Consider the following 144,179-nt stretch of genomic DNA (forward strand, 5'->3'; position numbering starts at 1 on the left):
AGGGTAGCCTATTTTTTATTTTTTTTGTGCAAGTATCTCAAGTCTCTTGTACTTACATGCAATAAATGTTTTTATTTTTATTATAAACCTGTTATCTGCTAGCGCTAGTTATATTTTCCCCTCATAGATGGTAATGTTGATTAAAAATAAAAACTGCTGCCTGAGTTACACTAAGTTAAAATATCTACTTTTATTAGAAAGAAAAAAATATATATATTTGTACAGTCCATGAAAAGGAATCTTACCAAGATTTTTAAGATTTATGACCTTTTATTTTTGTTTATGCTGTGCATCTAGGTGATGTTTGATTTATAGCAGCCTGAGTGTCAATAATAGTATAAATATTTTATTATTATTAGAAGTTGTGGCTATAAACATCTATTCTGTAGGCTTTAGCTGTGTGTTGAGGAAGCAGTGAAAGGCTTGTTGATTAGGATTGCAGACAGATGCTGGTTTCTGTTGTCCCCCTCCTCTCCCCTAGCAGCTGCTGGGCAGTGCCACAGGTCAAACTCTTAGCAGAAAGCACGTGATTTAAAGGCAGCGGGCAGATCAGAGGTGTTGTAATCTGATAAGGTAGCTGTGATGCTGCAGCCTGCACAGACAAGCCAAAAGGAAGGGCAGCGGAGGAGAAGTTGTTTTCACTCGGTCTGTGTGGCTAAACTGTTGTGTGTAAATGCAGCTTTTAATACTTTAACCCGCCTCTCTACAGAGAAAGAGGGAGGACGTCATGTTGAAAAATGTGCAATTGGACTGAGTGTGTGTGTGAATCACTGAATGTGGAGTAAGACGCCTTGTTCAAGTTTCCTGACTTGAAAAAAATCCCGTTTGCAGTCCCTTTCTGCCTGAAAAGCCAAACCCACTGAAGGTTAAAGGTTGTTTTTTTTTTCTTGCTCAACGTCTCCTGCCATTGGTGGAATATCGTCACGCTAAGCAGACTTCCTGTTACTTCTTCCGTGGTCCCAGCTTCTTTTGTTTGTGTATGTGATAATGTGAGTGTTTTACAGTGACTGGTCCTCCAACTGCGCTGTGAAAAAGCAGACGTCCGTGTCTCTGTAGGATGTTGTGAGAGATGATCTCACGTCTGCGGGGAGAGCCACCCTGATCTCCTGAGGAGAAACTTTATGAGCTCCTGGGCTGATTAACGTCTACTCTTTTAGCTCTGTGTTCTGTTAAGGTTTGTACTTAGATCAGTGGAGTTAGGTGACGTTCCATGTAGGTTTAGGATTGGATGTGTGTTCAGCTTTGCAGAAATCATTAAAAGGAGAGAGAGAGAGAAAGAAAAAGCAACAAAAACGAAAGATAATGAGGGGGAAACGGAAAAGCTCGGTGGTCTGTGGTGTAACGGAAAAAAATAGGCATCAGATGTAGGGGGAGGAGTCAGGGAGCACATGCTTAATTCTGTGTGCTGATAAAAAGCACATGTATGACGGAATAAACAAGAAGACTTAACTTGCTGTAATTAGCTGATAAACAGCTGTTTCTCTGGTGTCTGTTTGATAGACTTTAAATTAATGAAACCAACACTTTAGATGTAAATTACTTGAGCTTGCTTTAACTGCTGCTGCTTTTCTTGTCTGAGGGGTAAGAAAACGTTTACAATTTTTAAATGGATTTCTTTGGCTAATATTTTCTTCTATTTTCAATTTACTCTGCTGTCTAATTGTTAACCGGATGACACATTTCTAGCTTTCAGGTATGAAATAACGACAAGTTAGAAGAAGTACTTTTGTTTTATCATTCAGATCTATTCTAAAGTTTATTATAATCTTCTCTAGTTATATCACCGATTTAAATCCTTGTTTTTTTTTAGTTTATATCACAAAAACCAAGGAATTCTTTTTTGTTCTTTCCAGACTGCTTTAAAATTTTTAAGATTGGCAGATATTTTCTTTAGTCAGTTTGTAGGTTTATAAATTAAGTTAAATTCAGTGGAAGCCCAGAGATGTATGAAGTTATTTAAAAGGAAGGGATTTGTCAAGGCAGGCCTGAGAGAGAGAGTAAAACTTTGAGCAGATAACAGGAAGGTTAACTGGGTTAAAGAAATGTAAAGAATGTGGGCAACATTTTAGAAAACTATAGAGAATCTGGCTTTAGAAAAGCAATAACAGAGTTAACTGTCAACCTAAGATGTTAAAGGATGTCTTAAATGTCCAATTTTGTCATTGTTTTGTCTACTTTTAGAATGGTAACATTTTGTTCCTCAGCAATGGCTCATCCACATATGGTCTCACATCTTCTGCCTCTAACTTGTATTTTTCATTTTTAAATCATTGCAGAAAGGCTAGAAGAAAATGTTACACACAGCGTAGTGTAGTTTTTCAAGAGAAATAAAAATGTTATAAAATTAGAGTTACAAAAAAATGGAGTCTGTATTTTGGTTTGTATCTTCCACACAAGTCACACCACTGCTATATAAGTATGATTATATCAGCAGAGAGATTTATCCTTCCCAATCTTATGCAGTTTTTCCCAACGTAAGCTTGCGGTTAATGCAAATGAGGCAGCAATAAAAGCTTCTGAGGGATTTGACATAAAAGAAAATTGAAATGTTTCTTCATGCTAACATGCTTCGCTGTTGTTTTTCGTTTCTCTCTCAGCCCAGCCCACTCGGCTCAATTGCGTCTGCTCATCATTCCCACCCCTCTGGGTCCTTGGCGGGCCTCGCTGTTCAGGGCTGGGGGCTTTCTCGTTCGGTGACCAACAAGGCCTCCGTTTCTTCCCACCAAGGCCTCCAAAGCAACGCTAACATGTTGGAGCAGATTTTGGAGAAGCCCAAGCTGGTGGTGGTGGAGGAACCCAAGGACAGGGGAATGCGGTTTCGCTACGAGTGTGAAGGACGCTCTGCCGGCAGCATCCTAGGGGCTTCCAGTACCGATAACAACAAGACGCAGCCCACAATAGAGGTACACCTACCATTTCGGTTTCGTTACCTAAAAGGGAGTTTACTGCCCCAACAAAACGGTTAGAGAGGCTAACCACAACTGCTGGTGTTTGTTGTGAACCCCTGCAAAGAAAGTGTGTGGAAATTGGGGCGGAGCTGATAGAATGTGGTGGGTTACCATCGATCAGAAAGTCCCCGCAAATCCCAGCCCTGCTGTGGTCAGACACTCGAGGTTTATCCCCTTTCTTTCTACAACATCACACCCAAACACCTTCAACCCATACACATACAGCTGTGCTTTAAAGTTTACGTACCCTTCCAAAGGAAGAAAAAAAAATCAGCTGCTGGTAAAATAAACTGAAATTGACAAACATAATAGTCAAGTTGGTGAAACAGTTGGAGATTTCAAAAAGAAGATAATAAAGAGGTTTAAATATGCAGAACAGCATCAAACTGGATCAACAGGTTATTCTATGACAGCTGCAACAACCAGATTCTCTTTCACTGTCAACTCATTGTCATTTTTTTATTTTTGAATGTAACCAACAGATAAAATATTGGTCTCAGCCTCTCTTAGGTCTTTTGCTGCTTTAACAGCATATTACATTTAACAATAATAAATATGTTTCTAATCAAGATTTATGTCTTGGGACTGATGTGGCTGTGGAAGATGTTCTTCATATGTTGTTTGCTTTTAGCTTAAGAGTTGTTATCTTCCAGTGATGGCTGGAATAGTTTTTTTGGTTCCCTAGCAGGTTTTTAAAAGAAAATTAGCTGTGATTTCTAACTGTTCGTTCCTGTTTATTCTAACCGGGTTCCCTGGACCTTGAGGAGAGCATCAGTCACCTATCATTAGAGATTCCCTACTACAGAGAATGTTTAGTCTCATCAACCCACAGCCTCTGTAATTGCTTTGTTCCTCCTTTTTTTTTTTTTTTTTAAAGTAGAATCTTTTAGACATGGTTCCCCTGGTAATGTAGTTGTCATTGCTTTCGCTGTTGTTTCTGCTGTGTTTGATCAGTTTGAATCAGTGACTTTATATCATTAGAGAAAATAAAAATGCAGGACATGAGAACTTATAATTGCCTCTTATCCCTCCTAAGCTTTTAAATACATTTATTTTATTTAATTAGTCCTGCTGTCCTATCTTTTAAACACGTGTCTTAGTTCAGGATCACTTGTTTTTTTGGAAATTTTTTTTGTTGCTATTTCTCATTTCCTTTCAAAGATTTTAAAAGCATTATTTTAACAACAGACAACAGTCTTCTTTATAATTATTATTGTATTTTTGAAGAACGAAAAAGAATAATCAGGCTGGCTTTAGATTGTGACATAGCACAGAGTCTGCCTTCATTAAAGTGCATACGTATATTGCTATGTCTTTAGACAGTGTGGTGCTGCTGGACCTCACGACAGCTTTTGATCATTCTGTCCCATTAAAGGCTGATTTATACTCAGAAACCAGGTCATCAGCGTGTGTGTTGCAGTTGATGCAGATATGCCCCTCCCCTTCCGCAGACACTCTGGTGCAGCTCTTCCAAATTGTAGGTGACCGCAGACAGTGCTGCCGAAAGGAGGCCTCTGATTGGTCAAATCTACATCAGCTCTACACTATGCGTATTTCCTGTTTGGTACCTTACCGGCTTGTTTTGTTTGCGTGAGAGCGCTGGGACCCTTTTTACACCTGGATCCCCGCTCTTTTTCCTTTTTCGCCCTCTTGTCCCTCCGTTGTCGCACAAACTTGCCCCTTGCGTTTTTCCACTTCCTCACCGCCTCGACTGTATCTAGACCCACAGCGGGTTCGTGATTGCACCTCTTGCGTTGTGGCTTTGAATGACATAGCGCAGACCACACTTCAAAATTGGGCATAAATCAAAAATATCTACATCATAACTGCGACAAGCCAACTGTGACACACTGCTGATGGTGTATAACCAGCCCTTAAGCCAGCATGGTTTACAGCCTATCTGACAGAGAGCTATTTCACATTTCAGATTAATAAAGTATCCTCCTATATTTCTCTATCATGTGGGACTCCACAGGGTTCCATTCTCGGTCCCCTTTTCCCCCCCCTATATATGTTGCAGTTCAATTAAACAAGTTGTCTTTATTTACATCAGTGCTCTCAATTTTTAATTTAGCATTATTATAGCTTTTACTGGTTTCTTTGTTTGGTCTGTTTTGCATGGATCTGCTTAAATTGTTTTCAGCTGATTTAAAACAAAACTGAATATTTTTTTAATTTAAGGAAGACAGTTTAAAAAGTGACTTACAGCTTGCATCTAGAAACATGCATCTAGTACAGGTGCTGGTCATAAAATTAGAATATCATGAAAAAGTAGATTGATTTCAGTAATTCCATTTAAAAAGTGAAACTTGTATATTATATTCATACATTACATACAAACTCATATATTTCAGATGTTTATTTTGTTTAATTTTGATGATTACAAATGACAACAAATGAAAATCTCAAATTCATCATATCAGAAAATTAGAATATTGTGAAAAGGTTCAAAATTGATGGCCCCTGGTGCCACACTCTAATCAGCTAATTAACTCAAACCACCTGCAAAAGCCTTTAAATGGTCTTTCAGTCTAGTTCTATAGGCTACACAATCATGGGGAAGACTGCTGACTTGACAGTTGTCCAAAAGACGACCATCGACACCTTGCACAAGGAGGGCAAGACACAAAAGGTCATCGCTAAAGAGGCTGGCTGTTCACAGAGCTCAGTGTCCAAGCACATTAATAGAGAGGCGAAGGGAAGGAAAAGATGTGGTCGAAAAAAGTGTACAAGCAAGAGAGATAACCGCACCCTGGAGAGGATTGTGAAACAAAACCCATTCAAAAATGTGGGGGAGATTCCCAAAGAGTGGACTGCAGCTGGAGTGAGTGCTTCAAGAACCACCACACACAGACGTATGAAAGACATGGGTTTCTGCTGTCGCATTCCTTGTGTCAAGCCACTCTTGAACCACAGACAGCGTCAGAAGCGTCTTGCCTTGGCTAAAGAGAAACAGGACTGGACTGCTGGTGAGTGGTCCAAAGTCATGTTCTCTGATGAAAGTAAATTTTGCATTTCCTTTGGAAATCAAGGTCCCAGAGTCTGGAGGAAAAGAAGAGAGGCACTTCATCCACGTTGCTTGAAGTCCAGTGTAAAGTTTCCACAGTCAGTGATGGTTTGGGGTGCCATGTCATCTGCTGGTGTTGGTCCATTGTGTTTTCTGAGGTCCAGGGTCAACGCAGCCACATACCAGGAAGTTTTAGAGCACTTCATGCTTCCTGCAGCTGACCAACTTTTTGGAGATGCAGATTTCATTTTCCAACAGGACTTGGCACCTGCACACAGTGCCAAAGCTACCAGTACCTGGTTGAAGGACCATGGTATCCCTGTTCTTAATTGGCCAGCAAACTCTCCTGACCTTAACCCCATAGAAAATCTATGGGGTATTGTGAAGAAGAAGATGCAATACACCAGACCCAACAATTCAGAAGAGCTAAAAGCCACTATTAGAGCAACCTGGGCTATCATAACACCTGAGCAGTGCCACAGACTGATCGACTCCATGCCACGCCGCATTGCTGCAGTAATACAGGCCAAAGGAGGCCCAACTAAATACTGAGTGCTGTACATGCTCATACTTTTCATGTTCATACTTTTCAGTTGGCCAACATTTCTATAAATCCTTTGTTTTTATTGGTCTTCAGTAATATTCTAATTTTCTGATATGATGAATTTGAGATTTTCATTTGTTGTCATTTGTAATCATCAAAATTAAACAAAATAAACATCTGAAATATATGAGTTTGTATGTAATGTATGAATATAATATACAAGTTTCACTTTTTAAATGGAATTACTGAAATCAATCTACTTTTTCATGATATTCTAATTTTATGACCAGCACCTGTAATACGAGTTCTTACACTGGCTCCCCGTCTCTCAGAGAATAGACATTAAACTATGTCTGTTGGTCTATAAATCACTGAATGGCTTAGTAGCAAAATACATCACAGACTTTTTGTCTGTTCTTGTCGTGAACCAAAATCAAACAAGAAGAAGCAGCATTTAGTTCTATTGCTCCACTAATCTGGAACAAACCCCCATGTAAAAGTAGCGAAACTCTTTCTTTGCGTTAAATCCAGATTAAACCTTTGTTTTAAATGACCTTTGACTGAGCTGCCTAAACATTATTTTAATTTATAGTCCAACATTCTTCCACTTCATTTTTTTTTATCTTGCTATGTATTTTTACTATGGGATTTCCTGTCATGTACAGCTGTTGTTTTATTGTCTGATACAAAGGGTTATTTACATCAGTAAATGATTTAAAGTAGTAGCAGTGGGTAGAAAGTGTTTTCTCGTGTATTCTTTCCATTTAAGCATCAAACCAAAAAGTCTTTGCATGTTTTCTAAGGCAGGAAATGGTATCTCGTGATTGTTATAGAGGTTCTGACACAGAAAAATTTTTGACCAACAACTACTTTAACATTGCCATTTTTTTGCTCATCAGGCAAAAAGTCGAACTGACTGTTGTATCTTGCATGATTTGTTTCCAAATTCAAAATACTCTGATTATCGTAAAATTTTAAAGCATTTATGTTAAGAGCTTACTGTAGTCCTGTGTTGACCGTCTATCTTTAATTTACCATTTGTGCTCTATTTAAATGTGTTTCTATTTTGTTCAGTAAAAGATTGATTTGTCTTTCTGTCTGTCTCAGATTCAGGGTCCCATTGACCACATCAAGAAAGTCACAGTAACGGTTTCTTTGGTCACCAAAGACATTCCCTACCGGCCTCACCCCCACTGCCTCGTGGGTAAAGACTGCGTAGTCGGTTCTGGCATCTGTGTGGTCTCCTTTAACCCTCATACCACCCGGCGTCACAGGTAAACATCCATAGGGTTACCTTATATTAAAGAACTCCTTTATTTTCAGTAGTTTTATGCTTTTGTTTGTTAAAATTTGCAGCTTTTCCAATCTTGGCATCCAGTGTGTGAGAAGGAAAGAGTTGGACGTCTCACTTCAGAGAAGGAGAAGCCACAATATTGACCCTTTTAAGAGTAAGGATCACGCACAAACATGAAACTGCAGTTGTTTTTGCTCATTTGAACTGTAGGGCTGCAACTAACTTTTATTTTCTTTAATATTTGATTAAAAATCAGATACCAACAGGTACCAACAGATTTTTTTTTTTTTTTTACAAAATCAAACCAGGTGAAGCTAAAACTTTTCCACTTGAGGAATTCTGGATTGAGCATATGGACAGATAAAAATCTTTTTTTAATGTTAAATGCAAAAATGTTTACAAATTTTTTTTTTTACAATTTTTGATATAAGTTCTGCTCTAAGTGGGTTTCTCTGTCAGCTAAAGGCATGTTTTACAGTCTCTACACTCCATTTAATGATTAATCGATTACTAAATTAGTTGACGATTATTTCAATAATGGATTAATCACAATTAATCCAATTAACTGTTTCAGCCCTGCTTAACGGTTCTGAATACCTTGCATAATGTCTCCACTCTCTCCTTCAGCTGGTCACACTAAGAGCATTGAAGACATCGACATGAATGCAGTACGGTTGTGTTTTGAGTGTGTGCTCGAGTGGGACGACGGCAGGAAGGACGCCCTTTCCCCAGTTGTCTCCAAACCAATTTATGACAAGAGTAAGAAATTGCCCAACACTACCTGATGACTTTTTTTTCCTCCAACATCTGTGAGGATGAGCTGCGCTCACACTTTGTTCTGGGTTCTTATAAAGAGGCAACAACTACATCAGAGCTGAAGATCTGCCAACTGAATTTGAACAGAGGGTCTTGCAGAGGAAAGACGGAGGTCTACATGCTGTGCGACAAAGTGCAGAAAGGTGAGGGAGAGATTTCTCCACTCAGAACTATTTCTGTTGGTAAAAATTTGAGACTTTTAAAAGGGAGGGGCAACAAAACTACCATTAAACTTAAATAACTGACAGATTTATGCAGCAGGATATGGTTTGACATTAAAATGTAATTGAGAAACAAAAAATTTCACCTTTTTGCCAAATTCTGTTGAGATGGTTGTCTGTTAATGATCCTGAGCTTGAATTATACTTAACATTTCTGTAAATTATGTTTGAGACAAAAAGTGAAAAATGTTTTGTAGAAAATGTTTCACATTTGAAACGTTTGCTACAAAAAGTACCAAACATGCTAGAAGTTTTGAAATATAACTTCTCTGAATTTCTTTGCAGACAAGTTGTGAAATACTGGCATTATATGGTTTGATTGTAATTATTACAATTAAGGGCTTTATAAATCAAATTAAACATGATTTTCCGAGTATTTGAATAAGAACAATTCAGAAATAAAATAATACCTAAGTGTAGAATACAGACTCTAAAAGAACATCCAACTCAAAACAGTAAAAAAGCCAAAACTGTACAAAGGTTTTACATTTTCTCATTTAAATAATGTATAGAATGTGTAATAAAAAATTCTAAAAATGCATCTTTTGCAATCTGATTTTTATTCGTAAAAAAAAAAAAAAAAAAGTAGTTATAAGATCAATTATCGTTACTTGGAGCCCTATTACAATTAGGATCTATTGCCACTATAAGTATTTAAATCTGAATGGTTAGACTTTGCATTTTTTTCTTTGAATAAACTTAATTAAATTGGATTTTTAAGAGAATCACTATAATCTTAAATTAGCAACAACAAAAATCAAAATTGCATCCTTATTTGTTCCTATTCTGGCTAATATAAATGTAAGTTATGTTAAATATGGATATTTTGATATGTAGACTAAACACACACTGAGAAAAATGTGCGTCTTTCACCTAATATTTCACCTTTATTAGTATTTTGCTCAGAACAGACAAAGCTAAGATTAGCAGGTGGTTGAGTCTGGCTATCTGATCAGGTAGCCAGCATGTTCCTCATTAGACATGCAGAGGAGCTTCCAAACTGTAGTTTCAAAATGGAAATGTAGTTCCTTCTTCCTCACCGCCTGTTTGTTTATTTCCTGTGACTGTGAATATAAGTATATATTATGCTCAAAGCAAACAAATTACATATCAATTCTAATATTGTTGCTGTGATTTAAAGAACAGTCACAGATTGGCCTGTTCTTTCTGCATTAATCACCAGATGACATAGAGATCATCTTCAAGCAAGGCTTGTGGAAGGCAAACGGAGAGTTTGCTCAGACAGACGTCCATCGGCAGATAGCCATCGTGTTTAAAACCCCGCCCTACCAGGACCAAGACATCACAGAGGAGGTCAATGTAGGGGTCGTCCTGCGTCGCATCTCAGACCAGATGGAGAGCGAGCCCGTCACCTTCACGTACCTGCCACACAATCCTGGTACGACAAGCAGATGTTGTCGCCTTGTTTTGGGCAAAGTTTAATCAGAGAACTGGAAGAACAGGTTGTAGAACCGCAGAAAGATGATTCCAAGCCTGGATGCTTTGTGTTTCAGATCCGTATGAAGTGAAGCGAAAAAGAGCCACAATAAAAAGGGACATCAGTGTGACAGGTAAGACTTCTGCTTTCAGTCTGACGTTTTCTTTTTTTTGGTGTGACTCATGAATAAGATTTAAAAAATGACTGTTCTGTTAAAGCTGAGCAGACTCTCAGTTTAATGACTGTAGATGTTGGAACCATTCACAATCTTAAGCTCTTCTGCTTTTTTTTTCTTTTAAATAACTGACAGCCCATGATATTGGATTACTGTAAACAAAAGAAATCCCCAGTAGTTTTTGTCAGTTTTACAGCTTCAGCAAATTTAGACAACCACATCCTCAAAAATATCAATGAGAGGAAGAAGGGCAGCGACGTTTGGCTCATTTAAAAATCACCAGAACATGTAAGAGTTAAAAAGGTAGCACCAGACCATGTTAGTCGCTGATTTGAGCAAATAAAGTTTCAGTGTGTTAAATAGAGCAGAACAACTGTCCCTTTTCTGGAAGTTAATTGTTAATTGTAATAAGGAAATCAATCAGGGATTATCTATAATCTAAATCTGAGAATTTTATGATTAGAATTATGATTGTTGATGCTTTTATTTTCTAGTGTTAGTTGATCAATAATCGTGGTTTTGGTTCCAGATTCAAAGAAAGTCCTTATAGGAGATTTTTAGCTCAATTAATCTTAAAACTTAATTAAAAATTCCGATCACCTATTAAGTAAAGAAATGTAGAAATAATCCTGTTGTTTTTTTCATGTTGGCTACTTGAATTCAAATCATTCTTGAGGATCACATTGAGCCTTTTGGTTATCCATTATATCCCCCGCTTTAGAGACAAACCCTGGTGAATAAACACTTTATTGAGACAAAGGAGCCACTTGTGAACATTTTACTTCCTGAACGTACGATGACTCAGTCTCCAATGTATAAACTTAGTTATTAAAGAAAACGATTGAAGATCTTAAGTTAACAAATGAATACCTTTCAATAAAATTTTACAAAATCTGAGCTTTCGAAAAAGGTTTATAGGACTTAAAATTGAGATTTCAAAATATAAGTTTTGTTTTTACACCTTTTAAAGAAAAAGGAAGCCCTGAAATGATGACTGCTAGTTCAAATTGAATGGGTCAATAATCAAATGATCAAAAAAACAAAACAAAGCAAAATTATAATGTTACTAACAGGTGAGATTATCAGCTCCTTGATTTTCCTCTGATTTAAAATATGTCAGTGGGGGGTGGGGGTAATCTTAAGAAATAATAAAAGAAACATGGTGCTGTAACTTAATCACACTTAAATATATTTATATATCTTGACATCAGGTTTACACCCTGTTCTCTAATATTTAACATGAATGCATATGTTTAATTTAGTGATTTTATACTTGTTGAACTGAGCTGGTACAGTTAACCTGGCGGCACAGCAAAAGAACCAGGCAACATGTCTTCATTTATTGACACTTCTGAGAAAAAACCAATAGACCTATAAAAGAAAGTATAAATCATCAATGTCATGTGGCTGCATGACTCATTGTTTTTGGTTTTTATTGAAGGAGGTTACTCTTTATCTAAATATCACCTCCAAAGCTTCTAAAAAACATCAGTAATACGCTAATTTACAAAAAAAAAAGCCTGCTCTTCTCTTGAGGTTTATATGTGATGAGTTTATCACATGAGGATGGTGACATTTGCATGAGCTGGCCTCTAAGGCTGTTGAAATGTACAGAAACCTGAATGAAGAAGTAGGAAACTGCCCTGTAAACAATTCATGTGACATGGCAGGCCAGCTTCTTAAGGTGGACTTATATCATAAAGGGTATTTGATTAAAGGGATATTTTAAGGACTAAGATACCTGAACTTTTTCTTATAGCTCATAGCGCTGTATAGCTAACACTGACAAACCACACAGCCTCTCTGAGGTGCACAGCTAAAATGCTTTGCCAAATATTAATTTCTATTTCAGTCATAGAAGAAAAGCTGCTCTAAACTCTGTGGTTTAATTGGGTTTAAATTTTTGTGAAAAGAGAAAAAAATAGCTACATCCAAAATTAGCTGAACGCAGAGTAGTTTAGAAATGTTTTTGCTAACAGGTAATGCTAACAGGTAAAAAAAAATACATTCATATGGATGCATAAAAATTGAAATAAAGGCTTGTTTTATATAACTTTGGTCCTAATGGTGAAATTATACCGAAAATTTTTGATGGTGATATATTTTTTCTAACGTTCTTCTTATTGAGCATCTGTTAGCCGTTAGCGCAGTTAGCACGCTAGCAGGAACAGCTGTCTCTAGAATCTTTCTAAATTTCAGATATTCCTACTTTCTGTCACAGTTTCCCAAGATATTGCCAACATTTCTAAATTCAATATAGAAGCTGAATAGTATAGTAATTAACACTATAAACTATTGTGCAACCCACTGAACCCTTTGCTGAAACGGTGACTGTCTGATACTTTTCAGTGCTCTGAATGTTGGCACCAAGTTTTATAATAAATAAATAAATATACCCAAAGGAGGCCTAAGCAGGCTCTCCACTAACATCAGACTTCCTTAACTACCTCCATCTTTATCCAACTCACCTTCACAAGTTGTTAAAGACAGATTAAGCATATGGATCTATATGACCTAATTTCCTTAAAACAAAAGTATCATAGGTAATATGATTAACCTCAGAACTGTTTTTCTCCTTGAACCCCAGTCGGCCTCGGTAGATGGCAGCTCACACTGAGCCTGGTTTTGCTGGAGGTTTCTTCCTGTTAAAAGGGAGTTTTTCCTCTCCGCTGTCGCTACAAGCATGCTTAGTATGGGGGATTGCATTGGAGTTAATTAGTCGATGCAATCAACTGGTTTTCCTTAGATACAAAACTTTAAATCAATTTGACTGTATGATCTGGTGAACTGTGAATTGCATCGGGATGACATGTGTTGTCAATTGGAGCTTTAAAAATAAACTGAATTGAATTTTCTTTAAATATCTGTTTATATATACCACTTATGTGTTTCCTATATAGGTTTTTGTTTGTAAGTGTGCTGCTCTCAAGTTATTTTAAAGTTATATCACCAATATGGAATATTGAACTCGCCTTTAACAGTTAATTCAGAGTTGTCTTTTTTACATGTAATATAACCTGTTTGATATTCTTTACAGAGTCTACACCACCTCCAGAGCAGACTCTCACCTTCCCCGTGAAGACACAGTATGTGATGCCATCAGATGAGAGCCAACATCCGATTTCGCCTGCTGCAGATATGGCAATTGGTGGTCCCGACTTTTTAGAAGACCCATGTCTTCTAACTGAATTCCTGTGTTGGGCTGGACAGAATTCATTACCGGATATTGACCCCACCCTTATGAATATTAACCTCAATGCAAACTATGGATCATGCCCACAGGACTTTTCCCAGTTTAACGACCTCCAGTTTAATATACTTTTTAACGAGAGTCAGATTGCACAATCAGAACAGCAGGACAATATCATGCAGGTAAAAACAGAGGAAGAGCTATGAGGTAATGGTAGTACACTTTTCCCCTCCGATGTCTTTGTATTTCAGACCGGTATTGATTTCCACATGCAAAGATCAGATGATGCCAGATTGAGTTTTCCCATACTGCAAAGGAGCAAACTGCACTTTGCTCCTGCTACTTGCACTGTGTAATGTGGTTTTAGATTTATTTCAGTGTCAACATGTCGGTTCTGTTTACATTTTAATTAGCCCAGATCTTTTAACTTAACTTGAAAGCCTTGCTGGTCAAGGCTTGTCCAATTCATAACATGTTAACATGAAAACATAATCCCTGTGAGTGGTGCAAGCATTAATCTTAAGAAGTACATGTCATACTAAAGGCATTCAGAGATTCTTATTTTAATCCCCAAACAGTTCCAGAAATCGCTACTCAGTTAATCATGTATTAAGAAACGGAATATTTAGTTTGGCCTTTTCTGATTTATGGGAAAACTTCCTGCTAAATCTTCATCACAAGATTTCACACAAGTCTTAACTTTGCCTGTTACTGCTATCTTTAGATGTGACCGCAGCATTTGTTTAATTATCCACCTAGATATAATAGAAACCACTCCTCCTTCTATTCTTAGCCCTGTTTGTGTCAGTTCCCTTTGTGCCACAGTTTCGCTCCCGTGCTCTGAATTCACCTCTTGTCACATGTCCTACTTCGCCCCCTGTAGTGTAAATATGTGAAATAAAAAACATATCATATATAAGTGTGACTTCTGTGTTGTTCCCCTTGATTTAAACAGGCAACTGTGGTGAGATTTAATGCAAGAAATGTTGAATCTGGGGTTTTTATCTACTGCTTGGTCCTTTCCTTACATTCCTAATAACCTGCTCTTTGCTTCAGCTAGTGAATCCAGTGATTAGCAGGACAATTTATGTTAATAATTTTAAGCAAATCATGAATATCCTTTTTTTTTTCTTTTTATAAAGTTAAAATATGTGTGATAGGATACATTATTTTCACTCAAATAAAACCTCATGGCTAATAAAGCTTGTCTCACCAGAGTATGTTGCCACAGAGGTTTAGAAAAAGCTATTTCTGCTTTCCCAGTTGGTTGGATACTTTCATTGCTGACTCATACAACGCCCAGTAAGGCCCCTCTGGTGCTGGGAAAACTTCAACATTAGGGCATGCAGGGAAATGAGATGATTTATCAAAATGCTTCTTTTCTAAGGTCGTTGAACATTTTTTGATCAAGAAATTTATTGTTACCCAGAGTGGGATATTTTTCAGCCTTCTATATATGTCCAGTTCTGTGAAAAGTAACAGCTGCCTTCATTTTATTCTTATTTTTACAATTGATCATTGAAAACCATAATTTAGCTGGCTCCATGTAAAACCCTAACCATATAAATTAATTGGGATGAATTACTATTTTTTGGGGGGATTTCACTGCTTACTAATCAAGACATGGCTACAAGGTCTGAAAAAGCAACAAATGTGTAAGGTAATTCACCAATAGATGGGATAGATATTAAGATCCATCAATAAAATAAGGTTATGGCTTATGGCTATGGCTCTGTGGCTCCAGTAAACCTCAGAGGGAGAAGTGGAGAAAGCAAACAGCAGTGGTGAATGCTCCAGGAGGGCATTGAGTCATACTGGAGGTCAATAAAGAAACCTGGAATAACCTCTGAAGCACAGTAGACCTAATCTCTGTTAAGGTCAGTGTTCATGGCTTAATGAATGGAATTAAAGGTAATTAAATTTAATGGAAAAAACATTCATACGATAGTTCCAAGGCCAAAAGCACTGCTGATATAGAAAAAAATAGGTACTCATTCCATAACTCCCACATTTTGATGATCCCTGCAGTAAATACATACAACCTGGGATGCATCTCCTTCAATCATTGGTAAAAAGTTGCTGCAGAAGTGCAGCATTCAAAGGCTGATTTGGCTTCGAAGTCTCTGCATCTTATCCAAACTGGGTATGTCCAACGTTTCCAGCCTTTGTCCCTGCACTTCTGGATCTGGTCTTTGTAGTTTTCTGCTCTCAGATACATATTTGCATGTCTCTTTCAAAGGCTCTTTAAGTTCCACTGTATCAGTCCTTTAATCTGTGAAAGACAATACTGCATCAGGGCCAAAGATGTCGAGGACAATGTCCTGAAAGGGAAGCTTGTACTTCACCTTGGTGAGAAGAGTAGTGAGAACAGCAGAGAAGATCATCGGGGCTCCTGTTCCCTCCATAAAAGACATTTTAACTCAGTGCTGCGTGTCCTGAGCCTGTAATATTATCAATGACCCATCATACTCCCACCATGGACTGTTCTCTCTGCTGCCCTCTGGGAAGAGGCTTTGAAGCATCCGATGCAGATTCTGAAACAGCTTCTTCCCCACTTCCATTAGACAGCTGAACTGTTAAAAAAAAATCTAAATCATGTCACAGATTCTGATTCACACTGATGACACCAAACCAAAACACTGCAAAATTGCACCATATATATTTAAAGCTCTGAACTTCCATAGCAATGGGGTTTTTTTTTTTTGCACTCTTTTTTTCTCCCACACTGTTTTGATCACTGCTGCACTTTCAGAAATGGAAATGTCATAAGAGCTGTACAAAACAACATTTTATTTTATATGCACTCTTTGTATACAAGTCTTAAAACCCATCTATTTTACTTGGCTTTCAACACCAGTGGGATCTAGTTTTAAATTGTATGTTTTTTTGCTTTTAAACTGTTTTTAAATTATTTTTATTATGTTGTGTTCTTAAACTGTACAGCACTTTGTATCAACTGTGGTTGTTTTAAAGTGCTTTATAAATAAAGCTGGTATGGTATGGTATGGTACAAGATGACATTAACAGTTGTCTAAGTCTAAGTCAATCTTTAGCTTTCATCTCTGGGTTAACTACAGGAGATGTTAGGTGACTTTTTGACTCCCACCTTTTACCCCTCCTTGGTCTGTACTCATATAGCTGTTTACACTACTTTCAGTCATTCACACATTTACGCAAACACTCACAAACTGATGGTGGCAAACTACATTGTGGCCACAGCTGCCCTGGGGCTCACTGGCAGAAGTGAGGCTGCCATATACTGACACAATCAGGCCCTCTGACCACTATCAGTAGACAATGCGGGTGAAGTGTCTTGCTCAACAACAAAAAGACAGCGCTGCTATTGCAGAGCAAACTCCTGCATCCGATGCCACTGTTGCCCACTTAACAAAGAGAATGGTAGATATTGTTTATTTCATCTCTGATATCATACATACCACCTTCCTCTTTGGCCCACAGACCTTGGGTCATCTTTTATAACCCAGCTGTGAAGATTAACAGAGCTAACAAAGGTATCATAAACTGTTCTCGGGAAGGAGGAAATACAGCATGGATCATGCTTCTACCCGTCAGGCCTAATTGCTCCTTGGTAGATTCCCACCTAATCCATGCCCCCCTTTTTCTGAAATCTAGTGTGCTCAGGCTCCTCTGCTCCAACAGTCAAACATGGCGATGTTTCTGTAAAGATCTGGGACAGCTTTACTGCTTTAGGACCCGATGAGGCCTTGAACTTGCTGTTTAGTGAAAAACTCTCAAGAAGAATGCCCAGCCATAAGCTTGAGGTCTGTAGTTTGTGTGTTTGATTTATAAGGAAGAATAACAGCAAAATTAACTTAAAATAAGGATGATCTTGCAAAAAATATGGTTGGAAAACCCTCAAATTTGTTGGATTAAAAAGCAAAGCAAAGATCAGTAGGTCAAGAATCCTTCATGGTGATATACTGTATATATATATCTATATCTATATATATATAGATATAGATATACAGTATATATATACACAGTATATATATACAGTATATATATATATATATATATATATATATATATATATATATATATATATATATATATATATATATATATATATATATATATATATATATATATATATATATATATATATATATATATATATATAGTCAAAACCTCATCCTAGATGTTTAATGGCAGTTTGTGTTTAAAAGAGGTGAACAACCAGTCATTTAACTGATGAGTCCTTCTGTAAGCGGACAAGTTTTCCTTTACTAAATCTAATCATCATTTGAGAACTACACTGTATATTTACTTGTGTTATATTCGTCTCATTTTAGTATTGGTTAAGTAATCTGAAAGAGACATCATCATATAAAGCAGTTTTAATTGTCAGTTGGTCTAACACAAGTTGTTTTTATATTAAAGCAAAAGTTAAACCCAAATAAGAGACTAATTTCCATAGATCCGTTGTCCCTCTGTGTACCTTGGTACCTCATCTATTCATAGAGCAGATGTTACCTTAAAGCGCTCGTCACTGTTGATTTAAAGTGAAGGGACTTGTCTTACAGCCAGGGGGAAACTCCACACCAGCCCAGTTTACAAAACCTTTTAAACCTGCTCTATGAGCAGCAGGATGAACTTAATTTCCTGAGAAACGATACCGCCGCCCCAGATGCTAAAACCTGCCCGAACATATCCACCCCATTAATGCTATTCCATGACCATTGCTAAGAATGGGAAGTCGTTTCATAACTGTCATTTATTGGTTTTTAAATGGGCCGTCTTATGGTACAGCCCAGATGCACTAGAAAGGAATAATAATAATAAAAAAAAGAAATATAGGAATTCCCTGTTACTGCATGAGCTGTTTCCTCTCATAAAAAGCAGCAGGCAGTAATATCTAAGGAAACTTTATACAAAAGTCAAACAATACCACTTGTTTATGACAAAAGACGCACATCTTTGCTTAAACTTTCACATCTGCATGCATATTTAGTCTTTTTGGTAACCAAACATAACACATATCAAATTGGCTACCCTAACTAGGCTAATTGTACAAACCAATGATTCTCAAAGTTGAGAACTGAGGCTAATGCTGTTTTTTATGCTTCCTCAGGGATGCCAACTTTTCACCAAACCTTCGAGTGAGATTTTGAAATAGTTTGGATAGGCTACCATTATCAGGGTTAGATTGAAAGGCTATGAGGACAGATGCAACTATAGGTTGTCGGTTTTCAGAGGATTTAATGAAACAAAGTGGCAAAAGGTGGAATTTTTTAACAACAGTAAATGTTACTGAATAACAATAAATTATCTGTAGTTATGTGCAACATTTAAAAAAAAATACATTATTTTTTTATTCTGGGGATTTTTGGAGAATTGAAGTAAAGAAGTATGGACCCTACTAAAATAATTACATCTTAAATATACTGTAAACTAAGAATTTCACAACTGTGTTTATTAATTATTCTATGCAGATCAAGTAAAATAAACAATGGGGAACTAATAGGCAATTACTGGATTACTGGCACTAATACAGGAACCAGTGCAATTAAATCAAATGTAAACTACTCTGTGTATGAATATTTGCTAATAGGCTGAGGATTAAAAACCTTACCTCATTATCTTATTAGTTTTTCTTACAATTGACAAAACAACTATACAATTCAGACCTTCTAGGATGGCTGCAACGAACGATTATTTTGCAAATAGACTAACCTGTTGATTATTTTCTTCAATTAATTGATTCCCTAAAAAATTTTTTTTTTTACGAAATTAAACCAGGTGAAGCTAAATGTTTTCCACTTGGGTAGTATAGAGCATAACAAAAGATGACCTTTTTTAATTTTAAATATAAAGTGTTTACATATTTGTTTTACAGTTTTGGTATAATTGCTGCTCAAGATGGGTCACTCTGTCATCTAAAGACATGTTTTAGAGTCTCTATATTCCAGTTCAGGATGAATGGATTACTAAATTAGACGATTTTTATCAGCATGATATTTTTATAGATAAATAAGTGGAATGGAGATGAGTTTTGATGTCCGTCATTTTTTTTAGAGTGAAAAATTGCGGATATGGAGTGAGAGCGTGTGAGGACACTGAGATGTGTGAGTTGACAGCTCTGCTTCCTAGAAGTACTGAGTTAAAAAGGTAAAAAAAAAAAAAAGTCTAATGACAAGTTGAATCCAAAGCTCATAAAATCTGGTAAAGTAAATACTTCATGAACCACAGTGGAAACTTGACCATATGACAGTGAAACAACAGGAACTGGTGGTTACTGAGGCATGTCAGGCAGACCAGGTTTCTATAGGATTAGCTAACAACAAAAGGTACAACACTGAGCAGATATCATTAATGAAATCCCAGCGTGGATTTTTTTGTCCTTAGATGGAAAATCTGCTGTTAAATAGATGGATTCTTAGAAGCAACCAGTGCATGAAACGAGTCAACCATAAACCAAAGCCATAAAACCCATAAAGTTTAGTGATAATTGTGATGCGTCGCCTCTAGGCTTTCATCAAAGGGTGTCTGTCTGAAATGTGAACCGAGAACAATAAAAGAGGTAATAAATATTTTATGTCAAAACTGTACCTTGCTCTAAAGCATACATCTGATCTGCTGTGGTTCAGCGGCAGACATATTGAAGACTGTTTCTTAGTTGGATGTTTTTTTCAAAACTGTAAGATTTTTTATCTTTAAGTTCAGCTAAAATGTTAGTCAAAAAAAAATATGCTAAAAAAAAGTTTAGTTAAAATGGACAATTTAGACTTATCAGAAATATTTAGATGCACATATGGATACAATAGCAATAATGGATGAAAAAGATTATGAAAAGTATTTAAAAGGTTTAACTGATAGAAGTCATATCAATGAATACAGAGGGCTGGACTGAAGGGTAATGCATGGAACAGGCACTAAGATGTCAGGGTCTGCAAAGAATTCCCTGAGGGCCCAAATAAAGATGCACAGGACCTTGCTCACTTACACTTGTTTAAAGGATATAGAGGGAAAAGTCTATGACGCCACGTTAGCTTTATAACAATCCCAATGGATAGTAACATCATCAAGCCTCTATCTTTGGGTTCTATAACTCAGGTCCTTAGTACTCAATACTACCTAACAAAAACAATAAACACGATCAATTTTTTTGTATTTTAATGGTATTTTTAGCTTTGTGTTGCTGTAACATTTTATCACATCACCACCACATGGACTTCTCTGCTCAAACGTAGACTGAAAACAACTCTTCACCACAGAGGCATACGTCAGACATAAGCTGCAACAAGACTGACTGACTTTTAGCAGAAATAACTGACAGAAATAAGGGGGGAAAAAAATAAAAAAAGGATTTAGAGTCCATATTCGTAAAAAAAAAAAAAAAAAAAAAATAACAGCAGGTTTTCAGTCAGTGTCCATGATAGTCAAGAACTGAGTCAAGATACTTTGGTATTTAGAAGAGCTCATGGTTGACATACTGACCGGAAGCTGCCCAGGTCCAGGTACAGCCACTTCACCACCATACTGGAAAGTAGGCAAGAGGTTTTTGTCACATATTAAGTTCCTGTAGGCCAAACATGTCTATTAGGGTCTTATTTTCCTAAAACAACTTGTTTCATTAGTCTAGCCGATCCTTTTTGGTGGTAGTTTCTAAACCATCTAAATGATGACATTGCAGAAAATGTTGCTTGTTTTCTTTGCCTTTACGCTAATGCCTGCTTTGGGGAGTGGTGGTCTAGTGGTTAGGGTATAGAGCTTGGAATCCTGAGGTTCTGAGTTTGCGCCCCGCTCCCACAGACTGCCACTCTGGGTCTCTGAGCAAAGACCCCCCAACACTGCTCCCAATGGCAGCCCACCAAGGGGATGGGTTAAATGCAGAGATATTATTTTGTTGCTCTGTACTTGTGACAATGTAATGACAAAAAAAAAAAAAAAAACACTGGAAAAAACAGAAAAGAAAATAATGTATATGCAGACTGAACGTTTCTCTAAAAGATTTATTCTTCCATTCAACCATTCACCAATTCAAGTCTTTCCTTTATTTATATTCATACCATAACTTCATAATCACCTTTGTCTCATAATCCCCAATACATTCATCTTGAAATGTTTCAAAGTGCAACATGAAAATGTGTGAAGTATCTATTCCAGAAGCCAATAATGACTTCATTATTATGTCCTGATAGGTAAAACTTTTGAATAAACAGAGGGTGCACTTTCTTTTTTACTATGAGGAGTTAATTGTTAAACCAAAACACATACTTGCTTCCTTTAAAGCCCTTCTCAGAGAGCGAAATGTTTTTGATATGATTGACCTGAATGCTTTTGTAGACAATCTGGGGAAATGAGCACAGAAGATAAGTCAGATGTGAACCAAACTATTAGAACTAATAGTTCAGGTTAGATAAATGACAAGTTAGGGCACTTCAATAAATTGGCTTTAATACTTAGCTTTTATTAGCATGAGTCAGATCGATGACTCTTCACCAGAGAGTTTAGTGTAGCCTCACCTACTGTGCCAGCTGATTTTATCAGCATGTTTAGAAGATGTCTGTATTAATAATAATAATAAAAAAAAAGCATTGGGTTTTATATGAAAAAATATTTTCAACTAAAGGGGATAAGCATTTTTTTTGAATATTTACAGAATATTCTGTAGGGTTCGCAAACACCAACAATAACATTAGAACTTTATCTAGTTTCACCAAATGAATAACAAAATCTCTAACCAAAATAGGTAAAAACTGAATGAAATCTACCAAAGAAGCTCCTTGTAAGGTTTTATTTCTGTTTACGTTTTTTGCATTTGCAAAATGACAGGGGTAATTCCATTCGCAACCTCTCTCTATATAAGGACTGAGTCTTCATGTTTACAGGTGCCAGGTATCTATTCTGCTGCCTGTTGCCTGGTAACGACACCCACGGGAGTCCCCAGTCCTTACCTCACCTCACCCCAGCTCTACTGTCACTATAGAGCCGAAAGTGAAACTCCACCATGAAAAAAAACATTGTCTGCTGTGGTTTTCGCAAACTTCAGCGCCTTTTTTGGTCCTTTGAAATTTGTAAAATTGGCCCGATTTCGGATTCTTAAACCAGGGCATTTCTTTGCAACAGTTATAGCTCTGCTACCTACCTTGGAAATCCTGTAGCTTCAATTCAGTTCAGTTTATTTTTATAGCGACAATTCACAACACATGTCATCTCAAGGCACTTTACAGTTCAACAGATCATACAGTCAAATTGATTTAAAGTTTTCTATCTAAGGAAAACCAGTTGATTGCATTGACTGAAGGCAATCCCTCACACTAAGCATGCTTGTAGTGACAGTGGAGAGGAAAAATTCCCTTTTAACAGGAAGAAACCTCCAGCAGAACCAGGCTCATTGTGAGCGACCATCTGGCGAGGCCGACTGGGGTTCAAGGAGACAGAAGCAGAGATACAAAAAGCAGCTGTAAAAGGGTGGCCTCGTCCCGGAAACATACAGCCAGGCAGACGAGCTCCGAGCCAGCTCGTGAGGATTAAACTCATTTAATTGTTTAAATGAGTTTAACTGATTTAAATGTAGCTGTTTGATATAGTTTAAAAAACATTATATAGTGAATACGTAATCATATTATTTTTGACCCAATTTTACTAAAGGATTTTATAAATAAAACGACTCTATCTCAGCTCTTCTCACATACAGTTATCATTAGTCACAAACACTGGCTCCATCTAGTGGCCAAACACAATTCTACCTCACTCAAACAGTAAACAGGATTTTTTTTGTATATATATATATATATATATATATTTTCGTGGCATTTTTAGCATTTTGTTGCTATAACTTTTTGTCACATCACCACCACAGACTTTAGTCTAATTCAGTTGGATTTCATGTGATACATCAAATGTTTTCTACAGAGAATGTGCTTTTATCTTAACAAGTGAACAGCGTTTCTACAGTTTCTCTTCAATCTGTAGTTTCCAGCGATTCCAGATCTTCTGAGGGTATCTATACAAATGTAGAAACTGAGTATTTTGAGCTTTCTTACCTGTAAAGTCATCCAAAGTCACTCGGAAAGAATAGAGAGCAACAGGTTTTAACATCTTTCCACAGCAAGAAATTCTGAATTTGCTTTTATCTAAACTGGTCCAGTGCAGCTTTGTCTGAGCGTACAGAGTTCCTGTCCTGCAGAAAGGTGAACATCTGCCCTAGTTTTGAGTCTTTTGCTACCCCTAGCAGGTTTTCTTTCACTATTACCCTCCATCCTACTTCTTACCAATTTTTCTGTCCCTTATTAAAGCAGTTGTCTCATAGTCTTTCAGGTGATGGATTAAGAAGGGCTCTACGAGTTGTTTAAACTTCTTCAAACCTTTATCCTCACCTGGCTGCTGTGTTTCCTTAACATTACTGATTAGGAAACTTAAAGTTAACTGACTGCATGGTTGATTTATCGGGCTAAATAAAGAATGAATCTCGCTGGGTTTCTTTCTGCCACATGAAATCCCATAAAGGTGCATCAAAAACTTGTGGTATGAATATATTCATTATTCACTGTAAAGAGACTAAAGGTGCCCCTGAGTCCAGAAGTTATGTTTGGGATCCTCTTATCCGTTTGTGAATGCAAGTAAATATTTGTGCCACACCCAAACATCACTAGGCCTCTATGATTTGGGTTTTACCCCAATCATTACAAAGCACAATGCCTTTTTTATTTGATAATCCTGGATAATGTTTACTGCAATGTAAAAATAAACATATTTATACGCTAAGTAGTTTGATGAATAACCAACATATAGGACATGTAGTTTAGTTTGTATGTATTAAAAAAAGCTTATGTACTTTCAAGTTTTTCTAATCTTTGGGTTCAGGATTTGTTTTCTATTAGTTTCCAGATGTCAGTAGGATCTTTTTAAAGCTTTAAACAGAGAACTTATTTATGGACAAATATGAAAGCATGAGTTTAAACAGGTTTTATTAAAAAAAAGAAGACTTTATCCAATAAGAAATCATACATACATGGTAATATGTCTCTGCCTGTTGGTAGTATTTACATCATATTTCTTCCCAAAATCTCTGAACTGTTTTTTCAGGTTTTTAAATGTATGGGCAAGTAAAAATTGACTGAAATAAATAATTTCTTCAGGACTCATTTATCACCCATTAGCTTCAATGAGCTCCTCCTTGGTGTGATTTCACTGATGAAGCACCACGACTCAAACCGTCGTCCCCGACTGAAGAATCGGGACAGTTTAACCTTCTTTAGGTCCAGGTTGGATGATCACTTCCTCTCAGTAATGTGTGGCTCTAAAAGTTTCCTCATTTGCATATCCTGAACAAGCTTCTCCACCAAGACCTTGAACTGAGGCTCCGGCTCCTGAAACAACATAACAGAGTCAGCAACCTGCAAACATTTAAAGTCAAAGATCAGAGAGAAACGTCCGACTCAACATTTTACAGCAGCAATAAAGGGAAAGCCTTTTAAAAGTAAGCTGCTTTGTGCTAAAGGAGAAAAACTTTAAGGTTTAAAAATACTTTTAATATTTTCACCGAATCCAATAAACCCTTCGATGCTGCAGTCTTATTTAAATACAAATGAGGGATTAAAGAAAGACTATATTTCTTTTTGATCGACCTCTTATTTATAAAAAATAAACAGCTAAATTCAAACACAAATACATAAATGGACTAAATCTGCTCTTTTTTAATTGTATAATTCATAGTAAAAATGCAACGTAATATGGGTGCTGAATATGGTCAAAGTGAAAAAGTTGACATCCCGTTATCTGCATTATAAATAAACCAAAGTCAGAGGTTTTCCCTCTTTCAGGATTGTAAACAGTGTCTTAAATACAAAATAATCAGTGAAGCCTCAAAATATAAATTACTTCTTACTTTCAGTCATTGCTTTTCTGACTTCCAGTTTTTTCACATCACTCTTACCAACATTTCAAGCAAACATCTCTCAAAACATCTTAAAGATTTCATAAAATGTCCTCAAGTGTGAACTTAAATTGGTACGGCTTGTTACCTTGTGCTCCAGCAGCCTTTGTTTCTCCACAGCCTCCTCTAGAGTCAGACCCACCCATTCAGCCTCCTCCTCTGGGATCTCAAAGTGCTGCTTAAAATAAAAATAAAAAACAAAAATGTTTAAATTCTTTCCAGCCGCTTTAAGAGTTCAACTTGTGTTGAAAGTTGTGTTGATCCATTAGTAAGCAACCTTGTACTTGTTGTAGATGGCCTCTTTTTTGTCAGGGTCATTGGGGTAAAGCTCTTTGTCCCGCCGTGCCAGGCGCAGCAGCATCGCCCTCTTCAGGTCCATCCCCAGTTTAGAGTTCAGGTCCTCCTTTGGCGTCTAAAAAGGGGTTAAGATAAAAGTCAGGAGGAAGTATTGATATGAAAGAGATATTAAATGCACAGTAAAACTTACTTTCAGGATATAAAAGTCGAAGCCAAAAGCAGCATCGATGAGGTCCAGGGTTCGAGGCGTCACTGTGATGGAGAACTTGTGATCGAGGATCTCGCTGTAGAATTCTCTCTTGAGTAGCTGTGGTTTCCAGGTTTTCTTCAGTCGGTTGGACATCTAAACAAGATTAAATAAACTTTAGATCCATGGATTACCTTACAGGTTAATCGATCCACAGCAACATTTTCCACTGGAATAGACCTACTTTGTCATTGTTGGCATATCTGTAGCCAGTTATCCAGCCCTCGCCGCCCCACAGGCCATCCTGGGACTGTGGAGGATAGTAGACGGGGATTGGGACATCCTGCACCCGCTCCTTCTGTCCAGTCTTGGGGTTTGCTCTGTACTTGACTCCAAGAGGCCTCCAGTGAACAGGGGTGGGCTCTTTTTGTTCAAGGGACTTCAGATATTGTTTAGGGAGACGGGCATAGATGCCCTGCTTTAGCTTCAAAGCATCCCAGAGTTTAGGTGGATATTTATGAAGAGGCATGATGCACAAGTTTCCTTTGAGGGAGAAAGAAGACAGTTCAAAAGAACACAATCATAATGCAGAAAATAATTAATCAACAAAATAATTATTACGTTTATACGTAAGACAGGCGAGTGATATGTGAAGTTATGATTTTAGATAACTATTATTGATTATAATAATCAATTATACTTTAGAAATAACTCTAATTGTTACTTTAGCCTTATTAGCTTTCCTCTACAGCTCTTAACAGATCAGTCATTAAAATAATCTGATTCTGCATGTCTGTAATGGTTAAAAACCATAAATAGGATCATATATATTTTATAATGACACTCGTTAGCATGGAGCTAACCGACAGAAAGGTTATTCCGCTACATAAATAAAGCCTACAGTAGTCTCTAATTACAGTAATTTAAAGTATCTTACCAGGAATTTGTAAAATCTCCACCTGAGAACAGAGAGTCTTTATTTCACTTTATTTTATTATTTAAACCCGCAAGGACATCGTGCACAGATACACTAACGGGTTTATTCTTCTTCGCTGCATCATCTGTCGGTGTCCACCGCAGTGCCGCCCCCTACTGTCCTATCAGGTCACTGCCGCTCCCTTTTACTTCTTCTTCGTTAGATTGGCGGATTGCAAACAGCATATAGGTGCATACCGCCATCTACTGTACATGAGTGTGTAGCTCTATAGTTCTACCTACTATATTCTATTTTTTTTATTTTTGTGTTATGTAAAAATAAAAACAATGCTTTATTAATAACCAAAATTTCCTTCCTATGTCCATCTTTCCCTAAAAATCCTTTAATACCCCATTCTCTCCCTTTTCCATAATTACTTTCCTCATCCTCTCTCTTTCAGTTGCATATCTAATGCAATCCATCAAAACATGATCCACATTTTCTTTTCTTTCACAATCCTCACATAAATCATTATTTCTCTTCCCTAATACAAACAAAAACTCATTGAAGTAGGTATGTCCAGTTCTTAATCTAGTATAAATTATCTTTTCCCTTGTGCTTCTTTTTCCATAATTTTTAACAATTACAGATTTTTGAACCTTATATAATCTTCTTCCTTTCTTATTGTCATCCCATATTTTTTGCCATAAATCTTTTTCTTTCTTTATTGATTTACCTTCCCCTTTCCCAAATGGAATCTGGTCTATATTCTGCTGTCCTAAAGCCTTTTTAGCTATTTTGTCTGCTATTTCATTTCCTCTCACCCCTTAGTTTGCTGGAACCCAACAGAACTGCACATCTATTCCATACCTAAATAACCTAAAGAAACTGATGAATTTCTAATACAAGGTCTTTCCTATTATTTCCTCCTGAATGAATGCTTTCTATTGCAGCTTTAGAATCTGTGCAAATCACCACTCTGTCCAGTCTAACCCCATTCACTCACTGTAAACTAATAATAATTGCTACCATTTCTGCTCTGTATATAGATAAAAGGTCTGTAAATCTTTTATATTAAACTCTAGAATTAATATCCCTATTCCCACATTCCCTTTGAATTTTTTTGGACCATCTGTGTACATTTTTAAATGACTATAATACAATTGTCTAATATATAAGCTATTTTCAATCCCAACTTCATTATGTTTCCATTCTCTTTTTATTTAATGTATTTTCGTGTCAACTTTTACTGCCGCTCTCAATGTTAGAAGAAAGAGAAGACAGTACAGCAAAATGAAATGAAATAAAATGAAATTTTTAAGGGGTTTATCATATTAGAGACAAGCATAACTATACCAGAAAATTCACACCTGTTGATGTGAAGCACAGTTGTGTCACCATACCCATGACTTTGCAGGGATGTGGTACTTAATTGGAGATTTAGTGTACAGTTTTTGTAGCATATTGGGTGACAGGCCTGGAGATAAATTATAAATAAAGAGATATAAATAAATCTAGTTGTGCCACAGCCTGCCATATTTTTTACACTGAGCTACTAGGTCTCTGCCTGATTAAAAAAAAGAGGTGAAAATCCCTGATCAGATGTTTTTTTTATTTTTGGAACTGATTGTGGACGTTATATAAAAACTACTGGTTAAAGCAGAATTGTCATGTTGTCTCTCACTGCAACTGAGGATTAAGGAAATAAATAAATATAAGGGTGAAATATAAAGGAAGCCTCCTGCAACTACTGCAGGTTGGCCTTTTTGTCCTGCTGAATAGAGAGGAGCATAAAAAGGTACTGAGCTCAGTGCTCTTCCTTGATGACCTCACAGAGAGGAATGAGTCAGACTGTAAGATCAAACAGAAACCATGTAAAAGGAGAAGTGTTCCAGGAACCACAACCTGGGAACTGTTGTATGGACTGTTATGAGGGAATGAGGCATTCACCCCAGAGAAAGGGTTCAAGATATCTCATAAATCATCATTATCTGCTTACCTTATCAAGGCTGCACTTAAATAGTCTAGAGAGCTGTTCTCAACTATTTTTGCACTTTACACTTGTGTATACAAAAGGACAAAATAAAATCTGTCTAAGTCGAATAATATTTAGACTTCTGGTGTATTGTTTTTACATCCTAAAGTTAATATTGACAACTGCATAGCCTTAAAAATTGTACTATAGGATATGAACTTTTTTCATTTACCAAAATAATAACATACAATGATAATATGCAAATGGGTAAAAGTCCTGTATAATAGATGAAGACTAAGGTGTGCAGTTTGAAGAAACCATAAGGGAGCAAAAATGTGACACTGTTGAGTTTTATTATACATGTTTTGACATAATAAGGTAACAGGGACCAAGACTGTATATTTTTATTTTCCCACAACTGTTTTTAATGTTTCTTTGTCTAACAGATATCCATGAAATATAAACATTTAATGCCTGAAATGCTAGTTTTAAACAATTAAAGGTTTCCTTCTCAAAACAAACCCAGCTGATTTGTCCATATATTTAAATCATTTCACTTGAGGCACATGGATTTAGTTATTTAACTGGAAAACAACTAAATGTTAATTTACTAAGGGAATTCTATACATCAAATGGCAAACCAACAGATGGAAAAAAACACAGAAAAAATAACAGTCACGTCTTTGGAGAAACACGCACTGTGATACAGTTCTTTTCTCCCAACTTATCTGTTTTATTCAAAACACATTTAAAACTGGTCAATGGGTGTAAATTAAAAATGGTAATGTTGAAAACATAAGACTCAATATAGTTGTTTCAGGTTTATCTGAATAAATGTAATTATAAACATTAATGTTCAAAATACACCAGTATCCCTGAAACAGGTTATGTCTCAATCTCTTATTTTTCTTCAGAAAAAAATAAAACAACACACGCAAAAAAAAAACAACAATACAAAATGGAAGTTAAGAATATTAAATCAAAAACATAAATATCCACCCAAAGAAAAAAAAGATAAACTTCTGAAGGATTTAGGATTTTTAAACAAAATCGAATAAAACAGATTGTGGTAGTAAAATATTGACTTGGAATGTACAGCAGATGGCAGTAGGACATATTCCAAACAAATTATGAAAGCTGTATCACGAGCACTTAAAGAAAAACATAAAACACATTTAATTTTAAGCGTTAAACACAGCTTAGTAATTGTAAATTAACACAGAAATATTCATAATCAATATAACATTTCAGGAAAATTCAATCTTTGACATGTGACGTCGCTTCCTCTCAGTTCTTTTTATGTAGCAGCACACCAGCCTATCTATAATATGCAGCACAACGAGAAAACACTCACCTTTCTTTGATCACATGATTACCACCTTTCATTATTATCGCCCGAAAGGTGGAATTGAGCCACTCTGCCGTTAAGCAGCTACGGGTTTGAAGCCCGCACCCCGGACCACCGAGGCTCATCCGGGCACTTGAATCATGCTCCAACAGCAATCCTTAAACCCCTGAGCTGCAATATCAATTTGACTTATGGTGTGAATGAAGTTTCACCGATACTTAGTGCTACCATTTGGAAAACAGTTCTCAACCACCATACATAAATTGTATACGTATTATGTTGCGTATTGCAAAAAAATAAGGAAATATAAATCTTTTCTCTGCTGTGCTGCGTGCTATGCAAAATAAGCAGCTTCTGATTGGTTACTTGATATCACGAGGGCGGGGCTGCTCCTTTGTTCTAAGATTAAGGCGACGGCGAACAATTATCGTCGTGGTTGTATTTTGTCAATGGTGTTTTTTTTCCACAAAAATATATCTGGAGACCTTTTTGCAGAGTTAGTTGATATTTACTAGTTGAAAATGAATACAATGTGTGATATAAACATTTAAGTGTTTATTGATTGCTCTAACATCTTAAAATGTTTCATGTAGATTTGATATAGGCAAACTCCAGGAAAGGGACAAACAGAACAGACTTGTTAGAATCAGTTTTAAGTGAATCATTAGATAGAATGACTCTGCCTATCACACATACTGGTTTGGACCATTCCAGAAGCCTACTGTAAGCATGATTTATAGGTTCCAAAAAAAAAAAACCTTTCTGACATGTGCTTTTCAATCATTGTTTCTTACTTGGATTGCAAGCCTCAGCTTGGAAGTATCCAATTATTGAAAATTAGCTGTCTAATAAGTAAAATCTTTTTTCCAGAAGAAATTTGGCCTGTCCATGTGTGTAGCCTAGTGTTGACGATAGAATACATAAATCTGTCAAATAATACCTGACCGTGAAAAGAGTGCTCCACACACCGTTCATATGACTTATTTATGTTTAGTATGGAGCAAATTAGGAGATTACATGTTGCTGTTTTTTTTATACTTTATTCCAGTTTGCAGAAAATGACTTTATTTCTAACAAAGCCTCATAACTATCTGCATTGGTAAATTCACACAATCATCATCTTTCTTCAGATCTTATTAGTTTTTATTTTACATTTTACTGTAGATAATATATTTTCAATAATGGATTTTAGATTATTGTATGGCAAAATTTGATATCAGTCAATTCTATCAAATAATCTAAGAAATAGTGACCCTCTGCACCAAAAATATTTGAACCACTCTAATCCATAGCAACTAAGCAGCTATGGGTTTGAAGCCTACAGCATGGAGCACAGACTTCTATATACAGTAGGCAGCTTAAGCGGATGCACTTAACACTATCAATGCTAGCAAGCTGACATGTTGATTTTACTTATAGTGAGACTCAACGGCTCAGGAATAATAAATGTCAATATTTGATAAAAAGTTCATGCTTTCAACGTCATAGTCTCAAATATATTTTTGACAAAAAATATATCTCTATGTGGGTATAAGAAATATTTTTAAATCTATCTACAGCCTGCATGCAGCTTTAAAACTTTCCTTTACTTTGTAACAAAACTTATAATTAAGTGGGCTATCTCTATAGTCATGCTGCTATAGGCTTTGACTGCTGGAGGGCATATGGGCCACTTTACATTATTTTGCTTCTTTCTATCCCTATTCTCTCATTCTGCAGTATTTGTTAGTTCAACCCCTAGTTTTATGCTCTCTCCTCTCATCATAGTGGCTTCATCTGGTCTGTTCCTGTTCAGTTGTGGCACCATCCTGGATAGAAATATCAGCTGGGCTGTTGCTTAGAATATAGATGATAGAGATGGGGCTGTTTTTCAGTGTTTAGTCCTGTTTCTCTCCTTCACCTAGATATAGGCTCAGCTTTTACTGTGACTAACTGTATGTTCTCTCTTTCAACCCTTTTACATGAAAACTGGTTCAAAACACTTTCTTTCTCAGACATAGCCCCCTGTCAAGCTTGTATAATTTTACATTTTCTAGCACAGCTTTAATGAAAAATCTAATTGCAGAAACACGCCCCCTTGAGTTGAGAACAGTTTATCAGTATTAAATGATTATTTTTTGGTAGAAAAGTAGAAGAAATACCTAAAGTTTGACAAAACTCTGAATGACATAGGTGCCCGGAAAAAAACATCAAAGGGGGAAATAACTCTTGGCGCCATCTCCACCAAATTTGAAGAACCCCCCCCCCCCCCCCCACCACCACACACACACACACACACAAATGTTATAGTTGGGTAAGAAGCCATATGGGCAATATCTTATACTTCAGCGATAGTATCTAGGTGTTACCTTATTGTATGTCTTGTACCATGTCCATTGGTTGTGCTGTTCTTTTTTACATCTCTTTGCAGGTGATGAAGCAGACTGAAAATGTTTTATCATTATCTCCCTTTTATCTCCTCTTTCTTTCATCTTTTCTCTTTGTTTTGTTTCTCCTTTCCTGTTCTACCTACATTGCAGTGTCCATATAATCTGTAATACTCCCTGCATAATTATAATAAAGCAATTTATATGCATAAATCAAGCGGATCACTATGGCGACAGCCGAACTGCTCCACTTGTGAAAGTAAAATCTGTTGGGCTCTTTTTGGCATCAAGACAATTATTTTTATTGCCACATCGCCAGACAGGACACTGTTAGAAAAAAAAAAAAAAAAGAAAAACACTCGTAGCCCTTATTGTTTAGGATTTTGTCTATTTGCATTTACTCAATCTGGGGATCAGGCCAAGTTGTACTTATACATTTGCAAAGCAGAAATATGCTTTAATTAAATTTTTATTTCTTTTTATGATTTAGTTATTATTTCTTAATGAGAATCTGAGGCCACCACACTTATTCACATGATTATCAGCTCAAGTACAACTAAAAGGGATCAAAGGGATTTGATTGGAAACACAGCCAAAAATGATATAGATCTTGCTCTCAAGCTGCTAGTTTTTAAAATATATTCTTTAAGGGGATGTTACTCTTTCAGAAAGACTCATTCATATCCAGGAACACAGCAACAGCTCCACCTGCTGCAGGGACCGTAGACTGAAAGTCTGTTTTTTTAATAGCTAATAATCAATAGTAAAATATTGAAAAATATTGTCAGTGTTTGGTAAAAAATGTGTACAAAGAAGTATGTAAAGTAAGCTTAGTGTTTCTACTCATGCTAATTTTTGCACAATAAATTTTTTAGTGACTATAGATATTATGCTGCTGTTATTTTTGCACATCTCTGCTGTTGCTGCTATTTATTATGTTCACTTAGTGTAAAAATGTCCACAGCTGTATATTTTGGTTATTTATTATGTTTTAGTGATTGCACAGTGTTTAAATCCAAAACTTCTTTTTGCTATTACTGTACAGTATTTGTATTTTTTAAACTTTTTTCATATTATTCTGTGTAAAAAACAAACAAAAAACAACAACAGTAGTGGAGGGCCTGCACCAAATAATTGTGAACTATTTTCAAGTGAAAACGGTTGTTTGTAGACATGTAGTAATATTTACTGCAGACAAAAGTTTACAATGACTATATTTGGAATTTGACCATAATGTTTGCATTTTTTTTTACAAAATAAAACATGAAAGGTTAATTTTATTCAAACACATTTCTGTTCATCAAAAACGTAAGAAAAAACAAATTAACATAATTGCTAAATTCTGCACTAAATCCAACTTCAGTAGAGGCATTTAAAAGAATGAAACTTCTAGCAGCATACAAAGCAAAAAAAAAAAAAAAAAAAAAAAATCTTTGGAATATTTCATATTCATCATAAAACTAATACTCTTTTAACACTGTTTTTTTTTTGTCTCCACCTTTACATCAGTCTTAAACAGAACAGGGTTCTGCAGGGGTCTGGAGCCACAAGTTCCTTTTTGGAAACTCTACAATGACTCCTAATAGTGGCCTAAAAAGACACAACTAATGTAGTAGAATAATATATGCCAATCTTAGAGGCATTACTGGGTTTAAAAGATAATATTTTATTAAATTTTCACAACAGAATAACATTAAAATAACAAAAAAATATTGTTTCTTGTCGTTAGCTTGGCAATTATGTGTTATTGTTTTGTTTTTTGTTTAACATAAAATAATATTCTATAGAAGAAAATCTATGCATCATAATGCAAAATAATATCAAGTTGTTATTTATCAAATGGCCATCATCAATCAGCAAAGCCTCAATAACTGCAGCTTTAAACAACTTTTAATCAGTCAGACTTAAATGGCTCTTTGGATTTTAAAGGTTCCAGATCTCTGAGTTAGAGGACTGTGTTCTCAATGATCATAGTCTGAGGTTCCTCATTTGTTCCTCCTGCGGGTTGTCTCTGGGCACTCCTGGACTCCTCCTCCTTCTCCTCTTGGAGGGAACAGCACATACTGGAGGCGCAGGCCTTCCCACAGGCCAGGCTGCACGGTGGGAGAGGAGGAGAGTAGGGCTCCTTTCCGTGGATGAAGGTAGAGGCTTCATCTCCTCTGACTGGGGAAGATGGAGATGTAAACTCTGGCTGAACAGTGCAGCAGCTCACACCCACACTCTGCAACACTTTAGTGACACCTGACATCAGATCAGCACACCTGGACATATAACCATATATTAGATCCTCATAACATTCATTATTTTTCTCTTCCTCTTCTCTTTGATTCATTTATATCCCTTACTGCTGCTTTGCTTTGGATTGTTTTAATTGATTGGGTTTACCCTATTAGATGTAATAGGGTAATGGATTAAAAAAACTTACTGTTTTATCTCATTAGCTCACATTAAGTTATCTTAAATCACTTCCAAAACTTTTGGCATTTATTCTAAATCAATGGCATAGGGTTAGGGGACATAAAGCAGGTAATAGTTATAAATAACTTCTAAAATCAAGGTTTTTTAAAAGAAATGTTTTAAGCATTTAGGTGGATAAGATTGTTATCTATGTTATCTTTTCAATTAAAAGTAAAAAAAACAAACACTTTTTTTTATAATTTCCTGTTTGACCTAAGGTTCAGTTCTAATAGAAGAACATTCTTAACTGAATAAAAATCAATGACATACTCTATTATATCGGTCACACAGGTGCAGCTATTGTTTGCAGACATCCTGATGGCAGAACCACAACAAGCGCAGTCTGCTGTAAAGATTTTCACCTGTTTGGAGGAAAACCAGCGTTGCAGTGCACATGGACAGAGGCCACAGTGAGTGATTCAGTTAACTGCCAGATGTGAAGTTCATGTATAGCCTGCACCCCAGGAACACTGGCAATCCTCCGCCCTACATTAGAAACACCTATGCGTGGAGGTGAGGCCTGAAGAAGCAGCATGCCGTATCTGTGAACCTGCAGGAATAAATCACAGAAAGCCCAACATCAGTTAGTGCAGAAGGTGCAATTAGATGAAAAAAAAAGAAAAAATAACTAAAACAAGTAATAGGAATTTGTCTTTCCTGGTAAAGATAAAGAAGGTAGAATTAAGTGGTTTGTTTGTTGTATGAGTATAATCTTAGATTCTAAAAAAATCTCAAACTATTAAATAACAGCTTTGAACTAAAGCCACTGGTATAATGATGACTATCCTTTTTAATCTGCGTTTCTTAACATGACCAGAGGTACCAAACAATTAGAAATACTAAAAACATTTATATTAGAGAGGAAAATGATGGAATATAGATAAAAAGCTTTAGAATTAATTAGTGAGGATACAGAAATGTATAAAGGAGATATACATATACTTTTAACTTTTATTGGCCCTTTTGATAGGGAGAAAATAAAACTTCATAGAGTGACCTGTGGTAGGGATGTCACGATCAGCGTAATGCCAGCTAGCAGGGAGAGGCAGGGATCTAGATAGATGAGGATGCTGCAGGCTCCAGAGCAGTGCAGGAGCTGTGGGCCAATCAACACCGTGACTATGCTGTTGATTAGAGCCAGGAGGGATGTGAAGAGTCCCTGAAAGACAAAGATGAAGGACAGGAGGCAGAGGCAGCTCCATCCAGAGGATGACTGGCACACCAAGGAGGCTTCAGGTATATTTTCATAGTCTGTGATAGCAACAAACAGAGAGGGTCGAGTTAAATAAAAATGGCCATGAGCATTTTGGAGGAACACTTTAAAATGTTATATTCTGTTACCAGAATGTCCCATGCAAGGTTGGTGCTTTGGACCCTCGCTCTCAGAATGTGCAGCACTGCTCTCTCCTTCACCAATTTCCAGCAGGCCAGTTTTGCAGCCATGGTCAGGCAGATTGAGAGTTCCTGGGTTGCAGAGGACAAGTGCCTCACTGTGGAAACAGTTGTGTGTTGCAACTTGAACTTTGGATGTGCCAGAAAGCTCCTCTTCCTCCAGGCCTCGGGACTCCTCTGCAGCACAGACCGTGGGAGTGGAGCAGAGGAATGAAAAACAAGCTTCAGCCATGTGTTATCTGTCTTACAGCTGAATATACACAGAATAGTGTCACATCTGGTTGGTTAACTCTCAGTGTTCTTTTGGCAAACATCTTAAACTATTTATACTGTTATTTTTTTTGCTTCACAATTGTATAATCTTTTGGAGTTTAATCATAGAGTCTAGAAACAATATTTATATCTCATGTATTTTTTGCACTTTACCACGTTACAACTACAGCATAAAATTAGGTTAATTGGGATTTTTAATGGCTGGCACAGTTTGTAGCACTGATGCCCTGCAGGAAGATCTTAGGGCTTGATTCTCTCTGGCTTCCTCCCACAGTCTGAAACATGACTACAAGGTTAATTGGTGACTCTGAAATTTCACATAGGTGTGTATATGTGCCTTGTTCCATGTCTTTTTGTCACTCTGCAATAGGCTTGCAGCCTGCTCAGAGTGCAACCTGCCTTTTGCCCATTGACTGCTGGAGATAAGCCTCAGCCCGACATGTCCCTGTCCCACATGCGGTATAAGATAAAAGGATGGCATATTATGAAATAAACCAAAACAAACTACAGCATTATTGTTCATTGTAAAGACAATTATTATTCCATTGCTAAAAAAATTACAATAATAAAAAAGTTACTAACCATATATTCTACCTGTTTGAAAAAACCTACAGAAATCCCCTAACTAGTAAATTCAGTCCACATCTCTGTCAGAAGTTAAAAGCAGGGGATAAAATAATACAATATCTGAAGCTTTCAGGATTATACAGGGTTCTGTTCGATCAAACATCTAAAAAACAGATTATGGTGCAACAAAAAAACCTATCAAGACTAGAGCATCCACCTAAACTGACAGGCGAGAGGAGAGAATCAATTAAATAATGTGGCAGGAAGTCATGACCACACATGATCCTGAATGATAACATTAGAGACCTGTGCTGCGGTTTACCTTTCTTCAACAACCCTAAACATGAACACGCAGTCAGAGCTACAAATAAACACTTTAGACATCTTAGCACGGCCCAGTCTAATTCCATACTTAGATCCAAGAGAGAATCTGTAGAAAAATGTGAAAACTGATAATCTTCATCGAGTAAAACTGAGGCGGAGCTACTCTGCAAAGAGGAATTGGAGAAGATTTCAATGTGTTGATTGGCAAAACTGGTAGAAACTAACTTCCAAAATGCCTCTATCTATCAAAGCAGCAAATAGTAGTTTTGAAAAGTATTGTCTTTGCAGAATATTTTTCAGATTTTTTTTTATCTATGAAACAATATGAAAAGCATGTATCACTTTACATTTTAGGGCTCTAATGTCGATTCAATTCAGTTTATTTGTATATTGCAAATTCACAACGTCTGTGAACTTACTGCACTTTACAGAGACAATTCAATCAGATTGTGAAGATAGATTTGTTAAAAGTTTCTTTTTTATCCCAGGGAAACCAGCTGACTGCTTAGAGTCAATGACGAAGCAAATGTGCAAAATATGGAAGAGGTCATTGGGTACAAAAATATGTGCAAGTTGGTGTATTTCAATGATGTAAAAAAAAAAAGAATCAGTTTAAAGATATGGTTAGAATGATTGGGATGGTTACTTTATTCTCTGTGAAATGAAAGCCTTAATTTCGATTTCGTTTTATATTTGAGCTGGTATTACCTTTGTGATTTATATGAAGGTGAGGTTCGGTCCTGATGCGGCTGCAGATCTCTGCCTTTTTATCCTGCAGCTCATCACAGTCCAAAATAATCAGGAGCAACTTATAAAGCAGACTCCCAGCTCCAACCACCACTGGTATTAGTGGGTGCTGAACCGGGTGGGGCTTCACAATAAAACTGATAATTTCCAAGCAGTAGGAGACACAGAGAGAAACCAAGACAAGGGAGGAAATGAAAACACAGACAACCTGGATCCTGCTGTTGGGGAAGGACAGACTGCAGTTTGGAGCTCCTGGGGTGAAACATTTGTGTGGATTAACCATTGATGGAGGGTCCTGCTTGGGCTGCTCGACGTCAGATAGAGCTCCAGGTGGAAGTTCAGCAGATGGGTGAGGAAATGCCTCTAAAGTGAAGGAGTCATGCGGGGAAGATGGAGAAGCATCGAAGGAGTGGATGTGAGGTTTTATGATGCCTTTAGTTTGAAGGAGCGCCATTTGCATGAGGATGAAAAGTGTATGGAAGCCATCCACCATGGTGATCAGAGACTTACACAGCTGACTGGCCGCTATCTCACACAGAAGCAGCAGGGCAGTCACCCCCAGCATGCACCAGTGCCGCAGCCTCATACCTGATACTGGAAGGAAAAATGAAGACAAAATGTGATGTAAATTCACATCTATATAATTCCACTTTATACAAAAATATTCTTATTTTGTCACATCACAACCACCAATTTTTTTAGAATATGAAGGAGGAAGAGACAGCAGTGACCGTGATTGTGGAAGCATTATGCATATGAAGTTGATGTTTGGATGGATGAGGTAAATACAGGAAGAAAACCTATTAGGGGTTACACAAAGATTACAGATTAAGATTAAATTTGACTGTCTGCCTTTTAGGAGGAATGAATGCTTAAAGTAACATTCAGAGCTTAATTGGAATGATTTTGATCAAAGCATTTGACCCAGACCTAAATCTAAAGAGAAATTGGGGCAAAAGTTACACTCATTAATATTCACCTTCCAGTCAGACTTAGTTAGATGTATTTTCTGACGTATTTTCTAGAGAAAATACGTCAGAAAATACATGGTAGAGAGATGTCTTTGAAGACCATAACTACCGGGAGATGGTTCTACAAAAGAAGGATTTTTATTTTAGCTCAAAAGACTGTAGAATCAGGGAAAAATGGATAAAAGTCCCAATTTAAACACTGTTCTAAGGTTCAGGTGATGGGTTTCTATGTGCAAGCCTTTTATCTCCAAGTGCAATGCAAAGCTTCAGAACCATTAATGTTAATGAAGCCACTACTGGATGCTGGAGAATGGAGATGTGTTCCCTGGGGTAAAGAATCACACCAGTATGTCAGAGAAACTACAAGAGGAATCTGAGTTTTGCAGAGGTTCAGCATGTGGCGGACTGCAATGATGCAAATTAAAATGCAAAAGGCAGGTTTGTATTTCAGAAGCAGGCTTAGATCCACTTATAAAGTTTCATCATACAGGCACTTCAAACTATTTCTAACTCCTGACCTGTGGGAAAGGCTTGGAGCTTACACCTGCTTGTTCCAACATGACTGTCCACAAAGCAGTCCAAAGGTCAAGTTGGAGCGAAAGAACAACGGGATGCACAATATTCTGGATTCAACCCTACAGACATTTCTTAGAGTGGAGACTGAGGAAACAGGCCTTTCTATCCAGCATCAGTGTCTGACCTCTGAGATGTACTTCTAAAAATAAATAAATACATAAATTCTCATTTACTTTTAAAACATCTGGATTAAGACTGGGATGTCAATAAAGTTTATAAAATAAAACATGAAATTATTCATACCCCTGGCTGATGTATCCTTTAACCCAGAGTATTAATAATGAAGTCATGTAAGAGGAGTGGCATCAGGCAGAGTCCTGGCTGGAATCGATGGGGAATCTTTAGAAGGAGCTAAAGATTAGGGTGATGACAAGAAATCCGCCCCAGCTTGGAGCTCTTTGGCCAGGGGAAATTGTCAAATGACTGGAAAAATGCAAAAACCTTGTCAGCAACTATTTAAAAAATTGGATCTCTATAATGACATTGAAGCATTGTTGATTACTGATTATAAAGAATATAGCTTTCACCATGTCATTTAAAAAAAACAAAATTTCAAAACCTTTCCCCCCCCCCCAAATTTACACGTCTTTTAAGTTGTTTTATCAAGAGATGCCTGCCATATTTCCTGCCCTGGCAGTATAAATTATATAGAGATTATTTTATTGATGATATCTTATTTAAATTACATATTCTGAAATATACAGGGAGAAAAGGCACTAGATTTTTTGCTTCAATCATACAAGTTAAATGCATATCGTTCCTCAGGACTATTGAGATGAGCATCCTGGAGGACGACGTATTTATGGATAAAATACTAATCTGATCAGGACATTTTAATATTAAAAGCCATCAGGGGCTATTAGCTTTCAAATATCAAAAAAAAAAAAAAAAAAATTCTTATAATACTGGAAAGTAAATAAAAAACCCTCCTTCTATATTCAGGCCGTAAGCTAAAAAGCTCTTGATGCAAAACCTTTTGTAAAAGGTAGTCATAATACCAAAAGTAAAGCTTAGTTACCCCAAAGAAGCAGAAGAGGCAAGGCAAGCCTGACTCCACAAGCGCTTTTGAGTAATTCATGGATCTTCCTCCCAAATGCTCCCTCTCAGTTTCACCGTCGTCCTCTTTCTCCACCTTCTTGCTTCTAATCACAGTCATGTGAGCAAGAGAGGAGGGTGGGCTTTTCCTTCAGCTCCTCTGTAGACTTTGTTTGCATTCCCTTCCTCAGCGTTTTGGTACAGTACGGCATAATTCAGCGCACAAAGAGCCAGACTCACACTTCAAACAAACCTGTTTGCTTTCATTTAATCTCCATTTAGCTGTGAGGATTAAATACTGTTACCAGATTACATCAGGTGATGATAATCTTTAGGAAGCATCCAAAGATGCATTTTAGAGGCATTGGAGAAAGACCTACAGTCTGCAAACAATCACAAACTGGGAAACTAAATGGCTAAGTGGCTCAAACGATATATATCCACAATAAAGGTTTCATAGAAAAATAGATAAATAAAGCTTTTGGAGCACCATAGACAAAGTATAGACTTACATCTGACTGAAAGGCTTAATTAGAACCTATGAGAGAAGATTAGCCCAAAGTCTGTCACATAAATGGAAAACAATTTTTATTTATTGCAAAGATCAAAAACTATTTTACCTGTTTTAGGTTTTGAAGATTTCGGTAAAACTCTCATTTCACCTAAATACAAAGAGAAAAGTCAGACAAGTGCCTTGAGATCAAAGGTCAATTACTCGCAGCAAGAAGTTCAATAAAGTACAGCATGTACAGGTTACAACAGCTGGCAGTCGAACCAGATAAACTGATAATAGACATAAATGAATCTCTATTTATTGTGGGGAGTGGCAGAATAGTGGTTTGGGCATAGACCACAGACTGGGTCTCTGAGCAAGACCCTGAACCCCACAATGGCAGCCCACTGCTCCCCAAGGGAGCAGGGGTAAATCTCTCCAATGTGAGATCAATAAAGTTCAATTATTTTTGTGCATTTTCCACATTCAGGTTCTTAAACATCATCTTGGCATAATTGTGAAATTAGCATGATAACAACCTTATTGATATCTTTGAAGGGTTACTCTCCTTCCTCGTTATCCCAGATAGTCCAACAATATGGAAATATTGATATTTAATCATGATTTGAAGACATAATTTTCTCTTTATTTGGGTTATCCTTGTATGATATTCAGATTAGTTTGCTGATATTTAATGTACAAAAATGATGAATAAGGCAAAGAACAGGAGAAATCTTTAGATAAATACTTTTACAATCAAAACAGGATTTTGATAAATGAACTCTGGTTAGGTATAGAAGGTTCATCTTTATCTGGAAGTACAGTTGACCACCAGCTCTTTGAGATGTAGTGAAAACCACAAACCCGTTTGTTCTTTGATCATTCCTGGGTCCTGTGTTTGTTTCAGTCCACTGGGTTGTGGATCAGGCCAGATACGGGCTGACAGTACTGATAAATCCCTACTATATTTCACCAGCATGCCAGCACATTCCTGAGGCATGGCCAAGCCTAAAGAAAGGCCAGACAAGAAAGTATTTGATCATCACTGTCCCTATCACTGATAACAGCTTGGCTAAATGTTTTTAATAGTAAACACATTTATTGTTAAACCTCTAGCTAAAGGAAAGAATGTTTTTGTTGAAATATTTTCTTATATACTGGCATTCTTAGTGCTTACATTTGTCATAGTTGAATATAAATTCATATTATTTTGACTATTAACTTCATCTGATCCTAATTCATTTGATCCATACTTTATTTTGAAGCAAAAGCAAATGATTTTCTGGTTAAATGAGGAAACTTCCAACCTAATGTGAACAGATGAAATCCATTCTGGGGACATTTCCAGCTCGTAGATAAAAATAAATTAATTTCATGAAAATTAAAATAGGAAAGGGGTACAAAATGCTTTCATCCATTTTTAAATATTTACATTTACAAATCCAGGAATATGCCTCTCCTATTTCCTAAGATTAATAAAATTGATCAATCAATAGTGTTTATTATTGCCATCTGGTCATTCAATCTTCTCTTTCTAGCTGACTTCTGCCTGCTCTCTGTTTAACGCTTTTAAGCAGACTTTTCATTTTCTTCAACTGATCTTTCCATCAGTGTTCCTATTTTCCTCCACTCTCATTCAATCTTCTTCCTCTCCTCTTCTATCATCTTACACTAATCTAAAACAGGGACATAATACAATCAAAATCCCTTCCAAACACGTATAATCTCCTCATACACATTATGATTATTTTTATTATTATTGCTGTTGATGTAATTTCACCTCATTAAATACTAAAAAGGCTAATCACCACAATATTTGAAGCTACAGGTAAAAACATTATAAATGAATATTAAATTAGAGGTTATCTCTATTCCTCCATTATTCTCAGATCATGCAGATCTTGTCTCATTCGGTTTTCATTTTACTGCCTCTTACTTTTTATGAGGAACGTTCATATATCCAAACTGAGTGGTGGAAAAGTAGAACTAGGCCTGAAAGTCTGTGCTCATCAGAACCATAAAACAACAAGAAAACAACTTATTACTCTACTTATAATAACTAACTATCTGAAGTTGAGGAGTGGTGGGGAGTGGTGATCTTGTGTTTAGGACACTGTGCTTGGACCCCAGAGGTTCTGATTTGAAGCAGCACTCCCACAGACTGCCACCCTGGGTACCTGAGCAAAGACCCTTAACCCCACACTGCTCTCCAAAGGGATGGGTTAAAACCAGAGTGTTCATTTTGTTGCTCTGTACTTATGACAATGTAATGACAATAAAGTTGAATTGTAATTTCTTCTATTCTAATTCGAAGATAAACTCAAGGTCCCGAATCAGTTCTTAAAACAAACTAAATCTTTAGGGGAACCCTTGTTGATCCCTGGAGAACCACCTTAACAAATTATCGCCCTACAAGGAGTTTTCAATCATTCCGTTTAATTTGATCTGAGTCTATTAACTCATGCCAGCTGCAGCCAATGGTCTCCCATAGTTTTGTTGATTAACTTGGTTGATTTATGTCACATTTTGGGTCCTCATCTTTAGTAAAACAAAACACATCAAAGCCCTTCTTTTTATTTTATTAACCTAGCACCAATTGTTAGTTTGCTATAGCTTTTAGTTACAATACTTTAACCAACAATTATTTTTTATTTGCATCTGACTTGCATAGGAGGATGGGCCTTCATGTTGCTTAAAAACATTAGAGCTCCAACTATAAAAAAAAAGACTCCTGGAAAGGTGTCTAAACGTCTTCAGAAAAACTTGGCAAAAGACCGATTGGCCCGACCCGGATGACTTAGAATTTGTACAGGCACATCAACAAAATTAAAACATTAAAATTTGTATCTGATTCAAAAAACATAATTTAATATCCCGCTCAAAAACTTAAGACCTTAACTTGTTATTGAACACTGGCAAGAGACTGTTGAAAAGAGCAAATGAATACAATTATATTCTCTTATTTGTTTAAAAAAAAACAAAGAGGCTTCTGAAGGGTCTCCTGTTAGTAGGACCATCTTAGAAAAATGTAAAATATAGACTGTAGGAAACCTGGACTTGGTCATAAAGTATTGTTTTTACTGTAAAGCAAAGTTTGTGGCTAGGGCATTGCGCTTGCAGTCGTGAGGTTCCAGTCCCTGAGCAAGACTCTTAACCCCACACTGCTCCCCGGGCACCGCACTGTGGCAGCCCACTGCTCCCCAAGGGGATGGGTTAAATGTAGACAGTTCATTTCATTGCTCTTTACTTGTGACAGTCTAATGACACTTAAATTCAATCTTAATCTTAAAAAAAATTAAACCTCCTCCAATCAAAAATAATTTGCGAATGCAGCAGTGTTTCTCATCACTTTATAAAGACAAAATTAACATTAAACTTTTGAACTTTTCTGTTAGCTGTTCTTTATTGCACAATTCTGCATCTATTGTAGACAGAGAAGAAGCCTCAGTAATTTCTCTGGTCTTATGACACTGCAAATAGCAGAGAAACTGAACATGAGGACATATTTCACCTCAAGCGTAGTTTTAAAACCAAACTGTAAAGAACCTCTAAAAACAAGAAAACACAACTAAGAACACAACATAAGAAGTAATGGAAAAATTATATAAAAAAAAAGACAATTAAGCTTTGATTTTAAACTTCAAACCATATTTTATAATCTAACCATAATCAATACAAGGAATACAAATTGTATTTAGTTTGAAAATTATACCTTTGCATTAGTGGTGTATTTAAATATTAGTACGCTTTAAAAGGACAACAAATCTAAAGCACTAAAGCAACATAATCTGTATACTGTATATTTATTGATCTTGAAGTAAAAAATAATAAACTCAGGGGTTCCAGGTTTGAAAATATCAGGTAGAGGTTTAGTTGTAACAATCTGACCATATTTAGACCCAAGCATTTAAGAAATTACCTGAAATAGTGATAAAAAACATCTAAATACCAAATTTATTCAGAAAATGTGTAATTTAATATTCATTTCAAGTTGCTTAAGAAATGTATTAATTGAATGAAGTGATTCTAAAGTTCTGGTTGCCTTTAAAAACCTGAATTCAGCTTCCAGGTAATACTTCACTAGTATTGTAAGCTTTCTCTACTCATATTGTAAATCTTCTGATTTTCTCACAGCCCTCTCTCTGCTGGATCAGTGCTGGATTCTATGGATTAATGCACTTTGGCATTCCCAGAGGAACACTCAGCCATGTTCCCACCATGTACTCCACACCCTAACCCTTGTAGTACCTCCTCGTGATTAGGTGGTGGTGGTGGGGGGTTCTTGAGGGGAAAGATGCATCTTCTGCAAGAGTCAGCCTCTGTGAATCTGGTCCAGGAGGCACATCCATGTGGTGTTCAGTCAGATGCATTTTTTCTCATTGCGCTTCCCTCACGAGAATGACCCCAGATCACGATGGGAATCTTGAAACTTGAGTATTGCTTAAACATCAAGGTCTCCCAACCTACAATGGTTACTCCCAATAAGATAATGCACCAGAACAATGATATCCAGCTAGGTTATTCAACATGGAAATGAGTTCCTGAAGTTCTTCAATTTTATCAGCACTAAATCCAAACAGAGAACTTTGAGATGAGATGGATGAGCAGCTGACATAATAGTAGCTGTGTGACCTAATATAATAAAATATTAGCGAATATCTCAGAGGAATGCTTAATCTTTTAAGTCATGGAAAAATCTAAAATAAATCTGACAGCCTAAAGAGAAATGGGGAACTCCACAGCTGGTTAATTCTTAAGGGCAATTTCCAGATACCTGTATAATCTGGGAAACAACCATCGGAATGTTTAGGGGGTAAGTTATAGAAACAAATTAGTGCATTTAGTGCAAAAATCTGTTCAAGATACAATCAGATACATCAAAATGGCAGTTAATTTAAGTTTCACTTCAGGTACTAAAAAAACCTCAGTAATAAAAATCAAGATGGCTGCATGAAGTGGTTAAAATCAGAATGATATTCTGAGCAGCTCTTTCTGGCAAAGCTAACCACAACTTGGTAGAGTGAAAAGTAACCAAGTAGCTGTGAGTTTGGATTCTCAGAGCCCCACTCTGAGTATATATACACACTATGTAAAAGCAACATAACATTTAGATGCTCAAATAAGCAATAGTTTTAAAATTAACTGGATATCAATTAAGTTTTTTATTTATTTATTAAAAGTGAAGATGCTGTGTTTTGGATAGTTTGTTGATGCCTATCTTATGCAAAAGCCTGAAAACACACAGCTGCAGTACTGTAATATAATCACATATAATTATATTTGTCTGAGTGAGATACAGGCCTCACATTGAATTTAAGATGGTCTTCTCAAAGTACGAAGCAGAAGTCAGACCCAGTTCAATAATTTTCTATTTGGTGAATTTCCTTTACAATATGTGAACTTTGTATTCCCACAGTTAGTTTACAGTGACATTGTCCATTTGGAAGCTCTTTTTGAGCAATCTTCAACTTCTTGACAATTCTGACCTTGATGCTTCATTTAACTTCCTGATGATGCTATTTTGTTAAGGGCATAGGTCCCTCCTGAAAAAAAAACAGAGCAGTTTCCCCACATAATAAACATTTGGCATGCTGCTTTTAAAGGTTTTAAGCATCACTTTTTCCTTCACACATAATAGTAATCATTTTCATTTTACCAAAGGATATGTCTCTAATATCTTTGTCCCCGAGTGCATTTCCAAACAGCTTTTTAAAATGATGGGTTATTCCATTCCTAGTATCATTTTAGCCCATGTAAATACAGATAATGAAACTTCAAAAATTCAACAAACATCTTTATTAATAAGACCTTTTGTATTTGTTCTTGGGTTGTGCAACAGTTTGAAATAAACCGGTTCATGTCTTGGACAGAGGATCCCTCCAGTCCCTGAATATAATGATGGTTAGAGAGTACCATACAGCTTTTATTTAGAAATTATGTTTGAAATAGTAGATGACCCATTTAGGTATATAGATATATTGCATCAAAGGATTAAACAGAAATTAGCCATGTATTTCCAGATATTCAGAATGCAGAGTTAAGCTTGAGCTTTACCTCTATTCAGGCTCATCAATCCCCTCTCTATGCCATTGCTTTTCCTCTAGATTATTAAGCTAAAATAAGCTCTGATTTTACGCATCTTATACACTGGACTGATAGAAATGTGTATAAAAAACAAAACTACAAAATCCTACTCTTGTATCTTTCCGCTTTTGTAATAATCTCAGCCAAGTATCTATTCATCATACTGTACAATGAATGTAATTACTGGGTTTTAACTTTGTATTTAATACAAACCAAAAAAAAAAATGAAACCAACTTAAATTACTATATGATCAAAACTGTGTATATTTTTAACCTTCCCATTGAAACAAATCCCAAACAACTATTTTCATTCACCAAGGAGTCGTTTCATTAGTCATTACATGCATTTATTTGAGAGAAACAAATTTTGCCATACATATCTTTGTGATTACCAGCACATTTCAATTAAGTTAACAAATTATTAAAAATTTCTAAACATTTAAGCATTACAAACAGTGTGGGTTGGGGAGGTGGGGGGCTATCATTTGGGTGGAGAAGCGGGAGGACTGAACACTGCTCAGTGGAGGAGAAAAAAAAACCCATCAGTAACTTACCTTTTTCCGCTTCATGAGAACAAATAACTAAAAATGAAGGCAGGAATAACCAGATCTGTTCACGGAAACACAAAGATATATTTAATGCTGTGATTTTTTTTATTCAGCTAGACATAATTCTCCCTCGGTGGAAAAAAAGCACTCATTGACACCCCCTTGTGCCCAAAAGATGCTGCAGAACAGGGGCCGTGGCGTGTTTACAGCTTTCTGGACCCCAGTAGTCAACCATTTAATTAAATCCGCCTTTTAATCCTCATATATTTTATCCCATTAAAAAAATGTAATGTAATCTAAATATTTTCTCTAGTTTGTATATGAAATACAACAAAGGGCAGAAAAAAAAGCCCATGAAGAGAGGGAAACATGAACATTTTGAACCTGAAAAGATCCTATGAAACAAAACAAAAAAAAAGATTTCTCAAAGCAGCTGAAAAGAGGGGAGTATGCACTGGAGAAACTACAGGCAATACAAATAAAAGTTGAAATTTTGAGATAAGGTTCGCACAGCGAGGAGTTTGGAGCTTCAGATTCAACTAAAACTAATCTATTTAGACTTTTCTGTAATTTGACTTTTGTCCAAGACATGATTTCTGTGTTTTTTTTTTATTTTTCTCCCTCCAATTTCAAAAGCAAAACTGCAGTTTCAATCATGCAAAACGTATTGTTTAATGTTCTCCGTGTCAGATTTGAACAATAGGTGGGGCTGGCAGATGCCTGAGGGGCCAGACAGCAGAAGATCAGAAAACAAAGGGGGGGAAAAAGTCACTTTGGCAGAGGTCCCTTAGAGTTCTGTTTCTGGTGGGGGGGGAGAGAGAGAGGAGGAGGGGAGGCACGAGACACACAAAGTTTACATTTACACAGATTGATAAACATCCTCAGCTTTCTTGGTTAGAAAAGCCTTCAACAGCAACTTACTCCCGCCTCAAGAGTTTAAAGCCAGCAGGTCTACTCAGCAGGGGTCCACCATGTTTATCATCACCACCGTCATGTCTTTGTGAGTCATAAAAATCTGCCTGTGATCAATTTGCCCAACAACAATCTAAAGAGAGCAAGTAAGGGCTGTCAGAAAGGTCTTTGGTTAGTGTTTTACCCTCCCTCCTCCATCCCTGATCTGTCTGTGATTCATGGAGGTGTGTAAATATCGCATCATGAGAAAATGTAGTGATGATGGGAGATCCTCACACCTGCCCGACCTTTCAGGTGGATGATGAAGGTATAGATGTAGAAGACTACTCATCACAGTAGAGCTCCAGATGATGCTGTCTTTGTATTTTCATGTATGGAGCTTGAACTGTAATGCTGTGTCGTCGGTCCTTTATGGAAACATTGTAATGCTGATTAAGTTGAAGAAATTACAAATATATTGTAGAGCAGCCAGTCCTCTTGCAGAGCCTGACGATTCATCTTAGTGTTGCATCCATCTGTCCTTGTAGTGCTGCTGGAAAGCGAGAGCAGAGACAAATCAGTCTTGGAAGAAACAGAGCATGTTCAAACTAAACTAATATGTCGTCTCACAGCATGTAGTCCTACATTGTGACCCTTTTAAAGTTAGTTACTTTAAAACAACAAATCTAAGTGCACACTGCTCAAAGAAAAAAAAGGACCACTCAAACATCATATTCTAGATCTGAATATAATATTCTCATAAAGCATCCACCAACTCCTGGTCAGTCTGTGGAGCAACATGACCTTGGTGGATGGATTGCAACATGATGTCCAAGATGTGCTCAATCAGATTCAGGTCTGGGGCAGTGCAGCCCTCCAAAGAAATGTCACCCCAGACCTTTACTGACCCACTGACAAACCGGACGATGTTGCAGGCAGCAGATCACTCTCCATGGTGTCTCCAGACTGTCATGTCTGTCACATGTGCTCGGTGGAAACCTGCTGACATCAGTGAAGAGCACAGGGTGCTAGTGGCGAATTTGCCTATCCTGTAGTTCTCTGACAAATGCTAAATGCCCTGCAATATGTTGGTCTGTGAGCATAACCTCCATCTGTGGATGTATGGCCCTCATACCATCCTCATGGAGTTGGTTTCTAACCGTTTGTACAGACATACGCACATTTGTGGCCTGCTGGAGGTCATTTTGCAAAGCACTAGCAATGCTTCTCCTGTTCCTCTTTAAACAAAGGCAGAGGTAGAAGTCCTGCTGCTCGGTTGTTACTCTCCTTCCGTCTCCACCACGTCTCCTGGTGTACGGGCTGTCTCCTGGCTGCGCCACCAGCCTCTGGACACTACGCTCACAGACAGAGCAAACCTTCTTGCCGCAGTTTGTATTGATGTACTATCCTGGATGAGCTGCACTACCTGAGCCACCAGTGTGGCTCTGTGAGTCCATCTAATGCTACCACCAGAGTGAAAGCACTACCAATATTCAAAAGTGACCCAAATATCAGCCAGAGAGCATAAGTACTGAGAAGTGGTCTGTGGTTCCCACCTGCAGAACCACTCCTTTATTGAACGCATCTTGCTAATTGTCAGTATTTTCTACCTGTTGTCTGTTTTATTTGCACAACAGCATGTGAAATTGGTTTTCAATCAGCGTTGCTTCTTTAGTGGACACTTTGATTTCACAGAAGTTGGATTTAATTGTTATAAATAAAATTGTTATCATAAATAAAATAAATACAGGTGCTGGTCATAAAATTAGAATATCATGAAAAAGTAGATTGATTTCAGTAATTCCATTTAAAAAGTGAAACTTGTATATTATATTCATACATTACATACAAACTCATATATTTCAGATGTTTATTTTGTTTAATTTTGATGATTACAAATGACAACAAATGAAAATCTCAAATTCATCATATCAGAAAATTAGAATATTGTGAAAAGGTTCAAAATTGATGGCCCCTGGTGCCACACTCTAATCAGCTAATTAACTCAAACCACCTGCAAAAGCCTTTAAATGGTCTTTCAGTCTAGTTCTATAGGCTACACAATCATGGGGAAGACTGCTGACTTGACAGTTGTCCAAAAGACGACCATCGACACCTTGCACAAGGAGGGCAAGACACAAAAGGTCATCGCTAAAGAGGCTGGCTGTTCACAGAGCTCAGTGTCCAAGCACATTAATAGAGAGGCGAAGGGAAGGAAAAGATGTGGTCGAAAAAAGTGTACAAGCAAGAGAGATAACCGCACCCTGGAGAGGATTGTAAAACAAAACCCATTCAAAAATGTGGGGGAGATTCACAAAGAGTGGACTGCAGCTGGAGTGAGTGCTTCAAGAACCACCACACACAGACGTATGAAAGACATGGGTTTCTGCTGTCGCATTCCTTGTGTCAAGCCACTCTTGAACCACAGACAGCGTCAGAAGCGTCTTGCCTGGGCTAAAGAGAAACAGGACTGGACTGCTGGTGAGTGGTCCAAAGTCATGTTCTCTGATGAAAGTAAATTTTGCATTTCCTTTGGAAATCAAGGTCCCAGAGTCTGGAGGAAAAGAAGAGAGGCACTTCATCCACGTTGCTTGAAGTCCAGTGTAAAGTTTCCACAGTCAGTGATGGTTTGGGGTGCCATGTCATCTGCTGGTGTTGGTCCATTGTGTTTTCTGAAGTCCAGGGTCAACGCAGCCACATACCAGGAAGTTTTAGAGCACTTCATGCTTCCTGCAGCTGACCAACTTTTTGGAGATGCAGATTTCATTTTCCAACAGGACTTGGCACCTGCACACAGTGCCAAAGCTACCAGTACCTGGTTGAAGGACCATGGTATCCCTGTTCTTAATTGGCCAGCAAACTCTCCTGACCTTAACCCCATAGAAAATCTATGGGGTATTGTGAAGAAGAAGATGCAATACACCAGACCCAACAATTCAGAAGAGCTAAAAGCCACTATTAGAGCAACCTGGGCTATCATAACACCTGAGCAGTGCCACAGACTGATCGACTCCATGCCACGCCGCATTGCTGCAGTAATACAGGCCAAAGGAGGCCCAACTAAATACTGAGTGCTGTACATGCTCATACTTTTCATGTTCATACTTTTCAGTTGGCCAACATTTCTATAAATCCTTTGTTTTTATTGGTCTTCAGTAATATTCTAATTTTCTGATATGATGAATTTGAAATTTTCATTTGTTGTCATTTGTAATCATCAAAATTAAACAAAATAAACATCTGAAATATATGAGTTTGTATGTAATGTATGAATATAATATACAAGTTTCACTTTTTAAATGGAATTACTGAAATCAATCTACTTTTTCATGATATTCTAATTTTATGACCAGCACCTGTAAAAGTTATACTGCGTTGTTTACGTTTTCCCTTATTTTATTTGGAGCAGTGCATTTTTTGGGGATTTTGTTGATTATAACTGATTTCTAAAACAGCTAGTTGCACACCCCCAAAGGACATAAGCTGCAATCAAGGGAAAAAATACAGATTCACATGATGGTTGAATTCATTGAGCATAAATATCTTTAACCCTTTGAAACCGAACGTGTCGCCCGCGACACATTTCACAAGCCAACTTCAACTTACCGTAACTCTGCGACGTTTTGCGCTATCAGAAAAATTCAAACTGTCTTTGAAAGAAAATAAATTGCACTTTCAGACATGCATAGTGTTATTACGGTAATTGACTTCCCGCCGCTCCAGGAAGCCCGCGAATGCTAGTCTGTGTCTCCCTCTGCTGCACGGACGAAGAGTGCAGAGTGAGGAGGAAAAGATGAGCGACAGAGCGGAGAGTCAGAGTGAAGCGCATGATAATATGACTAACAAACGTCCTTCAAGAGATAAAAAGAAACCGAGGAGGTTCCTGGATGGTTTTGTGTTTGAAAAAGGAGATCCAGTTTTTTCTTCTGAAGAAAGGTAATGTTTGATCATTGAATAACATTTTGAATTTTATTTCTGAATGAATTGGGCTTGTTACTTCATGGATAATAGCTTTTACTTGGTACACATAATTGGATGTATTTATAGATTTATTTTCAATTTTATTTTGTTTTTGGAATAGTTTAGAGAGTATAAAAAAATAAATAAATAAAAAAAAGAGTATAAGTTATTATAATATTCATCAATATTTACTTTGTGTAAAAGTGCACTTTTGCTCACTATATATGACACTCCTAAGTACAGCACCACACTCTTCATGTATTCATGTGTAGCTTACTATGACTTTTTTTATTGCTTAGTGTGGATTTGAGACCAACTTTATTTATTTACTACTATAAATAAAAGCTGTCATTGCTGTGACAAACTTGTATATTTACTGTTTTTAGAACATTTTCTGATGAAGAGCAGCTGGCTCCAAGGGGGCGAAGTAGAAGAGACAGAATTCCTTCTGGAGGGTCTGCTGGAGGTCCTTCTGGAGGGTCTGCTGGGGTCCATGCTGGGAGTATGAGGCACCGCAGCCGTTCCCCACATCATCCAAGGTGGAAGACCCATGAAGAGCCTGATGAGAAAGGCTTTCAACCCCTAAGGTTCTTCCCCAAAAGAATCCCTGGTGTTCAACCCCCTCTAAATGTAGGAAATCCACAACCAGGTGAAATTTTTGAGTACTTTTTTGACAATGAAGTCCTCACATTAGTTTGTGATTTTACAAACAAGGGGGCAGCCAGGAACCTGGAGAAAGGGAGGAAGTTCTCCTGGACTGAAATAAGTCCAGGGGAACTGAAGAAATTTATTGGCATGCTGCTCTACATGTCAATCAGCCGCCTGCCAAAAATCAGAGATTTTTGGCGGACTGGAAGTATTTTCAGTCTTCAAACACCAGCTACCATCATGTCCAGAGACCGGTTCTTGGCCATTTTGGCCAATGTTAGAATGAGTGACCCAGAGGAGGATCAGCAAAATGATAAACTAAAGGGCACAGAAACATATGACCCTCTCCACCGGGTCAGGCCACTGATGGAGATGATTGGGACAAGGTGCTGTGCCTTATACCACCCAAGGCAGCACCTTGCAGTAGATGAGAGGATGGTTTCGACCAAAGCCAGGCTCAGCATCAAACAGTATATGAAAGCCAAGCCAACAAAGTGGGGCCTGAAATTTTTTGTATTGGCTGATAAAAATGGCTACACGGTGGATTTCCAGCTGTACACTGGAAAATCTAACGTGTCATCGGGAAAGGGGCTGTCGTTCGATGTTGTGACCACCTTAGTGAAAAAAGAGTACCTGGGCTCTGGATACATTGTCTACACGGACAACTTTTACACCAGTCCTGTCCTGTTCAAACATCTGAGGCAGCAGGGATTTGGCGCTTGCGGGACATACAGGCAGGGAAGAGTTGGTGTCCCCACCACCACTGAAAATGCCCTCACCAAAAAGTCCCCACGAGGCAGCATCCGGTGGATCAGGGATGGGGAGCTTCTTTTTGTGAAATGGATGGACACCAGGGAGGTCTCGATGTGCTCCACCATCCACCCTGTTTACACTGGAGACTCTGTTCAGCGCTGGCAGAAGTCACCTGATGGGAAAGTACAGGTCGCTGTCCCCAGGCCCACTGCTGTGACAGAATACAATAAATACATGGGAGGGGTGGACACATCGGACCAAATGATTGGGACACATTCTATCCACCGCAAAACAAAAAGGTGGGTCACCACTGTGTTCCAACATTTGGTCGACATCGCTGTGACAAACTCCTTTGTTATTCACAAGGATCAGTGTTGTGCAATGAGAAGCAAGCAGAAGACCCGACAAAGTTTCCAGGAGGAGCTGGCAGCACACCTCCTAGGTGTTCCTCTTTATGACGAGCCACAAAAAGAAGCTGGGAAAAAACATCTACCAGTCCCATGCAGCAGCAACAAGCAGGCAAAGTCTGAGAGAGCAAGCATGGGGAGACGGCGCTGCAAGCTTTGTCAGAGAAGCACAGCCTGGAGTTGTGAGCTCTGTAATGTGGGCTTGTGCCTTCAGGTGGACAGAAATTGCTTCTGGGAATACCACCAAGGCCCAGGAAAATAAGGAGAAATGCAGAGAGGGGAAAATCGCCTGTAAATAGTTTTAATTGTTAGTCTGTTTCTTATTTGTAAAAATAATTGAGAATGAAAAAAATATTGTAAATATGTTCTATAGTGTTGAAATTGTCAATTTGTGATGCAAAATCTGTACTTCATGTTCAAATGCAGTGTTTTATTTGCATAAAATCTCCAAAATCTAATTTCGATTTTTGTTTTTTCTTGATATCAAACAGTTTTAATAGTGGTTTAGTATCAAGAATAATGTAAAATAATGCATTTATTGAAAGCTCTAAATGATTCTGGAAAAATGTGCTGAAGCACTTGGCCACAGGACTTTTTCTTCCTACTTTTTACTTTAAACAAGTAAAAAAAATGCCAGGCGGACTTTTGAGTGACAGGCCTAAAAGGGTTAAAGCCTTTTTATAATCTAACAAAACCTTAAATACTATATACTCTCAAAACTGAACTGTTTATAAATGGTTCAACTTATATATTTTACTCTCTAAGCTACTTTTTCTTTCAGTTTCTCCCTTGAGATAACATTGATCTATATGGTTTTAAATTTAGTTTTTTTTTACCATTATTTACCATTATTTGCATATATGATTGAAATAAAAGTCTGATATTTACCAGTTTATGGTGCATCTCTCCCATTTTCCAGGCTGGCTTCTAGGAGCAGCTCCTCCAGTCCCTGTTCACAACTGGCACTAACTACACAGGCGACACACAACAGATGTTTAGACCACGTGAATCAACTTGGAGGTGATCAATCGAACTGGGAGCAGTGACTCACCATGCTCCATCACGCAGCTGCTGGGCTTTGGAGATTCACTGTCCAGTAGATGGATGGAGAACTCTGGTTTCAGACCGTTGGGTAGAGATGAACCGACAACTTCTCCATCCATAGCCTCAACGAATAACTCATCGGCAGAGCTCTCATCAGTTGATTCTTGATCCTCCCCCTGTGAGCAAGGATTAATTTCCCCAACATCTTCAGGCTGAGTTTGCTGGTAAGTCTGGACTGAAGGAACCAAATCTGGAGTTGCCTCCTCTTGCTTTGGCTTATCTTCTGTTTGGTTTGGAGGGGAGGTCCCCTCTGGTTCTGCTGCCTGCTCATCCTTTAGGTGCTCTTGTGCAGATGTTTGGGGCGGCTGCTGTGTAGACTGATTCAGTTCATTTGGGGAGGTTTCATGCCTATCCTCATGTTCACTTCCCTCATGTTCCTCTCCTCTGCAGCGCTCCTCTGCAGAGGGTGACTCGGGTTGGGGGTTTTCAGAGTCGTTTGTTGGCTTCAAAGCCGCATCCTGCTCAGATGAGGAATTTGAAGGCAATGCTGGTGTTTGCAAACTTGGATCTGTCACTGCGGCTGAATCTAAAGTTCTGGCTTTTGCCTCCTCTGAGGACTGACCTGATGACAGTGGGTCCGGTTTGTGCGTCTGAGCTGCATCAGACTCTAGTCTGTCTTTGGGAGTCTCCTTTGTCATTTTACTGTCTGTTGAGGGAGCAGGTGGGCTCTCCTTCATGCCCTCTGGGGTCAGCTGTGTTTGGGATGCATGCGGGGGCTGTGTCTGCTGTCCGGTCAAGCCTTTAGGCTGGCAGGGAGCTGCAGGAGCAATTTTCTGCAGCTGTTCAGGGGGACTTTCTACCCTTGTTACCATGAAAATCTTATGGCCCCTTCCGGGACTCGATACAGAGATACAGCGGCCAGGTGAGGGAGGAGTTCCCGGAGGAGCAGGGACTGTTGTTTCTGTGACAGTTATTCCGGAAATAACACTTGAACCTTTTACAGGTGATGCAGAGGGGGGTGAGGGTGTACGTGAGGCACTAAGGGGAGACTGACTAACTCCTGTTTGGGTTGGAGGTGCTGTCTGATTTGAAACAACAGAAGAAGACTTGGTTACTACCTCTCCTACATCCTCATCCTCTGTGTCAGAGTCAGAATCCAGATTTTGAGGAGGAACATTGATCTCTGGGCTCATTTTCGACTGGCTACTGGCTTGGGATTTGTTTTCCGTTGCTTCCTTCTCCTCCCCATCTTCCTTTCTCTCAGCTGAAGCTGGTTCATCCTCCTCTACCTCCCTCGCTCCGTCCTCCGTAGCTATTTCAGCCATGGAGGCTGACAATCTCATCTTTTCCTCAGTTTCCTCCTTTTCCTTTGCAAGGATGAAGTTTCTCTTGCAGCCATTCTGAATCTCGGTCAGCAGGGCGCGCTGCGTCTCGATGAAGCTTTTCACCTGAAACACGGAGCAGAGATACCACGATCATCCACAGTAAATCAGTTTCCCTCTTTGGTAAGAGGATGTTTTTGTTATTTTCCAAACCTTTAAAAAAAAGCTGAGATCAGATGTTAGGGTCTATTAAGATTGCATTTAACACTGTTGTATTCTACAACATAACGTTTTATGAATCACTTATTACAATCTACCCTGCATCTGGTACTCAGTGGTGGTGAGGAGTCCAAAGACCTACGATGGGCCTGGGAATTATCAAAAAAATGATAAAGTTACAGATTCTACAGTCTACAGCTCTGGGTTTTAAAGAAAGGCTACAAGATTTAAAGCTAGTTCTGTACTTTTCTGTCTGTTTTGGGGATGCATGGTACAGTGCTACAACCACCATGCATGAGAGCTGAACATTCTTCTAATGTTTGGGACCCACCAAGCCCATGGTGATGTTAAACTCACTCTATTAAACAGTGTTTCTGGGGCTCCAGCATCTACCAGCTTATGAACTTGTTGTGGCTCCTGGTGATTCTTAATACATTTCTTTAACCTGATGACTTTATGGTAAAACTCAAAGTAAAAAGAAATCAACAATGGAGGTTTAAGCGTATTTTTAGCATTCACACCTTTCACCAATGTGATGGGATATTGCTCTTTTGAAATCATGCAGTTCTACTATTAAGCAAAATAAATCAGGTAAAATGATCCATAACAAGCCTCTTAGTTTTATTCTCAAATTTTTTCCCATGTCAATGCAGCACAGACATGCCTGTCCCACCAATTTCATTCTGTCTTAAATTGTAACACTGACTCCAGCACATTGAGGAGGAAGCTCTTTAACCAAACATGACCAAAAAAACTTGGTAGTGTGTGTGACTTTCTGCTTTTGGATGAGCATCTACCTTCATTTTCCTCATTACCTATGGTAAAAACTGAGGGAATTTAAACTTTTTTTATTTTTTAACATTTTCTTGATGCTTACACTTTCTTTCTTGGGTTCCCGGTCCAGGTCGAGTCGCAGCAGCGAGTTGTTGACCTTCAGTGCAAGCGACAGAGCCATAAGGCCCCCGGTTTTGATCTCATTCTCCCTAAGGTCCAGACGCAGCAGTCTGGGGCTCTCTGCGATGAATTCAGCCAAAGCGACGGCTCCTGCATTCCAAATTAAAGCAGCCGCATAGTCAGTATGGCCACTTTGAAGCCCAAACACTGCAGCAGATATATAGTTTCAACTCTCACCCTCACAGGACAGCTTGGTGGAAGCTAGTCCCAGCCGGAGCACAGAGCGGTTGGCGATTAGTCCATCCTTCAGCTTGTGGACGCCTTCGTTTCCAATCGTATTGTGGCCGAGGTTCAGAGTCTCCAGACTCTGGGTGCATGGCTGAGACACAGAAAACATTCATTCTGAACCAGATGAAGCAACGTACAATATTATCAACCAGATAATTACAGACACGAATAAGAAGAATTTTGTAAACTGTGGCTCATTTACAAAAGCTCTACTTTAACTTATTTTCTATTAAAAACAGTATCCTACAAATAATCAATAGAAATATCTTCATTGGTAGTTCTGCCATCAACCCCCTTGTATAGTTGCTAACCAGCCATTTCCATGTTTCTACTGGTAATTTGACATTTAATCTCAGTGGATGAGCTCAACATCTTTAAGTTCAAACGGTCTTCTTGCAATCATCCTAATCTTTATCTTTCCCCACAGATTATCTATTAGATCTAGGTCTAGCCTCTGGCTGGGTCACTCAAGATGTTAATATTGCTTCCAGTCAAAAGAAATTTGTTTGCTAATGCTGGGAGATTATTTTAAACCCCAAACTGACTGTGAATAAATACTCTTGGGTTTTATTCAATCACCAAGGCTGTTAATTACTTTCCTTATGGGGCAATTCTGTAGACCCACAGATAGGCAGAGACCACGGAGACCAAGGAGACCAAGACTGGGTTAATTTAAAAACAACATACAGATATTAAGGTAGAAAAAACAGAAACGGGGAGCATCATTTGAAAATCCTTTGCTTTTCCATACACATATTTACATTTGTTTTCTGGAAATTGTTCTTGTAATGATTTCTAAGTAGAGAACATCTACCATAACAAAGCTGTCACAGTGTTTGGTTTTAAAACTTGCAATAAAGGGTATTTGCCCTAGTTCTACACTTATTATTTGGAGAAAATATACAGGTTCCTTAATTAACAGTTTTATATCTTAAAAGCATTTGGGGATTTTTAAAAGGTAAAAATAGTTTAACTGGTTTGTTTGCCTTCACCCAACTAAGTTCAAGTTAAATAACTAAAGGTCCTAATGACTTGAGTTAAAAACATATTGAAATTAATGCTAAATTGTGAGTGTAAATGTATCTGTAGATTCAGTCAATAAGTCATTTTTAAGATGTAGATGCTTATACACATTACTTTCTGAAATGTAGACATTTATTCTTTAAAAGAATTGATTGAAAGTATCAAAACTTGTAATTTCAACACTTTTAAAAAGACAACAAAAGCCAATTCCAGATAATTTACAATTTTCCTCAGTAGGAACTCTAAATCAAATTATCTGATGATGGGATCAAGTCTTAATTATCAAGTAAAGTTATAAGTTAATAATATAGGTCTCAACTGAAGCTTTAAGGTCTTGTCGGGTTGTAGGACCTTTCCCCAGCTTCCAACAAACACATTTTAAATGGCCGGAACTTATATAACAATTTTCAAGTCTGGATTCTTACCTAATCTGGAAAATTGTTTACTGCTGTATATGATGAGCCTTTGTAAAGCAAGAGCAGCATATTTCTCCTATTTAATAGAGGAGAATAGGAATAATCCTAGATATCTTTTTAATACACTCACCAAACTCACCCAGAGCCATAGCTCTGTTGAACTATCATCCCACCTGCTCTTAGAAATAATGATTTCATGGGATTCTTTATAAATAAGATTGATCTTATTGATCTTCATTCTCTGACTGGCTGGATGTGCTCTTTCATCCTCTGACATGGGAGCTGGCTTGGACCTCGTCTGCCTGGCTGTATGTTTCCTGGACGGGGCCTCCTTTTACAGTTGCCTTTTGCATCTCTGCTTCCGTCTCCTTAAACCCCAGTCGGTCTCGGCAGATGGCCGCTCATACTGAGTCTGGTTCTGCTGGAGGTTTCTTCCTGTTTAAAGGAAGTTTTTCCTCTCCACTGTCGCTACAAGCATGCTTAGCTTGAGGCATTGCATTGGAGTCAATGAGTCGATGCAATCAACTGGTTTTTCTTAGATAGAAAACTTTGGATCAATTTGACTGGATGATCTGGTGAACTGTAAAGTGCCTTGAGATGACGTGTTGTGAATTGGCGCCATAAAAATAAACTGAACTGAGTTGAATTGAACTGAGGACTCCAAAGGGCTTTACAATGTGTTCAATCATCCGCCTACTCATGTAGTAGAAAGCAGCATGAATAAAACCTTCACTCACATATTTACTTAGGGAGATCCAGCAGCAGTAAATGTTATTTGCCTTTATGATGACTTAGGAAGGAACAACTATTCAGATCAGCGGTGATATATATAATGAGTCAATGCAATCAACTGGTTTTCCTTAGATAGAAAACTTTGAATCAATTTGACTGTATGATCTGGTTGAACTGTAAAGTGCCTTGAGATGACATGTGTTGTGAATTTGGCACTATATAAATAAACTGAATTGAAAGTGAATATACAGTGATATACAGGTATGATTAAAACAGCAGGCACTCTAGACATTACAGAAACGAACCAGAGGGTTACTTCTTTAGCAGAAAGTAAAGGCAAGGAATCAGTCTTACAAAGTCATGATTAAGAGGAACCTTTTTGGTCAAACTGTTGTTAGGATTTTTCAAACTTTAAATAACTTAAATGCAATTTTTTTGAACAAATCAAGTCTTGAAACACAATAAACATTGAGTTTCTGCCAAGTTTGAGGCCTAATGCTGCTAAATAAACTGGTTATCAGATGTTAATGTTTTACCAAAGGTAATGATGTTAATAAATAATCTTGCATGTTAGACTATTTAACTCAAACACTAAAACATGTTCAGACATTTGTAATAAACACATCCCATGAAAAAGCATTACTCAGAAAATGGAACTAATATCAGAAGTTTGTGGCGATGTGGAGAATGTCTGTTTCTAAAGAATAATCCTGAGTTCTAGAAATTTTTATACTGATCAGAAGTAAAACTTGAGAAGGAACAATGAAGTATGCTCTGTAAAGAGCACCATGCCTACATTGGATTAGGGCAGTAGGCTTAGTAATGCTCTGGCACTGCTTTGCCTTCTCCAACATTGGAAACCTGCAGAATGTGGAGGGCAAGATGGATGCAATCATGCAAAAGGAAGTCCTGGAGAAATTTGGCCGCTGTCTGTCAGGAAGGTGCAGCTTTGAAATGGGTGGACCTTCAAACTGGACAAAAATCAATGAGTATCTTAAGGTCCACTGAGCCTTTGTTTAAAAAAACTCATGAAAGATATTACAGTGGTCATTAGAGATGAATGACTTTACCTCTCTCAAAAAAAAGCTTAGTTATAATGTATAAAGGTTGCTCCACTAAGTACAAAAAGTTTTTGTCATTTTTAATAATTTTCCAGAAGTCACCAAATTTAGTAACTATGTTTAATTTGGACAAAATACTAATACCTTTAGACACATTGAGCCAAATTAAACTAAATCTTTAGTTTGTTTATTGCAAAAAGCTGCTGGTTTGTCGATTTTCCCTAATAAACCTTATTTGCAGTATAAAAATAAATACAGGTGAAACACTATACAGTATTATTTTGTATCATGGCGAAGTGTTGTGTGTAATGTACCAGTGCAGCAGCGAGGTAGCCCATGCCAATGTGTGTTAGCTGGTTGTTCCATAGCACCAAAGTGACGAGACCTTTCCTTTGCTCCTTCAGTCCTTCACACAAGAAGGCCAGACCTGAGACAACAAACAAATCAAAGTAACTTAAAAATCATTCTTTTTTTTTTTACTTATAACCAAAATTTCAATTTATTTTGGTTTTATTTTAGGTGATAAAAAGTTTTTAAGTGAAGAGGAAGGTCAATGAAATGTTGGTTTCAAGCCTTTTAACAAATCACTTAGAACAGTGGGGTAAACATTTATAATCAGCTCCCTGGGTCACCAGCATTTAGGTCTGAACCATTCTAGTACATTAATATGCCTTATGGAAACTGCTACAATATTGCAATAATTGTACAGTACTGCTCTGGACCAGGAAGTAACGCATGAGTCTCAAGGCAGACCATCAGATCTTTATAGCTTTTTATTTCAATAGAATGTATTTATGTATCGACAAAGAAATCCCCAAATTGGGAATAATAACTATGAATACATAGTTCTGAACAAATGGTGCCATGTCTCTCTATGTTAGTGTTACCACTATTTCTGGGTCACTACCAAAACACAACAGAGGGGGGAGCTGAATCAGGAGGTAAAGAAGTCTAAATTCATTATTTAAAATTTTAATTTTTCCTTTTGGAATTGAAAAACAGATAGCAGGTCCTTCTTTTTTTTTCTAATTTGGGATCTTTAAAGAAAACAACAAAAATTGGCACATTGTTTGTTTTTGTTGTATTTGGAAATCAGGAAACGGTTCATTTTCCAATTTTGTTTTTCTCATGGCCAGAAAATTGACACTGGATCTGATTTGGTATCTGATCTCTGACGTCTGTGGCGTTTAGAACATGTTAGAGAAAAAGGGGCCTTTGAATTTCCAGCGGAGAGGCCAGGGTGTCATTAGTTATAAAAGCAGTGGAAGACTATGTCAAAGTTAAATGCATCCAATATTTGGGGGTATAGTTTAGAATTGTCTCTATTTACCATCTCTGTGTTTACTTACAAACTATTTTGTGTTATATAATATAATCAGGCTCTTATTGTGTGATCTTGGGGTTTATGACATACTTAGATATTCTGGTAGGAATACTTAACTTTGCAAGTGTAGTGCGACGGACTAAATGTCCTAGATTTTCCATATCTTTGCAGCTTTGCTGATGCTCTCTTCTATGACGAAACATCACATATTGTTTTTTCCACCTCTCCAGTATATTTGACGATTTCAATAATTTTCTATTTGAGATATTATTTGAGAACCTCCCTCTCCTTTGAAATTCTTTACAAGTTCCTCCCTAACTTGTCTGTTGTGCTCTTCTGTCTTTATGATGTTGTTTGTTTACCAATATTCTCAAACAAACCTCTGAAATCTTTTTAGAACAGCTGGATTTATTTTATGACTAAGCTATAGACAGATGGGCTGGTTTTCTATTTTTTAACAAAGTGACTCATAAAAGGAGGATATTTGTTTAAGAGTATCAGAGTAATGATAGTTGGATATAAAATACACTGCTTTTCAGAACTTTTGAAAAAATCCTAATCCTAATTTAATCCCATTAGCATTGTGTGTTAGTAGTATAAATGATACTTTGCTGGTTGATCACATGACATCCCAATAAAATAAATTGAAGTCCTTGGTTGCAATGTGACAAACACTTTGACAAATAAGGTGAAAAAATATGAAGCACTATAATCATAGTTCACACATCACAATTCTACACAGTTATGTCTAGAGTTGCATACCAGAGTCTAGGATGTGATTATTGCGCAGGTCTAGAATCTGAATGTTGCAGTTAAACTTGAGCAGGCTGCCAAGCTGAGCAGGATCCTGAAGGCCATTGAGTTTGTTGTCAGCCAGGTACAGCTCCCGCAGATTCATATTCATCTTCAGAGCCGTGGCTGACAGAAAAGAACGTGTGTGAAGCAAAGCAAGATGGCCACAGGGATAAACAGAAGGATCACATTTCAGTTAATTCGGAGAGGACAAAAAGAAGCTCCCAGTGCTCTGTCCGTCTTACCTAGTAACATGAGCGGCCTGCCAGACAAACCAGCATTCTCCAGGTGGAGGACCACCAAGCTGCCACTGATCCGGAGAGCTCGGGCAACAAAAGGAGCCGAATGGTCCAGCAGAGGAGTGTTACGGGCATCCAGGTACTGAAGAGAGCTCGTCTGAGGAGGAAATGATAACAGAGGCATTGCTAGGCGGATAAACTATACACATGAGTCTTCTCTACTGCAGTAACTGATATTACAAACCTTCACATCTCCAGCTGATACAGAGAAATTCTCCTTTTCTTAACACTATAAAAAAATCCTACGTATCCTTTTTATATAAACCTAATTTATGTTGTTTCCCATTTAATCCAAGGTTTAGTCTCAAACATGGATTCATGCAAAACGATTTCCCCCATTAGTTGATTAATATCTATGAAATAAGAGCGTATGTGTGGAGTCTTTAGCCATTTCATCATTAATAATCTGAAATCCAACACGTCGCCATCATCCTACTAAAGTTGTGATTACAAACACCATTATATGTCTACATCACATATCATTAATGCTGAACAAGAGGGGGGGGGTTTAGACAGTGTCATAAATATTTGAATAAAGAAAAACTTGATCGGTCCTGTAGAAAAAGAATGTACTCGTAGTTTTTATTATTTTATGAAAGCTAAGATAAATATTGGACACTAGTAGTTGCATATGAATTGTGAAACGTTAGACTGTGTTTACTGGTTATATAAAAAAAATCATGTATTTTATTTGCAAAGCCTGCAAAAGGATTTATCATAGGCATTGGACTTCTTATGTGATTATTGGAAAGAGGGGTATAGTACAGTACTAGAAGTTAAGAAACTTGTACAAGTAAAATTTTTTCCCTAACAAATAAAGCTAACATACAGTAAGGCAAGGAAGCATTTAGTCAACCAATAATTATTGTCCTACTTTGGAAGGCCACAGAGGTTTGTAATTGTCATTACAAGTACAGTTCAACTCTGAGGGACAAAATTAGAAAAAAAAAAAAAAAAAAAAAAGACTGCTGCTCTGGGTCCCTGAGCAAGACCCTTAACCACTGCACTGCTCCACAGGCGCCGCAAATGGCAGCCCACAGCTCCCCAAGCGGATGGGTTAAATGCAGAGAGCAAATTTTGTTGCGCTGTACTTGTGAGAGTGTAATGACAATAAAACGCAGGGGGGAAAAAAAGAGGAAATGACAGTTAAGGATTGTTTTTAGAGAATTTGTTTGTAAATAACGGTGGAGAAAATGTATTTGGTCATCTACAGACAAGCAAGATGTCTGCCTCTCACAGACCTGTAACTTCTTTTTTAAGAGGCTGCGTCACCTGTTTAAAGTCTGTTCAGAGCCTTTAACAGAGAGACTGCAAACTCTACCATAACTAAAACCAAGTGTCTGTGAAAAGACCCCAGGAAGACAATTGTAGACCTGCATCAGACTGGGAAGACTGAATCTACGATAGGTGAGCAGATTGGAGTGAAGAAATCAACTGTAGGAGTAATGGGAAGAAAACAGAAGACACCTAAGACCATTTACAATCTCCTTCAATCTGGAGCCCCAACGCAAGATCTCATCTGTCGGAGTCAAAATAATGACGACAACAGCGGGCCAAATTACAGAAGTACACAGAGGGACCTGATGAATGATTTGTAGGGATCTGGGACCAAAGGAACAACGGCTGCCATCAATAACACACTACGCACAGAGGGACCTAAATTATGTAGTGCCAGGCGTGTCCTCCTCCTTAAACCAGCAGATGTCCATCTGAGGTTTACGCAGAGAGCATATAGATGATCCACAACAAGATTTGGAAAATATGTGGTTCGATAAAACCAAAGCAGAATTTTTTGGCCCAAACTAAACTCTTTGTGTTTGGAAGAGGGAGGAATACTTGAGTTGAATCCCAAGAACACCAAACCTATTGGGCTGCATGGTGGTGGAAACATCATGCTTTGGGGCTGTTTATCTGCAAAAGGGACATCAAAACTGAACAGCGTTAAAGCAAGAATGAAGGGGATCGTGTATTATGAGATTTTAAGCAAAATCCTGCTTCCAGAGAATTGAAGATATAACATGGCTGCTTCTTCCTGCATCACAATGATCCAAAACACACTGCTTAAGAAACCAAGAACAGCTCCATAAAAATCAATTCAAGCTCTTGGAGTAGCTCCGGTTACCAAACCTCAACCCCAGGGAAAATTTGTGGATATCTGATTAGAGGAATGGGCCAAAATACCAGCTACAGTGGGAGCAAACCTGGTGAGGGTTTGTAATGGTAAAATACATGAGGTCACAAGATAAAAATCAGAAAAACCCAGATGTTTAAATTTATCTTAAATATATTCCTTTGTAAATATAGTGCATGTAAGGATATACAAATGTATTTATCTCATTATCAATGAGTCCGTGGATAGCAAAAACAATCTCACCTTTCTCATCATGTGAGCAGCGGCCTGCCATCCTCGTGTGCCGATATGCTTGTTGAAGGAGATGTTGAGATGTGTGGCTGATTCATAATATTCAATCATGTCAAATAGAGCTGAAGCACCCTGAGAACAATAAATGCGAAGAAATAAAAAAAAAGTCAAAGAAAATATTTAATAGGTTTTAAGTAGTTTATAACACCAAATGTCTTTATACAAGCTAAATGAGATTTCTAACAGTTCCCTTGTACAGGTGAGAAATTTAAGGTGTGTGATCTCTTTAAAAGTGTTAGGGTTTTCTTTGCTATAGGCTGGTTTTATTGACCATGATATAACAGAAACAAAAAATCCTCAATTCAAAGTAGTTGAAGATTAATCAAAATATGTCTAACAAATCGTTCCTCATATTAAAGAAAAAAAGTACTCTGAGAGCAAACCTTAACCAAGTAGCTAATTTCCCCTGAAATATTATAATTTTCAACTTAAGCTGATACCTGTATTAACAGAAGCTTTCAAACAAAAAATCCTGGATCCAGATGGTGATCTTTATCATCACCAAACTGTAACCAGAATATGCACCTTCTCTGAAAATGTATGTAGGTCCATAACTTTTTTAATTATTTTGAAAACAGAAAAAAAAAGCAAATAAAAACATCAATTAATTTCAGAAGGTATTAAAATGATTTGCTATATTATTCAGATTCACCAAAAATCTTTGTATGTTAATAGGAAATAAAACACTAATGTGAAAATTGTTTAGCTTTTTATGCAGAAATATATAACGCTCCCCAACGGGATGGGTTAAATACAGAGAGTGAATTTCATTGCTCTGTACTTGTGACAGTGTAATGACAATAAAAAAAAGCAGGGAAAAAAAAGGAAACTGCATTCTTATTTAAAAGAAAAAACACACAATTTAATAGCAAAAGAACATTAAGTTTCATCTTAAGCAGTCTGACCTGCAGCTTCACATACTATGCAACTTGCAGCTTGCTTAGTAGAGATAGCAGTTTAATTATAATGATACCAAATTATGCTCCCCTAACTTTTATCAAAATAAATATACCCTAAAAAGTGCATCAAAGTACATACTGTAGTATTTATTAACTTGATGGATTTAATAGATAGAGGTAAAATAACCTCTGATCTATGGGTGCACAGAATGATCAATGATTGTCCAAAAAAGTGAGACACATCCACAAATCCTATCTACTGCCTAAAAGGTTTTAAAAACACTCTTGCAATTTTCAAAAAACTTTATATTTGAGAGCACTGACTTATTTGCAGTCAAGACACGTTTGTAGTAGTTTAAGAGTAATTTTCAATGCTGTTCAATAAAAGAAGACATAGCTTTAAAGGTGTATTGTGACCTTTTAACACCTTAGTGTTTTTTAGTAAAGAAAATATGGATTATCAGTTGGAAAAATACAATCTGTTCACCCCTTATCCGATTCTTTAGAAATGCACCCTGATTGATTCTTCCTAACAAATCTTTTATTTAAGCTTAATTAGTAACCGATCCAAAAACTAGCAGCTTCATTTCAAGTTTCAACATCGGTTAGGATAAAATTAAGATTTCTGTTAACTTTTGTGTAATGTTATTATTTGTCCTTTCAATTAAATATTAGCAAAGCTTAAGAAAATGAAGTGTGCCCTGTATTTACTGCAGAGGATGGATAAGCTGGAAAATGCATAATGTTTCCTAACCTTTTGCCTTTTGGTGTGTGTGTTTATACTAGGAGACATGGTTGAGTATACACATGTGTTTATCTACAGGGTGGGGGAAGATGAGTCACATCTAGTCTAATAAAAACCACCGTGTGATCACACTCCTCATGCCTGCTTCTCCACATGTCTTAAAGCATCTCCCCCAAACTTCTTTCATCCTCCCAAAACCCTCCCAGCTTGAAGCCACTGTGCAGATACTTCCCTCTGCCAAACTAAACCATCCTCTTTATATCTGTCTCCCATTTCAGAAAAAAATCAATCCCTTCTCTCAGTACATGATTTAATCCCATTCCTTAAAAAATGAGCTAAACCAGCAGTTCCTTTCCTGTAATTTTCCTTTTCATAGATCATTTTATCAGAGCCCAAAGCGAGACATTTGGCTACAGTGACTAAGTTAATGACTCACAGATACTCTTTCTATAAATGCGAAGTTGTTCTTTTGGGATGCTGTGACGGTTGAATCTTAACATGTTAAAAAGAAGCATAAGCAGTATAATTCATTAAAACTGTAGGTCCAGAAACTGTTTATTACAAGGGGAACGATACTAAATTAAACAAGCATCTGTGAGCTTAATTACAGCTCTTTAGGTATGAACTCTATTAAAAATGTGTAACTTTTAAGGGGGCACCTGGAGATCAATATATATTTTTAAGGAAACAATTCAGATTTCCAGAAGAACAGTGAATCATGTCTCCAGATCATATAGAAAAAAATCCTAAAAAGTTTTTTTTTTTTTTTTATCTGCCAATGTCCCATCAGGCTGGGTTCACCGTACCCTGGATGAGGGAGAGGGATATTTTTACAGTTACTTTAGCTTAGCCAAGAATGAAAAGCTACCATCACATGCATTCAGTGTAATGACAATAAAATGCAGAGGGAAAAAAAAGGAAATGACAGACAAAAACCCAAGCTGATAAAACCAATCAAGTTACTCCGCATAATAAATGAAAAAGATAGAAAGGAACTATGCCGGCAAATATGCTTGTGTGCATTTTATTTAAAGTTCCTCCCAGATTTTTAATTGAAACCTAAAGACACAAAGTGCATGAATATCACAACTGATCAGTTTAACTGATTTTGGGTAGTAGTATATCAACCCATCGCATCACGGGAACTTGATGCTTTAGTCCAAGTGACTGACTTTAGTAATTAGTAATTACTATACAGTAAAAGTAGAATGACAGGATCTGTTCTCAGTCCTCCACGCTGCAGCACAGACCATCAGTCAATGTTTTTAGCTCAAACATTTATAGTGTACAAAGATCAACTTCTGGGATAGTCAGAGCAAACCATGAAAAACATTATAAAACCTGCTAGATTGTAAAATTGGAAAGGAAAACAGACTGAATGTGGAAAATAGCATTAAAAAGACAAGTGTGGCTTTATTCATCTTACATCTTCATCCAGGTTGGTCTGCTCCAGGTCTATCACTTTAAACTTGACTCTCTTCAAAATCTCCTCCAGAGACTCACATGCTTTGTAGTCCAGCTTCTCACCTGATGACGACACATAAGGAAGAATTGAAGTGCAGAACACTTAATCTAGGTTAAGTCACTGTGAAATGTACAACCTTTTAGATTAATGCTACGTTCAGACCTAAAGCAGCAGAGGCAGGAGGAGCAGCTAGTTTATATGCAAAGTCAATGGTTAACGCGCATCAAGGCGCAGCAAAACATGCCGCAGCGCATTTTGGGCAGCAGGAGCAGCTTGTCTGAGCAGCGTGTCATGAGCTTCTGAGCATCTGACACGCTGCAAATGTAGCTGCTGCTGGAGTTGGAAAAATTGAACGTTTGCTGCTTGATGTGCCACATCAACCAATCAGAGAAGCTGATCTGGGAGCTGGCAGGGAGAGAGACACATCACCGCTGATATAGATCACTATGATCACTCCACTGAAACAGTTTATTAATGCCTAAATTAACATAAAATGCCGAAATCTGCCTGCAGAACATGTTATCCTGTTGCCTGCAGTTTGGATTACATACATGAAAAACGCCTTCCAGCATGGCAAACCGTGAAGAAAGAAGCTGAAGCTGCTGTTGAATGTTGAATGGGATTCGTACTGACAGCGCACCGCCGGTATGTGGGGGTCTGAGCGGCTCTGACGGCGAAATAATATTTGAAGGCAGGATGGTAATCTGGATGAACTGACTGCACAGATTAAGATTTCAGGTGGAATTTATCACAAAAACATATTAAAACTACTTTTTACCCACTGATCACAGCATATATAGCTGCCATTGTTACAGGCAAAGAAAAGATAGAGTAGCTCCGCCCAAAGCGCATCAGACCCACTTTTTCCACTGCGCAGCCAGAGCAGCAAAGCTGCTTCAGCCGCACGTCAGTACTAAACTTGTACAAGCATCAAAAATGAAGCAGCACGCGCGTTTTTGCTGCTCTTGCTGCTTGCGGTGTGAACATAGCATTAGACGTTTTAGATTATTCCAGGTTAACAATAAAGTATAATTGGGGATAAAAAATATAACATTGGGACTTTTATGATTACAGAATCTAGAAGGCTGCAAAGAAGTAAGTCTGTCAGAGGAAGGTCAGTAGGTCAGTAGAACGATAATTAAGCGGTCGGAAAAATTAAACACCTGATCATTATCAAACATAAAGACACCAGACAAAGTACTAACCGGGCAAGCTGATAAAAATGGTCCATTGTGTTAAAGATGTAACTGAATGAGGACAGTTTTATCAGGACGAGTCAGGTGTTTAACAAAGTTGATGGAAGAACAGAGATTAAAAGGGATTTATAAGAGTACTCGATTTTCTACAGTTGTATCTGCAGTTCATTTGGGCTCAAAGAGAGCAAAACTTTCAACCGACATCAGAAAGGCTACATGGGGAACAGCGAAGTTGTTCTAAATTGATGCTTTCAATGTGTCTGTCAGTTACGGAACATTCAGGGAGACCGAGACTGTTTTAGAAATGCTCATTACAAATATAGGATAATAATGACATAAAAAATCCCTCAAATGCATATTCATTATATTGTTTTAAAAAAATCTTATTGAAACAGTTAAACAGTGGCTGGTCTAGTGTGGCTTTACCCCTGATAAAAAAAAATCATCAACACTAATCATAGAAAGGCAATAAAAACATTTCCAGTGCCATTTATTTGTTCATTTTTTTAATAAATCTGTTCAAGAGTAATTGGAATAATAATGATATGTTATTGTCAGTTCAAATAAATATCAGAAAGTGTATTTCTGCCCAAAATTCTTTTGGTGCATCTCTAGTTTCTGCACATTTTCTCTGAAAGGTTATTGCAGCCATTTCTATCTGGCCAAACAATATGGGGCCCATCGTCGCTCATGGATAGAAAACATTCAACATAGTTTCTAGTTAATCCCACAGTGGCTGTCCCAGCAGGTTCACTTTAAGTTCAAAATGTGAAGACATTGCACAAGAACACAAAAGGCAGATCTCAGACTGCAAGTCTGAGGGTAAAATAGAGACATTCATGATGGGAAAACTAGTGCAATGTAAAAACCTCATCCTGCTTTAACCGCTACAGTTAGGCTAAGCATGAACCACTGCCTTTAAACCTCAATGAATTGAAACAAAACAACACATTTCCTCCACTTATAATCATTGAGAGAGTAATTAGTTCAACACGCTGTGTAATGTGCATTTCTTTGTGCTTACCTTTCAGATCCAAGCACTCGTTTCGCTGAGTCAGGTCTTTCAGTTCCTACAGAAATAAAAAGGAACATGGTCAGAACCTGTTAGCCTGCTAAAGCAGACTTTGCTTTTCACATGATGAAAGTTTGACGTCATGCAAGAAGAAATTCAATCGAATCGACAAAAGCAATGCATCATAGTTCTTAGACAATCAAAGATAAACCAGTGGTGCAATCTTTGGGTCAAGGCAGCCAAGTCCCAGTGAAAGAAGTTTAGAAGGAACAGCGAATCACATGCGGAGCTAGGCCATTCCTGCTGTCCAGTACAGGTGGGATACTAGGACAAGTTTTCAGATTATGTTAATTATTCTCTCCATTCTGTGCAGTGTTCTTATGTATCTACTATTCTACTGTAAAAGTAGTAGAGAGCACAAAAAAAAGAATGAAATTAACACTTTATTGGCAACATTAAACTTACAAGCCTCTCATTGTCATTGTTTATTGTAAGAAAACCTAATAAAGTGCGTAGGATGATTTTTGTCATAACAAGACCAACGTGAATGTAAGAGTGAAACTAGACTTAAACCAACAGAGTTGCTGTAAAACCATCAGAACAGGAGTCTGAAATCTGCAGCTCAAGAACTATGCAGGGCTCTTTGCTCCCTACACAACGGCTCTAACAAAACTGGGCAGAAAATGTTATTTACAAAGGCAACAGAACAAAGCTTTTCAAAGTAATTTAAAGTTTTTGTTTTAGCTCTATCAATCATACTTATGGTGGTTCACTCTGCCTGCCTCATTCTACAAAATAAAAATAAAAAAATTACATTTTTTTTCCCTTTTCAAAGCCTTATTTCTTTTAAAAAAATACAATAATAAGTAATTTAATTCCCTGGGCTTCATATTAATAAATCCTTTATTGTGGCTCTTAAATCTTATTTACTAGCTGTGATGGTAAAGAATCTCTTAATGTTTGGGATAGAAGCTGCTCCTGGGGTGTATTTTAAGTCATTACATTGTGTGACAGTAAAAATGGCAACATTAAAATAAAACTAAGCACAGTATAAAAAAACAAAACAAAAAACAAAATTTACTTTAGGCCCTGACTAATGCACCGTGTATTTCTTTAGAAGCATACATTATTATACATTTTGATCTTTAACCTCACTCAAAGAAAATATAACATGTCACATCAAAATGAGGCTATATAGTGGGAAAAGTCATGATGCCTACTGTACATTTACCAGTTATGAGGAAAAACACACCGTTTACTTTCTGGCATGTATGCTTACTGATAGATTTAAACACCTTCAGGTTGATTGAATGTAATGTGATGCAAATAATGTAAATCCCTTTATTGTCCCACAATGGGGAAACTCGTCCTCTGCATTTTGACCTATCCCCTTGGGGATTAGTGGGCTGCCATTGTTTGGCGCCCAGGGAGCAGTCAGGAGTTAAGGGTTTTGCTCAGGAACCCAGAGTGGAGGCTGTGGGGATCGAACCTGGTACAAGCACACTGCTCTAACCACTAGGCCAACACTCGAACGCTCCATTTAAAGTCTCAGATTAGTTTGCAGGCTAACAATTGAACCAAACGACCCACTCATCGGTTTCCATTTGCATGTTTCCAAGCAATACAAGGCCTTGTCTATATAAAGACTCAAACTCACTGCGGATCCAGACATTTGAATTGAGAAAGCTTCCTGGAGAGGTGACGAAATGTCTTCAAATCTTGGAAACCAAGTCCGGTGGATTTTTAAAAACTTTTACGGAAAGCTTGCAATGATCAGTCCACACACTGCACACTGTCATATGGATTTTATCCTTCTTAAAGGGTGAGCAGATTTAATCAGGCAGCGCAGAAATCAAACCAAACTGATGCTAAACGCAAGGCAAGAAACAGCATGGTCAGTGGTGTGCTGCCTGCACCTCAGCTGAGCTCTGATGTCGCACAATATAAGCATCTAAAGGGTTTTAGCCTCAGTGTTGGAAAAGCAAAATAAAGTTAAGTCTTTGAATTCACATATCTATAGTTCACTTTGGTCCCAGTCTGTAAAAGGACTCAGCATCAGCATTGATCGAAAGGTGGTACTGAAGCTCTTGCCGTGCTGATACATCCAACCAGCACATACAAAAACACACAGTGTACTGCTCTCAAAACTATGCACCAGCAAATCCCAGTCTCTTGATTATTGCCCTGTCCATTCAGAATGAACTCCATAACCCCTGTCCCACTGCTGTGCCTGAATGTGATGAGTTCATGGCCTCTTGCATGACTCAACTGGTTCCAAACTCACAACGTTATTCGGAAAATACCCCATCTGCAAAGCAGAGCCATCGTTACACCAACAAAATGATATGAAATAACTTATATAATAGGGTATGTATAACACAAGTAGTTTCTGGTGACCTTTGAAGTCATTGAAGAGAGGGAGATTTACATATCAGGTGATTTTCCTGCCTAGCAACCAGAATATTGGTGCATGTTGGGAACAATGACCAGAGCTGAGAAAAATTTCTCCCTGTAAGCTTTCCTAGACCCTAAAATAGAGCGCGACACATCACGGATCCCTTCATGAGAGCGGGTGCTGTGGGTGAACTTACAAAGAGCAACATTTTCTGTCCATTGTCATTAGTCTTCATTGCTACACTATATGCAGAGTTCCTCCTAGAGGTCGACCAATACAATTTTTATTTTAAGGCAGAAGCCGATACAGACATCAGTCTAATTGATCTCAGATATGTTCTGGCGATTTTTTGGGAACGATTCCTAAAGCCAACATTGCTTTTTCCTCCTAAAATTACATAATAAATTGACATATTGATAACAAATGTTAAACAAGTCTCAATTAAAAAAATAAATAAAAAAATAAAATCGTGTAATAAATCAAAACATTAATAATGGAGAGAGCAGCAAAGATCGAAAAAAAAATGAATGCACAAATAATCTGGCCAAATCATACACCTATTGGCAAATGCGGACAAAAAGAATACCAAAAACAAACAGTACAAGCCAAAAATTATTAACAGCCCTATTAATCTAAACCATTGGTCTATCTTTGGTTCCTACATATTTGTAAGGCTGAAAATAATTTTTTCACAGTTAAAGCTGCAGTCTGTAACATTGAGAAGAGAGCAGACTTCGACTGAAAATTTGAAGAAAAACAGGTTCTATTTCATCCCTACTGACCGCCAGAGGCGGTGCTTAAAGCACGAATGATCACTCTTGCGCATGCACAGGTCGAGAATCTTATACCAACATAGTCACGTGTGACCCCCGGTGACACCGGTGTGCCTATATAGTCACGTGACAGCGACAGCTCAGTCCCTTTTCATCTTCTCGCATGCGGGTTGAACAGGTGGTACGACACTGATTGCTTGTCGCTGGTAGCCTCGAGACTTTGGTCGGAGCTGCGAGGCTCATCTCGCCCTCCAGAGGCTGCGCAAGCTTTTCATTATTTACAGCTTGGTTTCTTCGTCTGGTAAGTTTTTTTCTCTTATCGACGGCGAACGGGGACGCGTTCTCACCGTGACTCCCTGTTGCTGGTGCCTCGGCGTTAGCCGACTCCGACCAGCTTGTTGTTTACTGTAGCAGCTGTTTTTCGGGCTTGCTTTCTTGTTTACTGTAGCAGCCGTTTTCAGGCTTGCTTTTTTGTTTACTGTTGCAGCTGTTTTTCGGGCTTGCTTTTTTGTTTACTGTAGCAGCCGTTTCCGGGCTTGCTTTTTTGTTTGCTGTAGCAGCCGTTTTCGGGCTTGCTTTTTTGTTTGCTGTAGCAGCCGTTTTCGGGCTTGCTTTTTTGTTTACCGTGGCAGCCGTTCCGGGCTTGCTTTTTTGCTGTAGCAGCCGTTTCCGGGCTTGCTTTTTTGTTTACTGTAGCAGCCGCTTTCAGGCTTGCTTTTTCTGTTTTCTGTGGCAGCCGCTTTCAGGCTTGCTTTTTCTGTTTTCTGTGGCAGCCGCTTTCGGGCTTGCTTTTCTGTTTCCGTAGCAGCCGCTTTCGGGCTTGCCTTTTTTTTGTTTGTTCACTTTGGCAGCCGCTTCCGGGCTTGCTTTTGTTACCGTGGCAGCCGTTTTCGGGCTTGCTTTTACTTTGCTAACGTGCTTGGCTAGTTCTCTTGTGGCCTTGCTGCTGGGGAACCCCTGGTGGCGTTCTCTGCTCGACCGGGTCTCCCGATCTGTCCGCTCGGTGAGTGTCAAGAGTGGCGAATTCGGCTCGACCTGACCTAGCCCTGTGAGCGTGACATGTTGGACGCGCCGTGCTGTAGAGCTTGTTTGGCCCCTCTCCAGCTGGAGGATGGGCATGATCTGTGTCCCTCTTGTTTGGGCCTGGATCATTTGGAAGAGGCCTTGACTGATGCGGCATGCCCTAATTGTTCTGTCCTGCCTTTGTCCATACGTAACGCTCGTTTGGCTGGCCTTCTAAGCGCCAGCCAGCCTGTGAAACGTGTGTCTTCTGAGGCCATGGGGCCTCCACGGAAGAGGAGCAAGAGGAGCCCCAGGGTTCCGGAGGGCATATCTGGGCAGGTGGCCCAGTTCGCTTCTGAACTAGAAGGGATGAAGGCGTTGCTTGAGTCCCTTAGGAGCGAGCGTGGCGCTGACATGTCTGGAGACCCTGACCAAGGACATAGCGTTGGTTCGGGAGTCTCTGCTTTAGAAGATGATGCCATTTCCCTGGCAGCGTCTGGCACTGATTTTCGGGATCAATTTGACTCCGGCTCACTCCTCTCAGAAGCCGGTTCACATATCTCTTCTGGCTCTCAGTCAGAGGAGGATGGTTCTGTAGTGGGCGCTCTGAGAACTGCCCTCGCCCGGTTGCATCTGGATGCTCCACAGGACCAACCTGCGGCTTCCAGTGCTTTCTTTCGGCGTCCTACTGCTAGGGCGTCCTTTATGGTTCCCCCGTCTGCAGAGTATGTGAAGGAGCTCCATGCCTGTTGGACAGACACTAAGGCCTTCTCGAGGCTGACCTCTGACGGCAGGGCACTGGCGGCCATGCATGATGCGCCCAGTCTTGGCTTGGGCCATATGCCTTCGGTTGAGCCAGCCATAGCTTCCCTCATTGTGGCGCTGGATGAGGCTTTGAGGGCCAATGCCAGGTGTCCTCGTCCTCAGTGCCGTGTCACTGACGATCTGCTCTGTAGAGCCTATGACTCTGGGGCTCGTTTGGGGCGACTTGGGAATTCCCTGTCGCATTTATTACTCGGTCTCTCGGCTTCCTCGGAGGGCGTCGCGATCGACGCACCTACCCAAGGACTGATGGATGCGTCCCTCCATGCATTTGCTCTTCTGTCGAGGGAGGTTGGACGTGTCCTGTCTACCCCTGTTCAGGCACGTCGCCAGGTCTGGCTGGCTCAGTCTCCTCTGACGGAGGCATGTAGAAGGACCCTGATGGGCCTCCAGTTGTTCCTGGGGAGTTGTTTGGCTCCGCTGCACTTGCAGCCCTGGAACGATCGGCCGAGGCCTCGCGTACCAGGCAACAGTTGGCCGGTCTGCATCGCAGACGAGCGCAGCGTCCTACTAGGAGTGCCTCTGTGTCCCTGTCATATGCTTGTCCTGCCCGGACTACACCTTGCTTGGGGCAGCCACGGTTTGCTGCAGGGCCTGCTGCCAGGCCTGCCCATGGCCACTACGATCCACCGAGGGGTCGAGCTAATGTCGCTCCTCAACCTGGGCGGGCAACTCAGCAACCCTCCCGCCCCCCGAAGGGCAGGGGGGCTCGGAGATGACGTCACTGGACCGGCGGTGGGACACTTTACCCCGGAGCAGCTCGGTTGCTGGGCCGCTCTTGTGTCCGATCCATGGGTGGTGTGTACACTTACCCGGGGTTACACGCTACAGTTCCGCCGCCGCCCTCCTGTCCCTGGTCGAGTCAGGATGACGGTGATTCGCGACCAGGTAAAAGCTCAGGCTCTGAGCCAAGAAATAGACACCTTGCTGGCCAAGGGTGCTATTTTGCCCGTCAACCCCCTGCGGGACCCAGGGGGCTTTTACTCGAAGTATTTTTTAATTCCCAAAAAGACTGGGGGACTCCGCCCAATTTTGGACCTGAGGGGTTTGAATCTACATGAAGTCCATCCCCTTCCACATGTTGAGCATCAGGGACGTGCTTCAGGCAATTTCCCCAGGCGACTGGTTCACCTTGGTCGATTTGAAGGACGCATATTTTCATGTCCCGATTGCACCACAGCATTGGCGTTTTCTCCGCTTTGCATTTCAGGGCAGGCATTTTCAGTTCAGGGTTCTCCCGTTCGGCCTCTCTCTGTCCCCGCGTGTGTTCACTCGGTGCATGGCCGCGGCCTTGTGTCCTCTGCAGGCCAGAGGGTTGAAGATCCTGCCTTATTTGGACGACTGGCTCGTCTGTGCGCCCACAGAAGCTCAAGCTGCTGCAGACACGCGCACCTTGCTCGATCACATGGACCTATTGGGTCTTTGTGTGAACTGGCAGAAGAGCAACCTGATTCCGTCTCAGCAGGTAACGTTTCTCGGTATCACGATGGACTCTCTCTCCATGACTGCTCGCCCATCGCCTCAGTGTGTCGAGAGCATTCTGCAGATGCTGCCTGCCTTTCTTCCCGGTCGGGCGCCCCCCTTTGTTCTCTATCTCCGTCTGCTGGGGAAGCTGACAGCTGCCGCTACTGTAGTGCCCCTAGGGCTGCTGTCTCTGCGACCACTGCAGATGTGGCTCAACAGCCTGAGGCTGGATCCTTCTCGTGCGTCACACCGTCACAGGAAATTGCAGGTGTCCCCTCAATGCCTCGTATCGCTGGCTCAGTGGCGAGAGGCAGGATTCATGATAAGGGGAGTTCCGCTGGGTTTGCTGCCATCCCGTTGGGAAGTTGTCTCTACCGACGCGTCCACCACAGGATGGGGGGCCTTGTGGCAGCGACAGATCGCTCGGGGGACATGGTCTCCACAAGAGAGGCGGCACCACATCAACGCTCTGGAGTTGGAGGCTGTGCACCGCGCGCTGCGGCACTTCCTCCCGGTCCTGCGGGGAAGGCATGTCCTGGTGCGGTCGGACAACACGTCGGTTGTTTTTCACATCAACCATCAAGGGGGAACACGGTCTTTGATGCTACTGAGGCTGACCCGGGAGCTTCTGACCTGGGCAGCCCCTCTTTTTGCCAGCCTGAGGGCGACCCACATCCCGGGGGTGCAGAATGTTCCTGCCGACATCCTATCCCGGGGGCGTCCACCACCCGGGGAGTGGAGGCTCCACCCGGATGTAGTGGAAACTATTTGGGAGAGGTTCGGGAGAGCAGCCGTAGATTTGTTCGCTTCCCGAGAGACGACACATTGCCCGCTGTGGTTCTCCCTGTCGGACAGTGCCAGTCCCCTAGGTCAGGACGCGCTGTCGCACGACTGGCCGAGGGCACTCCTCTACGCCTTCCCGCCACTTCCACTGATAGGCCCAACACTCCTGAGGGTCCTTCAGGAGGGACATCAGCTCCTTCTGGTGGCCCCCCGGTGGCCAGGGAGGACTTGGTTTCCGATGCTGCACAGGCTCTGTTGCAGCTCTCCGATGCCTCTTCCCTGCAGGAAGGACCTGCTGTCACAGCTGGACGGTCGGATCCTGCATCCCAATCCCAGTCGCCTCCGACTCTGGGTCTGGCCACTGCAGGGCCCGGCGTTTCCTTCTCGGAGTATGGCGGGGACATCGGACACACGATGACTAACGCCAGGGCCCCTTCCACGCGTCTGGTGTACGCCCATAAGTGGAAGGCTTTTAGCCGCTGGTGTCAGGAAAGAAGTGAGGACCCTGTACACTGTCCTGTTTCTGTTATTTTAACCTTCCTTCAAGCACTGCTTTCTCAAGGTCGCTCTCCATCCACTCTAAAAGTCTATGTGGCTGCCATCTCTTGCTGGCATTCGGTGGTGAGTGGGGAGACGGTGGGTCGTAACAAGGACGTTTCCTTGTTTTTGAGGGGTGCCCGGCGTTTGCACCCTCCCACACGCCCTGTTGTGCCGGTGTGGGACCTTTCTATTGTCCTCGCTGCCCTGCGCTCTCCTCCCTATGAACCATTGGCGGGGGCAAGCCTTGAGTGTGTGTCGAAGAAGACAGCTTTTCTCCTCGCCATGGCCTCGGCGAAACGGGTGAGTGAACTACATGCACTGTCTGTTCACGAGTCCTGCTGCCGTTGGAACCCGGCTGGTTCGGGTGTTACTCTTTGGCCTAATGCGGCGTTTCTTCCTAAAGTGGCTTCACCCGCGAGCCACAATGTGCCCCTCCAGCTTGCTCGCCTTGATACAGATGGGCCTGATGAGCTTCTCTGCCCTGTTCGGGCACTGAGGACATATGTCAGTCTCACAGCTTCTCTCCGACAGGCAGATAATCTGTTTGTCTGCTACGCGGGGCCCCGCAAGGGGCAGGCCCTTTCTAAACAGCGCCTTGCGCGTTGGATTGTGGATGTAGTGGGACAGGCGTACATTCAGCGGGGCCTCCAACCCCCCGCTGGTGTACGGTGCCATTCCACCAGGGGTGTCAGTGTGTCATGGGCCGCTATGACTGGTCTCACTCTGGAGGCTATTTGCTCAGCAGCCTCTTGGTCATCCCCGAATACCTTTGCTAGGTTTTACAGGGTCAACTTGGCCACCCCTCACCCAATGCAGGGGATCCTGTCCCAGCGCACGCCATCTTCCCAGTGAGGTGGGCATGTTTGGGTTGTTGTTTCTGTGTGTGATTCCTCAGGACTCTGTTGGTAATCGTCATCCGTGCTTTAAGCACCGCCTCTGGCGGTCAGTAGGGATGAAATAGAACGAAAGTTACGACTGTAACTACGGTTCTATGAATCCCGGATGACCGCCAGAGCGCTCGGTCCCTCGGAATCATTGTGTGTTCGCGAGAAGATTAAGGGACTGAGCTGTCGCTGTCACGTGACTATATAGGCACACCGGTGTCACCGGGGGTCACATGTGACTATGTTGGTATAAGATTCTCGACCTGTGCATGCGCAAGAGTGATCATTCGTGCTTTAAGCACCGCCTCTGGCGGTCATCCGGGATTCATAGAACCGTAGTTACAGTCGTAACTTTCGTTTCACTCCACTCCCCCACCCTCTCTGCTTCACTCATGCCCCACCTCCAAGCTCCACCCCTCACACAGCATCTGCGCGGCTACCGCATGCGACCAGGGGGGGGGGGGGGGGGGGGGGGGGGGTTCAGCGTGTGTGAGCTGTGATTGACACTCCATCAGACGCTCCTCTGGCTGTGATTGGTTGTTTTGACTCGTCCCGAATTATTCTTTCCAGATTGAAATACAGACAGTAGGCGGTACCAATTGAAGCAGTTTTTTTCACAGGTTACATATCACATGTACTGCTGTCTGGGCATAGGGACAGTTTTAGCCAATATGACAAAAAAGTGATTTTTAAAAACTTACAGACTTCAGCTTTAATGACAATTAATATTTCAATATTTTTATATGTTATTTTTTTCTTTTGGAAATTAAAAACACAAAAATAATTTCAGAAACTTTTCAACTTTTAGGAACCCAGCATATATGGTATCTTAGTTTAAAATGGATAAAGGTGCAGAACATTAATTGGTCTTTTATTTGAAAGTAGTGCCTTTCACAAAGTACATTTCTATGTCATCTAAAACTGTTTTAGGTAATAAGAAAGGGGAGTTTTTAACATGGAATATGAACAGCTGCAGGTTAATGAGACAAAACTCAACAACACTTATCACTCTCCATCATGCCATATTTGCCATTTAACAGAGGAGCCTAAATGTTTACTCCATTAGTTTTAAACACTGAAGGGTTATTTTGGGATCTGCAATATCAGAGACACCTAAAAATGTACCCGTCAATAAACCTCCCAACCTTTTAATAAACAAGGACTTAATGCAGATTTAATGTTGCATCTCATTAACCAACATTTGCTGGTTATAAATAGCAGCAGTATTTACAGAGGACAAATGCCTGCACACACATTTAAAAACCAGTAAAACCTTTGCTGCAAATGGAAAAGGAAATTGGGAGAAATGTGACACAAGGCCTCCAAGGCCTCAAATTTTAAGACCCCTGTGGGAGTAACTGTACAGCAGACATTCAACAGGCAGATACTAAACACACAGTCTCATATAAACAAGCACACACACCGGGTGGTCATATGGAAAATCACCTGTAACACAACTGGCAGTAATTCAGTGGGACTAAATAAAGAAAGCATTTAGAGGGAAAAAGAAAACAGTAAACAGCCGAGCAGCTTTCGCCAACTCCCTCTCATTGGCCAGCTATGCTTATAAGCCTGGTCACAGCAAAGATGACCAAGCAGAAATGGATAACTTGTACACTGGACAAACTTTGTCGTAATGCAGTGAAAAAAATTACTAAATAATGGTCAAAATCTGAAACAGCCTGGCAATTCTTGCTGAATTAGATGTAAACACTCTCTCTAGTGTTTGGCCAAAATATGGCTGTAGATGGTAACTGCAAATAAGTAAAGTTGGTTTAGAATTTTTACTTTTCCAAAGTAATTTAGTTGGATACTTTGGATCTGAATAACCATGTCAATGCATTTATTCAATCACATCAGTTCCCATCTTTCCTACTTTAACCTACCTCTTGTCAGACTGTGATCACCCCAATGGTGCAGGGATGCATAATTAATTTCTACTGATTGTTTTGCCTCTTTAGAGCATGCACTGTAAAACCCTTTACTGTTTTGCTTTTTCACATCCATAGCTAAAAGCTTTTGAATGTCGGTGTTAAATCAGAAAAATACCCAGATGAAAATTTGAACATTGCGACAAGATCACCACTTGACTAGTCAGCTGAGAGTTAGGGATATCATCTCAGCCGCTTGTGGATATTCACATTACTGTACCAAGCTGCTATTATATAAAAGGAAAAAAATCACATGGGTATTTTGCTAGAGAACATTTAAAAACTGCAGGGCTACCTAGCAGATTTCTAAGTTACTTATCAAATTTCTACCATCACGAGGCATTACTCCTAACAGGACAGTAATATAAACTAAAATAGTTGAAGAACAGAGCGGGGGGAAAAAAAAAAACATAGGAAAACATTTTTCCCGTGTGCTATATATTCCCAGTTTCCTCTCCTTGTCTGTTACAAAAACATGTCTGACACCCAGAGGAAACGACTCCCAAATGAGGAAACTCCAACTATAGTAATAGAAATGAAGCATGTGCGTCAATTCACACACAAATGCAAAAGATCTGCAGAACAATACAAACAAACAATGTAGAGGCTTCCTCGGAAAAGGGTGAAGAACTAGGGGTTTAGATGTCATGTCGTAAGCTTGCAACCAAGAAACTAAAAAAAAGAAACAAAGAAAGCAAAAAAAACAACAAAAAAAACACAACAAAACCTTTGGTTCTGGCCACAGTATTTTTTGACCCCTTAAATATCACATACAGTACTCTTCAGTCTCATGTTATTACACATGAAGGTGATTATAACAGTTTTCTTTGAAAACTCAAACCAACAGTGGATCAAACTGACACCTATTAGGGTTACAGTTCTTATTTCTAAAGAAACAGGAAACAAAACAACCTGAGCTTCCAATCACAAATCAGATGCAATCAAGGAAAAACTAATTCTGATCTGGCATGAATCTTTAAAAAAACATGTGACTGAATGATGCCAGGGTGTAATGGGTGTGTTGGCAGAAGATAAAGGAGTCAGGAGAATCAGGCACAAATGTTAGTCCTACAAGGGGCACTGTGTGATCTTCTGGGGTCTGATCCAGGTAATAAGATTTTAAGGATGGTGCTCAGGGTTTTGTAATCCCAGCTGCGTGCTATGACAGCACACAAGGTCGGTGAATCAACTTGTATGATGTGAAACAATAGAGCTATCTGTAATGCATAAATCTCGGTTGAGTTCATTACCAAGTAAAACATTTCTGCTTGTGACGGCAAAAATAACTATGCAGCAGACAGACGATCCCCTACAACTGCATATGACTAGTTCAAACTAAATTCATTTTGTAAATACATACCGGTACTACTAAAGTAATTCTATTTATTTTTTTTCTCTAAATAATATTTTAATATATCATTTTGAATTTATTTAAATCAGGCATCCCCAAAGTCGGTCCTCAAGGGCCGCTGTCCTGCAGGTTTTAGAGGTTTCCCTGCTTTAGCACAGCTGATTATGATGATTGCAGTAGAGCAAAAGCCTGTTAATCAACTATCAATTAAAATCAGCTGTGCTGGAGCAGAGAAACATCTAAAACTTGCAGGACAGCGGCCCTCGAGGACCGACTTTGGGGATGCCTGATTTAAATCTTTTAATGAGACATTTAATGGTACACTTACAATTTAAAATATATATCAGGTACAAAATTAAATGTTAAATCTAATTATTTCATAGTACATTTATCTATTTCATGGGACATTCCCATTTGTGTATTTAATAATATATATTACATCACAATGTTTGGGAATACCTGATCTTAATGCTGTAATGAATGAATAACCCTGTTAATGGCTTCAGAATTAAACTTCAAAAGGCGAGATTAAAATCTGTAAAATAGCTGCGGGGTGCAACAATCAGATATCTGGCACAACGGCAGTCATGCTGCATCTTCTGATACGGTTTGATCTTTGTAAAAAAAAACTCCAAATCTGCTGTTGGGAGGCCAAAGAGTCCCTCACGATGAAATATTTCATGAATGACAAGTGAAAAATGGGAACCCAGCGTGGAGTGAAAACATCTTAAACAGCTTACAAAAATTAAATATTAGAGCTCATTATGTTTTTAGGGGGAAAAAAAATATCACTGCATAAATGAGTAAAAAACAGGGTGAATTAAGCCAAAATAAGAGGAAGTTTAAGAAGCTCCAGGCTTTATTATTTTCTATCAAAAACAACAAATAATTCTACAAAGTCTAGGACATAAAAAACAAGCAAATTGTAGCTAAACACCCATGTGTCGACTCTTACCTGTATTTGTTTGAGCACTTTGGAGATAGGTTTACAATTGAGTTTCTGACAGGCCTGCTTATAGGAGGAGATGATCTCCTCAACCGTCACATTCTGAGCTGCAAAACACAAGAAAAAGGCGAAAAAGGTTAAACACACAGAGAGATAAATGGCTGCATTGTTTGTGCAGATTTCAGTGTTTAAAAGCTTTAAAAGCACATGGCTTCCTGAAGGTTTGAAGCACATTTGAATGCTCTTCTACATCTTGCAGCAACGTTAAATTCTGTTTTCAACATAAAAGTGAAACAGAAACAAGGCAGTGCAAACTGCTTGCTGGCAGATGGAGTTATATCATTAGGGTTAACCAGGACCTATTAATTTTCTGAGCCTTCCAATTACTTACTGGTCACACTCTGCTATAAAGCTGCAATCCCAGTACATATAACTGGTAACTAGTTTCCAATTTCTTTTAGAAAAGTGATAACATATTAAGGAAAAACAAAACAAAAAAGAAAACTTAAAATCTTAAGAGCATTGAACACATCCTACTGCTTATCTTTCCTCAACAACTCACGAGTATTCCTGGATGGCTCAAACTTCTTAAAATTTGAGTGTTAGACTGGAACACAATCAAAATACTTTAACATATTGTGACCTGTTTGCCTCTCAGCCTGAGGGAGCACTCTCCTGACACAACGGTTTAGAAAATATCACCCCCCCTTCAGGGTGCCCCTACTTAAGTCAGCAAAAAGGAGGTATTGTTCTTGGTTTTTGCGTGGGTTAAGTGCAGTTGGCATCCCAGACTGTTGCAGAGGCTAACTCCAGTCAGATGACTGGGCAACATTTAAAGCCCCTGTTCTGGCTGAGAGGGTCTGCTGATTGATGGAGTGAGGCTATCATGCAGTGAGGGCCATGAAAGCCAGTACATTTACACATACCCTTAAAGAAAAAAAGCCTTTTGATTTGGATACTATATTTTCTGTTACTATGAGATCTGCTCACCTATCACTGCACTAACAAATGAGAACGACTATGTTTGCACCCCGTCTCTTTTGCTGCGGTCAGCAATTTGATTTCACAGAGGTGAGAAACGTGTCTCCCTCACTGTTTAGCTGCATCCATCACTGCTATCCTTTCTCTCCTGCAGTTATTCTTATAACTGCATCTTACATTCAGTTCATCAGCCTCTACTTCGGTTGAAAATGACTTCTGGACACAAATGCTGCCATCCATTATGTCTACGATACAAGACCTACATTTGTATGCCTGTTTTTACAATTATTAAAACAATATATCATAATAATTGGTCTGAATAAAAAACCTATTTTGATTGCAGAATTTTTCCAAATGGACAAGAGTATCCGCACTGCTGAATCTGGAACAGAGGATATGCTATTTCAGTTTGATTCAGTAGTGTTGGAGCACCCGATGTTAGCATTAAAAACACGTTTTCAAGACTTATGTCCTGTCTCAGCATTTTTAGTTGAATTCCTCTCTGGGTTTATGTTTTCGAAACCATCGGAGTCATCAGGGGTGACATTCTTTTCAAATTTTAACTGCAATGAAGACTATAATTCTGGAAACTTTGAAGAATTCCTGTTTTTTTTTTATAAATTGGCAATGGACAATCCAGGCCAAGACAATAAAGAGCCTGTACAAAGATTCCAACCATGGTTCCAAACATTTGCATTTACATTCCTAAACAGACTGGGTGCTAATGAACTGGTTAAGTTAAATAAAAAAAAAAATAAAAAAAAGAAGAAAATTAAAAAGAAAAGCAAACAGGATGCAGGAAAACTAGACAGGGTTTGCATTTTCTGGACGGAGATTTTCCCCATCAGATCATGACTACAGCAATGTTGTGTACGAAATGGTCTAGGCCTTGAGTCACCTCTCAAGTTAAGTATTCTTGAATACATCACTCGTATTAAGCCCTCCTCAACACTACGTCATACAACTCCATTTCATTGTAAATGCAGCAGTACACTTTCAGCTATGTGCATTTCAAGACCAAGTTCAACTTTACAAAAGTTCAAATTATAAAGCAGAAAGAAATGTGAACAACAACCATAATGATGCCTCCGTCCCATTTCAATGGCTGTGGATAAGCTTAGCATTTTTGCTTACTATGGCTGGAAGGAGCGAACATGCTACAAATGGCTAAAGCTGCAATAGCGGGTGAAACTTGGTGTACATGGTAAAATAAACAGCAAACACATTATTGCAAGAAGGAAAACACAAAAAAACAAAACTCAAATCCGAGTACATATTCACAAAACTTTGAGTGTCATCTATGTGGCCTCTGATGAACAATAAACTGACCCTCCAATCGGTTTACTTTAGCCAATTTATAAAAGACAAGATTTCTAGATTTGTAAACTAGACTTTTATTTGTTAAAAGCAAAAAAAAACTTCCCATTCCATAGTTTTTTCAGGGTGCACAATTATGAACTGCTTAAAGTTGGTCTGTTGCCAAAAATCTCAATAAAATACATTTGTATATGTACTTTTATCTGTGAGACACAAGAATCTAAATGTTCAAATAATTATGAGAATCCTGGATTACTAGAGTACACAAGAGGATTACTTATTCAGAGCAACACGTGTGTATTATATAATATAGTTTTCCTATTTCTTAATCGTGGCAGTTGTGTTCTGCACAAATGTACATTTCAGCGGGATGTGTTTTTATATTACCAGATTAATGCTGCTCTGCATTTTAACCTTTGAAGTATATCTATTCTGAGCTTTGCAGACTCACTTAATGGTTTTGAGAGTGTAAAAGCAGTTTGTTGAATTTGTTCAGTACAGTTTGTGCGTTCCAGCGAACAAAGTGTCCTTGGAAAAGTGTTATTGTGGAGAGTCACTGTGGAGCAAGTGTGTGAGTAAACATTTCCTGAGATGAGGTGGGTTTCGGGATAGGGAGGGTCTAAGGGTCTACTTTCACTCAGCTTAACTGAAGATGGATAGGAGGCATTTAGAGTGATATTTCAGCTTCAATATAAAATCGCATATTGCTGCCATACTATAAAAAGGGTAAAAATGATACTTTGACCATTTTAGCAAATGTCTTGTTAGTTGAAAGTCCAAGTTGAGAAACAGTGGCACAGACTGAAGTCAGATAATGCCTAGAGAGTGCAAAAGCAGTAAAGCCTGAGCTATAGCTGCTGTCTGCATTTCAGCTTGCTCTGGCTTTGTTTTATTGCTCTCTGCTCAGAGCTGCTGCTACATGCATAAAGGGGAGTGGTGATGAGGAGGCATGCAGCGAGGGCAGGAAGGTGAAGTTGCTGGACAAAGTTAATGTCTTGGAAAAACTACCAAAAACACAATATTGTGCAGAATATGATGGCTTAAAGGATGCAGCAGTAATTAATAGGTAATAAAGAGTTTCAGGAAATACACTATACACCTGAAAGCAGGAGCAAAAAAACAAACAAACACGGGCAAGAAAGCACAAGGAGCACAGGAAGCCGAATCCAGATGTAGAAAGGAAGCATGTTGAAAGACATAAAAGACAGCACCGGTCTTTTTTAATGACTATTGGGGAACATTGCAGTGCAGTTTAAACTACTTGCCCTTTTGAGAAAGGTTTTCATCTTCAATCCAAAAAAAATATAAAATACTGAATAAAGCCTACCAGGTATATGATGGACGATAAATTCCACATAAAACAGTTGACTCCCTGAAAGCAGGGGCTTTTTTTTGCGTATAAATTTTTTTCTTATACAAGTAATAAATATGAATAACCTAAGGAAAAAACAAAACAATCCTGCCAAAAAGAACTTTTTTTTTGTGTCAACGTACTGATGAATTAAACCCTGATGCAGATAGGACGTGTCTGTAGATCATACATGACAAAATGTTTAGTTGAGTTGATATTTTCAGTTTGAGGAGACATGAGTATAGACATTTTCGCTCTTACCCAGAAAACATCAGACAGACCACATCTGTACACCTTGTTTGTCTTTGCCATTGCTGATGGCAGCTATTCACAGCGCTACAGCAGAGATGCCTGAATGACATGCTGCAGTCTGTGCATGAAGCCTGTTCACTCTGTTGTTTGTTGATAAATTAGGTCATGTAGAGTTAACAGTTAAAACCACTGCCCTTCTAATTTGGGCTTGCCAGTTTAGCACAAAAGTATGTACCAACATGTTGTGCTTTGTGAAACAAAACATACCAGACTTATCAAAGTGATCATCAAGGAATTTTGTCCATAACAGTAATTAAACTAAAAAAAAAAAGGAAAATATTTATCTCCATTTACCCTGATGTGGAAAATTACTGCTACCAAAAAAACATAGAATTAAAAGGGTATCATTGTGGTTTAATCCAAAGGATCTCATTGCAGACACCGAGCTGCATCCTAATGCAGAGCAATGCAAATGTGCCATATGATCCACATCTGCAGATAAAGGGCATATTTACTGGCTACATCCAATGGCCACAAATCTGCTTTGGGCATGGCTGAAGAGGTCAAAGCCTCCACCTGACACACAAACACATACAGTCATGCTTTTTATAGGAAGCATATAAAAAGTTTAGGTTTTCTGCAAGATTCTTATATTCAATGTGGGAATGTAGACAAGCTGCATAATTTCATCAAGTAAGAACATTTTAGCAATGTGTCCAATAGAATGTCATGTCAAATTTCAGTAAAATGTTGAAAAACAAACAAAAAAAACTCACACACACAAAAAAAAAGGAACTAAACCTGCTTCCATTCATTGGAACAAATTAGCCAGCTGATGCAAAAATGTACATCATACACTCATGTAACTGTCACTACCCGATCTGTCCCGGAAGCACAATCTGTATCACGAGCAAAGAGCTATTCTGTAATCTTTTGGATTAATTGTTGACACACTAACAAGGTAATTTTTGACAGTTGGAAAGGTCTAGAAAAATGTCACCACAAAACCACAGCACAAAAAAAACAAAAGGTAGCCTGTTTTTATAAATCCACTTATACCCAATTTGCCCTGAAGGCACAGAGGTTCTTCTTTAAAAAACAAAAAAAAAAACAAACAAAAAAAGCTGCACCTCTTGAATTTTGAGAAAAAACATGTATAAACAATATTTTCAATGATTCCACAGATGCACTGCGTAACGCATTCATGCTCTCATACCTGTCTGCAAGTAGCTATTTTATCTACCACACCTGTATGAAATCAGAGCCAGCTGGGTTGATGTCCCAGGGCAAGAAAAAAGCAGCCAGCAACAGGGAGGCAAAACATTCATACATTTTAAATCAATTACTCAACCTGAATAACAGGCAGGGCTGCAACAAGTACAAGCACGTGTGCGTAAAGGACATGTGCTTGTACTGTGTGCCCATCACCAACCTTCCACACCTTAACTGTCTTATTGTTGGTGTTCAATGAGAACTTGTTAATTTTAGAGCAGAGGTTTTTAAGGACAAATGTAACACTATCAATTATTAACATGGATGTTTTCCTCTCACTATGTGACAAAAAACCACATTCATTAGCTCAAAGTCAAACAATAAGTTAGCAAACATAAAAATGAACAAATCTAACACACATAAAGGCCCAATTTATTCCATTATTACATTTTCAAATCATAAACTGATTTTTATGACAAAAGGAAATATTAAGAATATATCAGCAGCACTTATGGATGACTTAGGCTTTCCAGACTTATCTGGATTTCTTCAGCATGTGTTTCAAGAAACCTTCAAAACATGATATAAAAACTTATACATTACTTTTGAAAAAAGGGACTGGTGGCACTTTGATAGAATGAGCAGTTTAAAAAGTAAAATCAAAACAATTATTTACAAATGTCTCTAATTTTATAAAGCTTATAAAAGTACATGCTTTCCAGAGCTAAACCAAGATGTGTGGGTGGTTGGAATATTATAATATATATATATATCTGTTTTATCATCCATATGACATCTGCAGGTTATTATATAATTGATAAAATAGAAATGTTCTGCATTTAATGAATATAATAATAACAAGTGTATGTGGTAAATGGGCTAAAACGTGGGCCTGGTTTTCAGGTTTCTGTGCTATGATGAACAAAAATGCATTGAAGATGTAGGGGGCTGGGCTTAACAGCCCTTACAGGTGCTGGTCATAAAATTAGAATATCATGAAAAAGTAGATTGATTTCAGTAATTCCATTTAAAAAGTGAAACTTGTATATTATATTCATACATTACATACAAACTCATATATTTCAGATGTTTATTTTGTTTAATTTTGATGATTACAAATGACAACAAATGAAAATCTCAAATTTATCATATCAGAAAATTAGAATATTGTGAAAAGGTTCAAAATTGATGGCCCCTGGTGCCACACTCTAATCAGCTAATTAACTCAAACCACCTGCAAAAGCCTTTAAATGGTCTTTCAGTCTAGTTCTATAGGCTACACAATCATGGGGAAGACTGCTGACTTGACAGTTGTCTAAAAGACGACCATCGACACCTTGCACAAGGAGGGCAAGACACAAAAGGTCATCGCTAAAGAGGCTGGCTGTTCACAGAGCTCAGTGTCCAAGCACATTAATAGAGAGGCGAAGGGAAGGAAAAGATGTGGTCGAAAAAAGTGTACAAGCAAGAGAGATAACCGCACCCTGGAGAGGATTGTGAAACAAAACCCATTCAAAAATGTGGGGGAGATTCACAAAGAGTGGACTGCAGCTGGAGTGAGTGCTTCAAGAACCACCACACACAGACGTATGAAAGACATGGGTTTCTGCTGTCGCATTCCTTGTGTCAAGCCACTCTTGAACCACAGACAGCGTCAGAAGCGTCTTGCCTGGGCTAAAGAGAAACAGGACTGGACTGCTGGTGAGTGGTCCAAAGTCATGTTCTCTGATGAAAGTAAATTTTGCATTTCCTTTGGAAATCAAGGTCCCAGAGTCTGGAGGAAAAGAAGAGAGGCACTTCATCCACGTTGCTTGAAGTCCAGTGTAAAGTTTCCACAGTCAGTGATGGTTTGGGGTGCCATGTCATCTGCTGGTGTTGGTCCATTGTGTTTTCTGAGGTCCAGGGTCAACGCAGCCACATACCAGGAAGTTTTAGAGCACTTCATGCTTCCTGCAGCTGACCAACTTTTTGGAGATGCAGATTTCATTTTCCAACAGGACTTGGCACCTGCACACAGTGCCAAAGCTACCAGTACCTGGTTGAAGGACCATGGTATCCCTGTTCTTAATTGGCCAGCAAACTCTCCTGACCTTAACCCCATAGAAAATCTATGGGGTATTGTGAAGAAGAAGATTCAATACACCAGACCCAACAATTCAGAAGAGCTAAAAGCCACTATTAGAGCAACCTGGGCTATCATAACACCTGAGCAGTGCCACAGACTGATCGACTCCATGCCACGCCGCATTGCTGCAGTAATACAGGCCAAAGGAGGCCCAACTAAATACTGAGTGCTGTACATGCTCATACTTTTCATGTTCATACTTTTCAGTTGGCCAACATTTCTATAAATCCTTTGTTTTTATTGGTCTTCAGTAATATTCTAATTTTCTGATATGATGAATTTGAGATTTTCATTTGTTGTCATTTGTAATCATCAAAATTAAACAAAATAAACATCTGAAATATATGAGTTTGTATGTAATGTATGAATATAATATACAAGTTTCACTTTTTAAATGGAATTACTGAAATCAATCTACTTTTTCATGATATTCTAATTTTATGACCAGCACCTGTACATGCTATATTTTAAGAATAAAATTCAACTGCATTAAAAATGCTGCCACATCCCAATAGCAGTCATACTTTCTAGGTAATTTGTGGGGCATTTCAACACCAACATTTTTTCCTTCAGTGTAATTCCAAAAATAAAGAAGCAGCTGTGTAAGTTTAAGATCTACTTGATTTGAAATATTTTAAATACAATGGTTGCATTGTCTAATCTAAAGAAGCCTTTTGTTACTCTTACAAGGAGGGTGTAATTCAACACTAGGAAAGTAGTAACTTTGTGTAAAAGCTTTTATGTATTTTAAAATTATATATGCATAGAAAGCAAAGAACAATAGAAATGCTTTCATCTCCAAGCCTCTCAAAAGGCATTTTTTTAAACATCTGAAAAAATATTAGAACACCTGAGGGGCCCAATTATTTCATTACAAAGTTCTCTAAAGAAGCTTGATGTTTAAGCCAAACCTCCAGGCCTGTATCAGCAGGAAAAATGTAGCCTTTTAAAAAATTAAACAGTTATTAACATCTCAACTTCCCTCAAATTGCCAAATTAATGTACTGTCAGACTTCAGACAACTGTTATTTTAAACTGGTCAATTAAAGGTCAGCAATTATTCAGGTGTGACGTCATTATCTTAAATATTGATCTTACATTTGACATTTCCAGCATGCTTGATATTCTCTTTGAAAAGCTTTGCAATGTTGTCCCATATGTCAATAAACAAAGAACAAACAATAAACAAAAATATAAAAGTGTAGTTGTCTGTAGAAAAAAAAAAGGTGTGATATGAAGAAAGTAAGAGCTGCCAAACCCACAGACACTCTTAAAAACAAACACGGCAGCAAAGGAGGGCGTGTACATAGCTGCTGTCATCACATCGCTTTTCTTGATTGACACCAAGAGTGTAAAGCACACAATGTGGTTTCGCGTGGCGTTTGCGTCATTTTAATTGTAGTCAGGATTGGCTAAAATCCAATTTTAGTCTGGGATCATTCAGTGATTCGCCCAATCAGATTGGAAGATTGTGCTGAATGTCAGTCCTTTTCCGAAACAGACTCAACTGGTGCAACACCTGATAAGTAAAGCTTACCACTAAACCTGAAAGGAACATTATCAATCTGGCTTGCCAGGTTATTATTGCAATTAAAGTTCTTTGTTTATATGTATATACTCAGATGTGCTGCAACTTTCGTGCAGCTGCCTCTAAGGTACATATTTCTGTTTTGGGAGATACTCTTTTTTTATTACTTGACTTTTACTCAAATAGTAGTCTATTCTTAATCTGTTAAATTTGCATATTAGCTTCCCTAGTACAGAATGACTGCATTTGTTAGGTGCAGATCAGCAGGAGAAGAATTCAAATGGCTGTTATTTCATTGTCTCTGACAGGAGATAAGCTTGTATAAAACTCCCAACATGTCATACCATTAATGTATCCACATATTTTCAGATACAGTGTAAATTGTGTATTTAGAAAATATCTTAAAAGCATTGGCTACTTTGCTTTTAAACTGCAAAAAAGGGTAATACCTCTCCCAAGGAACTTCTGGGCCAATTTTGATGTTTTTGACCCAAGTTTGATCATGTTCTTTTAAAATAAGATCAACAGCATTAATTCTATTTATGCTCTCCTATACCCAGACATCAGTACTAGCCATTAAAAGCTCGCCTAGATAATCCATGCACAGGCAGCTCTGCACAGCGCTGACTGAAAACTAACTTAAGTGGAGAATGCTGCACTCCACCATGCTTCTCTGTGTTACACCTTTTGAATTGCAGTCTACACATATATAGCAGAGGTCTTAACAGAGTAAAACTATAGTTAGCCTAGTAAATTAGCCCCACCCGCCAGCGGCCAAAATCATTTTTGCCTGTGAGTGGTCTAGCCTCGATCAATGCCCCAGGCCCTAGAACTGGCGGGCCAATCACAATGCAGAGATGTGTTTAAAATTTTTGGACGCAAAGCGGGTGGGGTTTTGAGGGTGGGATGACAAAGCTGCGCGATGCTGGAGAAAGCACAACAAGGAAGATGGTAAAAACTATTGAACAGTTCTCTTTTGACTCAGCTTTGGAATCAGTTTTTGAAAGATTAGACTTGGGGTTTTCGTTGAAACGTGAGCAGCAAAAGGATCAAATCTCATTCATTTTTAAGAAGGACGTATTCGCCATTTTACCAACATGCTGTTTGTTTACACTCCTCCACCAGCTTTCTATCATGCTTACTACATCACAGTCAGTTGTGCTCATTGGTCAGAGTGTTGGCCAATAGGCACAGACAACGGTTTCAAAAACAACAGGTTGTTCTAATCAACAATCTTCTGATGTCTCATTCATCGGGGCCAGACTAAATTACACATCTAATCTCACATTTAGTCTGGTTTATCAGGCTATACGATAGTAGTATAACAAACAAATTTTTTTTCTATAGATACAGTATCTACGTGGATACAGAGAACATTTCCAAATGGCAATTTGTTCATTTGAGGCTGTAGTACGGGAACGGATCAGCTCTACTTGGTAACTCAATTCCTAAAACTAGATGACAGGAACAGTCAAAAAGCGTTTAACAGAGTTGTCAGTAAAACAAAGAAATTTGCATCAATAAATGCAATCAGACAAAGAGCACAGATAAGAACAATGGTACAGTGGGGTTTGCAATAAAATGTATATTGCCTCATGCTTTAAGGCCTAATTAGCCTTTTGAAAAAAAGGCTAGACATGTTTGTTTGGTGGGGATATTCATGATATGACACAGATGTCCACTTGTTTAGCCACTAGCAAATACACTATACTAGGCTTGTCCCGATCCGATACGTGGATCGGATCGGGACGCCGATATTGGCAAAAGAAATGCGTATCGGCAAAGCATGTAAAATGCCGATCCAGACTGCCGATCCAGTTTTTAAGAAAAAAATCCGGTCCGTATTTTCCAGTTTCGCCGATTGAAACGATCCATTCCACTATTTTGCGCCAGTGTTTCCCTGTTTTGCATTTTTATTAAAACTTAGAGTAATACTTGCACCTTTAACTGTTTACGGTTTTACTGTTCACTGTGCAATTTTAGATTGCTATTCATAATTTTGTCCAGTTTGTGTTTATCTCTTAATAAACAGGTAAGTTTGTTGGTACCAAGCATTGTGTTTTATTCAATCTCACCTAATTTAGCTAGCTAGATGTTATCAAGAGTACTAAAACGCTTTTCAACATGAGTCTTACAACTAAGGCTAAATACTTTAACTTAAACTTAAATACATGCTCGGATAGGCTGGTATCGGCCAGTATCGGTATCGGATCGGAAGTCCAAAAATATCGGTAACGGATCGGAAGTGCAAAAACCTGGATCGGGACATCTCTACACTATACAGGGATCTTTTTTTACCCCCACTGCCAACAAGTATTCAGCAAGACGGTAAGGGTAGCAAAAAATCTCCAAAGTGCACAACTCTAGCATAAATACCTTGGAAAGCCCCCTAATGCCCACAGTGGAGGAACTGTGACACTGTGATGATGAAGAAACAGGTCCTTAGGTGCCACAGAGACAAAGAGCAATTCCTCTGTTCTGTATGCTACAGTTTTGTGAAACATTAGAGATCAGAGCTGTCCTATTAAAGGGAGGTTGTAACAAGCATTAACAGATGAATCAATCACTGTGACACTGGCCGATTAAAAAAAAAAGACTTTGAATTTGTTTGTGCCACTGAATTAATTAATGGTTATTTCAATTTCCAGTCCGCAAGCAGCACGACACGATAAAGTCTCTTTAAAGTAAAAAATGAAAAAGCGTTTAAAACAAAAGCAGAGCCAGTCTCTAAATAACATGGAAACCTCAATGTAGGGCACAAGGACCTTGCCTTCCTATCCTGTCCCGTTTACTGTCATTTCACACCAATGTGTTGTGTTGCCTGTCATGGCAGCAGCGTCATTAACACAATAGCAGCCAGCTGACTGGTTTGTCAGAAGTGTGGCAAAAAGACAGAGCTGAGGGTTTTTACCAGCTTGCAAGATAAGATTTTGATAATGAAAAAAAGAAAAAAAGCAAGAAATGGCAGCTTTTTATATAAGAAATGTTTCACCAAAGAAATAACATGCAGATAAAAGATGACAGCAAGACACAGCAATTACACCTGCAAATAAAGTTGGAAAACATACAAATAACTTAACTATCCAACAACTGTGCTGCTAAAATGAAAAGAACAATGCTCTCTGTTCCCAACAGTTATATAACATAATTTTTCCAATTTTCATTTTTTTTTTTGCAATTTCTGACGCTGTGGATGTTTCTTGCTTGTGAAAGCAGTTGTAATGAAAGGGAAGAGCAAGGTATTCCAGTTTGACAAGGATGGAAAGTTCAGACGTGCCTTCTTTAACAACCAACTTGTGACCTCGTTTGGCAACAAGTTTCTTTCAATGTCACACGGGAGACGGTTACAAAGTCAAAGGGCAGGGTTCAGCAGAGAACAAACACAGACACTTGCCCTCTTCTTTAATTTACAAGACAAACAAAGACGAATGTGCTGCTTGCAAAGGCAGGTGAGTAAGCCTTATAAGAAACATTAGGAGCAAATGGCATGACAGCTCAGGCTGATAATATCAGCAGGTAGTTCTCTTCCACAAACATAACAAGACGGATTATTAGCTAGATAAAGAATCTGTCTCAGCTTTGCAGGTAATTAATGAAAAGTTTCTGGACTCAGACTTAAGGTCATTCATATAAACGATGCACAAGCTTGCCTTGATACTATTATTAATCATTCTTAAACTTTGTGCATTTATAATGTAATAGATTTTTCATTTAAACCTCTTACCGATACACAAAGTAAAGCACACCAACGTGTTTTGGTACATGCTGCTACATGATGGTACATGATGCTTCTATCTTTTAATTGCTACCAATATCAAAACTATTGAAGTAAAGACAATAACAGCTTAGTACGGTTCTCTCACTATAACATCAAGTCCAAATCTTGTGGTATAATATGATCCATCCGCCTTGGTTTAAAAGGGAAAAGCAGAAAACATTCCTTTGCTGGTACAATATAAAGTACTGATTATTATAGCTATAATTCATGATGTAACATTAATTTATTGTCCATTTTAAAAATACTTAAGACCTGAAAACAGAAGGAACAGTCACTAAAATCAAAAGTTAATCTAAATACCATCATTTACATTGTGTTTTTTTTCTTCCATTTTTAAATCCAACTGGATGACAGACTATAATCTAGAGCTTTAAAGACATAGCTACCTTTAGAAGATAATGGGTGGTCTATTATGTGCTTAAAAACCATCACTGTCTTTTTTTTTTTTACAAGAAGAAATATTGCTCTGCAGAAAAATGTAGTTTTCTACATTTCAAAATCGCTCATTCTGCAAAGACAGAGATCGAGGTTCTGTCTCTAAGGCTTTTCCTTTTCCTGAATTTCATCACACACCAATGGTTATGGTTTTACAACAAAACAGATGAAAATGACACATGCAGTGTCTAAGACAAGCATTGTTTCTTGTGAGACTTTTAATATGCTTCACTTTAGAGCACATAAAATTGTATAGATTTCTGCTCCAGTGACATTATAGGCAGCATGTAGGCCAGAGAGCTATGCTACTTGTGAAATAATCAGCTATCAATGTGAAACCTTTGTTTAAAATGCTAAGAGAGAGGATTTAGCTGGAGCCATAACAGCCTTCAATGAGCTATAAACACAAAGTCATTTTACATTTTCATGTGGAAAAATGGCTATTTCTTTTGTAAAATTAGGCCAGGAAGTTGCATACATTTGGGAAGAGAAATAGAAGACGATGGGGAAACTTAAGGAATTTTGGGATCTCAATGTAACATATGCCCTGATCTAGGAAGCAAACCATTCTGAAGTCTTTATAAGATGAAAATAAAATAAAACAACATATATGAGGAATAAAAAAAAAAAAAATAAATAAATAAAATAAAATTTCGCTTCCCACAGGAAAACATCAGTTTAGAAAGATTTTGAAAACAAAATCAATTACACTTTCTGAGGCGCTGTTATTTTTTAGTCTTTACTCCCCTAAAATCCACATGTTGCATGCTGGACGATGCCACAAAACCTGACAGCAAAGTAGGAAACAAGAGTACATGGAAACTCCACACCTTAGCTGCTTCCTTCTGTTCTCCAGAAATGCTCCTATCCTGAACCAAGTGTTTATTTTAAATGGCATTCTAGATTAATTTGACTCTGTTCGGAAACTCTTTTGTGATTAAAGTCTAAAATATCTGCTTTTCTTCAAATACTTAATAAAAAAGCAGAAACAAGAGTCACTTTGTATTGCAAACAGTAGATCATAATTGTGCAATTTCTTAGTAGTTAAGACAACACTATAGTATTTACAAGAAAGGGGTATCCTTTGAGTGAAAAAATTCAGGACAAATTTAAGTTTGGTAAAACTTTGTCCTGTCATTTAGTTACAATCCAATCAAAATGCACTTATCTACCTGAGGTGAATGGAAAAGCCTCTGCCAAAAAATATAAAAACTGAGACAGTGAAAACTATTAAAGCTTTAGATAGCCTTTAAAAAAAGATATATTATGCATGTCAAATTAGTTAACTTTGTTGTAATGCAGGGGACCCTAAAATTGCAGTTGCATCTGGTATAAAAACTTTGCTATAAAAACTTTGCTAAGTTTTTGATCAGGTCATAATGGCAATGTCCTAATATGGAGAACAACCTAAAGGACACAAACACAGCCATTATGCCATGGTTGTCTAATAGCCTTCCTGTAGATGTTAAACACTGCTTGGTAATAAATCATTTAGGGATTCTGATAAAAGACTTAAGTAAAAAAAATGAAGTATTTAGTCGTGTTAATTTGACTGTGGTTTTTTGAAGGGTTGAAATTTCATTTGGGGCCCGATAGTAACAGGACAGTGGAACAGAACAGTAAGAAGAGAATTTTATTGAAGCAGAAAAGATACTTCAGCAGTATGGCGATTTTCACACAGTGGTAAAAGGGTAGTGAAACTTAAAGATGGAATGCATGGTTCTCATAGACCTACTGTGAGCATAACATGAAGAATTTAGGAATGTAACGAAGTCCTGATTCAGTGTAGCACGTATAATTTTAAAGGTTTTATCAAGAGCAAATCAGTAAACTTAAGACTTGATACCTGTTTTATAGTCCCCGTCTTTGATTTTATGTCAACTCCCAGTGTTTGCCATCAGCCATATGTTTCTTTAAATCATTTTTTAAAATTACCTTTTCCATGTGCACTTACATATTCCATGAACACTGATTTACTGATAAAAGAAATCTTGTCTTTGTCTAAGGTTCCAGGTATTTTTTTCCTGTAAGAAAATCACTATCTGAATAAGAAAGAAGCTGTATGCATCTTCACATCTGTCTTGTGATCTTTTCTGACCCCTGGAAGTTTTGGGGAGTGATCAATGCAACATGAGTGATTCCATTTTATGACAAAGGAAAATAAACTAACTTAATCAGGTTGAACAACTCTTAGTTTGTGTTTTCTAATGATTCCCTGGAAATGTGAAATATGGAATAAGCAAAATTACGAGGAAACATGCTAGCATTAGCCTAAGACTTTAGCAAACAGCCCCATAGTAAAACACCATAAGTACCGTATTTTCACGACTATAAGGCGCACTTAAACGTCTTTTTTTCCCTCAAAATGTGCGGTGCGCCCTTTGGTGCGGTGCGCCTTATGTGTGTTGTAACTGCGACTTTTGAGACCACCTCATTGAGGAGATGATGAAAGCGTGGCTGAGGCAGGTGTATGTGAGGAGAACAGGTGGTTTTTTCCACGCATCACCATCGCTGCGTGCCCATCTCACAGCCGATGTGAAAAAAAAGTGAATCAAATGAACGCTGTGCTCGCCGTTATCCCGGGGGTCTGACAAAGGAACTTCAACCGCTCGACATCGGTGTGAAGCGGCCGTTCAAAGTAAGGCTGCGAGCGGCGTGGGAGCGATGGGTGACAGACGGAGACCACAGTTTCACTATAAGTGGAAGGCAGCGCCGGGCAAGTTACGCCACAGTTTGCGGATGGATTGCAGATGCTTGGACTAACGTGTCTGCTGGCTCTGTTGTTCAAGCTTTTGCAAAAGCCGGCATTATTTCTGAGGAGCCGCGCTGCACGGAAAGTGACTCTGACAGCGAAGAAGGGGAAATTGGCATGTCTGATTTAGCGCAGCTGTTTAATTCAGAAACAGAGGATGATGACTTTGATGGGTTTGATTAATACTTTGTAATAAATACATGAATAAAGCACAATCATACTCAGTTTTGCTCCCGCTCTATTTTTCTACCTGAAAACTTAATTCAACAGCAGCCTCTGGGCGGGTCTCCTCCTCTTCACCGCGGTGGCTGGCAGGTGTTTTTTCATCTAAATAATCTAAATCTTGCAGCTATATTTGCTGTGATCAGTGGGAATAAAGTAGTTTTAATATGTTTTTAAGTGAGAAAGTCCACCTGAAAACTTAATAATTAATAATCGGCTGTGAGATGGGCACGCAGCGATGGTGATGCGTGGAAAAAAACACCTGTTCTCCTCACATACACCTGCCTCAGCCACGCTTTCATCATCTCCTCATCCATCCAGCCCTTTTCATTTGCGTTAATATCATATGTCATCAGAGCGCTGTGTCTGTCTTGCTGTCAGCTCCCAGATCAGCTTCTCTGATTGGTTGATGAGGCGCATCCAGCAGCAAAACTTAAATTTTTCCACCTCGAGCAGCAGCAGCGCGTTGGCGGTGCGTCAGATGCTTAAACGCTCCCGACGCAGCGCCTGCTGCTCAAAACGCGCTGCGGGACCTTTTGCTGCGCCTATACGCGGTTGAACAGCGAGCACAGCGTTAATTTGTTTCCCCATGTTTTTCACATCAGCTGTGAGATGGGCACGCATGGAGTCACAGATTAACAGCAATGGTGATGAGTGGAAAAAAAACACCTGGTCTCCTTACATTCAGCCACTCTTTCATCATCTCCTCAATGAGGTGGTCTCAAAAGTCGCAGTTACAACACACATAGGGCGCACCGCACCAAAGGGCGCACCGCACATTTTTAGGGGAAAAAAAAGAAAACTTGGTAAGCAAGTCAAGTGAAAAATACACCTAGTGCTATTATCACATAATACTGGTATGTAGATACTAGTCTTACCATAGGTGTTTACGCATTAAAATGCATTTATTTTAATTAAGTATTGGACCAGAAATCTGTAGCAAGAGCCTATTCTTAAATCACTCAGCACATTCCTTCAGATCAATGTATGAACTTTTTAAGCTCTTACCATTTAAACTGATCTCTTTGCGAGCTTAGCAGAACTTCTACTATATCAATACGATATCTTAAGAATGACTTCAAAGAGGTACCGTTCCCTTAAAAAAATGCAAGCACTACATTATGTGATCAACCTCAGAGCAGTCAGTGGACTTTCTGCCTCGATATCAAAACTCAATCAGGAGGAACTTTGGAACTTAAACAAGTTTCAAGATAAAAGTGCTTGATAGAAAAACAAAAATCCAGAGCTACACTCCAGTGTGAGAGCTATTTAATAGTCTGTTGTGTGTTTCACAAGGCTGAGAAAACCTTGCTAATGGGACAGACGTTGCCTGAAACAAACTCAAGCAAATGGGTGTTTTAATATAAAACTAAACAGAGTGTAAAAAGCAAAATTTAATCAAAATGCTAAAATAGCCGGCTAAAACAGAAATGACAATGATTGAGAAGTTATTTTTTTGTTCAAACAGCCATTTGATAATTTTATAAACCAATTTTAGTGTTCAACTTGAAGATGAGGCTCAAAAACACATTAAAATTGAGACATCAGCAGAATATTTTATACCGTATACCATCTACTAAGATTGTAGCAAACTCTGTAGCTATGTCAATGGCAGTCACATTACTGTGAGCAAACAACTGTTTTTATATTAGCTCTGCGAAGGCTATTTAGTAAATGGTGTCCTTTGTTAACGCCAGATGAAGGAACGTGTGAGTCACACTCAAACTTTGAGCTTGGTCACTGAAAAGCTACTGTTAAACCAAAGGCTGTGCTCCTGTCTGTGAGAGGAACTAGTGTCTAAACTCTAAACAAAAAACAAAAACTTTTATTAGCCGTTTAGGTTAAAAAAAACAAACAAAAACAAACAACAACCAAAAATGTAAAGATAAACAGAAAATCTGGTAGAAAACATTACATGTTAAGTAATAAAAGGAAAATTCACAATAGATAAGTTTTGGATGTGTGTTATAAAGCTAATCTTTACTGTGAAGCTAAACACGGGGTTCCTTATGTACCAAAGTAAAGCCAGTGCCACATTCCGAGAGGTTTCCAAAGTGTGTGCTCAGTGAACAAACAGGAACCTACTGTGGTAAAATGGCACGCCTTAAGGAGTGGAAGGATTCACTCTATGCTCTCACTGCACGCCACGCAGCCCTGCTTAGATACAGACTCATGTTTTGGCTATTCAGAGAAAAGCCAGAAAACCTTGTATGTTCTCAATCTATTAGAGCTTGTTTAAAAAAGAGGTAGGGGTTTGGCTGCTACCTGAGGATTAAGAAGAGGATTGACAATAAAGCAGCTTTAAAGAAAGACACAAAGGAATATATCTCTTTAAGACGTGCACATTAACACGCCTTTTGGGAGTGAATAACCACATTCATCCACCTTTCATAGTTTAAGGTCCTATGAAAGGAAACATGACAATGTGGTGACACAACTGTTAATTAATTAACTTCATTTTTTGCACTTGTCCTTATTGAAAACCGTTATAAACTCACCACCACATCTGAATTTTGTGATTTAAGTCACTAAAATCTACATCAGTTGAGAGCATCAGGTGTTCAAATAAAAGCAGGGTTTCAACCCATACGGTGGAACATACAGCTGGACAATATGGACAAAACTTTTAGCTATCAAAATGAACAGGCATACACTGTAAGCCCTTTAGTCGTAGGGAAGTCATATTCAAATTTCAAATCATTCTGGCTTAAACATGTGTATAAATGTACTCTTTATCAGACCCTATAGTCCCAAAAGTTTTAAAATTTCTGTTTAAAAAAAAAATCCTGTCTTAACATCTGTGTTTTTTCCCCCCGTTACTTTATGCAGGCCAGTTAGTCATACGTCAGCCTGTACACCTAAATTTGGCCAATCATATATCAACGGTCATCTGTCAATCAATTTTTTTCGGTCATACCATCTTGATTCATATGTCGCAGCTAAAATACGCAATGGTTGAAATAAGAATCATTTACCTGACCATTGAGTTACATCCCAGTGTTCACGGGAATGGATGTCTTTGTCTTCGGCAGTCGTAGAGCTAGCAGAACTGGCAGTGTTGCGAGGCAAGGGCTCAAACATGTACGGCTGAAAGCCTTCTACACCAAACCAAGCTTCTGCGGCCTTGGCTTCCTCTTCCAAAACAACTTTGTCCCCGCTTTCCTCCTCTGAATAAAAAAATGTATGATAGGAGACTCATCCACGACCTCCAACACAAAACTGTCCTCCTCTTGCGTGTTTTCGCTGTCCATAGAGTTCCTTGACAGTCTTGTTGCTTAGTGCTACTTGGTCCCAATGTAATTTCCCATTGGGAACATACTAGCACTAAGTTGCTAACTGCTTAGCAAGATGTTTCCGAGACACCGGCAACAACCAAACATGCTTGCGAACCTTCCGACCCAACAATTCCGCCCCCTTGATAATCGACCCACCACATTCACTTTATTCACTTGTGTAAAGTCGGGTACCACTCGGGAGAATTCTGAACTGCAACTGATGGAACAGCCACTTCCCTACAACTTTAATAAAAATATTCAAAATTGTATGCCCTGTTCTTGGGATGTACAGCTTTGGTATGCCCTAATTTTCCGCTGGATTATGGTGGAATATTTATTGTCCCTACGGGCAACTTCATTCGTAGGAACAAGCACGCTGCGCTGTTTGCAAGAAGGTAAGCTTGAAACATTTACAAAATTACTCATCGAATGCCTGATAACTATAGGATTAATTTGCTGGGGTTTTTTTGTTCTTTGGGACAATACTGTACGTGGAATGGTGGAAAAGCAACAGCTTAGGTAAATGAAAACTGGGGAGGCGGGTGCGGTCGCTACTAAATCTATAGCAAATGTCAAACTGATGCCGCAATTTTTTCATGTTTCTTCTATTTTTAGTCTATTTCTAAAAAGTTGATAAATGGATGTTTGTGGATAATGGTGGGTTTATTTTAACATTTGGATATTTATAACTGCCCTTCGGTGCAACACACAAGCTTGTGTAATGCTATGTTCAGACCTCACATGCTTTGAACAGCAAATAAGAGTCTCCTGCTTCATTTTTTATGCTTGTCCACATTAAGGTTAGACAGATGCATCTGATGCTCCTGTGTTCAATGGCAGAGAGTGGCTTTACCATATTTGCTGTGATAAGTGGGTATAAAGTAGTTTAAATATATTTTTATGTGATAAACTCCACCTCAAAACGTTGTCTGTGCAGACAGTTCATCAAGATTACAATCCTGCTTTAAAATATTATTTCGCTGAAGGAGCTGCAGAGTCTCACATACCAGCGGTACTGTACACTGTCACTGGGGATCCCCAGCAACAGCTGTTTCAGGCCTAGTCACCTCTTGAGGTTCTTTCCCCTACTGTCCCTGGTGGCTGGAAGTAGATGTTGCTGTTTTTCCAGGTATGTGGTACAAACTGCAAGCACCAGAATAATAAAAGCGAACATAGTTTGCCGGCAGGTTTTGACATTTTAAGTTAATTTAGATATGAATAAACGGTTTCAGTGGAGTTATCGTAGTGCTGTCTGTCTCCCTGCCAGCCTCAGATCAGCTTCCCTGATTGGTTGATGTGGCGTATCGAGCAGCAAAAATAAAAATTTTTCCAACTCTGGCATCTGTTGCTTGTGAAGCGTGTCATGCGCCTCACATGCTCATGTGGCGCAGCTTCAGCTGCATAAAGATGCAACGCTGCAGGACCTGTTGATGCACCTTGATGCGTGTCAACCAAAGACTTTGCATGAAAACCTGCAGCTTCTGCTGCTCAAAGCCTGTGTGGTAACACATCAGCTTACATTTAAAAAAATATACTAAGATACAATAAGATGTCACAAACAAGTTTCAGATCTGTTTCAGTGTTAGCTGTATCCTTATAAGAGTATATACACAGAAATAAAATCAGTCCTGGACTGCTTCAGTTTGTCATTATTGATCAACTTGTTGTATAAGCAACAATCGAGTATTACCTTTAGAATCCTTATGAAATTTTCACCTTTAATCAAGCACACATACTTCCCATAATCAGGATAGAAATAGTGTTATAACAAAGACAAAAAGTGAGCTGCATCCCACCTCAAAATGCAGGAAATTGCATTTCAGAGAGTCTAAATCTTAAAATTAGTGAAGGATACCATCAGTTCCCCCCTACAATGCTCCCGTAACAGGCGCGAACCGCACAGCTACACCGCGCAAAGCCTAAAGATCTGATACACCTATGTGTACACCCTATGAAATATCTCTAGCTAAAAGCCTGACTTAACCACAATATATATATATCTTACCTTAAGCTTTTAAAGTACAATTTTATTATCAGTATAAACTAAAGAAAAGCCTAAAAAAGAATGCCTGGAACTAAACTTATGAGAAATGTTACTCCTAGTTAAAACACTCCTCGTTAAAAAATTTCCTTTAAAAAAAATTAACACATAAAGGTACATAACACCCGGAATGTCAGTCATCGACAGATGCTGTAATTATACGTTGTAATGTATATTGAAATATAAAAAAATGCATTTAAAAGTCATATCATCGTCTAAATAAAACGGTATTGCTATACATATAGATACTGAATTATTGTAGAAAACCCTGCCTAATATTCCATACCACATACCTTTGCAGTTGTAATGCACACATTAAATTTTGCAAATTAAATTCTGGTTTGAGATGTATTGAAATTATTCGGTTTTGACCTGAGTGTATGCATCCTTGGCAAAGGCTAGTTTGAATCCCCAATGGAAAGTAGAACAATATCTTATTTAATTCATTCAAAAATCCACAATTATTCCCAGTCCTGCTTAAGACAGAAAATATAGATTTTTGTAGGAATAATATAAACATTTTCACAAACAGATCAATTCAAACATTTACAATAAGCAATCACCAAATTAAGCAGTAGTTCTCTGTGCAATTATTAGTGTATTGCAATGACTGTGCCACACTAATATTAATTGTTTGTTTAGTCATGCTGTCTGTTCTAGAAGCCACATTTCAGACGGCTTTTCTATAAGATGCCAATCGTAGGTTACAAATATTTAAACATTGGTAACACAATAAGAGATAAGCAGTACCCTTTAGTCTTCATATTAGACTTGAATATATATTTAAACAAAAAATCTCATTTTTTGTGTTAAGGAGCAAACTGTAGTGGTTATTTATCAGCATGTGCAGAGTGCAGCAAAGAGGTGGGGGCAGGGAGCTGCTTTACCCTGTGCATCTACTACAGAGGATTACTCAGGGCAAAAGAAACATTTATATGGAAATCTAAACTTTTAAAAACACTTGATATATGTTTATGTTGTTGCATGGCTAATTAGACTCCACTTCAAGGAAAGAAAGATGAGAAAACTGTGAATACAGCTAGAGACTGAAATCTAAGAATCTTCTGTTGAATATTTTCCCTAACTTTTTACGCTCTTTAGAGAGTTGAACTGATTAAAAATAAAATTGCAATCCGTTAATCAGACCTCAGAGATGTGAAAGAATGGGTTTTGGCCAGAAAAAGCTTGATTGGTACGTTTTATGTTAAATCCCTTAAGAACTTACACATTCAAAACATCCTCAACTGCAGCACAATAAAAAAAATGTAATTTACACATACAGACATGTAGAAAATGACAAATATTACCATGTCTCCAGGGATCCTTTGGCTCCACCGCTCCAGAAACAATATCGTCATCTGAAGGAAATGTCACCCTTTTTCCGCACAGTTTGTGTTTCTCTCCCCCCTCCTCCACCAAGGGATACAGTCCAACCCGATCAGCGACAGAAGCCTCAGTGCTGCATGTCTTGTTGGCATTTGCCTGGCCTTCTGCTGTCCTGCCAGCTGGGACATCCTGAGGACTGGACTTGGAGTCCAAAATATTAGCAGAGATTGGTGTAACATTTGTAGATTCACTCTCCAGCACCCCGCTCTCATCGAGGCTTAGATCCACCCCAATGTCCATGTCCACGCAATCGTCCCCTACCTCCACAGCTTGTGGGTAATCAATGACCCTTTCCCCCTTCATGCTCACCTCCTCCTCCTTAACAGTTGTGTGCTGCTCATCATTAGATGAGATCAAGTCAGAAGGATTATCTACAGCAGGGGTGTTCAGAGGACAACTCTTTTCATTTCCATTGACTTCATCAATTTCTAGTGTGTCTTGTTTCTGTAGTTTATCTCCCCCATCGGAGTGGAGATTGTCAGTAAGCTGAGGCATAAGGCAAGTTTCAGAGGCCTCTGTGGGAACACCGGTTTCTTTTTCTAAGTCACTGTCTGTCATCAGTTCCAAAATACGAGGGGTGACCCCTTCTGTGCTGTTGGTAGTGTGATGATCATCGTCCTCAAAGGCTTTTGTCTTGACATTACACAAATCTAGATGCTGCTCTTCGAAATTCATGTTTACATTTCAACTTGCAACTGTGGCACACCGTATCGAAAGAATAGAAAGACTAAAAAAGTCAAAAATATCCCTGCTTTAAAGCCAAGAGAGTCTGTTTTGGTTATTCACCGGGGAAAAAAATCTTAACAGTATGATAAACATCTATACTTATCTGTTTTGGATGCCATAAAGGTACAATTAGTGGAAAACAATCGACAATTCTCAAAAACTAACCTAATAAAGTGCAATTGTACGTTAATGTTATTTTAAAAAATGGTTTGTTTCTTTGCAAACCCTACTGCTTTCTATACTGATTCAATATCCACACTATTTAGCCTTCTATCAACGGCCAGATAAGCGCTAAATTACTGGAAGTACTGTTTGTTTCTCAGGCCCCTCTGCGCGTCAACATGTTACCAGCAGGAATAAACAGGACCAAACCAATCAACCGAAACGAACAGGTCGCAGAGGGAGCTTACAGAGCCAAGTCATCAACGTGAATTAAAGCCAGCTAACGCTTTGCTAGCTTGCTAAAGTTGTCCAACAATGACGTCCAGGCCCGAATGTTATAGCATTTCTTCTTCGTAACACAAACCTAATAGTTTCCCCAAGTTCATTATTCCGTGAGGAGAAGAATAGAGATATTTTTCCCCCACCCTCTGTCGTGGCGTAACTCTGCTCACATCACAACCATCAGCCAGCGGCGGCGGTAGCAGCGACGGAAAAAACAGGCGTCACACTCCGAGCAATGGACATGCCTCGGCGGCTCGGCTCAGGAAACGTGCCGGGGCTCTCTGCTTACTGTTGGGAAACGGTGCCTGTGATATTCCCACCATTCAGCTCTCGGCGGTATCCCATTCTCAAGGAGGAGTCAGCTGAACGTGTTATTTTTTTATTTTGTCCAACGCTCTCCTTCGCTAGCCTGTTGAAGTCCAACAACTGTTTGTTGTGCACTATTCCAACGTCAGCACGTAGCTGTACGTAAACTCTGCACGTTTAGCTAACGCACATGTATGGCAAGCAATTTATCATACAATAGTCAACGGACGAAAATCAAAAAGAACATTTTAAAAAAGTCAAGTTTTAGAAATATTTGCGCCTAAACACATAGGTGAAACATTCCCGACGTCATGTTTCTGGAAAATGCTTTCTGTATTCAGCAGAGGTTTATGGTCCTGTATGTCAAATCTTGACTGAAACAAGACAAGATTAGGGGCGGAGCTAGATGGGGGACCAGGGGTGGCCATGGCCCTACTATTTTTTCCCCCTCTAAAGGCTGATTTATACTTCGAAACTAGGTCCTCCGGGTAGTTGTCGCAGTGAACAAAAAGACGTGCCCGCCCCCTCTGGTTAAGTGCTGCTGCACCTCTCCCAAATCGTAGGTGAGCTCAGTGCTGCAGACAGGAGGCCTTCTTCCCTTAGCAAAAAGTAGTTTATTGAAGTGTACTTGACTATACTATTGTTTACTTTATTGTTTACTAAAGTATACTTAAAGTATACTTTAGTAAACTTAAAAATGTCCCAATTTAGTTCGAAGAAGTATTACTTTAGTAATACTTCAAGAACACTAAAAGTACATTGTTCGGTATACTTTCTAAACTTATACTTAAGTATTCTTAATAGAATTTACTTCAAGTATACTACTTTTTGCTTAGGGTTGTTTTGTTTCTATGACCGCAATTGTTGAAAACAACTCGTGAAGTTGGACATGTTAGAAGAGCGAAGTGCGCGAGAACGCTGGGACCCTTTTTCCACCTGGATCTCCCCTCTTTTTTGCCGTCCTGTCCCTCCGTTGTCAGACAAACTCGCCCCCACTTCCTCATCGCCTCGGCTGTATCTAGACCCACAGCGTTTAGCACAGACCACGCTCAAAATTGAGCATAAATCAAAAATGTCAAGCTCACTGCGACACACTGCTGCAGGGAGTATAACCAGCCCTTGATAGAAATGGTGGCAGCAGTAATACTCTCAAGTGGAATGTTCCAACTTATTTAACATTTCAATCTTTCATATTTTAACAGTTACTTAACAACAAAAAGACTAGTTAAATATCGCATCAATATAATAATATTAAACATGATAAATACAGATTCATGCTCTTTTCAGAACTAGACTTTGTCTCATGGGATAAATATTCATCTGCAAGTCACATATGAGTCTTCAGTGAAATCAGAGATAAATAACTACTTTAATAATAAGTAATCCATAAAAAATAGATATTACATGTAAATACTAATTTATGTAGAACGATTGATGATAAAAGTAGTTAAGTAGAGACAGTGATTAAAAATTTCACCTAAGAACTCAAACTTGAAATAATTTTGTGCTCTACACCTTTACTTTAGACGGCCATGGATGTTTAAATATATGCATACATTTGTTAGCAAAGGCTGTCGGAAAGTTTAGTCTTTATTTATAAAATATAGATGTTGTGGTTGTTCATTTTCATTTTGGAACAGTATATGCGTATGAGATGACATGTGTTGTGAATTGGCACAATACAAATAAACTGAATTGAAATTGAATTGTAAATTGACCCTGAGGTTCTAGTGCCTATTTTCGGCCAACCCTCAATTTACATTGGTTATTGCCTGGCCGCCCTCATTAAAATTCTCTGGCTACGGCTCTGCACCGGTGTCCTTATCAGGTATAAAAAAGTAAAAAAAAAAGGAAAAGTAAAGAAATAAAAATTGTATGAAGAATAAAACACATCAAAATTACAACTCACTTTTTGGCATCACATTAAAAGAAACACTGAAAAGCAAATTTTTAATAAGTGAATAGTCGACATAGCTGAAAAAGTAATGTGTGACATAAATGGAAAAAATCTGTATCCAACATCAACTATAATATATTTTACAAAAAATCAGAGAAAATGCTTTAGAAAAGGAGCAAGGTCAAGATATAAAATCCTTAACAGTATTTACAGAAGCACAATTATTCATACCCACCACATGCATTTGATCAGGTATATATGGATACACAGTTATACATATTACTAAGCTGCAGCTAAACTACATATAGCTCTGAATAATATTGTGTAATATCCACAGGTTTTTTCAAGGTATTTTCTACGTGTCCATGTTGTGTTTGGTGTGTTGTTGTCCCCGCCCCTTTTGTGTCCAGTGCATAATTTCTATTCCCCAAGCCACATCAAATTAGTTTTAACACATAATTACCTTTTGCCAATAGCCATGATGGTCTACTTGTGAAAACATATCTGGATATTATCCAGCCTTAAGACATCAGATTTCAGTGCCATGTTGGCAAACAGCATTTTATTTTTAGATTGCTTAGGCTAGCCCTAACAATCTCCATTAGGGAGACCCTGAGAAATGTTACATAATTTCAAGGCTATCCGGTAGTAGTTATATCTTGTGGACTACAACAAAAAATGGCAAGTGTCTAGTCTGATGTTACAATGACTTGCCATACTTGATCACTCTAGCAAAAATCCCCTGTTCGGTTATATGAAAGGTTTTGCACTCACAAATTCAAAAATACCGCAAGAAATGACCGTGGCTGGCTGGATGTGCTCTCTTCATCCTGACATGGGAGCTGGCTTGGTGCTCGTCTGCCTTAAGGTTTCTTCCTGATAAAGGGAGTTTTTCCCCTCTCCACGGTCGCTACAAGTTTGCTTAGTGTGAGGGATTGCAATTGAGTCAATGCAATCAACTGGTTTTCCTTAGATAGAAAAAACTTTGAATCAATTTGACTGTATGATCTGGTTGAACTGTAAAGTGCCTTGAAATGACTTGTGTTGTGAATTGGCGCTATATAAACTGAAACGAAAATGCACCCGTGGGTAACTAGCTGTGGGATATGCAGATTGATCAGAAAACAGCTTTACACATTTCAAGCTTTTAAAGTTATTGGTCATTTTGTAGGAAGGTTAGATTTCAAGTGCCAGTGGAAAATTAGATTTCCAGCAAGTCAGAAATGCTGTAAATTCCCAATTGGAGAGCCATTCTGATTTAAGTTAGGAGTAAAAAACTTTTCATAAGTAGGTTAGATAAGCACTCTAAACAGCAATGCTGCTTTTTTGCCCATCTTCCATAGAGGATGTCAACTTTCTACTTTAAACATTTAAAACCCATAAAGTGAGTTTTCTAAATAAGCCACAACAGTTTAAATGCTTACCTTCCTATTGGTACACATGTAAATAGTTCCATTTCTAACATGTTAAGAGCACTAAAAATCAGTAAAGCAAGTCAATGTTAAATTCATGTCAAACTTTAATGTTTAAGATTGATATCAGTTTAAGAGCATTAAAAAAAGAAGTCTTTAACCCTCCCCTATAAGTTGCAGAGAGAGTTAGAATTCTTGAGATTGGACATCTTTTGACGGTGCATCTTCCTTTGCAGCTTTGGTCCTCTTCGGGAGAAGCTGTGCATGGATGTTTGGAATCACACCACCTTCTGAGAAGGTGACCCCTGCCAGTAGCTCTTTGAGCTCCTCATCATTCTTCACAGCTAACAAGATGTGGCGTGGAGCAATACGTTGCTTCTTGTTGTCAGAGCTTGCATTTCCAGCCAATTCCAGTAATTCAGCACAGAGGTACTCCAATACTGCAGCGAGATACACTGCAGCACCGTTGCCAATCCTATCGGCATAGTTGCCTTTTCTGAGCAGTCTATGGATGCGGCCAACTGGGAAAGTGACTCCTGCTCTTAAGGAACGGGACACTGTAGATTTTGATTTGGGTGCAGCCTTCTTTCCTCGACCAGACATTGTGAAGCTGCATTTCAAGAAGAAAAAATATATACATTTCAAACATAACCTGAACATTTTACTGCTTAACAAATGTAAAAATAAATTGTTTTCTCTAAATAAGAGCCCATCTATACATTCAATTAAACCATACTCACTCAGCAGGAAGCAGCACATCCACAGTGGAGCTCCACTATGGAATGAACCAAAGAAAGTATCTTTTATCCAAGCTAAGGTAATCAGTTGATTAATGACACCTGAAGACACTTCATCACCTGTGCAAGCAGGAGGAAAGCTATAACAAATTCACCTAAACTGAAAAGTTGAATTCTTAATTCATGCATACTTTACCCAAAAATAACATTTTGTCTACTTTAGTTTTTTAGGTGAGGATTTGACAATCTTTTAATGGTGGAAACACATAAAATATGCCATCATTGCACGGGGGGGGGGGTGGATTTTAGATTATATAATGCCAAGATGCATTATTACATTGCTAAATTATTATCTCATGCACAAATTGCCTTACTTTTTTTTTTGCTAGATCAACATCTAGTTCTTACATTCAGATGACTGATTTAGAGAGTTTTGCACCCAAAACCGGATAAAGAGGGATTACCCTTGTAACTTTCCTACCAGCAGATGGCAGCACTAAATCATAGATCTTATTCTAAGGAATTTACTATCAGTGTTTAATTCTGTTACCTTAGTCTTATAAGGTTGGTCTCTTGTAAATGTATGCTTGTCGATGTCATGAACTTTTAGTTTGCTTCCACTGTGTCTGAGAATGGGATTTACCTGTTGATCAGCTGTTTCCTGCAAAGATAAGCCATCCCCTGTGCTGATTAATATGCAGATCCATTCAAGTAGAAGTATAATGCTACTGTTTAAAAACACTCTAGAATTTTGAGAGTCAACTAAAGCTTTTTACTAAAGTTAAAGTGTGAAGGTATCAATTTAGAAACTACTTCAAGAAAAAAAGTAAAAATAAAGCAAGAAAAAGAGACACTATTAAGGAAAAATACTTACTCTACACAAAATGGGGCCTACACTGCACCGTCCCATTAAATTAATTCTTTTCTAGAGTCTATAACAAGCACTTCATAAAGAGGTCAATGCGCTTTGAATGCTCCAGCCAGGTTAAATTTTTCCCCTCCCACATATAAAAATAAATAATACACATTAGAACATTATGAATATATCGCATAGCTTTGTTTGTGTACTATTAAGCACTGCCGGGAGTTTCATTAGAAGAAAAAATTATGACTGGTTTTCTTTAGGTATTTTCCTGGTGAAAAAGTCAAGCAACTTTTGACGCAGTTTCTCAATATTATTTACTGTAAAGTAAAAGTGTATCAAAGCTTGGGTGCAGGAATCTGAAAAGACAGATTGGATTGAAGAAAAAAGTGGACAAGAAGATTGGTGTGTCCTGGAAGATCTTTGTAAAAATAAAGTTGATTATATCCAGCAGTTGAAAGTTCTGTCAAAAGTAATTATTAATCCAGCCAATTAAACAACAGAAAGTGGCCAATAACCTGGATAGATAATTTTAATGATAGGTGCTTTGCCTAGTTTTATGGTTAACTATACAAAATATAAATTTGGATCATTTAAAAAAATCTTCCAGAAAAGTCTCGACTGACGAGAGTCGACTTTTCTTGGCTACCAGCCTCCTCTCTGATGCTTGGTTTGCACATTTCGTTCCTGTTCAGTAAAGCCTCTGCCATGGACATCTTCAGGCTTAGTTAGTTATATCTGCTATGTCCCTCTTCATTTTCTTGTTCTTGAGTGTTTTTTAAATGTGCCTTACATAACTGTTATAGCAGGGGTCACCAACGTGGTGCCCGTGGGCACCAAGGGGCCCTCAAGGACAACATGGGGTGCCCTCAGCATCTTTTGAAAACAGAACAATTCACCAGTGGATTAAATCTGAAATGTTATTTTTTACTGAAGCTCTTATTTTGAAACATTTATAAAGCATTTTATCATATCAATAAATTAGAACATTTGAGGATTTATATGGATTTTATAATGAGAATATTTAAAAGCAAAATAAAAATGAAAAGAAACAATAGAAATATGTTTATTATCTATGAAGTTCAGGTGAACGCCGACTCCTCTAGTTCACAGGTCATTGGTAGCCCGTCCTATGACTCAGTACCCATAAAGTAGCCTTCAGCCTTAAAAAAGTTGGTGACCCCTGTGTTATAGTATATAAGGTTGAATCTCTGAACAGGAGTTCACGTTCCACAGGGCTGACAACCCTAAACATACAGCAAAATCAACAAGACAAAGATTTAAATTAAAGAATATTCAGGTGTTAGTAGGATGTAATCTTGGTCAACACCCAAACCAAACTTAAGATTTGTGACCAGACATGATATTAAAGTACATTAACATGTCAAGTGTCACAAAGTTAGAAAAGTTAAGGGGAGAAACAGCAAGTCGAGTCAATGTGTCACCGACTTTATATAAACTTTTAAATAAACACAGATTTTATTTCTCTTATATTTCCAGTTTTCTGCACTAGATAGATGATGAAGAGACAGGCAGACACATTTTCAAAGTTTGACTTCACTTTAAATTGTGGCAAACAGCCAATCACAAAGCAGCAGGACGAGAAATTAAGCAAAGACCTTCCCAGCAGGCTGTCCTTGGACAGCTTGAATGTGAATCTGTTTAACCTCTCAACATCCTCTTCACACGAGGACACGATGGGACTCACAAGCTGTTGGTTACCAGCGTACATCAGGCTGACTTTCAAGCATGGAAACGATAGTGCCAGCACACACATTGAGCTGTTTCCTGAAATAATTTATTGGTGCTCAGCTGAGAGACCAGGCCTGTGAATCTGACTACAAGATGCAGTTTTTCAAAATGTCAGTCACCATCATTGAGGCAAACCATTTGTTTTCATACATTTCTCTTGAGGATCTGTGTCTGGATAAAGCCTGAGGGCCTTCTGTATTTACTAGCAACTGTAGCTACTAACACTGAAGCTTACTTTCTGCTGCTGAGAGAAGAAAAAAGATGAAAGAAACAACAGAGGAAGCAAAGAACTGAGCCAAAAATAAAATCAAAGTCATATTTAGGGCAAAACCAGACTCCAAACTAGATTCCTATGTATTTGTTAAGATAATAATTCAAATAAAAGTACTTTCACCCCCATCAATGTTTTATTTAAACTAATTGCAGACTTGCCATGTTTTTTCCCCAGATCTTGGACATGTAGAATTTTTTTTAAAGACGATCCACAGAGGCTCCTTTCTCATCGATGGATGTGGCTTTTCAGGATGATTACGTTTTTTTGGTGTTCAAAACATAATAAGCAGATGTCCTACTTGATATTTGGGAAACGGCTAAGTTGTTCAGCAAACTCAGCTCACAGTTTCTTATAAGCAGAGGTTTGTATTTGCTCTCACATGTATAGAGTTTTGAAGGTTATTGAAGAGCTTTATGGACTATTACATTATGGCAGTTCCTTGGGATACCAGTCGAAATTAATTGACACATTTTTGATCACTCCCAGCATCACCAATTCTCCGTAACTGCTATCTCCCCTTTTGTAACAGTTTTTTTTTTATCGCATCCTATATGATGCGCTTGGTGTGCATCCCGAGGGAGGCGTGCTAAGGGAGTGTCCAGCCAGCCTGTGCAGAAAGCTCCTTTCAGCTGTTTGAATCCGAGATCTTGTTCTTGTGTAATGATGCAGATTGCATGACCACAGGTGAGGGTGGGAATGTAGACTGCACGTAAATCAAGAGCTTTACCTTTTCACTCAGCTCTCTCTTTACAGTGGGCCTCACAATACCTGCTTGCTGCCTCAGGAGTCACACAAGCCAGCCAGGCTTGACAGAACTCCTTCAGCTTGACATCGTCCCTTACTGCGGGTGGGTTCGGGGATTGCCACTACGACAGGCACCACAGACCTTATGACCACAGCTATGGGCGACAGCATCAACAATGGAGGCAGAGAACATGGCCACTAAGACTCTATCTCTCCAGCCTCCCTAGGAATCTGAGAGAATCTCCAGGAGGTGGTAGTTGAACACAACGTTGACCGAAGGCTCAGTCGATTCCAAAAGACCCTGACATCTCGCTTGGGTCTGGCTGTTAGGTTTCTGTTTCTGTGATGTTTTTCTTTTGATGTTCAGTTTTACTTTGCTCTTTGTTTTATAGTTTTTTTTTTTATGGTTTAATACTTAGTTTATTGTGTTCTTTGGTTTATTCTTAGTTACTGTTTCAGTCTTGGCTCTGTTATGTTTTTCTTTTAAGTTTTCAGTTTTACTTTGCTCCATGTTTTATATTCTTAGTGGTTTAATTCTTTTGTTGTGTCTTGTGGTTATTTTCAGCTTTCTAGGTTTTTTTTATTTGTTCCCCTCTGCTGCCCTCTTGTGTTCTCCTTTTTCCTTAGCTCCTGTTTTGTTTCTGCTCTGTGCTCACCTGTTCCCAATCTGCTCATTAGCCCTCTCTTTGTCTCTGTCTCCATTAAAAGCTCTCTCTCTTCAGCTCCTCTTTGCTGGGTCCTCGTCTAACCTCCTCAGTCTTCCTCCAACTACTCTCTCTGAGCCTTCCTCCTGGTTACACTTCTTCCCCTGTTGACTCCTAGCTTTCTGGTAACGTTTGACTTGTGTTATCATGTTTTTTTTTTTTAGATCTTTGAATTTTTGGACTCCTGGTTTCTCGTTTGTTTTTGGACTTTGTTTTCATTTGGATTTTGGACTCTTGTTGCCTGTGGTTTTGGACTTTGTTTTAGTTCTCATCACTAAATCTTCTAAAAATTCACCTCTGCCTGCCTGTCTCTGCTTTTGGGTCCTCAATCCATAACCAAATCGCTCTTAAATGTTCAACTATATCAGCTAAAATGATACATTAAATTGGTACAAAGATGCCATAAGGGAGAGATGATTTGTGTTTTTTACTTCAAGCTTTAATTGCCACCATGTTATGCACAATTAGTAGGGGAGTTTATATCCCAGCCAGTGGCAGAAACATACTAAAGGAAAGTATAAACTTGCACCACCCCATCCCCATCCGTGTCTATGCATCATTTCCTCTAAATCAAATTTTTCATCTGAAACATAATAAAAGAAGAGTGAATATGAGCAATACCAAAATCAGCTCTGACCACGGCTGGGTATTGGGGCTTTTGAAGAGAAACACAGTCCCCTCAGATCTTCTACCACGCCATTTGAAGAAGGATAAAAAATGACGGGCAAAAGATTTTCCATCATGCCTCAAACCTCCCATCTGTCCATCCCACCTGTGCTTAACTCCCATACCTCCCTCCTTTAATCCCTTCATCTGTTTTTCTCTCTTTCCTCTCTCCCACAATTTTTCTTTTTTAGTCATAACTTGCTTTGGCTGGATCCCACTTTTTTTTTCCCCATGTAATTCTCTTCCTGTCTAGATTTTCTCCTCTTTGCACCCTTGGTACCTCATTACCCGACACAAACACACACACACAGAGGCATTCACACACTTCATTTCTTTAAATATTCATTTCCGTCTGTCTGTGATGTGTTTAGTGGAGTTTCCTGCTCCCAGTACTCCCACTTCCCTGAGAACCACAATGTAGGAAGTGGCATTTCTGGCAATGGTTCCCTCCCGTTCCTCTAACTGGTCACATTCCCACCTGATGGAGGCTGAAAGTTGTGGAGGTAGATGGAAAGAAAGAGATTAAGCCCTGCCATCAAGGTTATGGCCATTTGATAATAGCTACTTTGGTACGTAACAAAATTTAACATTAACGCCTTCTTCGTCAAGACATGCAGAACCTGAATTAACCACTATTCTCTTTTGGATTTTATAAATTCCTGGGTTTTTATATTTATGAAATTATAGGTTGTTTTCACTCACAGAAACATACCGTACCAGAGTTAATATTTACTGTATTTACAGATTTATTCTTTTTTTCTACATTAAAATCTTAAAGGTATAGTGGAGGATGTTCTTTTTCTGGGCGGAGCATCAAAATAAGAGGTCCTCCTAAGTGTCAATCATTCTGGTGATATGTTTACATAAGGCCGTCCTACGTGCTTGTCACCATTTTCACTTACTGGTGACGAATCTAACATAGTGGAAAATGTGAAAATCTTTCTTTTTGGAAAGTAAGCTTGTGTGAGCGATACAAACAGCCACTTTTAAACAGAGCGTGCACGAGCAGAAATGGACTCCTGCATCCTCTTGCATGCATTTACTAGATGGTCCCCCTTGGGAGTTGGTTAAGGGTTGTGCATGTGCATTTTTTTTTTACAGTGGAGAGGGCGGGTCTTTTCAAAAATTCGCGAAAATCCTCCACTTTACCTTTAGTGGTATTTAAATAAAGGTGTTTATAAGATAGACCAACACTACTGCAGAACCACATCTTGCAGTATGTCCCAGCTTTGCAGAGGATTTTTTTCTATCCTTCTTTGAAAAATACTTTATGATGCGCTGCTCTTGGCGCTAGCATGCGATGCAAGACCTCCCAACGCTGCCTACTTCTATTTCATAGATTTTTCAACATGTAGGATTTTTAAATCAGTTCCTATAGCCAGCTATCCTGAACACATTCAAATCCAATAAGGCTTATGTTGAACCCTTGACCAGCATTTTCCAGTATAAATAACCAGATATCGACACAAGAAAGTATAAAAAATTCTGGCTCTGCTTAGGCCTTGACCAGCTCATCATTCCTGTTAAGGGTACTTTATGCTTTGCCAAAGATAGTCAACTATTACACCTATCTGTTACAGTTAAATGTATATTAAAGGTGATGGAATTTCCCTAGTTTGTTTTAAAATCATGTAATAATCTAGATAGTTCAGAAATTGTCCAACTAGGTAAAAACATAGCTCCTACTTTAGATCCTAAGGTTCCACGTATTTCATATGTGTCAGATGTTTTTATAGATGCAGTTATTTTTTTACAGTACTTTTTATGGATCATTCTGTGGTTTCTGATATTTTGTTGCATCTGAATTTACTTCAAGGTAGCCTAGTCAGGTACTAAAAAAACAAACAAAAAAAAAAAATTCACAAAAAAAACATATTTATCTTTAAATAAAATAATAACCATCAAGTCTTTGTTCTGATAGTGTTTTATTAGTCCTTTGGAGCTTAAAAAAAAAAAAGCTAATGGCAGCTTGTGGCAGCTTATGTTACCAAATTAATATATACACACAAAAAATATGCAAAACACAGGTATAAAATACATACATACATACATACATACATACATACATACATACATACATACATACATACATACATACATACATACATACATACATACATACATACATACATACATACATACATACATACATACATACATACATACATAGATTTCTGTCATTTCTGTCAATGAGCGAGAGGCAGGGTACACCGTGGACAGGTTGTCAGTCTATCGCAGGGCAGGAATAAAATGTAATACAATGATTTAATCAAAAGAGCTTTGTAGGCAATAACAGTAAGCCAATGGTATGGAAATTTGTGAAGTCATTATGCATGACTAAACCCTTTAAATAAATCTCAAAACTGAGTAAAGATGAGGTAGTTTTTACATTCTCCATCAACTGTAAAATTGATAGAGGATGCTCTCTCCTTTTGCTATGCCTGTACACGACTTTTAGTATGAGACTGATGGGTGGAACATACGTCACAGGATTTTTAACTAGCTGAAAAGCAGGACAATTCGAAAAATTAGATAATAAAGATTTTAATTTAGTAATGGGCTGTGCAGTACTGTGAAGGTTGCAGCACAAATGTCAATTTAAGGAATGAGTATATGGTGTGCAGTGGAGGGTAGAACACAATGTAGTCAAGCTGTCTGGTTTTTCACATGAATACAGCATAAATGGCCACTTTAATAGGTAAAGACTTCTTATAATATGTCTGACCTTCGCTTGGGTTCAGAATGGCCTTCATTATTTATGCTTTAAAGACAACTGGGTTTTAAACATTCTGACAAGATATTTTGGCCCATATCAATTAAATCATACCAAACATGTCCTGGAGATTTGATGGCTGCACATCTAGGTTCAAGAAACCAGCTTCAGATGATTTAAGCTTATATATGGGTCTGATCTTACCTGTTGGAAGTTATCAGAGAAAATAAAGGGATGCACACAGATCGCAGTTTTAAATAGATGGACAGTTATTTTTTTATGTTGATCAGTTGATATTATGGTGCCAAAAAGATAAGCGTGAGTCAAAAAAAAAAATCCCCCCCACCACTATAACACCATGACCATCACCAGATCAAACCTTTGATTTGAGGCAGGATGGATCCAAGTTTTGATACTGTATATATTAAACATTAAATCACTTGGTTTGATGTAGCAGCTAAAATTGAGACTCATCTAGCCTGGCAACCTTTTTTATTTTGAAATTTTTACAAGATGTGTATATACATTCTGAGATTCTGCAACTCGGGTGCAAATTTGGGAGTCTGTCACATTTCGGAGAATTTATGTCATTCCAGAGTGACATTAAGGTCAGACAAAACATGAAATGACTGCAAAGACTAATGCTACGTTCAGACCGGATGCAGCAAAAGCAGCAAAATCGTGTCTGCTGCTTCATTTTTGCTGCTTGTACTAGTTAGTTCTGACGCGCGGCTGAAGCAGCTTTGCTGCTCTGGCTGCACGGTGCAAAAGTGTGTCTGACGCGCGTTGGGCGGAGCTACTCTATCCTTTCTCTGCCTTGCAGCTATATTTGCTGTGATCAGTGGGAATAAAGTAGTTTTAATATGTTTTTAAGTGAGAAAATCCACCTGAAAACTTCATCAGTGCAGTCAGTTCATCCAGATTACAATCCTGCCTTCCAATGTTATTTCTGTCGGAGCCACTCAGACCTCCACATACCGGCGGTGCGCCAACAGAAGGAATCCCTTCTTCAGCAGCCTCTGGCCGGGTCGCCTCCTCGCGGTTTACCGCGGCGGCTGGTAGGTGTTTTTCATCTAAATAATCCGATCTGCAGGCACCAGAATAATAAACGCGAACATATTCTGCCGGCAGATGTATATATTTTAAGTTAATTATGCGTTAATAAACTGTTTAAGAGGAGTAATCAGAGCGGTCTGTGTCATCAGCGCTGTGTCTCTCTCCCAGCCAGCTCCCAGATCAGCTTCTCTGATTGGTTGACGCGGCCCGTCGAGCAGCAAAAATTCAATTTTTCCATCTCGAGCAGCAGCGCGTTTGCGGCGCGTCACGCGCGTCAGATGCTTAAACGCGCCCGACGCGCTGCTTCAGCTGCTCAGACGCGCTGCGCCTGGTGCTCAAAACGCACTGCGGGACCTTTTGCTGCGCCTTGACGCGCGTCAACCATTGACTTTGCATGTAAACTCGCTGCTTCTGTCGCGCCAGCTGCGCCCGGTGTGAACGCAGCATAAGAGCTTGAAACACATTTCCAGTTCAGGACCATCTATGAAAGTATCTTTGGTCTGATTGATAAAAACCTCAGATGTAGTACATCAATGGGCAATAACTTATTTTTCCTACAGTGCTAATGTAGCCTAAGGAAATAGTTGAAGCAGTAATATTTTTTATTCAGGTTGTGTCTGCTTTGCAGCTGAAGGACATTTGTCAGGCATCGTCCTGGTTGGCGCTGAGCATCTTAAATAGATTCTATAGAGTGAATTTAGCAACACCTCATCCCATACATCAGGCGAACTCGTACCCCTAGTGGTCCATGAGTGCATTGCAAGGGGTACATAAAGGATTTTATTTCTTAGGTAGTAAAATAAAATAGGGCTGGGATCTGTTTAGCTTTGTGAGGACCCAATTGATAAATTAAACAAGCTTTTGTAAAAAAAAAAAGTTTTTCTAAAAAAGTCACTCTTGTATATTTGAGTTCACCTTCAGCTGTGGCAAACATCCAAATCAAGCAGAGGAACAGACTGGATGTAGAGGACAGCCTGGGATCAGCTGTTTTTCACACTGAGCTATTGGAGCTGATCAAAGTGAGCTCATGTGTCTTGATGAAAACAAATGCAGTCAGTCTGACTATAATTTTTGTTCTGTATTTTGTTCCAAATTCATCAAGTTTAAATCTGATTATAAGGGAAATACTCAGAGGAGCTCCAGTTTTATAAATACAGCCGTATAATATGATTTTATTTTGTATTTATTTAGATTCCTTACTAACTTCCAGGCAACATACTTATGTTGTTTTTTTGTTTGAGATGGAAAGCATAAAACAGTTAAGAATAAATTGCTCAATTAAATTTAAATGAAGTGAGATAGATTTTATTTTCAAAATCAGTTATTGTGCGTTCCACTTTTGGAAAGTCATCAATACTTTTGACTGAGAGGGGTACTCATGGTAACAGAAAAATGCCCAAAGGGGTACACAAGTCAACAAAGGTTGGGTAAACACTGCCCTACAGGACATTATACAGCAACCATCTTCTGTGTCCTGCTAAGGTAGGTGCTGTTGTTGTTGTTGTGTTCTAACAGGTTTTTTTTCTTTTTCCGATCCAAAGTGCTCGAATCACTGCCTCTGAGAGTAGTAAGAATGAAACAGAAGGAAAGTTACCGTCATAACTGTGGTTCTAAGAATCCTGGAGGACAACTAGAGTGCTTGATTACTCAATCCCTTTTGCTCATGAAAAGATCACCAGCACTGAGACCCTGGTGTCACTATTATGTGATTATATAGGCTCATCTTTATCACTGGTAGGTAACAAGTTACTTTTTTGTTATTATTTCTTGAGAAACACATCCTCTATCAAGCCAGCTCGGCTTGTGGGTTCCTAAAGCAGGAAACAGGTAATGTGAGTCCAAGGGTGCTGCTCCCTGGATGGTTACAAAGGGACAAATTTGGGCCTTGAAGGAATTTGTTAATCCCATGAAGAAAGCCTATTGGCCCCAGAGTGACTATGGAAAACGGCCTGTGCCTCTTAAGGAGGAAGCAGTTCTTTGAAAACCACTGCTACAATGATGGGACTCTGCTGATGTCCCGTTGGAGATACACTAAAAGATGTGATTTTAGAAAATAATATGTGAATGACTATAAAGACCTGTTGCCTATCAGCATAGCTTTAGAGTTGCTCTCAACTCTGACTGCTGTGACTGATTTTTAAGCTAGAACTCATTGGTATGATTTTTTTCAGCTAAGATAAAATCTCTCTGGAAGCACTTTTAGAATATTTTTTTATTCAAATAATTTTTTTCCCTATTTACTTTGTTTTTAGCACTGCGAGTTTATGGGTAAAGATTTTTTTGTTGTATTTTAAGTAGTCTTCTGTTTATAAACTTGGAATCACTATTTTTGAAGTTGTATTAAAATGTTAATGTTTTACTGAGATTCCTCGAATTTCCTGATATTCTAGCTATTTTCTATTGTATATGTTGATATAATGGATACAATCACCCTTCCTCGTTCTCTTGTTACCATTGTTGGTGATTTAATGGAGTCTACCCTCCCTGCTTTGAGTTCCTGAATAGCCTCTTAAATAAATGAATTCAAATGGACTGTGAGGGATGTTTATAAGACATGTTTTAGTGTTTCCATCCTGTTACCAAACCACAATCAGGATGTATCTCACTCTTCCACTGCCCCTCCAACTAAAACATTATACTACCTTAAGATAAGTTAAAAATATTGTAGCCATTCTTACTGAACTTCATTGCCAGCTTTTTCAAAACACACATAATACAGACACCTGCTAGAGTGCTTACTACAACAGACTCTGCTGATGTCCCGTAAGCGTTGGGATGGAAATGCTCCATGGCCTCTTGGCTGGCTTCTGTCCGCTTCCTTCCTCACTAACTGGTTGCATCTGCCAAATGTGAGGTACATAGTATCCTTACACACTCATCCAAATTCACACACACCTGATGTTGAGTCCAACCAGTTTTACGACCACGTGGCAGCTTGTTTTATTTAAAGAAGGCATGACTTCCAGTTAACCACTGATCTCAGTTATAAGGGGATTTTGAACACTGGATTCTAAATCAAAATGAAGCTGTATGATTGCAACACCAGAGGAAGATCGGATATTAATAGCAGAAACTATGAAAATACTTGCTAATGAAATAAAAATATATTATTAAACCAACAGATGATTAATTTTTTCCATCTAAATAACAACTTTTTCACTTGTATAAAAAAAGTGTTTGAACCCCTATATAAATATTAAAATTTTCTTTTAGTTTTGGGCCACCCTTATAAAATTCAGATCTCTCAAATTTAAAAATCAGGCAAATATGGTAACATATGTGGTTATTGGCCCAGTTTCCTATTGATTACCAATTATTATTCTGTAACCATTAACATAACTGGTGCATCATTACTTAGATGGCTTCTGAATTCTTGTCTTTTGTTATTTGTCAATATGGTGCTGAAGAAAGTGTGTTAGGCCAATGACTCTTGTGAAGGTTTACATCTGGACTGGAATTCCTTTGGTCTCAAGAATGTCAACAAATCTCGCCATTTGTCATCAGAGGAAGTTATTGTTTCCTCAGCAGCCCACCAGTGGAGATTAGAGAGTATATCCTAATATCAGTCTGTCTATTGCTTTGTATCTATACTGTTCCTACCCATCCTAATGCAGTTAAAGCAGGCTCTGCTGGATGCTACTTCGATGCTGCGATAGCCCAACACTTAAGGAAGCATTCTTCTTCCAATCCTTGCTGATATTTCCTTTTCAATGGGTGCATGATGAGATTAATCTCACAATATATACACAATATATATTACATTATTCGGTCTGACCCTTAGACCAGATAGGATGTTCATTGTAATGTTTAAAAACAGCTTTGTGTAAATCACAACCCTTCTCTGTCGGACTTTTCTGCTTGTTGCTATTAAGGTTTTCATGGTAGAACTGGAAACAGGTTAAATTTATATGTTTGTCTTGACATTTGATCTTAGCATAAAGAAATAGGTATTGTTTTAATGTAATTCCAAACATGAAAGAATGAAGCACAATTTTGTGAAACATAAAGTTTTGTGACATAAAGAGCATGACACAGTGTGCAAATATGGATCATGCATCCACGGTAGATACAGTATATTACAGGAGAACTGAAAGGTATTAAAAGGTATTGAACACAGCCATCATTCATCAGGGTTGGGATTGGTGGGGATGAGTTATTGGTAGAGCATCTTTTGGGAATCCACACATACTTGAAACTCTTTACAAGGCGACCGTTCTAAATATTTCACTACTCTGTCAAAGTGTTTTCAGATAATTAAGGATATTTTCAGAGATAAAGATAATTTGTAACTTTGTTGTTGGATTTTCACTTTTTCTTATAGCTTTATGGTGTTTTGTTTTCATTGCACAAATCTAAGGTTCTGATCTTATAAAATGTTTGCTTGTGTTACAACGTGCACAAACATGTTAGCACACACAAAGCTGGTATTCCAACATGTATAATTTGTTTTGCACATGTAAATCACACAGAGCAGCAGGTTTAAACTTTTTGCATATGTGGCCACTGTTAAGACTCAGAACAGAGGACCCATTATTCAAGGCAAGACAGAGGGTAGGATAACTTCAAAAGGGGTTTACTTAAAAAATGGTGGAATGTATTTGCAGTAGCAGCAGCTAGGGCTTCCATCACAGGAAACTCTGGTTTAACAGTTTAGCCTGTGTCCTTAGAAAGAGGTAGGGTCCAGCAAGTTGGCTGCCAGTAAGATGCGGCGGGAACCACTTAGAGTGTCCTAGATGCTGCAGCCCCGGAGAATGGAGAACCAGCAGTCTGAAGCCAGGTCAGGCGAACAGATCAGAACTGGAAGGCTCAGAGGTCCAGGAGTCCAAAGCCAGGTCAGGCAAACCGTTCAGACAGGAACAGGCAGGTTCAGTGGTTGAGAGGCAGAACAGGTCAGGATCAGGTAATCAGAAACACTCAGGACTGCTAAAAAAAAAAACCCTCTTACCACTGAGTTCAGACGGGAACAGGCAGACTCAGTAGTTGAGAGGCAGAACAGGTCCGGATCAGGAAATCAGAAAGACTAAGGTATGTTAAAATCCCTCTCACGACTGGCATAAAAGAACGAGACTATCTGGCCTTGATGACTGGATGTAAGTACCTTAAATAGAGGGAGGAGCTGCTGGATCAGATGCAAGCAGATCACATTGTGAAGCACAAATCTCCCAGAAATCTGGGTGGTGACCCACATTTAGTGGAGACCTCAGATGATCCAGGAGAGGTGGGCAATAAAGGATCCAACCTGACAAAGATACAAGTACAAGGTCACAGGCACACAGCCACCGTAAAATCCCCCCCTCATGTCCACACTCATACCCAAATATTCAGCATAATCATACACAGTAATAGATGTAGATACTCATGCCCAAGTGGTAATCCCCTTTATCAGGATGAAGACCAAAGCCATACACCACCCAAACCTGGGCAGACTCAGTCCATTCTCTGACTACCCCAATCCCATACATCAAGAGATTGTACCAACATAATCCAGCCAGACAAGAGCTGCCCCCAGATGAAATAGAGCCCCCAAACAAAACCCAGCCTGATCCCCATGAACCTCCACCCACCACAAAACTAAAGAAGAGCCCATCCCATTGGTTACAGAGAGCCAGCCCTGCACTTTGTGAGGTAAGTCAAGCAAAGCACAATCTGGCAGCCTGCTGCTTCTTTGTCAGAAGGGGCAGAGATTGAGGAGCAATCAAACTCAACTACCATATTCAAAAGTTTTATTAATATTTATGATTAGACTTACTGGGACTTTAGTGTTTTCTTTTTATTGCTTTTTATTAGCACTTTTATGTTTATATATGTAAAATAAATTCATGTAATGTATAATAAACTATAATTATGATTGTTGTTATTATTCTTATTATAAATATGATCAAAATTACTTCTGATTCCATAGCTTAGAAGTTTATTTTTCTTTTCTGGCCAATCTCAAACTGTCAATAGCATATGTAATCTGCTCATTAAACTAGGGGCAAACCAGACTTTCTGCATGTCTTATTCTGTCATCTTCACTCAATTACTGTATGTGCATTTTTTCACTCACAATTTAGCGGTCCGTATTTGGATTTTATCAAGATCAGGTCTAAGTGTAGAGAACTGGGATATTTGGTAGGAAGTTGTGGACAGAGCTTGGTTATAAAGAAGTATCCCATATGTTGCTCATATGATGGAGCACTATTCAGTTTATCATCTGGAAATGCAAAGAGGAGAATGTAAACTTCTGAGGACAGGGTCATTCATATTAGCAGAGAAGCAGCCAAGAGGCCCATAGTAGCAAGAGTGTAGGTTTGATTTCAACTTTGGTAGGGACACTCTTAGTCTTAAGTTTCATTGGTCTGATGTCAGTGGTCCTACGCAATATGCATGCTGCTTTTTTTTTATGCTTGACGTGAGCATCAGGGCACATGTCGCTTAAAAAGAAAAGAAGCATTTTTTGCAACATTTATACAAATTTTAATAAGCAATACACACAATAGCTGCTGATTATCAATGTTTAAAGCATCACCGGCTCTGATGAATGTGGAATTGGGACTTTTTTACACTTAGAAAAGGATTGTATTTGAAATCACCATCGACCAAGACATTAGGTACATATGTGCTTATTTAACCAAATATAGTATGGATTTATCCTCTATTTTCTTTTTGCAGAGGTACACAGAGGTAAACCCCAATCTTATTTTGTTATCTCATATGCTGATGTTCTCTGTATTGTAAGCCAAAACAAAATAGATTTATTGTACCGGTACATAAATGTACATGGAACTATAAGAGTAACTGACACTGTGCATTTAAAATATTACCTTCCATAAACAAGTTGTAGAACTGGACTTTAATTACTCTGTCCAGCCCATTTCATGTATTTTATTGTATAATTCAGAGCACATTTCTTACATAATATATCTGAAGTGTAGATAACATCATCCAGAACATGAAAAATAACTTCAACCTAACTTGATTTACACACATTGAAGCTGGACTGTAAATACTGTATTCAGTGGATTCTATTTCATCTAAACATTAAACGTTGTTATACACTATAAAAGTAATAGCACCCGCTATTTATATCTGAGCTATTAAAGAAGTCATTAAAGAATGAAAACAGTAACAAACAAATATTGGTAAAAGGGAAACCCTCACATTTTCTTTTTCAGTTGGCTGTGGCTAAGAATCAGCCTTTCTGATAACTTACAGTCTTTGCTTGTACATTTTCCCAGCAGTCTGCTGGGGACTAGTTGCGCAGCCTAACATTAATTGTAGTTACCAAGATATTAAAGAGTGAATAAAATGTAGATTTCATGCTCCAAGTACACACACAGAAGCACTAGATCCCTATGGTCCCTATGCAAACCTACACCCATGCATAGTAGATATTAGTTGTGCGCTTCCCAAATCTCACCCTGAGGTGTTTAGAAGAAAGAAATTGGTCGTCATGGATTGTGTAGTTATAGCAGAATCAATATCCCTGCTTCAACCATTGTGAAATGAAAGAAAACTTGATAACAGAAACTAAAAATCTTACCCGATTTGATTAACCAAAGAAAGAAGCAGTTAACAATCATAGCAAGGGAACTTTTAGCCTGCTCCGTTTCTACTTAGAGGTCTTCATTCAAAATTTCAAGGAAATGTCAACTGGAATAGTCCCCAAAGTTGGAGCTCTCCTAAAGTGAAGGCAGTAAAAGCAATCCAAATGTATGCACATAAGATGAATGCTACATACATAGTTAAACCTTTCAAGGCTTATAGCGTTTTTTTATTATGTAATATTGAGTTAGCCGTTCACTTGCAACTTCTTAGTGTGTTTAGGAAAATAATTACAAAATATGTTTATATGTGCAAAATAAAGAAGAACATTGTTTTTGTAAATAGCAGTGAATGTACTGTTAATATACAAACAATGTATCCATAAGTGGGAAAGTGATGCTATAACTTCGGATATTAAGTTACTCTAACTGCTCAAAAGTGAGTTCAGAAGTAAATGGGAAGCAACACTAAATACAGAGGAGACGTGAATAGTGACATACTAATGCACTAAATCTAATGAGGGGAATGTTGAACAGCCATTGGAAATTACCCAGCACGGAAACTGAGTGTTAGGAATCCAGTTTGTGTGGTTTGTGCTTTTGTTTGTCTTCCCTCCACCACCAGGCGGCGCCTGGTTCTCGTTGGCCTCCTTACACACCTGCGGATGGTTACCTCATTAACAGAGGACTCTTAAGCTGCTGACTGCCACTATCTCGACGCCAGAGTGTTTGCCAGTTTTGGGTACTCTAGGCAAGCTGAGTTTTGCTGAGTCAAACTGAGTTTTTGTCTACCTGAGTTTTAACCTTGCTGTTTTTGTCTTTGCCTCTCGGCAGGAAGTCATCCTGCCGAGAGGATGGTTTTAAACCTTCTCCCCCCTGGAAGGATTCTCTGAGCATCAAACTGAGCTGAGGATTCAAGCTAGTGGTTTGGATCTACTTTTCCCCCAAGGATTGTTTGGGCGTCTCTCTGAGCAGGGGATTCATCTCCAAAAGAATCTGTTCAAGTACCGCAGGAAAACTGAGTGGTAGTCAGCTCCTCCGTTCCTCAAAGAAAAACCACAACCTGGGGTAAACCCTGTCCGCCCTCCAACGAGCAAGTCATTCACTGGAACAACTCACACTGACTGGATTTAACAAGAGACACCTTTTTCTGGAAACTTGAGTCATGTTGCCTTAATTCTCTTCTTCAAATCGAAGACACAAATTTCCCACTGAGCCTGAACTAACCACAGAATCTTCCCCTTCACTTTTCAGTCCCGGTTCAACAGTGTTCAGAGCAGCACTGGACTTTTCTCAACCTACTCTCAATAAAACCTGTTAAACTTTTCCCTGGTCTCTCTGTTTGGTCTTCTGCATATGGGTCAGAGCTTTAGATAAAATCATGACACTGAGGAAGGATAACTAATAAAAGTAGACACACACATAGGGAGCTGAATTACAAACATAGGGATCTAAAACTCAGAAGGGGAACCTAAAACTTACAAAAAAATAATAAAACAACATTTGTAAGAACAGAACACAATAAATGACCTGTGAAAAGATAAAAACAATGAATGACTGGCAAATAACTGAATATAACAAGAACTATTTTACATACAGTAAAAATAAAAAAAACAGAGATTATCTTAAAAGACAAAACAAAAACAGACACAGATCATTATATTGATCGTTATATTGGTAAATAAAACTGAGGCAAGTCCTGTTGAACATGTCGATGAAGATGCTTAACAAAACCAAGACCAGAACTTTTTTTAAATGCGGTATGGGTTAGAATCCTGGTTATGTCAGGAAGTTCATCTGTCTTTATAATCAATAGAATTGTGCAACATTTCTCCATGTTAAATAAAAACCATTACTGAAAAAGCTAATACAAAACCCTGCATGGCACTTACCCAAATGCACGAGGGAGATACTCAAAAGTAGGAAGGAATAAAAGCAGAATTTAAAAAACAAAACAAAAAAAACAACAAATATACAACTATAGGTTGTTTTAGGTTGCTGCTTTAAGACCATCAAAAATGCTGCGATTGAGATTAATTTTTAAGGATAGAAGCTTATACATTGTTCTAAGAACATTTTAAAAGCTATTTTCTTATTAAAAACAGATCATATAAACCATTGAAAAAGCCCAAAGAAGTGTAAAAATATACGAGGCCACCAAATAAGAAAAGAGGTGAAGGAATAATTGTGAAACCTGGCTATTATCTGGAGGAAGAAGAAGCAGCTTGAGCTAGACGAGTTCACAGATGTTTTAAAGTGCTAATCTAATCTTTATGCCAGGCCTTTCCCTCTCCCCATCCTTCCCTTTCCTCCTCTCAGTTTTGCTTGAGGGAGGCTGGAACAACTCCAGTTTATGTTAATGCATCTCAAGAGCACCATGTACCGCTGCTACTCAGTGACGGGGCCTATTTATTCATACGCCTGTTATCAACCCTGTTTTCAGTTTTAGACACATGTGGAATAACAATAAAGAAATGTAGATCTAAGAAAAAGATAAAAAAGGATTTAAGATGTGCAAAGAAACTAATAGAAATGGATAGATGATAACTAAATATCACTGAGGGAGAAAGTATTTCCTTTTTTTATGTTTCCCCTGGTAATGCTTTGAATTAGACAACCTGTATTGTTTTCTCTGGCAATATGTGTTTTTGTAAGAGGAGTTCCTCCCCTACATACACCTATTTCAGTATAGCAACTGAAACAGACATTGGATGGCTGGTTGGGATGAGCCGAGAATAAATGCCAGGCAGTCTGCAACAGCCTCATCTTATGCAACATTAGAGTCCTGCAACGGGTCGGGTACCCGCGGGTCCCCCGCTAAAATGCTCTTTTGCGGTCGAAAAATACATAAATAAAAATCAACGCGTCGAGGGTCGGGCGGATATTTTTTTAGTGCGGGCGGGTAGTTGGTTATTTTTTTGTTTTATGCGTGTGTGTTGTTATGGACATCAGAAATGTTATATTAATCAGGCACATGGGTCACCCTTGTTGTAGCTTAAAGCCCTGCCGGCAGTGTGGGCTTCCCTCCAAAAAGGCCACAGTCAGTGCATACACGTCTGCTGCAGTATTAATGGCGCTGTTCTGCAGCGCAGCGTACTATAGCCTATTACTTGATGTGTTAACGGGTTGGGTTGCGGGTTAAATATCAACGGGTCGGGTTCGGATTTGAATTGAAGATATCTGTGGGTGACGGGTCGGGTTCGGTAGTCGTCCTAACGGGTTCGAGTGCGGGTGCGGGTTGGTAAAACTCGACCCGTGCAGGACTCTATGCAACATCCTACTTGCAGCCAGTCTGCATCCATCAGAGCTACATGCTGTTAGGCGGCTTTAGCTGCTAGTTTAGCCATGTGCTGGAGAGGGGATTGCTGCAGTAAAGTCAGTCAGCCAGTTAGTTATTTCCCATTAAATAATTTCTCACAAATTCTAGTTTTAAGATATGTTTAACTGAGAAAGTAAACCTCAACACTTTATCTGTGCAGTCAGTTCTTCAAGATTATGACCCTGTTATGTCACCTTGACTGAGCTGACCAGGTGATAGCACTGGGAACCATGCTACTCCAACCTTAACTTGGCCACACACTGCAGTTTCCTGAAACCTGTAGTACAGGTAGAACAAGTCTGGAAATGGTTGGCAATCATTTGAATCAGTCCATAAAATACACATTTCAAGAAATTAGACCAATAAGTCCGTATTAGTTGGATTTTGTTGAGGTTTTATAACATGATGTGAGCAACATGTTTACCCACAAACTGTTTACCCATAAGTCAGTAGTTCCATCAGGATTTGGGATTGTTTAGCTGGGTTGGATGTGTGGTTCTTCCTTGGCCTCACTAGAGGGTGTCCTGGGACCGCTGTTGAGCTACCTGCTTTTATTACACCTGTGTGATTCCACAGGTATATAAGATAAGAAGTATAAGAGGAGTGGTTTACCAGTCATCTAATGCCTGAGTGTTACCATACTACTGTAACGTCAAGTCAAACATCCTGCGTTTCTGTGTTTCACCCAAGGTACTTTCAGTATTGGATCACTTTGTTCTTGATCTGCTTCCAAGCTCCATAGTCCAAGCTATGGTCGCTATTTCATGGTTCTCCCTCTGTTACTAACTCCAGTGTTGGGAAAGTTCTCTTTCTACATGAACTAGTTCAAAGTTCAGTTCACACATTTTAAAATAAACTAGTTCAGTTCGTAGTTCATAATTCAAAATTTTGAACTAAGTTCACAGTTCCAAAAAATGAACTAGTTCATAGTTCTTTTCTTTTTTCATATATTGCTCTATTACACCATAGCCTACTGAAGAACCACAGACAGCAATTATTTTATCAGTTGTAACACTGAAACTGTGCGTCAGATTTCATCTTCATATCCAGTTTTGAATCCTTATCCAACCAGGGTTTACATTAGCATTGAGGGGACAGCATTTCCCCATTGTTGCTTTAACGCTTTGTTGCTGTCCATTCAGTTCACATAGTAGCAGCTGCAGCTTTCACCCCTACAGTATATTCTCAAAAACATCAGGAAAAATGTGCTGCTTGAATGGTCTTTTTTATGAGGAATTATTAAAAGAAAAACAGGAAAGTAGTCTTTAAGGTGCAAATGTTTTTTTAATTTTAATAATTTTTTCCATTTGAAATTTCATTTCAGTACATACTAAAAAGGAATCCTGGAAAATTATACCAGGCAGGTTTAAGTCCGGATTTTTTTACTGAAAGCCGGCAGGCAAAGTTTGCAGAGAAATGTAAGATTGTTGCCATCATTCACCGACCACCTGGTCATAAACCCGTTTTAAGTGATCATACTGCTGCTTTGTCGCCTCCACGGTCGTCTCCATGCTGCTGTGGCTTCCACGCTGCATTTTGTTTTGATGACACACGCGCCTGTAGGCTACGACACTGGTAGCTGGTGTTGCCAGATTGGGTGTTTTTCCCGCTACATATTAAGGCCTGTTTACGGTGTGATTTAGCCGGGGTTTCGTCTGGAGGGCTCTATAGAAATCTGGCAACCTACTGAAAGGAGTTGAACTGAGAGGGCGTGCCGTTCACAGACACCAGAATGAACAAGTTCACAATAACGTTCATCAGGCAGTAATGCAGTACGTTCAGTTCACGTTCGCCCAAAATATGAACGAGTTCATGAACTTTCGTTCAACGCGTTTAGGCACAGCACTGACTAACTCACTGTAATCAGGATTCCTCCATGAAAGTGCAGAACCATCCAAACCCTCTGGGGATATTTTTATCTCATTCTCCATGACTGGTAACCGTTCATCCATATTCCTCCTCACCAGTGAATCTGTACAAGACGCCAGCTCTAACATCCACAGAATGCCAGCTCACAAACCTGGATAGCTTCACCACCTGCGGCCTGTGGTTCCCCGCCTGGATCTGGGATGTTCGTCTCCTCCACTCAACCACCCACAACCCAAATTTCAAATTGTTTATACAACCTGTCCCGTTCAACTCATGATCTCTGGTAACCCTACTGAAAGACTATCATTCTATTTCTATGTCTTATCCTTGTCTCAACCCATAATCATTTTAGGATATAATTGATTATGGGTCCTTAATCCCCAAATCAAAGATGTTTTTCACTGCATCAAGTATTGGTTCCTTTACTATCATTCCTCCTATCTCCGAGCTACCATTCCTCATAGCCTGCCCCCTCGGAGGCAATTCCTCCATCAGCTCTCTGGATCTCAGTACCATCACAGAGGAATATCATGACCTAAAACAGATTTTAAGTCCAGACAAGGCTTTTTCCCTTCCATCTCATCATCCATATGACCAGGCCATTGATTTTCTGCTGGCTCACCCCCTCAGTCCTTCAGACTCTACATCTCTAATCATAAGAGAGAATCGATGGAGACTTATTTTAACAAGTACAGAGTTGCTTGCATAATCTGCCCGTTCTCCTCTCGTGCATTAAAAATGCATGCATGAAAAATGCAAAGTGTGGTAGGTAAGTACATGCAAATGTTGAATTGCATGTGTCTAATATTTCATCTGGGAGGTAGTAAATTGGTTAAGTTGTCTCTTGTTGGGGGTTCACTGACTCAATGAAAGTATCACATCTCTGTGCCTCAAGTTTGGAGATAGGGCTCTGACTGTTGTCTGTCAGAGCCCCATTTGTTGAGATGTTCTCCCTGAAACCAAGGGATCATGACTCTCTTAGGGACTCTATCATGCTGCTGGGAAAATACAAAGGACATGTTGGAAATGTCAGTGGTACCTGGATACCTTATTGGTAGGGATGGTTATAAATCCAAGTTTTTTTTTTTTTTTTTTTTTTTTCAATTGAAACGCTATGTTCAAACATGATAAGTGTACTTGGCACCAATATACCCTAAGCTGGAGGTTGATGAGTGACTTTATAGTTTTATCTTTGGACCATCAGCTGTATGTCTTTGTAGGGATGATCATTGAAAACAGATAACTGATCAGAACTGGTTCTACAGATTTATTCATTTATTCATTCATTTGCTCCTGTTCACCTCTCTAATTGGTCCTGTGGCTGATTAGTGCGAAACCTTTCCTTCTCTTAAGTCTGCTCTGCTCTTTAACTAGGAACTCTTGGGGGCGGCTCCCGCCACAGGCTGTGGAGAAACCTCCTGTTTGGATTGTACTCTTTCCTCCGGGATTGGACTGAACTTGGAATCTGGTCAGTGACTTTCAAGCACTACACCAGTTTGTTATGTTGTGGTCATGGCGATGGGGTTATATTATGCAAAGGACAGCAAACCACCGAAATGTCAAACACCTTAGACCACAGGATGAGAGCCTTTTCTTTGACCCGCTGCACCATTATTGTGCTAAGGTTGGTTTTCCTACAGTATTTTGTTCCTACTCTAAGTTCATAGCAAAGGGAGCCCTTTTTTTATACCTCTTCTTCTTTAAATCTTAATAGATACCTGCATTGATTCCTATGCACTCTGTATAGAATGAAAAGCAATTTACTCTAGATCTGCCAAAGTTCTGAATCATTTTAAATGAGAATTGATAGGAACAGTCATTAAAAACAAGGAATGAGAAATGTAATTGTTCCATGTCAAATCACTCGGGTGAACAGAGGAACTTTGCAGGGAGCTTGAGGGTTCATGGGTCCACATGTATTTTGCAAATAGGTAGAAGGCATTCCACTATGTCCCTCGTTTTATTGAGTGGGGAGTGTTCCAAGGGCACAGAGTCGGGAACCCTTTTCTATAAAAAATCCAGCCTCAGTTTAATAGTTTGTATTGCCAGTATTATGCTTAACCTATTCTTAGTGCATGTTGGGCCCCAGCAGGGCTGTCCTCTGTCCAGTTAATAATAGACAACATTTCCAGATGAAGCCAAGCATTGGAGGTGTTCTGGTTTGGGGACCAGTGAATTTAATCTTTGTTTTCTATGGATAACCTGGCTCTGGTGACTCCCTCCAGCTCAGGATCTATGACGTGCAGTGGGACAGTTCACAGCTGAGTGCGAAGTAGTCAAAATGAAGATGAGCTCTTAAAAAGTCTGAGTTCATGGTTCTCAACTTGGACATGCTAGCTTGTCATCCAAATTTCAGTGGGAATATTCGGCCTCATTTGGAAGAGTTTAAGTATCTCTGGATCCTGTTCTTGGGTAAGGGGAGAAAGGAATAGGATATGGACAACCAGATTGGTGCGGCTGCCTCTGTAATGCAGATGCTGTATTGTGGTGGGGAGAGTTGGACCAAAAGACATCTTCTCAACTAATATGTTTGTCCACATTTATGCCCTAAGCTAGAGTCATGAAAGCTGGGTCATGACTAAAAGGATGAGATCCCAGATAAAAGCACCTGAAATGAATTTCCTCTGTAGGGTTACCATATATTCCCTTAGAGATAAGGCAGAGAGTTTGTCCATCAGTGAGGGGCTTGGAGAAAAAGCCACTGCCCCTCCAAATTGAGAGGAGCCAGCCGAGGTGATTACCAAATCTGTCTTTGGAGAACCCTTGCACACTTCTTTTTGGAAGGTGTTCCAGGCACGTCCCATGAAACATAGGCCCAGGGTATGCTCTAGAACACAGATGACCCTGGAATGCCTTGGGCTTTCTCAACAGGAGCAAGAGGAAAAATCTATAAAAATTACCAAATGACAGATTTTGCTTTTCAACCTTGCTTCAACAGAAGGGTTTTTCTTAAATAAACTCATTAGATAGGCCTGGAAAAAAATTATGGTACCCCTAGAAAAGACTGAACATAATGTGACCGAAGGTACGTATTCATATAGTGTCTATATCAGTTAGCATCACAGGTATCTAAAATCTTGTAATCAGTCAGTGAACCTATATATAGGGTTACAGGTGGCCACTGATTTGTTTGATGATATGGTGTGTACCACACTCAACACGGAGCAGAGGAAGCAAAAGAAAGAGTTTTCCCTGAAGATTAAAAAGATAACTATAGACAAGCAAAATAAGTTATTAAAGGCAAAGGCTATTCGACCATTTTCAAAAAAGGCTAGATATTCCTGCAATTACAGTTGCATATTTTAATCAGAAATTTTAAGAAAGAGAATGTCCTATGGACATATGGACCACAAAACTGGAATGATTAGCAAAGGTACTATCTAGGCATATCAATAAAATAAAATATGGGGAAGGCTCTTGTATGTCCTTCGACTGCTTTGCGTCATTTAGGGTAGGGTGTCTTGAGTCTCTGCAGGATACAAAGAAATCTCAAGACTATCAGTGGATTCTAGAGTGAAATGTGCTTCCTAGTGCCAGAAAGCTCTCTGTCACAGGTCATGGGTTGTACAACAGAATAATAAAAACAAAGCACACCTGCAAAATACCTAAGAATGGCTTAAAGAAAAACATTGGACTTTTTTGAAGTGGCCTTCTATGAGTCCTGACCTAAATCATATTTAGTATCTTTGGTAGGAGCTGAAACTAGCTGTCTGAAAAAGCCCCCTTTAAGCCTGAGACAACTGGAGCAATTTTCTCACGAGGAGTGATCCAGAATACCTACTAAGAAGTGTAGATGTCAGTTACAGGAAGTGTTTGCCTCAAGAGGTTATGCAACACAGTATTAAGTTAAAGGTACCACGATTTTTGTCCAGGCCTGTTTCGTGAGTTTATTTTTTTGTTTTTCTGTTGAAGCATGATTGAAAAGTAGTGTCTGACTTTCACTTGTCCATTTACATAAAAAACAAAGCAAAAGCATTTATCCATCTTTGCATGTTTATGTTTTCCTACCTTTCAGTGGATGCTTGCTGCAGACCTGGGCTTTGAGATAAAGGGACTGCATAAATGAAGGACAGCTATTTTTCTTAGCTAAAATAAAGAACATTTCTAGTTAAATGTAATTTCCATTTGTTCTCATTTTGTTTTCAATCTAGTAGTTTTGGCTTATCTTTTCAGTTTCAAGTAGAAGTCTACAGTGAGGTCTCATTGCATACTAATTCAACTGGCGTTCAATAAACCATGAAATGGTGTAGATACTCTTGGGAATAAATATGAAATAAAATTTTATGTTTCTTGTTTGAGAGGAATGTTTGAAGTGAAATGCACTGAAGATGGAGAAAGATCCCAGACTCTAAATAGTGGCCTCCCTGCTCAGCACCTGGAAACACATCTGTCATTATAGCTTCAGCAGAATATTTCCCCAAAACCTATACCTTTGATGAAGATAATCCTAGTCCATGAGGACGGCTCCAGTAAAAGCAGAAGGAAGTGAATAAATGATCACAATTTTAACAACCAGAATCTTTTTTTGTTGAGAAACACCTGTGAAAACAGATTTTTTAATCCTAAAACTTAACTAGGATAAAAAGGAGGGACACTTGAAAAATGAAAACAAAGAATGTACAGATAAGAAGGGAAAGGGCAAAGAATTTTGTTTTTTACAAAGTGTTTAAGCGGGCATCTAGTTCACAGACTGTAAAAAGTATTAGTTGAAGCAAAGTTTTGGAATTTAGCTAGTCCTTTCACAGCCTTTGAAACGTCAGACGCTCCTTTACACAGAGACTGAGCGGACCTCCTTGACTCTAGGCGTTCTGGTCCTGGAGCCGTCTGTTTCCGGCTGACCTTCCTGTTGCTACACCTGCTTCGCTCTGTGACCCTGAGAATCTATTTTTCGCTGAATCAGTTCGTCTTTAAAGTCATCCAGTGAAACCAGAAACCTTGCAACTGTTTTATATGTTTCCAAGATGATTCATCAAGCCAGTTTCAACACACAACTGGTAGATCCATTCACATCTGTTGCAGAGATTTGGGACACCATCATTTTATTGTGTGACACACTATATGTATCAAACTGTAGTTTAGTGTACTGTAGGGGTTAGTATGATTGAAAACTGTTAGATGTCCAAGCTGGAAAGATTCACACCCATTAACAGTCATGGCCTTCCTGTATATGTGGGGCCATGGATGTCCTGCTGCTGGTATCCTTTAGTCACCTTTACCATTTTTTCTGTGGTGAAACATAAATCCTAGATTTCCTGGCCAAATTCACAGACTTCTACTTGTAAATCTCTTTTTTTAATGTATCATCTAAAAATGTATGATTAATTATTTATATTGAGACATCAAAACATAAAAAGACATTTAGAGATGGCAACGGTTACTTAAATAAAGTCAACATATTTGGTTAAAAAGGTCTTTGGTAAAAGTAAATGCACTTGTAAAACTCTTTCACTTGAATAAAAATAAAACTTACTTGTTTTGAAATGCTACTGAGGTAAAAATTGAATAATTATCTACTTCAGTGATTCATCAATCCATCCATTTTCTGTCAAACTTATCCCTGCAGGGGTCCCAAAGGGGTCCTAGTGCCTATCTCCAGCTGTCAATGGTCAAGAGGTAGGGTGCACCCTGGACAGGTCGCCAGTCTATCGGATGGTAATATAGGGACAGGACAAACAACCATTCACGTGCACACTCACACTTAAGGAGAATTTATAGAAGCCAATTAACCTAACAGTCATGCTTATGGACTGTGTGAGGAAGCCAGAGTACCTGGAGAGAACCCAAGCATACACAGGGAGAAGATGCAAAGTCCATGCAGAAAAAAACCCGGGAATCAAACCTGGAACCTTCTTGCTGCAAGACAACAACGCTCTGACTGTGTCACTGTAGAGCCCCCTCTGTCATGATCAGCCCTGAAAGCTGACCTTAATTATTTAATTCATTCAGCTGTCTAACTCTGTCTGGCTCCTAATCAGTGCTCATCGTATTCACCTGTGTCTGTTCCTTTATATTTGGCTCAGCCCAACTTTTGGGGCCAGATAATTTTTTTTCCCTGTTTGTTTGTTTTGTTAGTTTTAGTTAGTCCAAGGTTCATGTTCTTGTTCATGTTCTCCTGAAACCCTTGGATTGAGAGAGTTTGCTGTTTGTCTTGTCTTCTGATCATGTCCCGGCTCTTCTCTGTGGAGCCCTCAGGGTTTTGCCTCAGTGTGTGGGGGCAGCTCGGGTTCTGGCCTTTTTTTCTGGGAGCCCTCTGGGTTTTGGCTCGGATTGCAGGGAAGGTCGGTTTTAAGTCCCGTAAGCCTGGCTCTTAGGTGGAGACCAGTTGAAAGTTTCTGCAATTATTCCTGCTACCATGCCTTGTCTATGTCTCTCAACCACTGAGCCTGCCTGTCTGCATCAGTGTGTTTCTGTTTGAGCTCATTGCTCAACGCATGGGACTGTGGATTCCTGGAACCCTGGATCTGTCTGTTCATGTGTGGATCGGAAACCCTAATCGGGCTGAGGACTCCTGGATTCCAGAGCTTTTCCTGTCTGATCTGTATCCCTGACCTGGATCTGATCCCTGCTGCGTCAGTCAGTCATATGAGAAGATATACCATGACCTTAATCATTACTATACTAGACATATATACATATATTTTCAACTCCATTATCAGTTTTGGGTCAGAAGCAGTGTAAGTTTTGATGTGGAAGAGTAGAAAAGAAAATTTCATCAGTAGCAGCAAAAAAAAAAAATGCGTACACAAACACACACAACAGCACTGAAATGTTTATTGGTCTTTACTGATGACTGTGAGATAACCACAAGAAGAATTACCTGTTGGAGTGTTCTTTTATTTTATTTTGTCTGTTAAGCCCCAATTCTTTAATATTTACAGTCTCCATAATGATTCTCTTGCTGTGGATATTTTTGTACATATTTTTGTAAATACTTTTGATTAAATTATTGTTTATATTCATTGTGTTTACCAAACCCGTGAGGCACCCTTATCATTGCCATTGCATTTCATAAAGGTGGTGTACACTTAATGTTTGTCATTTAGTGAACAAGTAGCTTTGTTGTTGAATTAATTTTGTTCTTATAATGTAATCAATTGGATTTTTTTCTATGTTTGTATTTCTTTACTAATGTCATATGACTGTCAGGTTATCAGGTAAGGCCTATTAAGCCAGGTGCATTTATCTAGTGGCTTTTAATTTACTGTTTTGGAGAATAAACTTGAAACTTGGAAGCTACAACTAGTATGCAGATCCATTTGATTCATTTTGACTTCCAGCACCTTTAAGTCCTCCTCTTTCCTAATCCTTCTTACTTAGAACAATACCTCTGCAAAAATAAACATATGTATTTGAATTTTAGTCAGTGCTATCCTATTTGCTATTGCCATCCAAGCTATATATGCAGTTTGAAGGTGTGTGTACTTCTCCTGACTTGACAGCCCCTGCAAACATAGTGCAGTACATGCATTCAGTAATTGTACATGAAGGTGTACCATAAATTGCTGTATTTTTCAGATATTCTGTGTTTATCACCGAGAGTTTGGTTTTATATGTTCATCTGGGTTATGGGATCATTTTGGTTATGAATTCCAGAGCTGTGGGACTAAAAGTGGTGCCATATGCTGCCTACCCACTGTGACCATAATAGGAATGCAGCCTTGAAATAAAGCTATTGCTAGTTCAATTTTAATCACCACTGAGCCCTATTGTTGCTTATAATCCACACCTCACTCATACCAGCATCCAAAGGAAGCTCCCAGAATTTAATGCTACCGGAACATGTTGCTACCTTGATGAATTTACCAAAATCACAAACTATGGATGTCACAAACCTCTCCAAGATCTTGCAGAAGGCATTTAATTTTTTGAACTTTAATTCATGGTGGATTGTAAAATGGGTGTGAAATGAGTGCATTTAATATAAGTTTGGCTAAGTTTAATCATGAGGAAGAATTAGCTGTTTAAAACAAAGAGGTCAGTTTGATTTGTTGAAAATAAAAACAAATGAAAAGCAAGACTGTTTTAGGGTAGCGGGGGGATCAATAACAAATAGGGCAATATAAAGACAAGATTTTAAAATCAGGAATTAGGTAAAGATGCATGTTGTGAAAGGAAAACTGACCAGGGGTCATGGCATAAATTGGTCAGTGGATACTTTTAGCCACCAAATGAACAATTATGTGCATGAAAAGTCTAATCTGCTAAAGTCGTTATGAGTTAAAAGGACACTGACTGTCGATGATAATGATAGTATGACTCATTTCAAGCTTTCAGTCCTTCTGTGTGCAGGAGGCAGGTGAAATATGCAGGAAGGAAGCTCACTCAGTTCCAGCTGTACGCTCTGGACAATTAAAGTTCAGCAGCACATTGCACTTTATGTGAATGTCCAAAAATCTTCAGAGCTGTAAAAACATCTGGGTTCTTTACAACACTCTGTATGGACCTGCCTATGTGTTTTATTACTCTCATTTTCATGCCTATGCAGATATCATCAGTAAATTGCAGGTGTAAATGTATTCGTCTGCAGTCCTCGTTTAGATAAGTGAATCACAGTGCAAAATGGTGTGACAGACAGTTGTAAAAGGACAATTATGGGAGCATCTTATAGCTGAAAATAAAGTAGATATCAGTCAGCTTAAATATCAAAATAAGCCCATCTTAACAGGCTGTGTTGGCAGCATGTGCAGCCCCACAATAAATTGTCAGCTAAATCTTTTTATTTAAATGTATCACTTCATATTGGTTTACCATGTTGTATTTGATTCTTTTTACTTTTGTGATTTGGCACTGGTTAACTTTTTGGGTATACACATTTGGTTGACTCATTTTGCCACTTTTTCCTTGTATGGTTTACTTTAAACTAGTATTTTTCTTTTGAGTTGCCAGTTCCTGGTAGGCTACCATGTGGGCTTGGCTGAGTGTGAAGAAGGTGTCCAAGCTGCAAAGAATCTTAATGGCACAGGAGCTGTGGGTAGAGTTAATTTTTTTATAGGTTGATGATTTTATATTGTATTTATTAGCTTGGTTTTTTTTTTTTTCTAGATTTGTTTAGGTAAAGGTATATAATGTTCCCTCTTGTGTCAAAATGTCCTGATCAGCCCACATATATGTTCCCCTTGTGTGTCAGTGTGTTAGGTCAATTAATACTTTAGCTGGTTATGTTAAATAGAGTTTTAATGACATTGTCTTCTTTTTGGGCCCAGATTTATGTTTAAATTTCAGATTTTTTGTTGTATATAAACCGGTTACCATTTTGCCTCAAAGTTTCGAAGATTTTTTGTTTGAGCTTTTTGAAATCGAAATAGCAGACAGAGGAAATAACATTGACAAAGGATGAAGCAGGGAATACTCTCAAGAGGTTTGTGGGTGGCTTTAAAAAAAGCTGTTTTAATTTGGGTTCTGCCTCCAGCACTGAAACAGACCCACCGATGACTTCTCTCATCCTCAGTCTGGCTGTGGGTTCCTCTGATCCTGAGCGGTCCTCTGTCCATCTCCAGTACTTAGCCTCTAGATGCCAGCCTTGTCGGTGGACTAATCTTCTCCTCTGCCGTTCTGCTTCGATCTTTCACTGTTATCCTCTACTTAGCCTGGGCCAGCTGTAGCCTCTTCTGGTCCATCAGCACTGTTTCCCAGCAGGCCTCTCCGAGCTTACGCTGTGCTCTTCAGCTCTGAATTTGAGCTAGCACTGACAAGCTGCCCCCTCTATCACTGTGGTTCCTTAGC

The 144,179-nt window shown here is 38.7% G+C and overlaps 5 protein-coding genes and 1 non-coding gene across 11 annotated transcripts in view; 1 reads left to right on the forward strand and 5 right to left on the reverse strand.

The window, feature by feature from the left end:
- relb (v-rel avian reticuloendotheliosis viral oncogene homolog B) overlaps positions 1-14,558 on the forward strand; it is a 16,249-nt gene extending 1,691 nt beyond the window's left edge. For both annotated transcript variants that reach the window (XM_038306405.1, XM_038306406.1), the window contains exons 4-11: positions 2,598-2,903; positions 7,607-7,773; positions 7,856-7,947; positions 8,421-8,552; positions 8,648-8,752; positions 10,014-10,229; positions 10,345-10,401; positions 13,481-14,558. In XM_038306405.1, coding sequence (XP_038162333.1) covers positions 2,598-2,903; positions 7,607-7,773; positions 7,856-7,947; positions 8,421-8,552; positions 8,648-8,752; positions 10,014-10,229; positions 10,345-10,401; positions 13,481-13,839 — 1,434 coding nt within the window. In that variant the 3' untranslated portion in view covers positions 13,840-14,558. The remainder of the gene's footprint in view (positions 1-2,597; positions 2,904-7,606; positions 7,774-7,855; positions 7,948-8,420; positions 8,553-8,647; positions 8,753-10,013; positions 10,230-10,344; positions 10,402-13,480) is intronic.
- Positions 14,559-24,550: 9,992 nt separating this feature from the next.
- Positions 24,551-27,117, reverse strand: mrpl28 (mitochondrial ribosomal protein L28). 2 transcript variants are annotated; one of them, XM_038306359.1, is made up of 6 exons: positions 26,957-27,117; positions 26,264-26,562; positions 26,023-26,175; positions 25,813-25,947; positions 25,624-25,710; positions 24,551-24,969 (listed from the first exon to the last, which is right to left on the reverse strand). In XM_038306359.1, exons 2-6 carry the CDS (start codon positions 26,546-26,548, stop codon positions 24,874-24,876), a joined length of 756 nt encoding a protein of 251 aa, XP_038162287.1. In that variant the 5' UTR covers positions 26,549-26,562; positions 26,957-27,117; the 3' UTR covers positions 24,551-24,873. The 2 variants fall into 2 exon arrangements, with proteins under 2 accessions (XP_038162287.1, XP_038162286.1); XM_038306358.1 differs by having other exon boundaries at positions 25,624-25,713.
- A 3,185-nt stretch (positions 27,118-30,302) lies between these two features.
- On the reverse strand, positions 30,303-30,389 carry trnastop-uca. The gene has a single exon. It is a non-coding gene; the product is annotated as a tRNA-Sec (tRNA).
- A 3,211-nt stretch (positions 30,390-33,600) lies between these two features.
- On the reverse strand, positions 33,601-41,074 carry LOC119797300 (zinc/cadmium resistance protein). 3 transcript variants are annotated; one of them, XM_038306324.1, is made up of 7 exons: positions 40,950-41,047; positions 38,895-38,978; positions 38,346-38,747; positions 36,423-36,650; positions 36,079-36,332; positions 35,444-35,631; positions 33,601-34,885 (listed from the first exon to the last, which is right to left on the reverse strand). In XM_038306324.1, the coding sequence occupies exons 3-7, from the start codon at positions 38,665-38,667 to the stop codon at positions 34,570-34,572; spliced, it is 1,308 nt and encodes a 435-aa protein (XP_038162252.1). In that variant the 5' UTR covers positions 38,668-38,747; positions 38,895-38,978; positions 40,950-41,047; the 3' UTR covers positions 33,601-34,569. The 3 variants fall into 3 exon arrangements, with proteins under 3 accessions (XP_038162252.1, XP_038162251.1, XP_038162253.1); XM_038306323.1 differs by having other exon boundaries at positions 38,346-38,978; positions 40,950-41,074; XM_038306325.1 differs by having other exon boundaries at positions 34,624-34,787; positions 38,346-38,978; positions 40,950-41,074.
- A 6,791-nt stretch (positions 41,075-47,865) lies between these two features.
- Positions 47,866-109,082, reverse strand: ppp1r37 (protein phosphatase 1, regulatory subunit 37). 2 transcript variants are annotated; one of them, XM_038306384.1, is made up of 13 exons: positions 107,371-109,082; positions 84,804-84,901; positions 71,916-71,961; positions 69,657-69,757; positions 66,539-66,658; positions 64,111-64,261; positions 63,836-63,991; positions 62,064-62,176; positions 58,467-58,608; positions 58,213-58,379; positions 55,802-57,242; positions 55,639-55,719; positions 47,866-49,532 (listed from the first exon to the last, which is right to left on the reverse strand). In XM_038306384.1, the coding sequence occupies exons 1-12, from the start codon at positions 108,122-108,124 to the stop codon at positions 55,643-55,645; spliced, it is 3,366 nt and encodes a 1,121-aa protein (XP_038162312.1). In that variant the 5' UTR covers positions 108,125-109,082; the 3' UTR covers positions 47,866-49,532; positions 55,639-55,642. The 2 variants fall into 2 exon arrangements, with proteins under 2 accessions (XP_038162312.1, XP_038162311.1); XM_038306383.1 differs by having other exon boundaries at positions 47,866-49,535.
- Positions 109,083-112,337: 3,255 nt separating this feature from the next.
- LOC119797346 (late histone H2A.2.2) lies at positions 112,338-113,005 on the reverse strand. Its single transcript, XM_038306393.1, has 2 exons — positions 112,975-113,005; positions 112,338-112,844 (listed from the first exon to the last, which is right to left on the reverse strand). The coding sequence occupies exon 2, from the start codon at positions 112,835-112,837 to the stop codon at positions 112,421-112,423; it is 417 nt and encodes a 138-aa protein (XP_038162321.1). The 5' UTR covers positions 112,838-112,844; positions 112,975-113,005; the 3' UTR covers positions 112,338-112,420.
- Between the last annotated feature and the right edge of the window lie 31,174 nt (positions 113,006-144,179).

This window comes from Cyprinodon tularosa, unplaced genomic scaffold (genome assembly GCF_016077235.1).
Source record: "Cyprinodon tularosa strain WSP-4 unplaced genomic scaffold, ASM1607723v1 ctg58, whole genome shotgun sequence".
NCBI classification, from domain to species: Eukaryota; Metazoa; Chordata; class Actinopteri; order Cyprinodontiformes; family Cyprinodontidae; genus Cyprinodon; species Cyprinodon tularosa.

Excerpts from the sequence above, each read along its gene's own strand:
- LOC119797300 (XM_038306323.1), bottom strand. The coding sequence starts at position 38,970 with ATGAGGCTGCGGCACTGGTGCATGCTGGGGGTGACTGCCCTGCTGCTT. Across the intron at positions 36,651-38,345 it reads CCTTCATATAAATCACAAAG|AGGAGTCCCGAGGCCTGGAG; the intron begins GTAATACCAGCT and ends TCTGTGCTGCAG. Across the intron at positions 36,333-36,422 it reads ACCTTGCATGGGACATTCTG|ACTATGAAAATATACCTGAA; the intron begins GTAACAGAATAT and ends TTGCTATCACAG.
- LOC119797346 (XM_038306393.1), bottom strand. The coding sequence starts at position 112,837 with ATGTCTGGTCGAGGAAAGAAGGCTGCACCCAAATCAAAATCTACAGTG.
- mrpl28 (XM_038306358.1), bottom strand. The coding sequence starts at position 26,548 with ATGCCTCTTCATAAATATCCACCTAAACTCTGGGATGCTTTGAAGCTA. Across the intron at positions 26,176-26,263 it reads GATATGCCAACAATGACAAA|ATGTCCAACCGACTGAAGAA; the intron begins GTAGGTCTATTC and ends AATCTTGTTTAG. Across the intron at positions 25,714-25,812 it reads CCATCTACAACAAGTACAAG|CAGCACTTTGAGATCCCAGA; the intron begins GTTGCTTACTAA and ends TTTTATTTTAAG.
- ppp1r37 (XM_038306384.1), bottom strand. The coding sequence starts at position 108,124 with ATGAATTTCGAAGAGCAGCATCTAGATTTGTGTAATGTCAAGACAAAA. Across the intron at positions 62,177-63,835 it reads TAATCACATCCTAGACTCTG|GTCTGGCCTTCTTGTGTGAA; the intron begins GTATGCAACTCT and ends TTGTTGTCTCAG. Across the intron at positions 57,243-58,212 it reads GGGAACCCAAGAAAGAAAGT|GTGAAAAGCTTCATCGAGAC; the intron begins GTAAGCATCAAG and ends TCCGTGTTTCAG.